General features: G+C 55.9%; 1 protein-coding gene and 1 pseudogene across 1 annotated transcript; one reads left to right on the forward strand and one right to left on the reverse strand.

Annotated features, from left to right (window-relative positions):
* Positions 1-5,971: 5,971 nt before the first annotated feature.
* On the forward strand, positions 5,972-119,074 carry Ccdc88c (coiled-coil and HOOK domain protein 88C). The gene is made up of 30 exons (XM_026394281.2): positions 5,972-6,133; positions 6,825-6,925; positions 14,959-15,067; positions 52,558-52,627; positions 64,127-64,185; positions 65,013-65,096; positions 67,112-67,252; positions 67,688-67,872; positions 68,528-68,609; positions 68,768-68,926; positions 77,486-77,632; positions 78,089-78,233; positions 81,945-82,129; positions 83,357-83,494; positions 84,165-85,235; positions 87,153-87,280; positions 88,137-88,278; positions 89,024-89,209; positions 90,219-90,380; positions 91,268-91,545; positions 94,174-94,317; positions 95,433-95,619; positions 98,407-98,552; positions 100,702-100,791; positions 102,327-102,571; positions 107,534-107,722; positions 109,462-109,530; positions 112,354-112,422; positions 113,335-113,624; positions 116,917-119,074. Exons 1-30 carry the CDS (start codon positions 6,074-6,076, stop codon positions 117,904-117,906), a joined length of 6,051 nt encoding a protein of 2,016 aa, XP_026250066.2. The 5' UTR covers positions 5,972-6,073; the 3' UTR covers positions 117,907-119,074.
* Positions 18,435-19,082, reverse strand: LOC113186751 (large ribosomal subunit protein uL1 pseudogene; annotated as a pseudogene).
* Positions 119,075-139,348: the final 20,274 nt, after the last annotated feature.

Consider the following 139,348-nt stretch of genomic DNA (forward strand, 5'->3'; position numbering starts at 1 on the left):
GACTTTCCCCCCTTTAATCCATTTCTCGAGGTTGTACAGAGAAGATTCTCTTGAAATGCAAACCCGCTTAAGTCCTCGCCCAGTCTCAGGACTTTCCTTGACTCCCCTTTTCCTTAGGATAAAGCTGAACTCTTGCCTGAGCCCAGCAGGCCCCTTGCAAGAGGGTCCAGGCTGCCCCACCAGCATCACCTTCCTTGGATCCTCATCCCGTGGGGTTCCCTCCATACACCTCTGCCCATGGGTGCCCTCTGTCGGGAGTATTGTGCTCAGCTCTCTGCAAGGCATATTCTTACTCATCCTTATACGCCCTGGGCACCTACCCCATCCTCAGCAAAGCCTCTTGGGAGTCCCTGAAAGAAGCAGAGTCAAACACACCCTCCTTTACCTTATTTCTGACCTTATACAAGCCTCCCAAGATGCTTCATAGCTGGGCATGGTGGCATGTACCCAAAGTCCCAGCTACTCCGGAGGCTGAGGTGCAAGGTTACTTGGGCCCAGAAATTTGAGGCCAACTTGGGCAACATAGTAAGACCCTGTGTCAAAAAATCCCAGCGACGTAATAATGATCATTTAGAAGCACGACGTCTGTGTTGTACCTCCCAGGGCTCTCACAGTCAGGGACACCTAGCCTTCACTAGGTTCCAGAAAACACAGTTCTGAGCCAACACACCACTTCACAGCAGGGCCTCTGTCTCAGAATGTGTAGTCAGCAAGAGAGAGCCTGGACCTGCTTGGAATTCCCAGCTCAACCTAGTCCCAAATTGGCTGAGAAAATTTAGATAGATCACATGAATCAACCTGTCTTCTCTGTTGAAATGCTGTGATAAACAAGGATCTCATTTACATGAGGATGCTTTGAAAAAATATCAAGTGCTTCAGTAATTTTAATGATTTAGTAATTTTAGCAATCATTTAGGTTATGCCAGGCACTTTACCTAGAGGGTTCCTAGTCCTCACCACAGCCCTGGGAGATTGACAGTAATAGCCAAATTGTGCAGACAGGAAACCAGGGCTGCAAAGCCAAGAAATTTATTTTGAGTTACATTGCCAACAGGGCAGAGCCAGGACTCAGACCCAAAGTCTGCTGGCCCCAAACAGATACTGTTTTCTATTCAGATTTTGTGTAAGCCTTTCTCATGCAAAATTATATTATATTGTCTCATCTAATAATGCAGCTTTATAATAAATTATTGCATTTTTTTTCACTACCGGGGATTGTATCCAGGGCCTTATACATATAAGATGAGCTCTCCACCACTGAGTGGTACCCCCAGCCCCCCATTTTAATCATTTTTATTAATATGTAGGTAGCTATTAAAAATGCTGAAGATTTAACTTTGTTTGTATTTCTTACTCTTTTTTGAGAGTTTGTGTCAGTTAACTTTTCATTGGGGTGACCAATGAAATGACCAATACCTGAAAGAACAACTTATAGGAGGGTAAGTTTATTTCAGGCTCAAAGTTTCAGAGAGTCAGTCCATGGTCGACTGATTCCATTATTCTGGATCTGAGATGAGGGAGAATATCATTGTGGAAGACAGGGCAGAGGGAAGCTGCTCAGCCCATGGCAGCCAAGAAGGGGGGTAGGGAGAGAGAGAGAGAGAGAGAGAGAGAGAGAGAGAGAGAGAGAGAGAGAGAGAGGGGAAGGAGAGAGAGAGAGCGCCCAAACACATGAACTTTGCAGGGGACACCTCATACCCAAACCATAACAAGATTTGTGTTGTGTCTGTGTGCGCATGTGAAGCCAGATTTAAAATTAGGTAGTCAGTGTAGGTAAATCAGGTCTAATATCATAATATCGAGTGAAATCTAAAATGGAGGCCATGCTGATAATGATTCTGGGAAACGCAGGACAACTCATGGAAAGGTCCTAGGCCAAAGTCCACCCCAAAGGAATGTTAATGGAACCCAGGGAACAGCCCCAGCAGATTTGAAGATAGCCCATCCCAAAGAAGTGTTAATGAAGTCCTTCCTGCCCAGATAACCTGTGTCCCAACCCTTCCCCCTACATTCCATCACCAAAACTATAAAAAGGGGAGACAACCGCACTTCCACGGATTCCACCTCTTGGGTCCCCTTCTTCCTCCGGGAGAAGTCTTTTCTGCTGTCCTTTAATAAACTTCTAATTTCTACTCTGACCTTGCCTCGGCGTGCTCTCTGGTGTTATTCTTCAACATTGGGGAAGCAAGGACTCGTCACTGGCCAATAGCGGTAACACATGTACAGTGCCAGGGATAGAAGAGCCAGGGCCTCTTGTACAGTTTCATGTCTTGTTCAATGTGCTTACCACAATGTTTGGCACTTATCCAGTAATAAAGCATCCATTTGTAGTATAGGCCTAACTCTAAAATAGGAATAATGATGGTACCTATCACCTAGGGTTGTTGTGATTATTAAATGAGTAAAATATTTAGAATGCTGACTAAAAGAATAAGTACTCAGTAAGTATTCACTGTAAATTACTGTTAGTCTTTAGGTTGAACCATTTGAAATGGTAATTTTTATAGGCCAAAGTTTGACAAAACCAGCAATTTCATATGGCTCAACCTGTATCTTTCAGAGGAAGTGACAGGCAGAAGAAAATGGTTAGAAGTATGTTTACTTGAGCATATTGTTTTTCAATATTGCATTTAACTTCCATATTTCCATGTTTTAATGTATTATTTCCTATTCTTTGAAAAAAAAATCCTTTAAAGGGATTGACTGGAACATAGATATTCTTTTATGCATTTACATCTCCAAAGTCTTCAAATCTTTAATTTTGTTCCTGAATTTCACAAGAATAACTTTTTTTCAATATTTTAAGAATATTCTAAAATGTCAAACCTGTAACAGAATATAAAACCATCATAGAATATAATATTTGTTATAGGGTTGTTTCATTATTTTACACTGATTTATGCAGAAATGTCCTTCCTTCCTTCCTTCCTTCCTTCCTTCCTTCCTTCCTTCCTTCCTTCCTTCCTTCCGTGGTGCCGGAATTGAACCCAGGGCCTGTATATGCAAGGCAAGCACTCTACTATGCAGCTATATCCCCAGGAAAGTATTCTTAAAAAGTCTTATTTAAATCTCAAAGTGAAATGACAAAGTTAAATGAATCCAACTGAGAACTGGCCATTTAAAGAATAAGGACATTTGTGACTAACCTAAAATATCTACTCAACTGCAACAACTACAAGTATTACTACTTCTTTATTTTTTGGCATGGGGTGGGGGATTGAACCCAGGGGTGCTTTATCACTGATCCACATCCTCACCCCCCCCCCTTTTTTTTAAGAGAGGAGAGAGAGAGAGAGAGAGAGAGAGAGAGAGAGAGAGAGAGAGAGAGAGAATTTTTAATATTTATTTTTTAGTTCTCGGCGGACACAACATCTTTGTTGGTATGTGGTGCTGAGGATCGAACCCGGGCCGCACGCATGCCAGGTGAGTGCACTACCGCTTGAGCCACATCCCCAGCCCCCTCACCCCTTTTTATTTTGTATTTTGAGACAGGGTCTTGCTAAGTTGCTGAGGCTGGTCTCAAATGTGTGATCCTTCTGCCTCAGGCTCCTGAGCTGCTGGGATATCAGGCATGTGCCTCGGTGCCCAGCATCTACACCCCTTTTTATGCATCACCTTGAACTTCAAATTTACCCTATGAAGCCCTAGCAAAGGAATAATATTCTTATTCTGATTTCACAGATTAAAAGGCTTATAAGAAATAACGGGCCCAGGCCACCCTGTCCTTTGAAGCCTTTCAATATGTAATCTGGGCACGTACAGTTCACCTTCTAGCCACCTCACAGGGAACAAGGGAGTGGGTCACGAACCAACACAGCTAACTGACCCGGAAGAGAAATTCCTGAGGTGCCTGTGGCCCAGAGACTGCCAATGTCCCCAGGGAAAAATTCCCACACCATGATGGGAAATGTCTTCAACTTGTTGAGGGCCACCGCTGAGTCAGGATGACGCATGGCATGCAATGGTTGAGAGGTGGCACCAACAAGCCATTGAGATGATGGTGGTTTTGTTAAGCTGTGTATTCAATTGTATATTTGACCTTTACAATAGCGTCGGGGTGCTACTTTGGAGTTCCCCGTGGAGTTGAGAGTGTTCCTGGAGTGCTGGTGGAGTTCAGACAATAAAGCTTCCTGTTTGAAGATACAAGTGCTTTGTGGCGGCTGGTGATTTGTGCCCTGCCAGACTGCGGCAGGAACTGTCACAAACCATTTGTCCAATGCATTTCTTAGTGCAAAAGAGTATGCTTATTAGATAAATAACCTAAAAAAATTGTTGAGGTTAGGGTGAAAAAACACTGGCCAATTGGCACCGCTTACTGCTAAGGAGATGGATGTTGGATGCACATCACATGTATTTTTTTTTTTAAATATTTATTTCTTAGTTTTTGGCGGACACAACATCTTTGTTTGTATGTGGTGCTGAGGGTCGAACCCGGGCCGCACGCATGCCAGGCGAGCGCGCTACCGCTTGAGCCACATCCCCAGCCCTGTCACATGTATTTTCTAACCGAATTTCTTTATGGACAATCAAGGAACTCTTCTAATGAATTTCTGATGCACGCGCCATCACCCCCTGCCCCAACCACCTAGTCCTCAAACTTTGGTGCCTCCGCAGTCTCTGTGTGTTCTGGTACCGTGCCTTCCACACCTTAGACACTCCGAACTTGGCCACCATCTCACACACTCACAGCCAGAACTGGGCCGTAATGCCACAGGTCACCAGCAGATGTCGCAGCCTCAACACTTGACTGGGCCAATTTTCAAAAATGACTAATGAGCCAATCGGCAGCGATTGAGTGCCTTCTGTATACTTAGTGAGCATTATGATAGGCGCTTCAAGTCAACCTCTTGCCAGTTGACTCCGGTGAGAAATGGTTTACAGTCAGGATTCAATTCGTTAAATCGTATATTGTGCTTGAACAAGGACCGGGTAGTGGTGTGGAAATTATTACAGGTTGTGATCAAGTGGCAAAGACTAGCCTGGAACTAAGGCTCTGGAGCCTCCATCTTCGCTCCGCTTGTCTCGCACCGCTTTTGTCTCAGCATGGGGATCCCGCCCTGGGGCTTTCCTTCCATCCAACTAGGGAGCCTTGCCCCCTTTTCTGTACCCTGTCAACTGCTATGCACCTAGGGCTGGTATCTGGCTGCCCTCCACTGAGTGGCAAGGTGGTGTTAGTCTGGAGGGTGAAGGGTGGGTAGAGTCACAGCCGGGGTGTGGCCAGGTTTGTGCGACCACATCCCCGGGTTCCTGCAGGAACTTCCAGAAGGCAGGTGGCCCCGAAGGTGGCACAGGTGGGGCTCAAGAGGCAGCCCTTTTACAGTCTAAACTCAACATAAAGTTTCCTCCTTTGGCCTCTGGGCCTGAGCCCCGCCCCACCTGCCCTGGGCCAACCCCAGCACCCCGTGGTCGCGGGCACTTTTCTGGCACCTGGCACAGCCGTGAGGGGCGCGGATTGGGCTCCCCAGCCACGAGCCTGGGCGGGGCCTCTAGGCAGCATCTGGGGGTTGCACCTGCCGGGACCCTGCGCCGCGTGCGTGCGGCGGCCCGCGGCGGCTTCGCAGGGCAGGCGTCCAGCTCCCAGCGCGCACCGGTGCCCACGCGCCCCAAGCCAGCACGTGGCGTCCGGGGCCCGCCGCAGGCGCACGCGCGCAGGGAGGCGCCACGTGCTGCGGCCCCACGCGCGGGACGGCTGCGCTCTGCGGGGCCCACGTGCGGGGAGCCGGGCCCGGGGCTCCCAAATCCGCACGCGTGCGGGCCGCCGGCGCCCAGCGCAGCCTCCCCGCGCCGGGCTCGGGAGCAGGCACCGCGAGGCGGCGCGCCGGCCGCCCAGGGCCGCCGAGGGGCGGGGCCGCCCGCATTGTTCCTCCCCGAGCGGCGGGCCCTCCCCTTCCCCCAGCCCCGGGCGGGGCGCGGGGCCGCCGGAGCCGCGGAACGTGGGCTCGCGCGCCCCGCCTTTGTCTCCCGGGCGCGAGCCGCCGCAGCCCCGCGCCCGCCGCTCGCTGCCGGAGCCGCTTTGTGCCGCGGCGCGGGGGACGCGGACGCGGGGCGCGGAGCCGGGGGGCGCAGCCTCAGCATGGACGTGACCGTCTCGGAGCTCATGGAGCTCTTCCTACAGAGCCCGCTGGTGACCTGGGTGAGTGCGCCGCCTCCCCGCCTCTTTGTTGGTGCCCTGGCTCCTCTCCTGCCGGGCCGGGGTGCCCACCCGGACGCAGGGGACACAGCAGGTGGCCGCCGGCCGCGGTGGGGTTGGGCGTCCTGCAGTTCGGGGGCGCTGGGCTGCGCGCTCGCGGCTGGGCCAGGGGCGGAGCGGGTACACCTGTTCCCGCTGGGCGCTGGGCTGGCGGCCCCGGGGCCGACGGGGTCCGAGTGGTCCTTCCCGAAACGGACCCAGCTTGCTCTCCGCAAAATACCCTGGTGGGTTTCTGAACCCCTAGACCAGCCGGTGGGTGGCGGTGACGGGTGGGGAATGGGGGACGCCAAGTGGGAACGTGAACAGGCTGGGGTGGGCGCACTGCTTTCCAGTGGATCTGAGACGTGAGAAATTTATTGAAAAGTCCCCCCTTATCCTCCGCGCTCTCGGACGCTGGAGAAAAGTGCCCAGGAAGTTTTCCTCCTCCTGCCTCGCGCCGTTGCCCGGAGCGGCGAGGGGACAGAGGCCCTGGGAGAAGGGTAGGCTCGGTGCCTGCTGAAGTGTGCAGGGGCGTGGGTGATCCCCTTCTGTCCACACCAACCCAACCGCCTTTGCCCGAGGAGCGTTCGGTGTTTTGTGCCCTTGAGTGACTTCCTGCCTTTCTCTTTTTCTCTGCTCTTCCACCTCCCGGCAGGTGAAAACTTTTGGCTCGTTTGGAAGCGGCAACCAGGACAACTTGAGTCTGTATATGGATTTAGTGGACGGCATCCTTTTGAACCAAATCATGTTGCAAATGTAAGTTGCCTTCTTCAGAGAAGAGGGAAAGGATGATGCTGTAGAAATTTAAGATTGTAAATGTGGAATGCAAGGTGGCTAGGGAGGGGCTGCCTGTTGGAGGGACACCCATATCTCAGTGTTACAGGGCGCTTTTACAGCTTTCTTGGTTGTGTAAAGACCTCCATCCAGGACTGTGCTCTGGTTGCTTGTTGGATGAAGGAAATTTGGAGTGGACTGTCATTCACGAGGTGTAGATAGTGCGATTGACTTCAAACTCAAGGACTTAACTGTGGTTTGAGCAATGAAATGAAAAAGCCCCTTTTCTTTTGGGGGGCACTGAACTGTAACGGAGAGTGTCTTGTTACAGGAAGTGTCAGGGGTGGGCTGAGAGCATCCTAGTGTGACTATTAAGTTTCACTTTAGGTTAGGACTCTGCCTGAGTTCCCTTGGGTTTTCTTTTTCAGTTGATTCCAGAGCAAGTGCAGTTGATTAAGTCCCTTTGCATGAAATGGATTTAGAGTCAGTCCGTTAGGAGATGCACAGGGAGTTGGATCCAGGGAACTGTTTGTTTGGAAGCATGCGACTTAAGCAAGGTCTTGGTAGAAGTTGACTTGCTAGTGTATATGTCTGACCACATCCTTTCCTGTTGCTGAGTTCTTCAGAGCCTGTCTGCGTTTGATTGACAGCCTGTCACAATGTAGGTGTTGGCTCCTACAGCTGCATTCTGTTTTTAACTCAGAAGCTGCAACGAACATATTGGAACTGAGAGTCAGTGTGATTCACAGTCACTTGAAGCAGAATGAAACACCCTGATGTTCTCTGTGGGTCAGCTCCTTACTCTTACCTCCTTACCTATGAACGAGCGCATTGTCATATTTGAGCATAAATCCAGTAGCTACTGGGAATCAGCTTCGTTTGTGGCCAGCGAAGGAGAATGAACAGTTTGCTTTGGCATATCCAGAAAGATATAAATAAAAGATAGGTAATAGATTCTACCTAAAAAGGTCTGTTCAAAACATTTTCCTGTTACATTGTTTCTTTTGTTTTCTTGTCATTTGGTGTCATGCTGTGGGAGAGACCCTGCCATCTTAAAATATAAGGTGCTTCTAATCTCACTGGTCTTCAGTATTTGATTAGCTTCGAAAAAGACACATCTATTGTCATCGTTGGCTGTGCTTCTCAGAGAACCTTGATGAAATGAGTTTTCCTGGGGCAGCAGAGCTCTGGCAGTCCTCCCCACATTCTGCTGGACTCCCCAGATTGCTGGGTTTCATTGGTGTCATGACCAAACTTCAACCTGTCCTTACCCAAGTGAGCCTGAGACTGTTTAATTAAAAAAACCAGCAGTGTCGCCTCCTTTTCATTCAGCTTTACGCCCTGGCAGCCCGGGAGAACAAAAGCCCTGGGACTGTTTCTCTTTTCTTCCCTGACCTTTGGAATTCCTGAAGCGTTTACCACTTGCTTGTAAATCAGGAAAGCCTGTTGGACCATTCCTTTGAGAAATGCCAGCTCATCACTTGTTCGCATTTGGCCTGCAGCTAAATGGGGCTGAAGGGCTGCTCCCCTCCCCTGGCAATTTTCAATGATATTTTTTTCCTCTGCGATAAGCCAAGGTGATCATTCTGGAAGTGGGAACCTGGTGTGCTTGTGGCTCTCCTGGGTCCCTCCAGCTGGATCAGGCGTGAGGAAGGTGATGAGAGGCTTTCCAGGAGGAGGACAGCGGAGAGAGTGGGTGGGCACAGGACCCCAACAGCACAAGGTGTCCTACTTGGGGGTCAGGGGTCAGAGTCTGTCTGGAAGTGGTTGCCAATTGGGACCTTTGGAGTGGAGGGTGTTTGAAGTGATCTTTAGAATACATTTCACTTTCCTAAATGCCTCAAACTGGGACTTAAAACAGCTGTAGGGCCTGGTGGCGCTGGCCTGTAATCCCAGCTCTGGAGGCTGAAGCAGGAGAATTGCAAGTTTGAGGCCAGCCCCAGCAACTTAACAAGGCCCTAGTATAAAAAATAAGGGCTGGGGATGTGGCTCAGTGGTTAAGTGTCTCTGGGTTTGATCCGGTTACCAAGGGGGGGAAAAACACCATTTCACTCTGTAAAAGTTACTGTGGTTTATTAAGAAATAGGGGTTGGGGCTCAGGCTCAGGCTCAGTGGTAGAGCGTCTGCCTAGCTTGGGCAAGGCCCTGGGTTCAATCCCCAGGACCATAGAAGTTAGATAAGTAGAACTCATGCCCCACTATTGGACAGCCTAGGTGGCCAGCCTGGGTTTGAACCCTAGGTCTCTTTCCTGCTAGCAGTGTGACATGGGACATGCCACTTGTTGCCTCCGTTTCCCATCTGTGACTTGGGAAGAAGTACAGTTCTTCCGTGGAGCGCTGGTTGTCGGCTCTTGTGAGACGCTGTGCCAGCTCTGGGCCCAGGGCTCCTGCTCCGTTACAGTCCAGAAAAGGTCAGAGGCTCCCCATTCGAGTTTGTGTTTCAGTCTGCCTTTCCCCCACATTCTCAGTCCCTAAAGGGCCGTAGGATTCTCAGCCTCCGCTCTCTCCCGATGAGGTCTGAAGTGAAGCTGGACCTGGGCAGAAGGCCTGGCCCCACATCCAATTCTGTACTTCAGCCGGGCCTCAGTTTTCCCTCTGCCAAGTGGAGAAATGTCAGGCTAAGGCGCAGGTAAGCCTTATCTCCTGTGCTGGGAGCCCAAGACCGTGAGCTGGCCACCCTGATAAATGCTTCCCAAGTTGGTGGGCCCCAGGAAATGGCAGAGCAGTTTTGCTGGCTGGGTTGCACAGGGGGTGGCAGATAAGAGGCTGTTACCTAACACTCTGGAGCCATCTGGAGGCTGGTTAGAGGTGGGGTCATGTGACCGCACCTGGCCATTGTCTCTGGCAACCCTAGAAGGCTGTGGTAGTAGTCTCTTGGCCCTGTCCTCCTGGTGACATCAGTGTCACCTAGAAGCAGGAAAGCCCTATGGGCTCAGCTTTCAGGGGAGGCCCAGGTACAGGAAAGTTCCTGAATGAGAGTGTGACATTCAGTGGCCTGGCAGGGGATGCCCTGGAGAGCCTGTGACTAGGTCCTAAGTAAGCACCTTCTGTGGGCAAGGATGGATTCACTTTGGATATGGTTTGGATTCTTTTGTAGGAAATTGCTTTAGAGCCTTGACCTTAGCGTCCGGCAGATGAATTCGTATCGTTATCCTGCCATTATTGGTTTTGTTAGGTTGGACAAATTACTCTAACCTTCCGAGTCTCCGTTTCCTGATCAGTGATAAAGGGGTGGTAGATCATAGGTTAGGGAGGAGTAAATAAGATGATGCATACATAAATGTCCCACGGCAGCTGTCAGTCACTGTGGTCCTCAGGAGGCCAGGGGCTTGGTTTGTGCGCATGTGCTCATCTGTGCCCCTGTGCAGCTGTGCCATGAGGGGAGGTGCCGATGGTTTGGATGTCTAGTGCAGCGGGAAACTGGGGGCTCAGGCCGGGAGCTTGTGCCCCCACGTAGCTGGCAGTAAATTCAATTCTTTGTTCAGGTTCCTTTCTGACTCTTTGTGCTAGTTGCAAAATTCAGGGTAATACATTAATCATTTGGAGGTTGGAAGCATCCTTAGGCCAATGAGGAGTTTCTTCAGCTTCTAAAAAGCATTTAAAGGCTAATTTCCGCCCCCAGTGCCTCCCAGAGGAGTTCATATTCCCATTTTGCAGATGCAGAAGCCGAGGATAAAAGGGCAAATACCTGTTGAGTGAATGAGTTTGTGTTGTGCAAAAATGGTGGAGCAAAAAGGTTTTTCCTTGGGAATGAATGTAAGCAATCCTCCCACCCCTTTAATTTTCCATGGTGCTGGGGATAGAGCCCAGGGCCTCCTCAGGTGCTCTACCACTGAGCTACATCCCGGCCCAGTAATTTCCTTTTTTGGTTGTAGCACATAAATAACAATCTTCAAGAGGGCTTTGAGTCCTTAAAAATTACATAAAAAGTTTATGTCCACTGTAGGAGAATAGGAGCATACAGAGGAGCAGAGTAAAAATCATCTATAATTTTGTGATGTAGCAGTAGCAGTGTTAATATTCTGGTTCCTCCCAGATGTTGTGTAAAGTGTGTATTGATTTTTATATGCATATGGACACATGCTACATCTTCTTATCTTTTTTTTTTTTAACCTGTGATATACTGCAGACATCTCTCTATTGGAAATCCATAGTTTCTTCTTTTTTAAAAAAAAAAAAACAATTTTTTTAAAAAATTGGTTCTACTTAGTTATACATGACAGCAGAATGCATTTCAATTCGTTGTACACAGAGCACAACATTTCAATTCAGTGGTTATACACAATGTAGAGTCACACCATTTGTGCAGTCATACTTGTCCCTAGGGTAATGATGTCGTCTCATTCCACATCTTTCCTGCCCCATGACCCCTCCCCTTCCCACCCTCCCCTTTGCCCAATCCAAACTTTAACAATTCAATTTTTTATACCTTTATTTTGTTTATATGTGGTGTTGAGAATTGAACCCAGGGCCTCACACTAGGCAGGCACTCTACCACTGAGCCACAACCCCAGCCCCCACAATTTTTATTTATTTAATTTGTTACACATGGCAGCAGAATGTATTTCAATTCATAATACACATATAGAGCACAAGATTTCATGTCTTTGGTTGTTCACAAAGTAGAGTCACATCATTTGAGTCTTAATTTATGTACTTAGGGTAATGATGTCCATGTCATTCCACTTGTCTTTCCTACCCCCATGTCTCCTCCATTCCCCTCCCTCCCCTTTGCCCTATCTGAAGTTCCTCCATTCCTCCCATGTTCCTCAACCCCATCCCCATTATGGATCAGCATCCACATATCAGAGAAAATATTCGGCCTTTGTTTTTTGGGATTGGCTTACTTCACTTTGCAGAATATTCTCCAGCTCCATCCATTTACCTACAAATGCCATCATTTTATTCTCTTTTAATGCTGAGTAATATTCCATTGTGTATATATACCACAATTTCTTTATCCATTCATCTATTGAAGGGCATCTGGATTGGTTCCACAATTTAGCTATTGTGACTTTTGCTGCTGTAAACATTGATGTGGCTGCGTCACTATACTATGCTGTTTTTAAGTATTTTGAGTATAAATTGAGGAGTGGGATAGTTGGGTCAAAGGGTGGTTCCATTCCAAGTTTTCCAAGGAATCTCCATACTGCTTTCCATATTGGTTGTACCCATTTGCAGTCCCACCAGCAGTTTTGAGTGTGCCTTTTTCCCCACATCCACGCCAACACTTAATGTTGGTTTTTTTTTTTTTTGGCACTCAACCACTGAGCCCCATCCCCAGCCCTATTTTGTATTTTATTTAGAGACGGGGTCTCACTGAGTTGCTTAGTGCCTTGCCATTGCTGAGGCCGGCTTTGAACTCCCTGAGCCGCTGGGATTACAGGCCTGCACCACTGCACCTGACTCCCCACAGTTTTTTGACTCAGCTTAAATTTGGGAAGTCTCTTGAATGTTTCCAAAACTTAGATACTTGCTTTCCCTAAGGAGGGGACAAGGTTGCTGTAATCCTAAATTCTAACCCTCTTTTAGAGTCTAGCAAGAGTTGACTTCCTTTTTTCTAGTTAGAAGTTTTTATGCAATTGAGGGCCTGGGGGCCCCACACCTTGAACTTGGAACTCCCTAACATGGGGCCAGCTGCCCCACGGATGTGTCTCTTTCCTGTCCTCTGAGGTCCTGTTGCAGCACTAGGGTTTTTATGTCCTGGGGCCGTGGTGTAAAAGATCTCTGCTTAGTTAGTGGCAGCTTTTGGGGGTGTGGTGCGGTAGCTATGACCTGATTTTCCTGGCATAGAAGCCCAGTCCAGACTGGCCACCAGCTGTGGCTTCATGGAATGATGTCCTTCAGGGCTGGAAGGATCCTGTGGCCATTTTGCAGATGAGCACACTGAGGCCCAGAGAATTGTGGCCGGCCTTGGAGCCTGGACTGCAATCTGTCTGTGCCTCTGGCTCCCACTTTGTGCAGCCCAGAGAGGTGGGAGTTGTGGGGGTGCTGGGCGGGTGGAACCCGGCTTCCTTCACCAGGGTGGAGCCTTTGGTCTTCATTTGTTTCCTAATAACCTCTCTTCACCCGAGAGCTTTAGTTAAATGAGGGAGTACTAATGATCACAGTCATTAGTCTAATTAGTCATACAGCAAATGTCAAGGTTTCCTTGGAATGTTGTTTCAATTAGTTCTTTCTTCCCAGAATTGGGGAGAACGAAAGCAGGGATGATCTGAAGCAGCCGTGGTGTGATGTGAGGGACAGCTGGGTCCCTGGCCCTGGATGCTCACAGTGCCTTTGCCCGCGTGGAGGATTTGTGCAGTGAATGCCGAGCTTTGGGCCCTGGCACTCTGGGGTGGCCTTGTCTGCCTCACACGGGTCTGGTACTGCAGTAGTGGTATGGCAATAAAAGCCCTGCTTGCTCTCTGAGCGCTGCTCTGTTAAGCAGTGTGTTGTCACTATGGAATCGCTTCTCATCTCTTAAGGTAGCTACAGTCAAGGGAGGAGAATTGCACCTGGAAGAAAAATTATTTTGAAATGCTAGAACACTCTGTAGCTGAAATGCCTTTGTGGTTAAATTCTGAATGCCACCTCTTTTCCTAAATTAATTTCAATGGAACTGTAAACCTTTATTTTCTCTGTAATGAATGGCTCTAGGAGAAACGTGGAACATGTAAATGACTTGGCCAGACTCCATCACTGTGCAGGGACAGTGACAATTAGAAAGAGGTCTTCTGGTCGCCCCAGTGTGGCTGTTTTAGCAGATATGGGATGACTGAATAAGTCCATGGCTGGTTATGGCACGTGAAGGGTTTGCACGCTCTGGACACTGCTGAAATGCACCGTGTATGTGTCAAATATTTACTTAAAGGTTGAACTTTAAACAGCTTGTTTTACAAAAAAGCATTATACTTCCAATGACATTTGACATGATTTTGATGTGTAGGGTTTTTCCTTCTATTCCTCAATTTTCCATTAATTGCTGGCTTTAAAGGAGCCAGTCGGCCTGAGACTCTCTTCCTCCACTCCCCACACCAGCCCCCGGGAGGCCCTGCGCTTTTATCATTGTGTGTGGATGACAGATGAAACCCCACAGGCGGGCTTCGCGTTCCATGTCAGTCCTTGGAGGTGTCTTGGGACAGGGACTGGAGGGGAAGCCTTCGTCAGGAAAAGCAGGGCAGCTGAGGAAGGTGGGCGCTGAATCTGGCCCCTGGACCTAGCCATTGGCCGACACAGAGGCCCTGCACGTAGGTGGGAGAGATTCCAGATCACGGGGTGTAGCCTTCCAGCTCCGTCCTGGCCAGACCTCCCCTCTGCCTGAGGTTGGAAAACAAACGAGTCTTGGGGGGTCCCCTCAGGGGTGACTTGCCCCCTAGCGTTTCTCATGGGGGCATTGTACACTGGGCAGTGCCTTAGACTGGGTATATCCATTTCTAGACATAATCATGTTTCTTATTTTTCTTGATATTTCACTTACTTGGCTTAGTTTTTATTTTATTTATTTTTGGCACTGGAGATTAAACCCCAGGGCACTCTACCACTGAGCTGCTTGCCCAGCCCTCTTTATATTTTACTTTGAGGGGCAGGGTCTTGCTGTGTTGCTGAGGGTCTCCCTAAGTTGGTGAGGCTGGCCTTGAACTTAGGATCTTCCTGCTGCGGCCTCTCATGTTGACGGGATTCCAGGCGTGTGCCACTGGGCCCAGTGTTGGTTATTGATCTCTATACAGTGTGACAGTGGGTCTTCATTGACGTGTGACTGTCCTTATGGTGCCAATAACAGTAGGGGTGGAAGCAGCCTGATGAGGGCTGCGGCGGCCCAGTGCCTGGGTGGGCAGGGGAAGGGGAGGCGCTCCCAGAGTCCTGGCTTGGCCCCGGCAGTTAGGATCTGGCTTGAACTGCCCTGTCACAACCTCATAGTCAACAGGGCCTCACGAGGCTCAGGGGACTGGAGGACTGAAGGGTGGTGGAGACTGGGGAAGGAAGTGTGACACGGGCCAGGAGGTGCGATTTCCACTGTCCTGTTTCTTCCCACAGAGACCCCCGGCCCACCAATCAGCGCATCCACAGGCACGTCAACAACGACGTGAACCTTCGCATCCAGAACCTGACCATCCTGGTGAGAAGCATCAAGACCTACTACCAGGTAGGGCGGGCCTCCTTCTGGAGCTCCTCCTCGTGGGAAGCCCAGGGCCGTGGTGGCCTGGGGAAGCTGCTTGCTGAGCCCTCCTGTGGGCGTTGTGGGAGGCTGAGCTGCTGCCTGGCCTCAGCGCAGTGGGTGGGTTCGCGCCCCTGACTGCGAGGGCCCAGGGAGCCTCGGTCTTCAGCTTGGGAACTTGCCGGAAGGGGATTATTGTCCATGCGCCTGGCTCTGTGACTCTTAGAGGAGCCATACGAGGGTGGACGGGGAGAAGGGACCACGTTTGGGCTATGCAGGGGCCAGGGAGGGGGCCAGTGTATCTCCAGGTGGCCAGCTGGGGCGCCAGGCTTCGGAGGAGAAGGCGTTTCCCGAGGCCCCTGGGTCTGATCAGCGTGCTTGAGGGGTGAGACGGGCTGACGGAGGGTCTGCCCCAGCCTTCGGAGGGCCAGCCAAGAACCTGTGACCAAGTACATGATCTCTGCATGGCTGGTAGCGATAGGAAGTGGACTGCAGCCGTGGACCTCGGGAGGCTGGTCTTCGAGCCTTTTCTTAGCAGTGAAACACTCTTCCCTGTGTGATTTTTCTTGAGGCCCCAGGTGAAGGGGTGGTCACTCTGGTTGTCTTGGGGGTTGGGGGACCAAGTGCTTTCTGCTCAGTCACAGTGGCCTCTTCTCCTCCTAGGACCCCAGGGAAATGGTATGAGAACCTCAGCTCAAGAACAGGCCTCTGACAGATTCATGCCAGGTTTCAGCATGTCCAGGGCCAGCCCTGCTCTGAGACCTGTTCCTAGCACTCAGCTCCTTCAGCATCACCTTGGGAGCTTCAAACCAGTCTGTCCTTTAGTTACAGAGGACTGAGGAGGAGACTGGCGCTCAGGAGGGAGGCCCCAGAGTTCATTCTGGGAACCAGAGTGGGTTTGTTTCCTTATCCGTGGGAGCCGTGTTCTGGCTAGACATGCGGTAGGCAGGGGCATTGCAGCTAAGGCCTCCCTGTGTCCACTGGGCAAAGGCGATTGTGTTGCCTGTGACTTGGCATCTGGGGCAAGGGCTCTGGGGGCTGCACTGGCGTCCAGCAGGTGCTCGGGGCATGGCCCTGTGTGCAGGTGCTGTGTGTGGGGAGCAGGCCCTCCTGGTGCTGTGCCAGGTGCCTGAGAGCAGATGGTGCTGAGGTTCAGGAGAGGAGACCCCAGTCCAGCCTGGGGGTGGAGGGAGGTCGGGAATGCTTCTTGGAGGAGGTGACACCTGAGATAGACTTTGTGGGCAACTGAGTTTCTGGGTTCAGAGGGTCATGGGAAGGAGAGAGCAGGGCAAGGGGTGTGGGTAGGAGCCAGGAGGTGCAGGAGCATCCTGTTCTGATGCTGTCAGCATTTTCTGGCTACTTGGATGAAGGCTGCTTATCAAATTTCAGATGAGCTGGCCTCGGTGGCGCATGCCTATAATCCCAGCAACTTGGGAGGCAGGAGGATTGAGAATTCAAACCCAGCCTCAGCAACTTAGCAAGGCTGTGAGCAACTCAGCAAGACCCTGCCCCTCAAAAATATGAGAAAGGGCTGGGGATTTTGCTTGGTGGTTAAGCGCCCCTGGGTTTAATCCCTGGTACCAAAAATCCCATTTTTTTTTTCAGATGACTCAAAGCTGGGCAGGATGTGGACATGAGAGAGACGTGAATTCAGGGTTCAGAAGGGGCTGCAGGGCTGGCCAGAGCCAGCGGCACACTCTAGTAGGCGCTCTCTGGCCCAGGTGTGCCTGATAGGGGAAGCGTCTCCTCCAGCAGCTGTGCAGTGCTCAGGCAGAGGTGGGGTATCCGCAGCCCTCCAAGAACCGTGTGGAGCGCCCAGCTCTTGCGCAGCTCAGGCCATACCGGTGCTGTGCAGGCCTCATGCTGTTGGTGGCCAGCTGCTCTGAGGTCCAGGTCTGGGCTGGACCCAGGGCAGATAGTGTCTGTTTGAGAGGCAGTTTGCTGCTCTGGGTGCTGTGTAGAGCCGCAGAAGACGTGAAATGATCACATGAAGGAAGCAAAGGCCAGTCCAGACTTGGACCCAGAAGGACTGGGAAGTGAGAGAGAGGACCCTGCACCCCAGTTCTCCACCCTCTGCCCTGTGGCTATTTGAGGGTAGGGCTGGTGTGTGTGTTGGCAAAGGGCAGCCCAAGTGGTCACTGCCTCCCAGCCTGCTCGCTTGGAGAAACCCAACCCAGCAAGACGCGAGTGTTCAGGGCCCTGTGCGTTCAGAGTGGACAGTGTTCTGCTGTGTATCTTTTCTTTCTGATTTATGGCAAAATAAAGTTCAGTTCTCATGGTGAAAGTTGCATGTCCTCTTTGTGAACAGCTTAGAAAATAAGTAGCCAGAAATCCAAACCACCCCCGAGCCCACCCCTGTTCCTGGGAGACAATCGCTGTGACCATTTTTTAGTGCTTCCTCTCAGTTCTCGAGTGAATGGTTTTTGTTTTATGTCATTGTGGCCCTGCCATATATACAATTGCATATCCTGCCATTCCCCCGTCCCCCTGACCTGGCGTGACTGCGCAGGGGAATACCGCAGACACTTCCCAGAGGACCGCTCAGCCTCCCCAGTGGAAGGTGGAATGCCTGGGATGGGTGGGGTGGGGGAGAGGTTGCCCCTGTGGGTAGGACTCCCCTTTGGGAGCTTTTTGGCAGACACATTCTGCCACCTGCCCTGGGTCTTGTCCTGCAGGAGACTGTTCTACTCCCTGCTCTTACTTCCTTTTCTGCAGCCCAGTAGAGGAGGGGCCATTGGAAAGATGGGGTCTCTCCTGAAGAACATGGGCTTCTTTTGCAAGAAAGCTGAACTTGACCTCTGACAGTCTGCTGAAACAAAGGGCTCTTGCCGTTTTTCTGGGGTGTAGGGCAGTGTGGCTGGGACCCTGAGGACCACCAATAATCCCAGTCTCACTCCTCCTCCTGACCTGCTGCCCTGGGCTCTGCTGGGGTCAGGGCTCTGGATTTGCATTTTTGAATGCTCCCTAGCTGCTAGGCAGGACAGCTGCTCAGTGGGCTAGACCCGTGGTTCCAGCCAGCGGGGGGCCTTGTTAGAAGTGCAGGTCTTTAGGCCTCACGCCTGCCGTGGAGGTCAGGAGTCTGTTTTTATCAAGCCCCAGGTGATAAGCACCCCCACACCTGGTCAGAGCATTTCTAATGAGTCTCAGTCACTTCTAGCCCAACCTCCTGTGGCAGAGGGAGCTCAGTTCTCCAGGGGACTCTTCTTCGTCACCTACACATCTCCTGGTTCCTGGATGGGAAGGCCTGGTCCCACCAGCCATCTGAGGAGGGAAGGGAAAGGAAGGGGACGAGAGGGAGCTTGCTTTCTTTGTCTTTTTTAAGGGATGGTAGCACTAGGATTTATTACGATGTGCCTTAATACAGGCGCTGGGGCTTGCCCATGGTGCTCTTGATGTATGAAGCCCGGCCGGGACATTCTGCCAATTCTTCTTGAGCAATGACACCAGGAAGTTGACAGTCAGGTGGATGTTGTACACAAGCTCATCATGTGTCATCTTCACATGACCAACAAAACAGCCAGACATAGCACCTTCTTCATCTGAAACTCGATTGTGGATTTCACCCCATCAACTTTGGCCGCCATGTTTTCATTGTGTGTCAGCAGGGAAGGGAATTTACCAGCCTTATTTAGGCCTGGACCCAGGATTCGTGGAATCTGCTCTATCAAAGACTCTGAGGCCAAAAAGGCATCATACTTCTTGGCCAGCTTCTTGACCAACTTCTTATTCTTGTTGAGCTTCTTCAATGCCTCCATGTCCATGTGGGGGATATCCACAGCCTTGGCCTCGTCACAGTGCTGCTGGTCCCCCAGGACGCACACAGAGAACTTAGGGCAGGGAGTGGACTTAAGCCTGGCGGTGCCCGAGAAGCGCTGTCCTTCTGGGGATCATAGTTCTTCAAGCTGATCTGCAGCTCCACCATTTCCAGAAACTTGCGATGGTTCCCATGCAGGACTTCCCACACCGCCTTGTACAGGGTGTCGCCAGAGACTTTGCTGCTCATGGTTGCTCGCGCCGCAGTAACAGAAAGAGCGAGAGGGAGCTTTCTGAAGCTGGCCAGGCTGTGTGTGTGTGGGGGGGCAGCAGCTCCAGGACAAGCATCAGGCAGGACCGGGGATGAGAGTCCTTGAGGGAGGGCAGGCTGGCCGGACGTCTGGCTGCCCCGCCCGGCTTGCTCTCTCCATGCATAGCCGCACATTTTCATCTGACCTTTTTCTAAGTTTAGGTTGTTCCCCTCAGAACCTCGAATAATTACCTTAACATGGCTTCACTTGAGAGCAGAGCCAGTCAGGAACCCACCCCTCGCCCCGTGTCCCCCCACCATGCCCGGTTCTGGGCACCACCCTCTGGCTCCTCCTCCTTTTGTTAATCTGGTGGCGTCCAGTTCACGTGTTATGCTGTTGCTGTATATACCTGTGTTTGCACACGTTTACACGTGCACATGGATCGTGCTTTGCTTTGTGTGATTTTGTTTTCCTGTAGGGCTGGGAGGGAACCCAGGGCCACACCTCGAGCCACACTTTAGACAAACTTCCATAAATGGCAGTGGGCTGCCTTGATGCTCCCCACCAGCCGTGGTTTTGACGTTGGCCGGCCTTCCTGGCCAGTCCACTCGGTACGCACGGGGACTGCCACAGATGAGGCTTGTCTTGGGAAATGTGTGCGCTCAGTTTGAAAATTGAAGACCTTTGTCAAGAGGAAGAATAGAAGGAAGTGTGCCTTGACATTGTTGGTGGGGAGGGTTTTAGGCGTGTGATCCCTGGCTGCTGTGAGCCAGGGACTGGCAGGAGGACCTAGTCCAGGAGCCCTGCTGCCCGGGCAGAACCAGCTTCAGGAATAATGCAGAGTGATGAGTTGGCAGAGGGGAAGTGGCCTTCTCCTCTCCGGTGGCAAAGGTTACTGAGGAGGACCTCGCCTTGATTTTGTGGCTTGTGTCACCGTTCTGAGGAAATTAAAGATGGTGTTTCTGATTATACAAATGTTTTCTTACTGAAGCTTAGGACATGTGAAGGAAATTAAGTCCACTCTCTGGCTGAAAGGGGAACCCTGGTTAGCTTTCATCCTCCCGCCTTTTCCTGCTGGGGGGCACGTGTTCCTGAGGGTGGTCTCAGCCCTCAGCGTCTCCAGCCCCCTTTTACCTCCCTGCTGTTACGTGTCCTTCTGTCATGTGGATTTCAGTGTCTGCGTGGTACTTTTCATGTGGCTGTTCCATTCTCATCTGTACGAGTTGGTTCTGTTTCTGAGTTATAGTCAGTGACACCGCGAACCTGCCGGGCACACCAGGGCACACCGTGTCCTCGCCAGTGCTTTTGTTTCCGGGGTGAACCGGGTCAGAGGGCGTGAGGGTTTAGAGGCTCTCTGCCCCTCCTTGGCCCCCGCGCCTTTCTGTTGGCCTTTTCTCTTCCTGGGCGGGTTGCCGCCGGCCCCTGCAGGGTTGAGGGGCATTTGTTAAGAGGAGTGTTCTCTGTTGCTCTTGTCCTGCCCCAGCCCCAGGACCTGAGGTATTTCTTGATTTGTTTCTTTTTGTCTTGTTTTTGTGAATCTGGGGCAGCCTGCATGCTAGGCAAGTGCTCTGCCCTTGAGCTACACCCCAGTTGGATTTTTGCCAACTTGGGTGAACCTCTTCTGAGGGAGGGAGCCCTGGACACTGTTCTGGGATCTCTGTAGCAGGGCTGCTGGAGGGTGGAGACACAGGTGGTCAGGACCTGGCTGTGCTGGGCGGTCCAGCCCCAGGCCTGGGTTCTGTCCCGTGTGGGCAGTGGCCCCTTGTCTGCCCATGGACACAACAGATAGGCTCTTCTGCGGCTTCCGTGCAGTGTGTTTAAAGTTTTTAGAGAGCCATGGGGAAGTGACCTGGGAGGCCAGGTCTGCAGGCCCATTCCCTCACTGGTGTGTGCAGAGTGATAAAATGCAGGGTGCGGAAGCTCTGGCGGGTGTGACTGGCTGCACCTCCTGGTTCTTTTCTTGCTGTCTCTCCTGGTTCCGAAGGCTGCCCTCCAGGCCTGGGGTGCTCCGTCCTGTGAGGTTGGAGACGGGCCAGGCAAACTGACAGCTGTGACTCGTGGGTGGCATCCCATCTCGGGAAGGACCCTGGAGAGCTTTCTCTTGGGGGTGATGCTGACCTGCACCTTGAGGGGGCCAGACTGGAGGGGATGTCCCTTGGAGTGGAGTGGCATTGGAAAGCTTTAGGGATATGAAGCAGCCTGGAGGTTGGGGGTCTGTGGGGGGCTGGAGGATGAGACCACCAGAGGCAAGGCGCTGGGTGCCAGCTAGTGCATCTCGACGGCTGGATCCCAGAGTCCTTGAGAATTTTATTAACTCATTAATTCATTCATTTGGTTCTGGGGGCTGAACCTAGGACCTCTGACATGCTGCCAAGTACTCCCCCATAGAGCTACACCCCCAGCCCAGAAGAAGTTTAAAAAGGCAATGATGAAGACAAAACTTCGGCATTTGTTTCTGCAAGATGTGACACTGCCAGTTGCATCCTTGCCTGCCCTCACTTCTTCCTGCGTCCTTAGGAGGAAGCTGCTGGCCCCATTTTACAGCTTAGGAAACAGACTTGCAGTGTAAGGTGGCCCCAGAAAGCTGCACGTCAGCTGGGTTGTTGGCTGCTTGGAGAGACTTCTTTCTACACGCCAAGCCTCTAGAGTGGGTGCAGGGAGATGGTTTACCCTGGGTGGGACCCGCTGTCCTGGGAGAGTTGGGGACCCTCACCACAGTGGGGAGGGCCGGATCTTAAGCCAGAAGCCACATGTGTGGGGCTGGGTGTGGGTGGGCCCTCTGCTCAGGTTCCCCCTCTGCTGAAGTTCTTAGCAGCCTGTAGCCCCAGAGGAAGGGCCTGGGTTGCTACAGGCACCGCTGAAACCAGCACTTCCGGGGTTGGAGTTGGGAGGAGGGAGAGGAGGGAGCTACAGCCTCAGCCTTCACCCCCAGCAGCAGGAAGCTGAGAATCAGGGCTAATTGCAGCAGGTGGGGAGGGGTGAAAGGTGGGTCTGATGCAATTAGCAGAGTTGGCGCTCTGCCAGAGCCACAGAGGCTTAAAGGCGAGGATCTGGAGAGAGTGTGTGTGAGTGTGCGTATGAGGGTGCGGGCATGCCTGTGTGTGCACACGTGCGAGATCAGACCTCTGCCTGGCTCCTCTTCTGCCCTGTGAGCTGCCCTTGCCCTCACGGGGGGTGGGGTGGGGTGGGGTGGGAAGAGCCCTTGGCAAGAGCATCCTGCCTTTGGCTTCCAGGTGTTGGAGTCCAGTGGGCCCCTGTGGCAGCTGCTCCCTCCAGGGCTCTGCACAGACCTAGCTCTTGGCCAAGGACGCAGCCTCCAGCGTGGCCCAAAGCCCTGCCTGTCCCCTTACGTCACAGCTCTGGGCTTCTCCCCAGGCTTCTCTGCTTCCTCGGAAGGGCACTTCCTTCCAGAACCGCTTCTGGTACACGTTCTCTTCCCCAGGAAGTGCTGGCTTCCCACTGTACGCTCAGGCTGTCTCTGAATTCGCAACCGTTCTTGGACCCCATCGTGGGAGGTGCCCATGAGGGAGCCCAGAGCCGATGGGGAGGTGGGACGGTGGTCACCCCATCATAGGGCGTGAGGTCTGAGCGTGCGCTGCCCGCAGAATCATGGCTAAACCCATGAGCGTCTGCCCTCCAAAGCCAAGAGTGGACCGAGCTGCTGATCTGTGGTGCTCTCTGTCCAGCTCATGGTGAGGACGGTGGCCAAGTGTTCAGGGGCGTGAGGGTCAAGACACGCTGGGCTGAGTGACGGTTAGAAATAACTTACTCGAGAGTGGATGATGGGGCCCTAAAAACCAGAGGAAGCGGTCAGAAGTATCAGTTCCTTTTGTGACAAAAAGGAGGGAAATGGGATTTCTCAAGGTTTTAAAACGAAAAAGAAAGATTCTCTCCTGTGCCTTGAGTCCGGGTGTTCGGTGCCAAGAGCGTCATGTTTGATGTTCTAACTGGCTTGTCGGCGGGCGTCTCGGGAGGACTTGCCCAGGCAAGCTGGGCAGCTCGTGAAGCCGGCTGCGTGGCGCGTGTCCAGGGCTAATAACAGTTCTTGTTATTCAACTGTTCTTTTTGGAAAGGTGGAGATTTTTTGCCCCTTTGCCATGGCATTCAGGGGTTGGTCCTTCCCAAGATTATTTCAGATTTATTTTTCTAGGAGTGAGGATGGGAAGTTGTCTTAAATTGGCGGGTTTAGCCAGGATGTGGAGAGATTGAGCTGGCCACACCCTGAACCCCCGTCTGAGTTTATTGGGGAGTCTTGGAGGGCCTAGAGGTTTCAGATAGGTGAAGAGAGAGGCTTCCAGGTGTACACTGCAGAGTCTCTTTTTTTTTTGGGGGGGGGGGAGTACCAGGGATTGAACTCAGGGGCACTCAACCACTGAGCCACGTCCCTAGCCGTATTTTGTATTTAGAGGCAGGGTCTCACTGAGTTGCTTAGCACTTTGCTTTTTGCTAAGGCTGGCTTTGAACTCGTGATCCTCCTGCCTTAGGTTCCTGAGCCACTGGGATCACAGGTGTGCACGTGGCTGCTGGGGGTCTTTTGGTGTGCCCTTGGGTTTCAGCAGGTTAAGGGGTGAGGCTGGTGGTGTAAGTGTTGGGTGCTTTCTGGAGGGAGGTGGGGTGCCTGCAGCTTTGGAGGGAATGTCTCCTGTGTTCCCTGAGCTGCGTGGCCTGGGCTGCAGGGGGAAGCAGGTTTGCTTCTCAGGGGAGGGTTTGAAGTCAGCCACCACCTGGAGACATGCATGGGCTGGCCCTGTGGGGTGGCCTCTTTGGCTACTGGAAGGACAGGCGGGTGAAGTCAGAGGATGAAGGAAGATGGGAGGTGGGCGGGCAGCAGTGAGGGAGAGCTCTGCTGGGCACCACTGTGGGTCATTTAACTCACTCCTGCCTTTAGAAACGCGTGTGTCGCCGTTGCTGGCAGCGTGACTTAGGTACATCGTTGGCTTCGCCCGTATGTGAGTAATAATTACCTGTGGCTTGTGAGGCTCAAGTGAAGTCACAGGAGTTTCTGGAGGCAGTGAACCACAACAGCCATGACTTATCCTCGGCGACCCAGTCCTGGGCTCTGGTTGGCCTGAACCCTGCAGGTGGAGGACAGGAAGTGGGAGGCAGGAGATGCACATCCCAATAAATAGGCCCAGTGAGAAGAGCCGCTGTAAGCCGCACTGTCTGCAGAGACCGAGGTTGAGCCATGGGTTCCTCTGAGCTCATCCTGGAGTTCATGGCCTTGGCCAGTCCCTTGTCACAGAGTCCAGCACCCCCAGGGAGGATGCTCGAGGTTAAATAAGGCCGCGTGTCGTAGTGTGCTACAGGGAGCTGCCTGCGAGGCTGCTGCGGTGCCTGCAGCTCTGGCAGGGGGTGGTTGGTGATCAGGCGGCTTCCAATGGCCGGTGATCAAAGGGTCCTTCCAGGGATAACGCACTGGGATTCACTCGGATTAGCTGACTGGTACGCATGTGCCTGTTGCCTGCGTGGTCTGCTGTCTTAAGCTTGCTGTGTGCTGAGCAGCTTACACATATTATCTTGTGGGAGAAAGCGTGCAGTTTTGTCTCCCACCAGCAACAAAACTTCCAAAAAAAACAGGCACCGCATCTATTTTTGTTTGTGTCTCCCTCCAGCGGCATGGAAACGTGCCTGCCTTCAGTGTGCGTTAAAGGCTTGATAATTAGCAATGTAAGCTGCCGTTCAGTGGAGTAAATAATTCAGAGTTACGTCGCTCCATTCAGGGAACTCGGAGCTGCCCTGGTCTGCGCAGAAATGCTGGCTCTGGGCTGCAGTGACCCTGCACGGGCCCTGACTGGAATATTGGAAGACGGGCCTGTCTTCTTCACACGGTCCCTGGCCCAGGGTGGATGCAGGCTCTGTAGGGGTGACAAACTAGGCAGAGGTGCAGGGGGGGCCCTGGAGCCTTTGAATCCCACCCCTGGGGCCTGCTGCTTTCACACCGACCTGCCTGCCGGCTTTTCATGTGCTGTTTGCTTTGTTGATGGGAATGCCATCTGTCAGGTACGGGAGGGGAGGCTCAGTTCCTGGGGGGAGGAAATTAAATTGATTGTTTTCAACTTTGTCTAGCCAGCTTGGCTCCCCTGAGCTTTCTAAGGTCTAGGCTTAATGACCTTAGAATTAAAAAAAAAAAGTGCCTCCTTTCCACCTCATCTGTTCCTGCAGCTGGTCAGGTGAGTGGGCGCCCTGTGAGTGAGGGCCCTGGCCGAGTCATCTTGGGCACTCTGGAGCAATTTGGGTGCTTCTGGTGCTCAGTTTTTTTTTTTTTTTTTTCCCCTGGGTGAGAGTCTGGCATTCGAATTTTATAGGTGAGTTTACAGGATTGAATTTTTCTGGTGGAAGTGCCCCACATTGCCGATGTGGTGTCCCAAGCTTGAGATCCCTGAGGAGACAGACAGGCCATCCTCACCTTCCCAGGGGGTCACAGGGAAGCCTGAGCCACCTGGATGGCCCCCTGCTTTCTTGTTAAGTCTCCTCTCTTCCTTGGGGGAGTGAAATTCGCCCAGGCCACCTCTACCTCTTCTGCCCTCTGGGCCTGCACCCCAGGGGGCCTCAAGAGGTGCCTTCCCACCCAGGAGGTGGCCAGCACTGGGCCAGCCAGCCCCTGCCTGCACAGCCCTGCAGGCTCCTCATTTCCTCTGCAGCAGCGAGCAGGAATCCCGCGGGACACTGGTGGGCTCCCGCCTGTTGGCTCCTTTGTCCTGCGGGGTAGTAGCTGGACTCAGTTCCCTTGATTTTGACAGATCAGGGAGAGAGGTGCTCAGCAGGACCTGGCCGTGGGTGTGGGTGGAGCTGGGGTTTTGGCTGGACTCTGCCCAGGCTCCTGCCTGTGCCGGCCTCCTGCCTGGCCCCTTCCTTGGCCCACTCCAGAGCCCACACAGGCACTCTGCACCCAAGCTGTGGCTTCTGTAATCACCTCTGTCACTCTTCCCCGCCCACTTGCTTTCTCTGTGTCCCAAGGGCAGGAACTCTGAAGGACCTCCCCCTCCTTGCTGGCCCAGAAGTCCCCAGCCAGGGCGATGTGCAGAGGCTGAGGGGCTGGACTCTCTAGTGGTCCTGCCTTGTACAGGGTCTTTATCAACCCTGAGGCTTGAAAGGGGGGTGATATCTAAAGGCACAGCCGTGGTGACAGGCCTTTTGATCGTTTTTTTTTTTTTTTTTTAGTTGTTGATGGACCTTTATTATTACTTTTTCCTGTATTTGTCTGTGGTGCTGAGGAGGAACCTGGGGCCTCAGACGTGCTGGGCTACAACCCAGCCCCCTTTTGATCTTGTCAGAACCCAGACGGCATTCTTAATCAGAAAGTACCTGGAAATGTGACCAGTGAAGCCCCTCCCCTCTCTCTCTCTGTTCCTGCCCTGCACACCTGTCCCCAGAGGTGAAAGGTAGGACCTCGGAGCTTCATGCCCACCACCGACCCACGCCTCTGGGTTTACTGGGTGGGAATTAGATAGGTACCTGGTAGAAAGGGGTGGTGGGTGCACAGACCTGTCAGTGCCAGGTCTGTTTGAATTCTCCCAGGTGCATCAGGAAGGGCAAGCTCAAGCCACCAGACACGGCCAGGTGGCCAGAAAAGGGTCAACGTTTGGGAGCAGCTTTCTTGGTGGCCCTGGTAGGTGGCTGCTACCCTGAGGGGTCCCAGAAGGTGAGAAGCAGCCAGAAGTCAGGAGGCCAAGTCACGATTTGGTGTTGAAACCCAAGTATGTGTTCAGATTTGGTTGGAAGAGTTTAGAGCGTGCCAAGGATGGCCGGTCTTTAAACCCCAGAGCACAGCCAAAATTTAAAAATAAGAAAAAAGAATTTAGTATGCTCAGAAAAATTTAACTTTTGTACTTTAGGAGGCTGCCTGATTTAGAAATCATTTCATTTTAAGAAGCAAGGAATCCAGAGAGTTATTGTTTGAAGGGTGCAGAGTTTCAGTTATATGACACGAAAAGATTTCTGGAGACAGGGTGGGGATGGCTGCCCCCGTTAGTGTGCTGGTGCAGAATGCCACTGCGCTGGCGCTCAGCAGAGGTTCAGGAGGGGAGTTTTGTGTAGTGTCTGAAGACCGTAGGCTTCAGTGGGCTGCTGCTGGGGGTCTTTCTGTACCTTCCTCATTTGATCTCACCTTCAGAAGATGGCGTTTTTTCCCCATCTCAAAGCTGAGTGGGAAGCTCAGAGAACTGTGGTCTCCAGAACCTGGTCACAAAGCCCAGGATCTAAAACAGTGAGTGGCTGAGCCTGAGGACTGCCCTCGCCTGTTCCTTCTGGGGGCCCTGTTCTCTCTCTCTGCTTCTCATTGTGCAAGGGACCAGGCAGAGGAAGTAGGGTGTTTCCCCTGGTTCTCTGGACTTTGGAAATTGGGCTTTTTCTTTGCAGTGCTGGGGATTGAACCCAGGGGTGCTTTACCACTGGCCTGCACCCCAGCCCCATTTTATTTGTATTTTGAGACAGGGTCTCGCTAAGTTGCTTAGGGCCTCCCTAAGTTGCTGAGGCTGGCTTTGAAGTGGCGATCCCCTTGCCTCAGCCTCCCAAGTTTGCTGGGGTCACAAGAGTGCATCACCATGCTCGGCCAAGACTTGTGACAGAGTGCACAGTACCTGGCATGTGACTTTGGTGCCACCATCAGGAGGACGTGAGCTTCATGTGGGCTTTGCCTTCTGGGGTCCAGCAGCGCTGATGTGAAACGGCTGGGTAGGAAGCCCAGGGACTACCTAGCCTTCTCAGGGTCTTAGTCTGTCCTGTGGTGCTACCACGGAGTACCACAGACTGGGTTATTTATTAGCCATACAAGTGTTTGGCTCATGGTTCTGGAGGCTAGCAAGTCCACGATCAGGGCACATCTGGTGAGCGCCTTCTTTTGGCATAACCTGGCAGAAGGCATCACTGGCGAGGGCAGGGGGGAAGGGGCCTGAATGCCTCCATTTGTCAGGCACCCACCTCCAGATGGTTGGGCCACTCCCGTGATGACTGCATTCATCCAGACAGGACGGGGGGTGGCCTCCTCGGCTCCTGCAGCGCCACCTCTCAACATGGTCACCTCGGCATTGGGCCTCCAGCACGTGAGCTCTGGGGGGCCCGGTCAAGCCTGCACACTCTCCGTTCCAGCCGGAGGCGTCTGCAGGGAGGCTCTAATGAGTGTGGAGGCCTGAGCCGGAGCTTCTGTTTTCTCCATTTACCAGGGAGCATGTGGCACGCTGTAGGTGTCACACCAAGGGAGACGGTCCCCGCCCTCTCAGGTTGATAACGAGATGGAGATGCCAGAAGCATACATTAACAGGATACGAGGTTTTTGTGGAGCATTTGGCTGTATGCCAGAGGCTGTGTTCAAATATTTTTTGAAGTGAAACGGGCATCTAATAGGAACGTCCATGGTGCTGCCCACACAGGACCGGAAGCCCTGCCCAGCCTGGCCCCGCTTAGGGGGCTGGGTACTCGTGCTGGTAGAGCAGAGTCAGCCAGCATTTCTTTCCTTTTCCTTTTTTATTTTTTAAAAGAAAAGCCTTTTCATGTGGAGGCGGTCTGGGGATTTTTCCACATCGTAAGCCCCAGAAGCCAGCGTGTTCCTGTTGATGACGGATGGGCCTAGGATGCAGGGGCTTTTTTAGAAGTTCATGTTTAAATCAAACCAGAATTAACCTGTCGGATGCAGAAGCTTCCCTTTCTTCTTGAAGCCTCTTGGGTCTGGGTCAATGACCTCCGCCTTGAACTTGGAATCATATCCAGAGGAGCCCTTGAGGGCTAGGAGGAGAGCAGAGGTGGTGACCCTTCATTTTCCTTTTAGAGACTGGAGTGGGCGAGAAGACGGAGGGGCCAGGCTTTCCTTCTCACCTCCCCTGCCTGGCTTGTGGAGGCCTCAGTTCACATGGCTGTGAGCTGCTGAGGCCCTAGGGACCCAGTCAGGGGTGGAGGTGGAGGACAGGCGTGCACCCTGTGCAGTTCGGCTATGCTTGGGCTGAGTGCTGGTCTGACAGCCAGACCGTGTCCTGTCTTGCTTGGGCTGAGCTGAGCCAGGAACCTGCTTGATTTTCTGCCCTCTGTGTTTATCACCTCAGTGTTCAGCGTGTGACTAAACTGTGCATGAAAAGAGAGGACAGATGTCCACTGACCGTCCTGCCACTTCAGCACATTCAAGTGTTTCATAGTTCACTGTCCTTCTGAGCCAGTGGCCCTTGCCTGGGAAGGGAATCTGTGGCTTTCATGGGACAGCTGAGGGCTATTAATACCCGGGGAAGTCCTTTTGCCTGGTCCCACGGGGAGGAGCTGACAGCCGTCTCCCGGGTGTGCTTCTGAGTCACGGCCCGCTGTTAGAACAGATCGCGTTTTTGGTGGAACGTCGCGTGTTCAGGCACTGAGGCCCTTTTTAAGTCATTTTCCGTATTCCACATGGGACTCTCTGCTTGCCATGTGCATTTCTTGTTTACACATTAGTTTGGGGGTTTGCTGGCTGCAGCCAAGTTAAGCCCTGAGCAGCAGAAATAGTCATCCCTGATCTTCCAGTTGCTGAATCTCACGTTGCCTAGGATCAGTGGGGTGCCAGCCGGGATCAAGAGCCTCTGTGGCAGACACCTTAGCCTGGTACCTGGCTGGCCTCAGGGTGCTTGAGGCCCAGAGGTCAGAGTCAGCTGTAAGTGCTTGGGAGAGCTGGGCTAGTGCAGCCCAGAACTTCAAGGCCTGTCCCCTCACTTTACACAGGTGGTGATGGGGTCAGCTGCAGCTACCCAGTAGTTAATGGCAGTGCTGTGGTTGGGGTGCAGCCCAGTGGGACAGTGCCTGCGTGGCATCGATGCCCAGCACCATGGAGCAAAAAGACAAAACGAAAAATGTGCATCGCGGAGCTGGACCCAGCTCCCACGTGACAGAGATGGCGGAAGTCTGGCCCTACGTTGGTTAGGGATCGCTTGACACCTGATTCTCTTCCTCTCGCGACACCCCTGGGATTGGTGAATATCCCAGTGTGTTTTCAAGACTCCAGTGTTAGTCCTGGGGCACTTAGGAGGTGAGTCCTGATGGTATGTGGCTCTGCGGTTTTGATGGCTCAAGTGTTAAAAGCTCCAGGACTTGAGTTGCCCAGCGACCCCCAGCACATCTGCTGGGACCCTCCAGACCCCCAAAGCGAGGACTGCTTGGCTGGTCCGGGTGGTGCAGGGTGTCAGTGTTGTTCCCGAGCTTCTCTTTAGGTGACCGTGAATGCAGCCAGGGCTGAGAACCCTGGTCCTGTCCAGCCTACCCCTCACACAGCACCCGGAGAGCAGAACCAGGGGCCCGAGTGGCCTTCCTCTACCCATCATTGATTCCAAGGCAGCTGGTGACAGTGTCAGACCTGAGGTCACGACTCCTGTCCCTCAGGTGGCTTTCTTCCCTGCTTGCCTCATCTTCTGAGGTCACGGAGCCCTACGGACAGACACTGGGGTGGTCACTGCATGCTACTTGCCAGGTCCTATGCCAGCGGGCAAGAAGTTCAGGCTTTTCAATTTGCACCTGGCCCGAGATTGGGGGGGATGGAGCACTCAGGGGCTGCAGCCGTCAGCATCTTCCTGGGTACAGCTTTGAGGGCACAGGGTTCCTAGCGGATGCTGCGTGGCCCAGGCTGGTCTTCGGAAGAAGACGCTGTGGGTGTGGTCATCGCCTGAGCAGTTGGCCAGACTTGTGAGGCCTGGGCCCTGCTTCCTCTGCCTGCTCATCTCGGCACTGCATCCAGGGGAGTATGGAGGTCTGGGAGCTGAGGTGCGCAGGCCTGGCCTTGGTCACCTTGGCAACCAGCTACTGGCTTGTACGGGCCCCGTGTGATGTGGTCCTTGTGCTTCTCTCAGGTGAGTTCTCCTCTGAGGTTGATCGCCATGTGGCATAAACACCTTCTGTTCAAAGCTTCAAGCACCAGACAAAGGGTGGGTGCCGGGCTCTGTGATGAGGCCTCTGCAGAGCCCCATGTGCCGCCCGTCACTCCTCTCTGGCTCCTCAGAAGGTCCTCCCTGCCTCAAGCACCTGCTCTGTGCCTGGCCACCCTGCAGCAGCTCTGAGAGGTCCTGGGCATGGGAACAACTTGCCCAAGGGAGCTCCGCCCCAGCTCCAGAGCCGAAGCAATTCCACCGCACAATCCTCCAAGGAGAGCTGTGGCGTGGCCGGCTTTGTGCGAACGTGGTTCAGACCCATGACTCATCTTTCTCCAGCTGTGGTCCTTGCATTAGAGGCTTTGCCTTGCTTGTGTCCTGTGGGCTGGTTACTCCACATCTTTGGGTCACAGTCCCCATTTTTAAAATGGTAATCACAACAAACTGGGCTCAGGATAAATAAGTGGTGTATTTAAAATTCTTACCAGGTGCCTGGCCCTCGGGGGTGCCAGCAGTCTCCTGTGCAGCACTGGATCCAGAGGGTGGCCAGCCTGGCCTGTTATCATGGCCTCTGGCCACCGCCTCGGACAGAGCTGCCGTAGTTGGCTCCAGGCCCCTGAGTTGGGTCCAGACTGGCTCACACCCATGACAGCAGGGCCCTGGGGTCGTCGGGGACTGGGCGAGTCTCCCTCCCATTTGACCAGTCACCTCCCGATCTTGTGGGCCTCATGGAGGACCTGCCATGGCGGCTGCAGGGCTGGAGCACATACGGATGGAGCCCTAGGTGACAGTGTCAGTCAGCCACCAGAGCAGGGTCACAAATCAAGGCGACGGAGCAGCCGTGAGCCCCTGAGGTGCATGCCATGAGTGCCTGCTGCGTGCGTGTAGGTTGGCAGGCCCTTCAGCCTCTGGGTTCTGCGGGGGCCTGCTGCCTCTTTTTTTTTTTTTTTTTGGCAGTGGGTACTGGGGATGGACCGGGGCCTCTCACGTGCTAGGCGAGTGCTCTACCACAGAGCCCTACCCCCAGCAATTTTATTTTGAGACAGCGACTTGCTAAGTTTCCCAGACTGGCCTCAGACTTGTGATCCTCCTGCCTCAGCCTCCTGCGTAGCTCTGCATTTGCTTATTTTCTTCTCTCTCGCTCGCTCTCTCTCTCTCTCAGAGCATTTTAGTTAAACATTGTTGCTAGGTTCATTTTGACAAAATCATGCACATGTGGAATTTGATTTCGACCCTGGTTCCCTGTCCCCCTTTCCTCCTCTTTCCTTTTCTTGACAGATCTTCTTATTTATTTATTTATTTTTGATTGGTACTTTTTACATATACATAAAAATGTCATTCTCTGTGCAGTATTTATATATGCATGTAATGTGATTTTGTTAAATTCATTTTGTATTTCCTCCCCCTTTCTCCCTCTTGAGCATTTACTTTTTTAATTGTAGGCTGGTCATAGGGGAGAGAGGGTGTGCACAGTCATCAGACCGTCTATAAAAAGTGTGAGGCGGATGGCTCAGGAATTAGTATCCCCATTTTATAGATGAGCAGGTGAGGCCCTGGGATATTCATTGCTTCTGGCTACACGCTAATGGGTGTCAGACTTGGAATCAAGCTCAGGCCTTTGTGGTCCCTGTCCAGTGTTCCCTCTGCACTGTGTGGCCTCTGAATCAAAAACTTCACATGGACACTTCTAGAATGTGAAGATGTGCCCCACTCAGAGCAAACAGAGCCTTCTTTGGACTACTCAGGAGGGGCCCCAGCTTCTGGCTTCACAGCTTGGTCCTGCCATGTCCACCTATGACCTCATCTCCAGGCCAGGTCTTGGAGACCTGGGGGCTGGCAAGTCCCACACACTGGCCCTGTGCTAGTTCCTGCCCGTTGGCTCCCTTTCTATCTGAGGCTGCTGGAGGTTCCCACCTTTGTGAAGCTCTGAAGGTGGCATAGACCGCGGCCGACACTGTGGGGTGGTGTGGAGCACAGCCGCCGGGCGTACTGTGGGACAGGAGGACTGCGGACGTGGGACCCGGAAAGGCATGGGGGGTGCCTCTGGTGAATGGATTACTTTTCCACCTGGGCTTTTGATGCTCTGGGGCCCTGCAGGCCTGCGAAACTGAACCTCACATCAAAACTAGCCCCGGGAGCCGGGCTCCTGGGAGACCTCCCCGCCTTGGGAGGGGAGGGCTGGTGGTCTGAGGGCTCACGCTGCCTCTGTGGGGAGCAGCTGCTGCGAAAGAAAGCAAGAAAGGGAGGAGCTTGTCCTCTGGAGCGGATGGGAATTGTGCTCTGATGCTGGGTGACTGGAGACTTGAGAGCCACCCCGGCCTGTGCTAGGATTTGAGGAGCAGGGCTTAGGACACCATAAGATGCAGCTGCACGTCCGTCCCTGGGCTTCTTGGGTGACCAGGGGTGCGCCAGGGGTTCTGGGCCCGCCCTGCGGCCTGGGTGTGACCAGACAGGGAAGTGAGACTCCAGACCCAGAGTCTAGCATGTGGCTTGTTAGCACCACTCTGCCCAGTGCAGTTCCCCAGGGAGTAGCTGCCAGGGCAGGAGGCCTTGGCGGGGGTAGGCGGGCCACCCCTTACTCCCTGTGCCCATGCAAAGCCACAGCATGGTCGTGTCTCAGTCTTAGCTCTTGGGGCATCTGGTTGGCCCTTGAGCCTTGGGTTTTGGTAGATGGCTCCCCAACTTCAGTCTTGCTGGATGCACTAGTCCTCTTGGAACCCAGGTGTGGTACCCTCAGTGCCTTCCCAGGGTGCACCTCTGTGCTGTTGTGTCCAGGTGGTGCGCTCACACTGTCTGCAGGGTGTGGTGTGCCTTCATGCCCAGGCGTGGTGCTCCGCAGGCTCTCCCCTCCCGGGGCTGCAGGTCTGGACCCTGCATCACCCGTTCCTAGAGAAGTTTGCTCATAGATAAACTCGTTTCTGTCCCACTGTGGGAAAAAGGGCCCTCCTGTCTTTCAGCTGTTGCAATGTCCTCTCCATGGGAGGGCCGGCTCCAGGTCCCCATCTCTGTCCCCAGCAGAGCTGACAATAAAATGGTTTATAATCTGCAGGAGCACTGCGTCTTTTCCCAGCTTCATTTCCCCAAGAACAGAGCCGTTCCCAGGGGTGTCTGATTTCCCACCGGCCATTCAGCAAGCCCCACGCCATTCTTAAGAGGGGAGGAACTGGTTCTGCAAGGTAAACCGATAGCTGGGTAGCTGCATGGAGTCCTCAGTCGGGCAGCTTAATAAGTTACCTTCCAGGAGGCAGGACGCCCTGGTGCCCCCGCCCACCCCCAGCGCCCAAGCAGAGTGAGGGAGGAGCCTCCCCTCCCCTGGCCTTGCAGGGAGGCTTGATCAAAGTGGGGCAGTTGGGCAGGAACAAAGCCAGCCTGCCTGGCAGTTTTCAGCCCCCTGAGTTCTGGCAGGACCCCCTCCCGCTCCTGGAGTGTGGCCAGCCTTGGAGACAGCTGCTCCCTGTGCTGGGGCTGGGCAGAGCCACAGGGGAGCAGCTTCACCCGCGAGGGGCAGCTTCCCTGGCTCTGTCTGCAGATGGGGAGGTGGCCCTGGGCTGGAAGGTGCTGAGAAGTGGGTGCTGGACCCCAGGCCTCGGAGCCCCGGGTCCTTCAGGAGCAATCTTATCTGGCTCCCAGAGGAGGCTGCCAGACAGGGCAGAGCAGCTCTGGCCTTGAGGGCAGCTGCCGGAGGGCAGAGCCCTGACTTCAGGGCTGAGGTCCCGAAAGGGAAGGCTAGTGACCGACAAGCTCCAGGGCAGTGGTGGCCTTGGTGGCTGGGACGGAGGTTGCTGCCCAGGGCTTGACAGGTGTCTGGGGCCTTGCTGCTGGTAGGTAGGGAGGCCCTCTGAGATCATGCTGTGTGCCTGAGAGGAGGTCAGGAACGGGGTTTAAAACTGGCACACGAGGGCTGGGGCGTGGCTCGGTGGCAGAGCCCTTGCCTGGCACTCGCAAGGCCTGTGGTCCCATCCCCAGCACTACGTAGAACACATACCGCTTGACATGGCCCCACATGCCTGTCATCTCAGTGGCTCAGGAGGCTGAGGCAGGAGGATCACAATTTCAAAGCCAACCTCAGCAACTTAGTGAGGTCCTAAGCAACTTAGCAAGACCCTGTCTCAAAATAAAAAGGGCTGGGGATGTGGCTCAGTGGTTAAGTTCCTGGGTTCAATATCTGGTACTAAAAGTAAATAAGTAAGAAGACAATAAATCAACTTAAAAGAAAACATACTAAACACACAAAAAACTGATGCGTGGACTATGTATGGAGAGTGTGATTCCTGTCCCCGCCCCCAAATACTGGGGATTGAACCCAGGAGTGTTCTACCATCAAGCTATACCCCAGCCCTTTTTATGTTTTATTTTGAGACAGGGTCTCACTAAGTCCTTAGGGCCTCCCTAAGTCGCTGAGTTTGGTCTCATACTTGCAGTCCTCCTGCCTCAGCCTCCCTGGTTGCTGGGGTTACAGGCGTGTGCCCTCGTGCCCAGCTATGCTCCTACTTTCTGCATACTCTTCTGCTGCATGCTGTGCTGTGGGGTGCGCCATATTTACAGGGTCCTTAGAGCCCACTATCCAGGGAGTGGCAGGTAGGTTTAATTCTGGGTGTGGCTGGGTTCTGAGGCTTTGAGCTTGATCCGCGGGGAAGAGGGCTTGATCCCTTAGTGAGGGATCAAGGAGGCGGATGCCCTGGTGCCCCCGCCCAACCCCGGCGCCCAAGCAGAGTGAGGGAGGAGACATTAGAGTTCCGTGCACAGCATGTTACTTCCCGTTTTACAGATGAAAAACTGAGGTCTGGAGAAATCGTGCCTCATCTCTGTTTAATGGTAGGTCTGGAACTAGAACCGGAGGCTGCTGAATCTCAACCCAGTGCTCTCTCTGCTGCCCTGGCATTGAGAAACCCATTCTAGCAAGAGAGCAGACCAGTGCCCAAAAGTTAGGGCAAAATTTCAGACTGACCCTGGAGAAACAGGCTGCTGGGAAACTGCACCACAGGGGGAGTCAGGGAGGAGGCCAGAGGGGCTCAGACTGCAGAGAGGCCGGGTCTTGCAGGAGAGTCCTGTTTGGATAGAGGACAGCTCTGACGTCCCCTCCAGGTACTCCTGCAGCCAGTCTGGCCACCTGGGACAGAAGGTGTAAAAAGCCGCAGGCTCACCTCCCTGAGGTGCAAGGCTTTGAAGCGTTTTCCTTCACGAGTACAAGAACGTCCAGCCTCGTGGGCCCTGTCCACTCCTCCCACTTCTGGGCTGGCCTCCAGACACACACAGAGGCCTTCATTTTATGAAGCATGCGGGTGGGGGGATCTGAAAGCATGTAATTTCGGTCACATAAGAAAATGCCAATGTTCTCGGGAGATTGATTCTGGTGGAGGAGTGCATGACACCGTGTTCCAGTTTGCTTTGAAATTCTTTATTTTACAGCAAAGGGAAAAATCCTGAACTCAAAAGATCTTTCCAGTGTGCTGGCTGCTTGGTCAGACCTGCTGTGGCTCTGCTCTGGTTGTTGGCGGCTTGGAGTTTGTGCTCCTCTGGTTTTTTTTTGTGTGTTTGTTTGTTTGTTTGTTTTTTGTACCAGAGATTGAACCTCAGGGTGCTCAACTACTGAGCCACATTCCCAGCCCTTTGTATTTTTTATTTTGAGATGGGGTTTCTCTAGGTTACTTAGGACCTCACTAAGTTGCTGAAGCTGGCCTCAAAGTTGCAATCTTCCTACTTCAGCCTCCTGAGTTGCTGGAATTAGGGGCGTGCACCACTGCACCTGACTTTGTGCCTGCCTTTGGAACATGTGAGATGGGTCTGGTGGGCCATAGTCCCCCTTCACATCAGGCCAGGGGTCAAGGGGCTGTACCTTTAACTCTGCCCACTCAGGTGCTTCTTTGGAGCTACAGGGCAGGTACTGGTGGGACGTGGCCCAGGCCTGAGAGGCAGCTCTCCAGGTTGAGAGTGTGGATCCCGGGACTCACTGCTTCCCACCCCGGCTCATAGTTCTGCTCTCGGGCAAGGGAGTCCTTTTGGTGCTTGCACAAGTTGCTTAACTTTTCCACTAGCAATATTCCTGCACCCTCCCGTGGGATTGGTGGCCACATGGTCAGCCCTCCAGCCTCGGTCCTCCTGGCTTGGTGGTTGGTGGGTGTGATCACGGAAGGGAGAAGACAGATCTGTGTCTGGAGACCCTGGAGCAGGCAGTCACAGCCTTCCGGAGACGCACTTTCACCTCCAGAATTCTCTGGAGCCCTCCTGGGCTCCGAGGCTGGCCTCCACACACGCAGGCCTTCATTCTAGGAAGCACATAGGGCAGACAGCTCTGAAGCTCGTAATTGGGGTTGTGAAAGAAAACTCCAGTATTCTTTGGAGGTGGAATGACACAGCAGTATAACGTGCTGTAATATTGTCATAGCCCAGGGGCAGCTCTTGCTCGTTGTTGAATTGGAGAGGTGGATGCGGGGGCTAATCGTGTGGTTTTCTCTCCCTGGATTTGCATTGGCTATTTTTCACAGGGAGAGTGTGAAACGTATGGTGTTCTCTGAAACCTCTTGGGCACGTGTGTAAATTTTCCAGCCACTTCCCCCGGGGCGAGCGCCACGGCTGGGTCTGCCGCCCTTGGTCTCGCCCGCCGCCCTTGGTCTCGCCCGCCTCCCTTGGGCAAAGACCGAGGGGTTCCAGGTAACTGAAGTTTCCTGAAACGTCGCTGCCCATCTCGCCACCCAAGACGGCTGGAATCCCACCGTTAAAAGCTCGCAGAGGTTATTTTTACCCTTGTAGAAATAGTCATGTGTTTTGTTTTTATTGGATGAACATTTACTGAGCACCTCTGTATGAAGACCAAACAAACAGGAGAAAAGGAGTGCGGTGAGTGTGGCCCTGACTGTCCCAGCCTCCCTCACTGGGAGGCTGGATGCCAGGACCCCAGGGAAGGGTCCCCGTAGGCTCCCCTGATAGAGCATAGGGTGCTTCCTCACAGGGAAGTCCCACCAGGAGTCACACATCCACAGCTGAAGCATTCTGATCCTGTTCTCAGGGGAGACCCCTCTCCCAGTGACTGGGCTTTAGAGGGCAGGAAGGCCGGGTTTTCCCTTGGCCTCCGCAGATCCACTGGGTGGGGACTGAGTGGGTGCTCTGTGGGAGGCCCACTGGTGAGGCTGGCGAAGGCTTGCTTCAGGAGGCCATGCTGTCAGCTGCTGGGGAGCTTCTGGGGCCAGCAGAACAGGTGCTCCCCTGGAGTCTGATCCCCTGGATTCTGATCCCTGGGAGCCTCTTTTCTGTGTGCTTGGGCAGCCTCCTGCCCGCGAGGCTTGCTTTGAGGAGGCGGTGACTGAGGCACCGAGCAGTGGGGTGGGAAACACTGGCCATGTGAGACTGGTCTGGTCTTGCACATCCGGGCCCAATCCCCAGCTGCCCTGGGGTCACTGCTGGCCCTACGGGCTGGTCTGTGGGCACTTGCATTCCGCCCCTTGACCCTGAACTCAACCCGTGGAGGTGTCCACCTTGACGTAACCCTCTGACTGGCTGTGACCTCCTCCCGGCAGAGTTGCTGCCTCTGGCAGGAGCTGCTGGGACTCTGTGGGAGGCCTGGGTGGCAGGAGCACTGGGTCGTGACGGGCTCCTGCACACACCATGAGGCCGTGAGGCAGGTCATGGGGGGCCTGTTTGCCCCCTCAGAAGGGGACGTTAACACGGGGTGGGAAGGACCAGATCCCTGGGGTCTCCAGTGTGTGCAGGTGATCCCAGCTGTTTCTGGTGGGAGTGCCAGTCGGTGTGGTCACTGCGGAAAAGTAGTTCAAGGCCTGAAGTTCAGCCTCCCCTACCCTGCACCCAGCACGGTGCACTCCTGGTGTGTGCCCAAGAGAGACTTGCTGGGCGTTGGGAGACACGCACAAGTGTCCACTGTCCTCCTGTGCACAATAACAAAAGCCTGGACAGGGCCCGATGCCCGTCGGCGGGGGACAGATGAACACGCTGAGACGTGATCGCACAATGGGACATTATCCAGCTGTCCAAACAGATTAACTGCAGCCGCACGCAGTGTATGCAGGGGTGGGCTCGAGGTGGAGCAGCGGGCCGGACTGCACGGGCAGCCCCAGGTGGACAGCGGCTGAGTGAGGGTGCACGCCGCACGGGAGTAGGGACTGCGTCCTTGCAGTTGGGGTCAGCGTGTCTTGGGTGGGAGGAGGCGTGAGGTGGTTTTACATTCCAAAAAGTGGCTGAAAGAAGGTGGGCCCTGTGTGCACCAGACGAGTGTCACGAGCCCAGTTCCGTTGTGCCCAGTAGTTACCCGTTCTGTAAGTGAAGCCCAGCAGGCCAGGGCCCACGTTAGTCTGGCTGCTGGGGTGGGGCGGGGTCTGTTTCCACAGCTGCCCTCCCCTGTCTGCACCGCCACCGCCTGTGCCTCTGCTCCAGTCTCCCTGCTCCACCTGCCTGCTAGTGTTGTGACCTGTGGCCATCGAGGTCCAAGTGTGGTGTGCTTCCCCTGGGAAGCCTCCCTAGAGGAGGTGGCACCTGCCTCTGCTCCTCCTCCGCCCCTCCTCCTCCTCCCCTTCCTCCTAACCCTAACCCCCCCTCCTTCCCCCCCTCCTTCCTATCTTCCTCCTCCTCCCCCTCCTCCTCTTCCTCCTCCCCCTCCTTCCCCCCTCCTCCTTCCCCCCATCCTCCTCCTCCTCCCCCCTCCTTCTCTTCCTCCTCCTCCCCCCTCCTTCTCTTCCTCCTCCCCCCCCTCCTTCTCTTCCTCCTCCTCCTCCTCCCCCCCCTCACAGTGCTGTGCAGGGGTCAAGGCTCCAGCCTCCACAGAAGGCCACCCAGTACCCAGGTCTGGGGGACTCTGGCAGCATCTTTGGTTTGACTTCTCATAAACTCAGATCTGGTGGAAGTTGCTGGTGTTCAGCTCCTTGTTGCTCACAGCTGGACACGATGCTCTGTGGAGGTGCTTGAAGCCCCCACAGTGGTTCTTAGTGCTGCTGGGTCTGTGAGGACCTTACCGAGAACCCTGGGGACTTTAAAAAGTCAACAGAGGCCGGGCCTGGTGGTGCACACCTGTAACCCCAGGGACTTGGAAGGCTGAGGCAAGAGAATTGCAAGTTCCAGGCCAGGCTCAGCGATTTAGCAAGACATGATCTCAAAATAAAAAAGGGCAGGGATGTGGCTCAGTGGCCAAGTGCCCCTGGGTTCAGTCCTCAGAACCAAAAAACAAAGTCGTCAACTCGAGTTGTGGTTTCCAGACTCTTTGGGACCTTCTGTGTTTAGCAAGAGACCTGGACTCCCAGGTTGTTCCGCTCACCCTTGGTGACCCCGCATGTCACTCGCCCTCTGGCTCCATTTGCCACCCTGTTCAGTCACTCAGCAGCTGTGCCTGCTGCCTCTAGAGTTGGGCATCCTGTGTTGTCACCGTTTGTGTGCCCTCGCACTCAGTCATGTGGACTGTCACCTTCAGAGCTGTCTGCAGAGGGGTACCCATGTCCTGGGGCCACCTAGGTCTGGCATTGCCACCCAGGAGTGGCCTGCAGGCTCCCACTCTCCCCATCCTGTTAACCTGCCCGTGCCAGCCCACTGGCCATTGTCCCCTCCCCAGAGAAGGCCACAGTTGGAGGCGGGTGAGCTGTGGCACCTGCCCCTTCCCCGTGGCTTCAGTCTCTCTTCATTCTCCCTCCTCTCAGAGACCAGTGCACGCCGGGTGAGGGGTGGCCCTGGCCAGGTGGGTGTGGAGCTGATGCCCAGGGCAGTCCTGTACGAGGCCTGGGGTCTGGCCTCACCTCTGGGGCCTGGCCTCGCCTCGCCTCTGGGGCCTGGCCTCGCCTCTGGGGCCTGGGTGACTGGGCAGCTGTGGTCACTTTGGAATGCTAACCCCAGGGGATTGGCAGCAGGCGCCTCTGCAGTGTGGCTGTTGGACAGAAAGTCCTTTCCCACCTTGGCAGGCCTTGGGGCGTCTGGGTGGCCAGCTAGGGACCGAGCCAGCGCTGCGCCTCACCCTGCTGTGGCCAGCTGTGACTCCCCCTCTGCCTCGAGCCGGGGTGGGTTCGGGAAGACAGCTGTGGCCTCCACACTCCATCTCTGTTATGCAGAGCGGCTCCCCGAAGTCCCCCAGGGCTGCCTTCCTGGCTCTGTGCTGCTGGTGAGGTTGGTGACTCCATCGGAGTCCCAGGAAGTGGGGTCCCGTCTGCCCCCTTCACCATCAGTCACATCCCGCCCCCCCGCCCCCCCAGCACAGGGCGAGTAGACCAGGGCTTGGTGAGCGTCATGGAGTGAGCGCAGGCGCCGTGGCTGGGAGAGTGAGGCGGTGCCCAGAGGACAGGGGCTGAGGTCGGATGCCAGCCGGGAGCCCACCCCACGCCCGAGTGCACCTGCCCTGGGAGAAGGACTTGGGCTCTGGGAGCTAGGACACGGTCTCTGCGGGAGAGAAGCCTGGCGCGTTCCTTCTCCACACCAACCCCAGGACTTGTGGCCCCTGATTAGCTCATTTCACAAATGGTGATTGACCCTCCTACATGCCTGGCTCTGGGAAACTGCGGGAATTGCTGCTCCCGGGCTGGCAGGGAGACTGGAGGGTGAGGCTTTTTTGGAAGCTCAGTCCACAGCCCTGCACCAGTGGAGAGACTTACCGGTCCCTTGCCCATGGACCCTGCGTGTCTGATAGCACACATAGGTTATGACACCTGTCACGTTTGATTCCGGGTGAGTACCACCGCACCTTAATTCCTGGCGTGATGGACATCCCTGTCAGCCTTGGCCCCCGCTGCCTCTGCGCTCAGATCAGGCCTCCGAGTCCTTCTCAGCCCAGCACACCAGGGAGCCATGACTGACCTCCTTGCCTGGAACCAGAGTTAACCCCACTTTGTGACCCCTGCTCGTGTGAGAGCTCCCTGTTCCTCCCCAGGCTTCGGAAAGGCACATCTGACCTTCGGCAGGCACTTTTGGACTTCTGGAAAGCGCCTCAGAGGTGGCCTGGGCCACCACCAGCATGGTGCTCACAGGTCACTGCACGCACTGGCCACTGGCCCTTCTGCCGGCTCCTCCTGCCCGTAACCCTCCGATTCCATGTCCCGCTGGCTCATGCCCTGGCTACACTTGTGTCGTGCTTGGCTCCGGTCCCTCCCAGGCCCGGGGCCCGCATCTGCAGGAGCCTTGTTCCCGTCACTCTCAGATGTCCTGCCCGGCTTTATTTCCCTCTCAGCACGAGGTGTCTCCTCGCACACCCACAACAGGTCTTTTCTTACCTTTTACCTCCCTCATTTACTCTAGTATCCTGAGCCATCAGAAGTAACTGGATCCATAGATCTTGCGTTAGCAGCTTGACCCAGCTCTGGCTGTGCCTGCCACGCTCAGGACTAGATGCTCCAATCCAGCCAAGCGTGGTGGTGCACGCCTGCAATCCCAGCAGCTCAGGAGGCTGAGGTAGGAGGATCGCCAAGTTCCAGACCAGCCCTCGGCAACCTTGTGAGGCCCTACGTGACTTAGTGAGACCCCATCTCAAAATAAATAAAAAGGGCTGGGAATGTGGCTGAGTGGTTAAGTGCCCCTGTGTTTAATCCTTAGTACCAGGAAAAAGCAAAACAAAAACCTCTAATATGCACAAAGCATGTGGCCCAGCTTCTGGTTTATTAGGCCCTCCGATTTTCACCGTTCTAAGTAGTGTCCCCTGTGCTGTAGGTGGGCAGGTGTGTTTGCTGTGGGGTCCTGAGGCCTCTGTCATCACCAGACCTTCCTGCCTGTAACCACTTCCATTCAGCGGGTGGCTGGTGGGCATCTGCGTGGGCCAGCAGCTGACCCTGAAGTTCCCGACAACCTGGAGTGCTGGGTGTGCTGTGCTGGCACCCAGGCAGGGTGAGGAAGGGGCTTGAAGGCTCCGCAACCGGGAGGCAGCTGGTGTACCCGGGGAGTGGAGGCTTGGGTAGGGCCAGACATTGGCAGGGACCCCTGTAGGGCAGAGAGAATTGCATCAGATGCGGGTGGCCAGAAGACAGGCTGGGCCACAGCTGGCCCCTCTGCTCACCCCCAGCCTGCAGCAGCCCTGATGTTGATAACATCTGTTGAGATTTTCACTTCCTGCTGAAATATTACTCGTGAAACTTGTCATTTCTTAACCTTCCTCTTCCCCAGTGTCCTGAGCTGCCCTCCTTCGATTTCCTGCTAGAGAATAGATTCCTGGTGAGGGAGCAGTTCCCTGCTCTCTGGAGGCAGCCTGCTGGTTGGCAGGGTGTGCCTGCTTGGTGGCCCCTCTTTTGGAGGGGCGAGCAGGGCTGGCCCGGGTCAGACAGTCCTGCTTGCTGGCCTGCTGTGGAGAACCAGCAGCCCCCTCTGTTCCCACAGAGCTTCTCCTGCTCCCCCACTTTCTCCACTCACCACCCGGGGCTACACCTGTGCTGCGCCAAGCAGGCATCGCCAGGCAACCGCAGCACAGTCTCCCACTGAGCCCAGAGCGGCCCCCACGGCCCCACAGTTCCCAACACAGGTCTCCACCAGCCGCGAAGGTGGGAGCCACCCTGGGCAGTTGTGTGTTTCCTGTTTCCCTTGAGGCTGGAGGTAAAGGAGGCCGTGGAGAGAGCTCTGTTCTTGGCCCTCAGGAGTGGAGCTCCTCATGCACACGTGCCTGTGGCCTGTGCTGGGCCTCATTTCTGGGGCAGTGGCCCTGCCTTTGCCCCCAGCAGAGCTGCTCTGGGCTGACGCAGGTACGGTGTGGCCCCCAACAGGACGAGATCAGCGCTCAGCCAAACGACAAGTCCAGGACAGGCGTCGGGTTTTGCCGGCACCTGCTGGGGCCCGATTAGGTCCAGGCACAGTGCTGGGCTGCCTGTGGAGTAGGTGTGGTGTCTGGCAGGGGCAGAAGCTGAGGCCCAGCAGCGCCAGATTGGTGGTGGAGCTGGCACGGTGGACCGCAGGGCTGCCTCTGTTTGGATAAGCACAGATGGGCACCCCCAGTGCAGAGGCTCTGTGCCTATCTGGTTCTCATTGTCTCATTGGACTGCAGTGGGGAGTGTCAAACCAGCCCTGTGCTGGGAGATACAATGTGGGGGTGACTTTTGCTTCTTGCAGAATTTCCAGCCCCCACTCCCAGTCTAGTTCAGATACTTGCACATCTACCTCAGGGCACCTTCTCCATGTTCTTTCCCACCTCAGCTTGAGGGGGCCCTCCTTTTTGGAGTCTGTATTAGCCCATTTTCTTTTATTGTAACATAATACCTGATGTGGGTACTTTATAAAGAAAAGAGGTTTGTTGAGCTCACAGTTCTGGAGACTGAGAGTCCAAGATCAGGTGACCTCTTCAGGCTTCTTGGTGGATGGTGTCACAGTGACAGGAGTACATCCTCCTAAACAAGATGGCATGAGGAATTCAGAGGCCAGCTCACTATACCAACCCACTCTCTTTTCTGAGGTGATGTCCCCCAGTGTCCTAGTCACCTCTCCCCCCCCCCCCCCCATGCAGGTTCTATCACGCTTCCAGCCATGACCCTGGAGGGACACACCCATACCCCAGCTTCAGGGCCCCAGCTTAGACACCTCCCATCCGCTCCTGCAGGACCATCCCCTAGGCGGGAGGCTCTGCCTCAGGCCAGTGCAGGCGCACACTCTGGCTGTCCTCCCAGCTGCCTGCATTCACAGTCCCCAAACAAGCACACCCAAGGCACCCGCCAGAGCCCAGGGGCCGCGGTGGCCTGGATGAAGTCATGGCCGCAGCCTGCTGGGGGAGCTCTGCCCGCCTTCCAGAGCAGTGCTAGGGGGCTCCGCTGACTGGGGGCGGTGCCCACTGTCCAGTGGTGCTCACAGGGAGGCCTGTTCGGGCTGGGGCCTGGGGTGGTGGACTGGCGGCCTCTCCTGTCCCCACAGGCCAGGGCAGGCTGGTGGCTACCAGTCGCTCTCTGCCACTTCTGCTCTGCCGTGCGCCCTGGGAGTAAGGACCTGATGGCAGCAGCTCGGGCAGTGGGTGGGGTGGCAGCGTGTGGGGCTCCAGCCCTGCCCAGGCGGTGCCCAGGGACATGGTGGGGAGGCACCGCACTGCCCTGCAGAATCGTCCCCTCTGGAGCTTGCTGCTGCTGCTGCGCCCAGGGAAGCCCGCGCCTCCTGGCTGGTGGCTCGCCCGCTCCACCCACCCAGCAAGCTGCAGCGCCCCTGGCCACGCCCCCTCTGCCCTCCCCTGCCTCCCACCAGCAAACCCTGGGCTTTTCCAAGAAGCTCAGAGGAAGGCGCCCACCAGCCAGAGCGCTCGCTGGCCACGGGCGGCCTCTGTGCCCAGCACTCGTGCTGTCCTCCTGGCTGGGAGGGGAGCTCGGGTGGGTGCAGACCCTTGAAGCACAGACCCTCCCCCTTCCCGTGGCCAGGCCTCCAGGTCCTCCTTCCCCTCCCCCAAGGCCACTCCTGGTCGGGCTCTGGGTGTGGAACAGGGAGCCCTGGGGCAGAGTCCAAGGACACCTGGCTTCAGACCTCGTTCTGCTCCAGGCCTGGCCTCCTGGCCCTGCAGGTGTCCACAGGCATCCTCCCCGGGCCTGATGTTGGCCTGGCTCTGCGCGCAGTGTCCACGCTTGGAAGGCCTCTGTTGCTTGGAACTCACTGTGGTTGCCAGTGACTCCACTGCAGGTCGGTCAGCTGTTGGTGACCAGGTGGGCATCGCTTGTCGGTGGCTCCGGAAGCTCTGTTCTCAGGCAGAAGTTACTTTCCGAGGACAGAGCTCTGGGCTGCGCCAGCCCCTCCACCATCTTTGGTCTTGGGGCTCAGAACCCGGCCTGCTGGCATCAGAGCAGCCCCGGGCATCACGCAGCCCTAAAGGGAAGGGGACGGGTGCTCCTGGGGTACCTGAAGTGTCCCCAAGCTCGTCCCTGTTGGGATTCCCTGGGTTCTTCCTGGACGCGGAGCCTGCCTGCATGTCAGAGCCGGCAGCCGTGGGGTTCGTGACACGGAACACGTGCTCTGTCCTCTTGCCTGGCGCCTCTCCCCTTCCCAGCCCTTCCCTCCATCCTCTGAATGAGCCCAAGGCCCCTGGAGACTGGAGTCCTAATCCTGTTAACAGACAAGGGATGGCTCAGAGAGGGACGGACTTGCCCCTGGTCACACAGCAAGTTAAAGGCGGAGGCAGGAGTCAGTGTCTTCACCCTCATCAATGGTGGTAGGCTTCCAGGGCCCCTGCCCCCAGCCCCCACAGTCCTCTTCCTCCTCCATCAGTCCAGAGGACATACTTCTCTTACTTTCTGTGAACAGCGAATGGGCTTGTGTTTGTTTCTGTGCACAGCTGCGAGGACAGGCTTGGGCCGAGTTCCGGGGAGGGTTGCTGGTGGTGTTGTCACCTCAGGCAGGCCTGAAAATGGCTGGGTACTGTACGCAGCGTGGCCTAATTAAGGGAGCCAGTGCTTTGCAGATGGAGCTGGTTTCAGGCCCTGGGGACCTCGGGTTAATTGAAAGGAGGTGGGACAGATGGATTGAGTCCATCGGTGGCTTCACGGGGAGCTGTCAATACGGAAGCCCGCTCTTTGCGCTCTCCTCTACTTGCTGGCTTTGCCAGGGTGGCCTGCCCCAGCCAGAGGGGCCTCTGCGGAGCCGGAGTAAGCTCGCCTTGGGGACCCGGCTCTGAGCAGAGTGGGAGAAATCATTGCTTAAATCCTCACTTACTTTCCTCCCTGCAGCTAAGTTGGAAAATGGTGCTCCTGGCCGTGAGGTTTCCAAAGAGCGGCTGTGGCCCTTGGTTTGAGTCCCCCTTTCCCTCTGAAGGGGTGGCTGGGCTGAGGTGGGCCGTTGAGTGACATGGGTCAGTACTGAAGATGCGTGGCAGGTGTCACCCCCACAGGGTGCCCAGGTTTGGGCCATGGGGAGACGGCATGCAGACCCTGTTCCCCTCAGTCTGCATCCTGCTATGAGACCTGGGGACCCACGTGTGCTTTGGGTCCTTCGGGTGGGAAGTGTTGGTGATACTTGCCCTGGCCACCACGTGGGAATGTTGGGGGAGGAAAGGAGACAGGACCACCTCTCTCTGGTGGCTGTTCGTGGTTGGGGAGGTGAGGTTGGTTGGCCCCAGTGCCATTTGCAGGTGGTTTTGGCTGAAGCCCATTCAGGGCGCTCTCTCGGCCAAATCAAGGTGAGAGGTTTTGTGAGGTGGGTCACAGGGTGCGCAGAGCGTGTGTGGAACTGTCTTGGCTCAGGGGTGTCTGTGGGCCCTGTTGGTCTCACCTGCCTGCACCTAGCTGGCCCCGTGCGGCTTCCAGGGTAGGTGTCCTGCGGGGCTGTGAGCACTGTCCCTTTCCTGGAGCCCCTGGACACATTTGCATACAGGTGGGGCCTTCCTGGGGGGAGTCCTTCTGTAGTCTGGGCTTAGAAATTCACCTTGTTTCACTGACTTTGCTCAGATGATTGCGTTTGTTCTTTTGGGAGCTGGGGGAGCTGGGGGTGCTGGGACGCAGTGCTCTACCTCTGAGCTGCCTCTCCAGCCTCATGTCTGGGGCTTTACAATCAGAAAGCACGGTGTATTCAGACCAGCCTTAAAATTCCCTTTGAAATATTTCTTTTAATTTGTGTTCAATATTCCACTTACACGAGTGATGGAAAATTATAAACGGATTCTAAACTAACTCCTTCCCCCTCCCACTTTGAAGGGTTTTTAACTTTCGCTTGAAGCTCCAAACTGTGCATCTTGAGGGATAGGGTGTCAGACTTTGCCAGGTTTCGGGGCAGAGGAACCAAGTGAGCAGAGAACCACCGTCTCCGCTGCAGGGCAAAGCAGCTGCTTTTCAGGACGCGGTCCTCTGTCACTGTGGCTGAGAGGAGACACCTCCCACACAGGCGTCTTTTAAAACCGTGCTCAGTACAAAACTTGAGGAGTATTTTCCAATCTATTTTTCCAGCTGTCACTATTAGCAGCTTTTTGCTGGCTGAGTGGGGGTCTGACTGACAGGCCAAATGTGGGTGCTCCATGCAGATGAAGCCGTGGCAGCCTGGCGGGAGGGTCCCATGTGATTATGAGCACTGGGTGCTGCATGGAAGAGGTGACATTTCAGCCACAGGTGGAGGACAAGTGGGGTCTGACTGGGGGACCAGGTGGCGGGACGGGTGAGGCAGAGCACCCTGGTGGGTGGCACACAGGCAGGCTTGACCTGCTCTTGCGCTCGGCAGACAGGACACTTGCTGGTGCTGTCCTTCGCCTCAGGAAGTCTATGGCTGCTGTCCCTGTGCTGTGGCTCGCCCCCGCCCTGCCCCTGCCCTACCCAGTGCCCTCGGCTCTCAGGAGGCGCCAAGTGTGTGTCCTTTGAGTACTGGCACCCACACGAGGCCCGGGGGCACACTGGCCCTCACACAGACTGGCTTCACCCCCTTCTGCTTTTCAGTCTCCACCCAGAGCGCGGGCAGGTCAGCAGCGGCCTTCCTTGGGTCTGGTTTGTTTTTTTGTCCTGGAGGTTGAACCCAGGGGTGCTTAGCCACACCCCAGCCCTTTTCATTATTTTGAGACTGGGTCTTGCTAAGTTGCTGAGGCTGGCCTTGAACTTGGGATCCTCCTGCCTCAGCCTGGGATTACAGGCTTGTGCCACCCCGCTTGGCCTCCTTAGGGCTTTTTGTTGTTGTTGGCTGGTTGTTTTGGTACAGGGAATTGGAACTTGGGGGCCCCCGACCACTGAGCCACGTCCCCAGCCCTATTTTGTATCTCATTTAGAGACAGGGTCTCCCTGAGGTGCTTAGCGCCTTGCTTTTGCTGAGGCTGGCTTTGAACTTGCGATTTTCTTGCCTCAGCCTCCCCAGCCGCTGGATTACAGTGCCCACCGCACCCACTGTGCCGGCCTCCTCAGGCTTTTATTTCCGCCGGTGGAAGCTCATTCCACTGCTCGGACCATCCCCGTCTCCGTGGCAACCTTCACGTCACTGCTCCTCCTGGAGCCGCTGCCGGGGGTGTGTCGTGACTTTCCTGGGGTTCCCCTCTCTGTGGCCTCTGCATTGACAGCTCCCACTCCCTCCCCCACCCTCAGAGGCTCCTTCCAAGGACCTCCACATTTGTCCTCGGGCAGCATTGATCCTGCCCTCCTGACACATGATGGAGCAGTGACGTCGTGCATTTTCATTTGGGGGAGAAAAAGATTTTTTCTCGTTTTTCATGGAGTCATTGTTCTTGATCCAGCTGTCCCCAGGTTTTCAGTGGAGACCAAAGCTGACCTCCCCTTGCCCGCATGTGGCTCGGACAGGGCCGTGTGTCAGTCCCGGCTGTGGGAAGGATGGCCCTCTGTCTGAGTGGGTTGGGGGCAGGCGGCCTGGCTGGGGATAGGGCTTCCCTCGAAGCCCCTACTAGCTCAGGTAGTGGGGTGGACCTCCTGGGACACTCCTGGCCAGCATCTGTCCCTCCCCTTGTGTTTCCTGGTGAGGCTGCTGTTTGCTTTATTGCGGGATTTTAAAGTGGCAGTGCATTTCGTCTGTCACGGTGGGTGCTTGTGAGTTGTCCTAGAGGAAGGGACGATAACCGTCTCGTCTTCTATTGGGTCTGTTCCTAGCTCAGAGCTGGTAAGTAGCTGCCTCCAGCTGCAGTTCTCTGAGGGCAGCTGTGCCACCAGGTTAGGTTGTTTTAATTCAAGGGGATGTGACCCTATTGCACAGTCTTTAGGAGGTGCTAGGGAAGCTTGGTGGGGACCTGATTGCTCTAGTAAAGAACACCCTGTCATTTTGGTCTGTGTCTTTTGGGGTTTCTGCTCCACCGAACACGCAGTCAGCAGCGTTCCTACACCGTGTGTCCTCTGCTTGCTCTGGGCTTCTGCTCTCAGACTCTGTTCTGCAGTGACCCTGAGAGCCACCGCTGCAGGCCTTGAGGTCACACAGCACTGCCTCCCCTCCCCCACTGAAGGTCGGGGGTCAGGGACCGATTCTGAGGGGGAGGGCAGCTTCCTGGGCTCTTCGACCCTGAGTGCAGACACAGATGCTGCCCCTGGGTCCTGCCACCAGCTGGGGTGACAGAAGCTTCCTGGGAGGGTCCTGGCCTCTCCTTGGCCGTGGCTGGTTGAGAAGATCAATGTTTGGGGTTTGTGGCTGAGTGGTGTCTTCTATGAGGAAGTACTTTCCAGCCCTGTGTGGCCTGGGCCTTGAGCTGCCCCTGCAGGATCCAGACAGACAGACGACACACACCCACACCCACACACACGGTTTTCTTTCTTAGTTGGTCTCTGGGAGGGATATTTGCAGCAGTTAACTGCCAGTGGGTCACCCCAGGATGCAGCTGGTCCCCACTGATTTATGAAAAGGAAACTCCGGAGTTTCCCCGGCATCTTGTGTGGGGATCTGAAGGCCCACCCACTTGAGGGGGACGTGGGAGGGGGCATAAGATCCACCCTTGATTGTGATCTTTGCACCCCACCCCAACTGCTGGCTCTGTGGGGGGGATCTCTGGGAGGACCAGACCGAGGCCTGAGCTGCACGGTGGCCTGTCCCTGGTCTGTCTGTGGTGTTTCAAGGTGGCACGAGCAGGGCCAGTTGGCAGATCTTGAGGGGCTGTCCAGAGCGTACCACCGGGCCACTCTCCAGCATCGCAGGGCCTGCCCCTCGCACCCGGCTGGGGTGGGACCAGGTGCCCCAGCAGACCCATGTGGCCTGCGTCTCCACAGTGGCCCTCTGTTCCCAGTGCCAGCAGGGAGGGTCCCCTCGTCAGCACCCTGCTCACGTCCCTGCTAGACTGAGGGCCTGGTCTGTCCCCCCGGAGGCCCTTCCACTGCAGGTTTTCTAGGGAAAACAAAGGTGTGAGGGGACTCGTGGGCCACCAGTCCCCATCACTGGTGCTGGGTGGTCTCAGCTACCTGTGGCTGTGTCAGGGCCTCAAGATGTGGCTGGTGTGTCTGAGGAAGTGGCTGTATCATGTTAGTTAACTTCAAGTTAAAGCAGATTCTCGATTCAGTTAGAGGAAAATAATGTCGGGTTTGGACCAGCTCGGCTCAGGAATAGCAGTCTTTTCTCCACTGTAAGTTTCATGAAATTTGCATGCAACTCAGGGTTTCCAGTGGAGATTCAGCATTCAAATTGAGGTGTGCTGCAAAACACACCCGAATTATAAAAGTTAAAAAAAAAAACAAAACCCACACTGAATTTCAAATACAGCATGAAAAAAACATGGGATATTTCAACAGTGCATTTTATATTATGTATTGAGATGATTGTGTTTTAGATAATGGGCTTAATTTGAGTATATTCTTAGAATAATTCTGCCTGTTCTGTTTACTTTTTAAAGGTGGCTACTAGAAAATTTGAAATTAATGTCTCAAGTTACGCACCTGGCCTCAGTCTGCTTTTCTGGAATGTGATGGATTGTCTTTTAGGGAAACTAGTTCAGGGTTTGGAGGCATTTTTTGGCCATAGGGTCAGGTCTTGGGAGGCCCATGTTTTTTTAATTTTTAATTTAATTTTATTTTTAAGAGTGAAAGGAGTAGGATTTATCAAGTGTGAAGAATAGAATCAGAGGTCTCGCAGGGACAGGGGGACCTCTGATAGGGGTTGCCCCTCCCCAGGGTGTTTTGAAAGACACAAAATTTTAAAAATATTTTTTTCCCTTTTTCAATTTATTTATTTTTGCGGTACTAGGGATCAAAAAACCTTTCCTTAATTACAAAATGTGTTTCTTATGGGGAAAATTAGAAAGTATGGATTAAATGAAATTAAATGGAAGGTGAATACCGAGGTTTCCTACGATACTTTCTGTCAGTATTTTGCTTAGATTATCATTAGCATAAAAGTACCACTTTCTTAAGATCTGTAAGATTAGTTCAGAAACAAAACAAAAGCAGACCTGGGTCTGCTGGTGCACCTGGTCCCATCCCAGCCAGGTGCGAGGGGCAGGCCCTGCGATGCTGGAGAGTGGCCCACGTAGTCTCATTTATCAACTTGTGTACGGGGTGGAGGATCGAGGGATCCCAAGACTTGGATGGTGGCGGCAGGACAGCAGCCAGGAATTGGAAAGGGAGGGCAGATGGTGGGCGAAGGTGACCTTGGTTCTCTCCCAAGGTGGCCCGAGCCCTGGAAATAGCCCTTTATCTTGTGTAAAACTGGGTTCTTCCCTCTGATTTGTGAAAAGCTGGACGTACTGGCAGGGAAGGAGCCCGCCTGGCCTGAGACATGCCGTGGGAGGTGCGGGCGGGCTGGTCTAGAGCGGAGCTCATGAAAGACCCCGGGAGACGGCATGGCGGAGGGACTGTCCTGGCCTTTCTTCCCAGGCCCTTGGTGTGAGGGCCAGGAGCAGCTTCTGTCCCCCCTGCCCTGATGGCTTCCTGTCCCAAGATGTAGCCTCTGTCAGCGGGTCTCCTCCCCTAGGACTTGGGCCATAAACAGTGCAATGCCTGGATCCTTAATCCTGAGGTTGAGGAGCCTGGGCACTTCATGATTCCCGATCTCTCTGGGGAGCATCTCTGACTCCTATTCTCTATTCTGTTTTAATTGCATAAGATACAATAAAAATAATTAGGGATATCTTTAAAAACAAGCCCAGCCCTAGCTGGTCTTCCCTCTTTCCCACAGTCTCTCTACATGCAGACGTCATTTTTTACTTGATAATGATCACAGCAGAAGTACGATCACACTTTGATCTTTTTACGTACGTTTTTGTCTTAACTAGCCCTTCCTGCTGTGTGGTGTCTTCGCAGTCACCCTTGGTGGCTGCGCACTCACCCGGTGACTCCATCAAATGAGATTTACGTGATTGCTCTTTATTTTTGCTTCTGTTCTTAACGGTGCCTTTCTCCCTTTGTCTCTGTAGGAAGTTCTCCAGCAGCTGATCGTCATGAATTTGCCCAATGTTTTGATGATTGGCAAAGACCCGCTGTCTGGTGAGTGAAAGTGCCCCTCACTCCCTGGTGTGCCCGGGCAGTGCCATTGGCTTTGGACAGCTGTTGGCCACTGAGCCCTGGCTGCCGGCTTGGAGCCAGCACAGTGGAATCACATGACCATTTTGGTGAGATTTTAAAGAGTGGGTTTACTGCCCCGAGGCCTGAAGCCAAGAGCGTATTTCTTCCTGCAGAGTGAATCCTTCCTGGCTCCTTGGCTGTGCGTGCTGAGGCTCAGGAGGCCACTGCTGTGTGCCACCTGAGAGGATGGGTCTGGTTCTTGGGATCTGAGTCATGAGCAGGGTCCCAGGGTCTCTTGGCCTTGAGCAGAATCAGATTCCCCGTGCTGAGTGCAGGACGTGGCCGATGGATAAGGATCAAGGACCCAGGTGTTACTCTGGACTGTGGCACCAGATCTGGGAGAGGCTGCACCTTGGGGTGCTGGGGGCAGCACCTTAGGCGAGCATCTTTCTCAGTGTGGATGTCTGTCCTGCACTGGGTCCTGTGAGGCTCTGCTCTTGCTGCTCCAAGGCAGTGCTCCCCAGGGTGTGTGGTCATTCATCTGTGTCCCCATCTGGACTTGGAGCACCTAGTGGGCAAAAGTTGTAAGTCCTCCTGCCTCTGATGCTCGATGTCAGTTTGAAAGACCAGGTGAGCTGTCCTCCTGCCATCTTCAGAACGTGAGAGCTTACTTCACACCTGTCAGGTAGCTCCTGGGTGACTTGAAGAGGTGACAGATCCCCTGCCTTCACATTGTTTGCTGTCCTCTGGCTCACAGGCCCCAGGGGTGCCTTACTCCTGGGTGGTGTTCTAGTGGAGACCTTGTGAGTGTTTGGAACCCTGGCTGGGGCCTCCTGGGTGAGTGAGGTACAGGAAGGCAGGAAAGCCCCCACCTGTAGAATAGCAGGAGGCCAGGGATCCCAGACGGTAGAGGACGGAGCCCCCATTGCTGGTCTCTCCTTCCCCAGCCTCACTGGAGTCTGAGTGTCCTTTCTCCCGTCTGTGACAGAAATTAAGTTGCCTTGTACACCAAGTGCCCAGCCAAGACCATGAATCAGAGGTGCAGCTGTCCCTGGGAGCCACGTCCCTGAGGGTGCAGCTGCAGCCACCTCCTTGTGCATGGGGGTGGGGCACTCTCTGGGCCCCAGCCAGCCATGTGTCACCTTTACTGTGTGAGCCAAAGGAAGAGGTGTCCTTAGCCGCCTGCTGGCCTCACATTGTCTGTCACAGTGGCCCGGGAGTCTGCCCAGGCTACCTGGGGCTCCTGGCAGGGCGCACCCTCCCCTTCCGTGAGTTACAACAGGGGGCTTCGGTTCTCCTCGCCCCTCCTCGGCCCTGGCTCTGCTTTCTGCCTTTATTTTACCCCTCCTTATTCCCCAGGAAGACGTCAAATCAGCACCCCAGCCACATCCTGGGGCTCTAGGGACAGTGGGACCCTGGTGACTTCAGGGAAGGGGGGTCTGCTTTGCCAGGAAGGCCTGTGCTGCCTACCGGGTTCATTTGTGGGCTTGGTGGCGCCTGGCGAGGCTGGTGGTGGTTGGAGCTCAGGTCTGCTCCGGAGGCTGTGGAGGAGCAGTAGAGAAGGACGCTGGCTTCTGAGCCAACGTGAGCTGCACGTGGGAACCGCATGTGTCACCTGGATGAGGCTGAGCCACCCGCTGATGAATGGGGGATTTATTTAGGGACAGAAGCTCTTAGGGCTTCTGACCCCACCTTGGTCACTGAGTCCATAAGTAGAGAGCTCATGGGCAGCTGGTCCGGTGCCGGGAGCTGAGCTCCTCGATTGGCCTCGCCCGTGGCCGTCTCAGTGTTGGCTGCTCTGGGGCCCGTGGCAACACGCACCTGTTAGGCCTATAAAAATGCAGAGGTAGGTCGGGCTTGCAATTCCAGCAGCTCAGGAGGCTGAGGCAGGAGCATCGTGAGTTCAAAGCCACCCTCAGCAAGGGTGAAGCTAAGCAACTCGGTGAGCCCCTGTCTCTAAATAAAATACGAGATAGGGCTGGGGATGTGGCTCAGTGGTCGAGGGCTCCTGAGTTCAATCCCCAGTACCCGCTCCCACAAAAGAATGGCAGAGGGGGATGGTCCAGCTTGGTGTGAAATGCATCCTCCTTGCCCCAGCTTGTCGCTTGTGTAGCTTGCTGGTCTTCCTGCTGATCACCGCCCTCTCTCTCCCCGCCTCCACCAGGCACACCCCACACCAGAGGTGGAGAGACTGAGTGCAGCGAGCTTGGGTCCCCGCCTCAGGAGTGGCCCTGAATGATATCTCCAGAAGAGTGGATGCTGCTTTTTTTTTTATTTCACAGATTTATTGAGATATAATTTGCTGACCATAAAATTCATCCATTTTAAATATGCAGTTTAGTGATATTATTTCCCAAGAGTACAGAGTTGTGCAACCCTCAACCCAGGCGAGTTTCAGGACTTTACAAGAAAGCTGATTTTAACCAACGTCCGTGAGTCAGATGGCCCTGGGACCTAGCAGGGTGTATGATCAATTCACGTGGCTCTAAGAGGTCCAGCCCAGCTGGGAGGGAGGTGAGGCAGGAGCCCTGGGAAGTTAAGGAGCGAAGCAGCACCCCCGCCCCCACCCCAGCTCAGGCGTGGGCAGGACTGACAGGCAGACAGTGGCCCCAGCAGGCGGCCTTGGAGGGCAGAGGCGGCCTCACCACGCACAGTGCATGGATGGGTGGGTTTGACAAGCGTCCCAGTGGCTCTGAGAGCAGAGGAGGGTGGCAGGGACATCCACCAGCAGAAGATGCAAACAGATGCCAGAGGCAGAGGTCTATTTATAGAACAGTGTTTTCAGTTTTACATTTTAAAAATAGAGGTGTGAAGTATTTTGTGTTTCTTTGGTTTCTTTTCTTTCTTCTTTGTGTGGGTGCCTGGAGCGAGGGGGTGCCGCTCCTCCCCTGGGTCTCCGCCAGCCCTGGCTTGTGCCATTGGGAAGAGGCTGAGGCTGCGCTACCCTGAGGCTGCACTGCTGGCCTTGCTCTGTCTTCTGTTTGGGGAAAACGAATCACAATAGAATCAGGTCCTAGATTTCAGCAGAGGGTCTCATCACCCGGCACCCCTCCACTGTGAGGCCAAGCACTCGTCCCTCTTCCTCTGACCTCAGCTCATGGGGGTTTTCTGTGACGCTGGCTTTGCTCCCACACCTGTCAGAGGGAAACCTCTTTCTCCACGACTCCACTGGGTGGAAACCGGGCAGCGGGGGCAACGCGAGGACATCACTGCAGGACCTCAGCTTGCTTTTGGATCCCTCAGCCTCTCCCTCATCTGCAGTTTTCTGTGCCTCGTCTCTGTCCTCTTGGATTATGTTTGGTTTGCAGCTGTCTCCCCACGAGTCCTGGTCCCTGGGGATCCGCCTGTCAGGTGTCTTATGACTGTGGACCCTGCTTCTTGGAGCGTGGCCTGGAGTCTGGCAGAACCCTTTGGGGACCACCCTTAGCTTTGATATGATGACACTTTGCAGACAAGTCTTCTCTGGGGGCCGGGTGGTGTACCTGCTTCCCAGGACTCTCATTGGCCACATCTTCCGAGTCTCTTGTCCAGGGCCTTGCCTTCAGCCACATGCCTTGGCACTGCCCTTAGGACATGCCCGGAGGCTGGGCCCTGCCCTGCCCCTCTGCTGCTCATCCTTCTGGCCACCACCCCGCCACCCGTGGCTGCTCACCAGGGCAGCCTCTGCCGCGCCTGTGGTCTGCTCTGGCATGGCCACCCAGCACCAGGGCCCTGCTCCCTCCGCCTGCTACACTTGTCCTGAGGCGCCACAGGAGCAGCTTCCCCTGCCATGCTCACAGCCTGCCTCACCTGCCCACAGGTGTCATGAGTGCCATGTTGGGCATTGCCCCTGGGGGTGGGGACTCTGGGCTTCGTGCTGCCCTTGCCAATGGGTCCCGAGTGCCTGGGCTGTGGAGAGAGTGCTGAGCCCCGCCCGGTGCGGGGTCTGCAGCTCCCCGCCCGCTCCCCCGCAGGCTGGCGCCCCTGCAGCTCTTCACCACACGCTCACGGAGAAAGTCCACGTGTCAGTGGTCAGAGGGAGACTCTGTAGGCCACAGCTGGCCCACGGAGGGCTGTCCCACCTCGCCAGCTGCACGTCCACTGATCGTGTTTCCGCGGCTCATGGTGAGCGAGGTCGCTGGGAAGTCAGGAAGGTCAAGAACTGCCTCATCTGTGCAGCAGGGCAGGGGTCGGAACCCCCCAGCTCCGCCTCTCCGCACCTTTCCCAGCAGCCAGGTCTGTCCCTGTGCCACACACGCAAAGGGCCTAGGTTTGTCTGTCGGGAAGCCGGGTGTCAGCAGGTCAGTGTCTGTGGTGGACCCCGGAAGAGCCGTGCAGGAGGAGAGCATTGTCTTCCCTCCGAGGCCCGCGTCCAGCCGGGTGCAGCAGTGGTCCAGGTTCGTCAGCTGCTCCTCTCACCTCATGTCTGGAGCCGAAGGGAAAGAGAACCAGAAACCAGCCCAGAGGGGGGAGGAGCTTGTCCAGGGCACACAGCACAGGGGCCCTGTAGGTCAGCGCAAGCTTGTCACCATAAGTTGCAGAGATGGTCGTATTTGTGGACCATCAGCCAGTGGTCCCAAGCAGGACTGGCCGCCGCCGTTGTTGTGCTCTGGCATTTCTTGTGTTCTAAATGCCGAGCAGGATTCCCAGGAGCCCTGGGAGGGGCTGTGACCCCACACACGCTGCCGGGCTGCTGTGAATGCAGCTGGAGCCCTTGGGGACAGCCGTGGGGGCTTCATTCATTGCTTTCACTGTCTGGTGCTTGGTCCTAAGTTTTCTTCCCAAGGTGGTACCAGAAGGGGCTTCCAGCAGCAGGGAAAGCACTTTGAGGGGTCGCAGTGTCCTGTGCACGCCCTTCCTGCTCAGCTGAGCACCACATGTGCTGCTCTGGCTGAGGAAGCAGTTTCTGACTCTGGCCCCCTGTCTGACCCTCCCAGAGAGAAGACCAAAGTCCCCTGCATCCTCCTGCATCTTGGCTGGCTGCCCCGGGCCAGAGGCTCACAGAACGAGCTCAGGCCAAGCCTGTCCCTCAGTGTTCCTTGCAGCCAGGGGCCTTGGAAAAACTTGGGAACCCTGCTTGGGGACCCCTGTCTGCGTTGGGGCAGGGAGCGGGGAGACATGATCCATAATGGCCGATGTTCTGGGGTGTGAGGTGGCATGGGTGTGTGCCTCAGGAGTGGGAGGGGATACTGAGTGCTGGGAAGGCTTCCTGGAGGAGGCAGTGCTTTGAGAAGGTGGGTGTGTCATTCAGCTGTCCATCACTGTGACAAGTACCAGAGATAACCGACTTGTAAAGAGAAAGTTTACTCCAGATCACAGGGTTAGAGGGTCCAGTCCTGATCGGTTACTCCTGAAGCTTTAGGCCTCGGAGTGCGTGGTAGAGCACAACTTCTCACCTGGGGTGGGGAAGGGACCCCATCTCGCAGTCCCTTTGTGCCCTGCCCCAAGACCTCCACTAGGCCTCTCTCAACAGCACCCCTCTGGGGACTAAGCCTTGGACACGGGCTTTTGGGGACATGCCAGCAGTGAGGAGAGGTGGCTGAGGTGGCAGGAAAGATGTGCCAGCATCTCATGGGGACAACAGGCCCAGGGTAGGGAGGAGGGCTGCCCGAGGCCAGCCGAGCTCCGAGGCCCAGGGAGTTTCCCACTTGGCCATGCCAGTGTGCACCCGCTCTCTGTCCCTGAAGTGCCTCCCGGATCCCGTGGAAACGCCCCTCCCAGCTGCAGTGGAGGGTGCTGACGGCCGTGTGAGGGCCGCTGGCCTCCCGGGCAACCGAGGGCAGGGCTCAGGCTCTGGCCACCCGGGGGACACCCTCTTGCTGCTCACATTGCCCTTTTGAAAACCAGAGGGTCTCCTGGATCCCCTGCCCCCTCCTGGGCATCGCCTCCCAGGGCCCTGGTGGCCCCAGGTCTCAGGCCCAGGTCTGCCCTGGGGCTGGAGGAGCAGTTCTCTCTTCCCAGCCTGCTGGTTGTTTTTACTTCCTGTCTCCAGGCCTCTACTCTCTCATCTTGCTTATTTATTTTTCAGGTATTTTTGTATTTGCAAAAAACTTAGTTCCTTTGAGGAGGGAAGAAATAAGTTTTTTTTTGTTTTATCAAAAGTAATCTTGCAGGCATTTTGATCCTTCTAATATTTCCTGTTTGGTCCTTCCGAGAGCAGGTTCACAAAAACCCCTGGACTAGACTTGGGACCGTCAGCTCCGGTCCTGCTCCTGGCTTCCATGCTTCGCCCGGGGTCAGGAGTGAGGTTCTGGGTCCACCTGCTGGGCTAGGCTGGCCAGGCCCTGGAGCCGGAGGCCAGCGCTGTGCTTCCATGGTGCGTGCGGGGCCGGCTCTTGTGAGCAGAGGCGAGCACACAGCACGCTGGAGGCCAGCCCTCTGACCAGCCCTGGCTCTGCCTGGATACCAGACTTTGTTTAGTAAACTTCCCAGCCGTGGCCTGTGCCCAGAGGAGCTCTCCCTGGCTGCAGTGACCGCACCATGGCTTCCAGCAGGCCGGCCGTCTGCGGCCATGGCCGTTCGAGGAGGAGGAGGAGGAGGGAAGAGACGGTGTTTGCCAAAGGTCTTTGTGTTCACCCCCAGGGTTTGGGCTTGGAGGTCTTTGCCAGGTGCTGGGAGGGACCCTTGCTCTGAGGTCTCCTGCCGCCCGACACCTCACCTCCACAGGGCGAACTTGGCCTCACTGATGCTTCTGTTCCCTCCTCTTCAGTTCGGTGCCAGCAGACGCGTCTGCTCTCCACTCCTGCAGCCCGCAGGGCGGTGGGCAGGGGAGTCGGTTTCGTAGTGATGTAGCTTAGATTCTCTACCCAAGCGGGGGGCAGCTGTCCTCTGTCATGGTGGAGGTACTGGGGGAACTGTAGGGGTGGGACAGACTTGACATGGGTGACAGACACTGGGATGGGGTCACAGGTCAGGGTGGGGAGACCCCAGCACCGTGTCACACGGACCGGTGGCTCCACACCTGTAAAAGTCCACGGTAGATGCACATTTGTTGAATGACTAAAGGGACAAGTGGGGGCGCCTGGTTACATTGCTGCCTGGCTAAAGCCACCTGCGCAACATTCTGGGCCGAGAACGATGGCTGAGGGTTTCTCAGGTTTCTCCTGCCCCCAGATGGGCACAGAGGATGGAGGGTCCCTGTGCTCCATGTGAGAAACTTTGTCCCTGGCAGTTGCCGCGGGAGGCGACCCTGTTGAGATGGTAAACCGCCCTGTGGGGTTGTGCCCAGGAGGACCTGCAGAGCTGCACCTGGGTGAGTCCCGGACACGCTGCACTCTGGGAGGAAATGGAGTCATATTCAGACGGCTGCTCTCAAATCACCGGGACAGCCCCAGCGCCGTGCTGAGGGAATGACTGATTTCTAAATAGAAAACCAGGGGAACCGGAGTTGGGGTCCACCTGAGGGTGCAGTCTGGGGAGAGCGGGATGCACGGTTATAAGAAGCATGTCCGCATCTGAATCTGCCTCCCAACGAGAGGAGACCGAGCCTCCTCTTTTTTGACCTCCCGGTGCTCGAGGTCAGGCGGCAGATGTTGGTGAAATAACCTGCACATTTTGGGTGAGGGGATGGCAGGGAAGTGGGGTTGGTGGCAGAGCTAAGTCTCAGTTCTGTGCTCAGTCTTGGAGTCTGACTCTTCTTGTGGGTGAGATGGAGATGATAACGCTCTCCTTTCGGGGTGGCTCTGGGAACAACATCTGCAGGAGCAGGGTCCACAGGAGGGCAGCTTGCCTTGGCGGGGCCGAGGCGCTGTGGTTGTGGAGGGCCCTGTTAGCAATCTCGGATGCCGCTTCACGGCAGTTCTCTGACCCCTCAGCCAGGCAGAGCTTGCCTGCCTTCACCTAAGTCCCTGGCTGCATCCCTCAGGCATCATTTATAGGTGACAGGATTTATTTTCTGTTTCCAGAAACCAGGAAGTGTGTCCCCAACATTTAAATGGCTCCGTCTAGGAGAACCAAAGAGCAGAGCCAGAAGGGACCCTAGAGACCATACACCTGTCACGGAGGGAAGGTTTTGTGTCGTGTGCTGATGTCTGCTGCTTGGCAGCGGAGGCGAGTTCCGCGCTGAGTGGTGGGCTGACCACCCACAGCTGCCCTGGCCCAGCATCAGGAGGTCCAGCTGCTCAGTTCCTCCCTGATGGAATCCAGGCTCCCAGTTCAGAGGACAGTGGACGACATTTCTGTCCCCACGTCCACCATACTCTGTGTGTGGTGTCTCCCTTCTGGTGGCTTTGCACACGGCTTAGGTCAGCTGTTCTGGGTTCTGAGCCTGGAGAAGGGCTGGGCTTCATTTCTCTGTCTGGCTCCCAGGGGCAGGTAGTAGGTAAGTAAGGTCTTTCTTAGACTCGGCCATTGACTCAGGCTGTCTGAGATCCCCCTGGGGTTCCCCTACTCTCAACAGAGTGCATTCCTGGGCTGATGGGGGTGTCTGATGTTTCTGGGTGCCCTCCTGCCCGCAGGGGTTGCTTGTGACTCACCAGCACGGAAATCCACAGAGCTTCATGCCCCCCCCCTTCTCGCCCTGAAAACCTCTCCAGCAAGCCGCCCCCAAGGCGTGATCACCCGAGAACCACGGAGCTCACTCACCGCTGGGCCTTTGCCCAGCCCTTTCCTGTGCCTCACCTCTCCTCCACGTCCATCTGTCCTCCTCCTCCTGGGGCCCGGCTTAGTTGTTTCCTCCAGGAAGCCTTGTCTGAACCCACCCCACACTGGAAGCCCTTCTCCTGGGCTCTGTGACATCCCTCAGCGTTTTGAAGCTGCTGGTTTGCTTGTCTGTCCCCACATCCGACTGTGCTCGGGACTGTTGATGGCTGAGTGGTCAGAGCCAGTCCTTAGCAGGTGCTTGGCAGGGAGCTGTTGGTTCTTGGTCTGCTCGACTGGGACCCGGGAGAGTCTTCTGGTGTGTTTTGAAAGTATTCAAAACCCACAGTTGGGTTAATTTTTGAAGCAGCCCGTCTGACTCCTAGAACCCTGAGAGCACTCAGTAGGAGCTGCGCATGAGCAAGGAGGGGACTTCTAGTTCCCTTCCCCACTCTTCCCTCAAGGGCTGTTCCTCTTGCTCAGCCTGGAGGGAGTCAGGGAGGCCCTGCCTCACCCAGCGAGGCCCAGTGGATTTCTTGGTGCCCGTTTATTACCAACAGGTCAAATTTTTTTTGCATGAAGATTTTTTCTAAACTTGGTTCTCTGCCTTTGAAACCTTTCCTCCCCTGTTTGAAAGCTTAGCAGACAGGAATCTGTACTTTGTGGCTAGTGCTCTGGGTCAGATTTCCTTTTCTTGAGGCTTGGTGGCTGGATGAAGGGTGGCTTAGGGCGTGGCTGCAGCTCCTCTCCGAGCAGCCTCAGTGTAGTCTCCAGGCTCCCCTGGTGTGGGGCGGGTTCTGGCCTTGCCCGCACTGTTCCCTCATCCATTATTTTATCCGTTCATTTCTAATGGCCAGAGGGCAGCGGCAGTCTGTGGGGTGCAGGCTACATGTTGGTGGTTCCTCCACTGAGTGTCAGTCTCCTCTGGGGCTTAGGTACCCTCACCTGCCACCCTCACTGTTTCTCTGTGATAAGAACATGGGGAAATGGAGAACCCTCTCCTGGAGCCCTTCTGAGTGTGTGACATGCTGCTGTCCCTGCAGCTCCCCGTGTGAGCGGATGCCAGCACACACACCTCCTCTGGCCTCCCACCTGCTGACCAGGTCCCCTTGCCTCCGTTTGCTGTTCACCCGCTTTGGCCCTGGGTGGGGATCTCTGGAGCTGACTTATTCTGAGGGTGGCACCTTTGGGTCCTTGGGGCTTTTGCTGTGAATAGAGAAGGTAGATTTCTGCACCGACTCTGGCTTGTGCCTGGGCAGCTCCGCAGCCTGATGGTGCTTTCCCCTGCGCTCCACACTGTGGTCATGGCCTAGGAGCGGCCTGCAGGAGGCTGAGCCATGAGGTCTGCGAAGGATCTGTGCTTTGTCCACCCAGGGCGCTGGGGTGGGGGGGACACCTGCCAGTGACTGTGGCCCGATGGGCAGCCTGAGTTGCGCCATACGCTGGGTGGGCGAGGCCCCTTTTTTGTTACCAAAGCTGAGAGGAAGCAGCCAGCCAGTCCCCGGTGTTGACCAAGAAGGGAGCCACTGTGACGAACGTGGTCTGTGGAGCAGAGCCTCTTGGGCCAAGTAGAACCTGCATGGAGAGAGACAGACAGACAGACACACCCTGCGGCCCTGGGTGGCTGCGAACTCCCGGCTCCCAGTTCTGAGATGAGCCGGACACCAGTGTTGGAGGAGAAGCCGTTTATAGCTGGGTCTCCGTGGAGGGGGTCTAGGCGGGGGTCGCAGGAGACTCCACTCCTTGGAGCCACCGGGAGAGAACCCACAGCATTAGCCCCCGGGACAGGGCCTTGGCTTTCTCCCCAGCAGTCTCTGGTTGGTGCTGTGGGCCATCCTGGCACAGTGCGAGTGGGTGTCGTGGGTCTTTGAGAGAACGCTATTTTTGGCAGGTCCCTCTTACCCACATGCAACAGGATATGATGAAAGACAGAAGATCCCCAGTTTGATTTTTTTTTTTTTTAAAACCTGAAAGGGAACCCTGCTCGTCACCAGGCCAGCTGCCTCCTTGATAGAGATGTGGCAGCAGAGGCTCAGAGTCAGGACGCAGACTGTCCAGGTCACATCACTCCTGAGGGACCGAGGTGTCGTAGAGCCTGTGTTCCCACTGCTTGGGGATGGAGTAGACGAGGACCCGGTTGGCTTCTGAGCACAAAGCGACACAGTTTGAAATAGTGACATACTTGTGGCTGTGGACTGGAAAGTCGAGGCAGAGTGTGAAGCGTTGGTCAAGGCTAGGAAAGTGGGAGGACACTCGGTGCGTGAAGAGTCAGCCACTCAGACGTTCTTGGTAGTGTCAAGGAACGGGACCTCTGGCAGGAGCTGGCTGGCACGTCTGGGGCCTTTGTGCGTGCAGTCGGCAGCCTCCTGTTAACAAGGGCGTGTGCTGTCGGGTGTGCTTTAGCCCACTCCACCAGACGGTGGCACTCGGAAGAGGGCGGGGGACCCAAGTGGAGTTAGGTGTGGATCATGGGGACAGCACACCCAGGCTCAGCTGTCCTCCCTGCCTGTTAACGAAGGGTGAGCTGTGCACCCTGGCCTCCTTCCCGTGGGGACTGTCCTCTCCTGCCGTGCTTCCTCAGCAAGTCGATGCTGATGCCGACGTTCAGTAGTTACCGCGCGGGGAGGTCCGTGGTGTGTGAGTGGGAAGGGGCCTCAAGTGTCACACGCAGAATTCTCACCTGGTAAAGTCTAAATTCATCTGTAGAAAAGAGGCGGAGCTCGGGGCTGGGCTGGGGTCAGTGGCCGAGCACTCACCTGGCATGTGTGAGGCACCGGGTTCGATTCTCAGCACCTCAGATAAATAAGTGAATAAAGTAAAGATCTATGAATTTCTAAAAAAGAGAGAGACGGAGAGTGGGCAGTCCCTGGGTCCCACTGGGAGGTTCGTGGGGCTGATCTGATCGACTCTCGTTCTTCTGTGCAGGGAAGAGCATGGAGGAGATGAAGAAGGCGCTGCTGCTGCTGCTGGGCTGCGCCGTCCAGGTAGGGCGTGGCCGGCACGGGCAGGGGCCTCAGCCATCGGGGTTTGGATTTGTGGGGACAAGGTGCGCCCTTCGGTCAGGTGGGGTGACACTGCCTTCAGTCCAGTGTGACAGAGGCCTCCGGGTTCCCGGGAGAGAATGGCCACGTCTTAGGTGGCAGCTGTTTCTAGTACCAGGTACCTTGGGGAGGAGGCCTGGTGAGGACCCCTGCAGCCAAGGTGCCACTAGAAACTTGTCCCCAGTAAAGGAACATCTGGGGCAGGGAGCTGTGGACTGCCCAGCTCTGGGCCAGATTGGACCTACCGCCTGTTTTCGTAAAAAGTTTACTGGAACACAGCCGTGGCCTGTCCGGCCGTGGCCTGTCCAGGGCTGTCACCTCTGACTGCCTTTGTAGTTGTCACCTCTGGCTGCCTTTGTACAGCAGTGGCCCAGCTCAGCAGCCATGGCGCAGACCCAGTGACAAGTCTAAAACTCTGACTGTGCGGGCTCTTCACAGAGAGGGTGTGCCTCTGGCCCCGAGCCTGCTGTTCCCATCCTCCTGAAGAATCTCTAGGTGTCGAGGTCTTGTTTGAAGCATGGATTTCTGAGTCCCACCCAGTGTTTTCCATCAGGGAGGGGCTTTTGGGGATGGGCTTTTGAAAACAAGCTCTTGAGCCATTTTCAGAGAAACCTCAGCCCAGGGTGGGCAAGAGGACAAGGTGGCCTTCTGTAGGAGACAGCCAGGCTGGGGTGGGCGGTTCACTTGAAACTGACTGTGGCTGTAAATGCGGCCCTGGGTGTGCCCTCGCTCAAAAACATGCTTCTGTTAATGTCCACCACCCTTCACAGTGTGAGAGGAAGGAGGAGTTCATTGAGAGAATCAAGCAGCTGGACATCGAGACCCAGGCGGGCATTGTGGCCCACATCCAGGAGGTAGGCGGCCACTCCCCGGGCAGCGTCACTTCTCTGCATGGTGGCAATGTTTAAAGGCTACCTCACCCATGGATGTTTTCTGCTAATTTTAGGTTTCAGGCGCCATAGTCAAATTGATTCTATTTGGAAAGGTAGCCATCAGCAAGCCCAAATAAAATAGGAGTAAAAATAAAAATTAAAAAAAGCCACCTCCATCAAGTCTTTCTGCCGTCTTCTTGCCTTATATGGACTCAGACTATTTTTAAAAGCTGTCAAGTGGTTTAGGCTCAGAATTTGATTTACAGGCCCTGAAAATGTATTCTGGCAAATGTCACCCTGCTCTGAACGGTTGATCTTTATAGAGATTCTCCGCTGCCGTCAATGACACGCAGAGAAATAGACGGCTGCCACGCGGTGGTGGGGTTGGGGTCCCCCCTAGCACCGCGGGTTACAGCCCCTCACCCTCTGCCCTCCTGTCAGGGTCTTCTTGGTGAGACAGGTGTCCACACTTAGGGTCAGGTGTCTCGATGGGGCTTAGCACTCAGGCTCCAGGGAGCTGGGGTGAGATGGCAGAGGCGGCTGAGCCACAGCTCCCGGGGTGGACAGAAGCAGTGGGGCCAGGGTGTTGCTGGGAAGTGGCTTCTGAATCAGGGTTTGAAGCAGGAGACAGATGTGGCTCATGGTGGACCGGCGTCCAGCGCCACCAGAGGAAAGTCAGTACTTCAGTGAACAGTGGCGGCCCTTGCTGGCCACCTGTCAGCCTGTGGACTGTTCTCCCTCTCCTTCCCCTTGTGTGCTTTGAAACTGTACCTGCCCAGGAACGAGCTCCCTGAGGCTCGTCAGTCTTTACCACTCGATGCCTTCTGTGCCTGGACCATAGGACACGAACGCACACATCCAGGAGAGGCTGTGTGATGACCAGTTAATGGCTGGCCCTGGCCACTGGCTTCAGAATTTATTGGTACTTAAAAAAAATTCAGGTGCCCAGGACCCATGAGGGATCTGCTTGTCAGAATTGGGAGAGATGAGCCTTTAATTGAAAGCTCTGCTGGTGACGCTGTGTTGCTGGCATCGAGTCCTGGAGCCCAGCCCCAGAGCCCCTGAGCCCGAGGGTTTTCCCAGCCCTGGGAATGGAGCAGCTCAGCACCTGGCCTCTGAATCCCAGCCCCCGTCCGGGTGATGGGGCGAGATTTCTGATTCAGAGATCAGCTCTGTCCAGGCTTGTCCTTCATGAGCTGGGGAGAGAGGAAAGCCGGTGTTGTCCTTGGAGGAACTAAAGGGCCCTAGACAGGGCCTTGTTTTTGCTGTGTGTGTGTGTGTGTGTGTGTGTGTGTGTGTGTGTAAAGCTGTTCTCTGGCATTTTTACTGCTCTGAATAACTTCAGAACCTTCCTGGAGCGATTCACTGAGAGGATGCCCTTTTGTTTCCCTTTTCTGAGGTCTGAGAAATGTAATGATGTTCTTCCAAAAACGAGAGGATGAGTCCAACCAGATCCTGCTCTCTGCTGATGGAGAGGCCTAGAGCCCGCTGGCCTTCTGTGGCTGTGGGCTGAGATACAGCCCTCCTCAGAATCGCTTTAGATTTTGAATAGAGTAACCCACGGTGGCCTGGGCCCCCCATGCTGGCGGGGGAGACTTGACATTGTCTCGGTTTGCACTAGACTTGACTTTGGGAAAGAACTAAAGTCCCCTTCCTCATCCTCCCCCCCGGAAGCCTGCCTGCATTGTACCTAGATATTCGCCTCAGTGCAAGCATCCTGTTATCCCAGGACCTTCTGGGGGGACAGTTGTAAGGGGTTCTTTCTGGTATTTGAAAAGGCTGAAAGCAGAGTGGTGTGCGTGGCGGGCTCCTCTGATGACTTGGCCCAGCCTTGCTGAAGGGGCCCTGCTCTCCATGCCACAGGGACTGATAACGCGGGAGTGAAGCAGCCTCCTGTCTCCTGTGCCGTCCACTCTGTGGCCGTGGGCAGGCAGGAGCTCAGGAACCCCAGGGCTACCTGAGCTGGCCTCTGCAGTGCTGGACATGTGTGCCCGCAGGTGACCCACAACCAGGAGAACGTGTTCGACCTGCAGTGGCTGGAGCTGCCCGATGTGGCCCCTGAGGAGCTGGAGGCGCTGTCCAGGAGCATGGTGTTCCACCTGCGCAGGCTCATCGACGAGCGCGACGAGAGCACCGAGGTGCGTCCACCTGTCGGGACAGCTCGGCCGGCAATGGGCTCGGGGCTGGCCTTCCTCCTCCATCTAGGGCTGGACACCTCCCTGTCCTGCTGGCTGGATCTGCTGGGGGTGGGACATGGGTGATGCCCACTTTTTCCTGGTGATGCCCCTGCAGTGAATGATGAGAGGGACAGAGTGGGCAGAAGCCGACCAGGAGGCCCAGCTTGGGGTCCCTGCTCCACTCAGACCCTCCTTCCCTCCTCTCTGTCCCACTAAATACTTAAGCTCTGTTGGAAGACTTGCACTGTCCTCTCAGCGCCCGCCTCTTGGTTTTGCAGTCTCAGCTGAAGGCTTCTCTTCTCAGGGTGGTTTTTCTACCCACTCTGAGCCTGGGCAGTGTGCTGGGCCCCGGGTGCGCTGCCACTCGTCCCTTCCGTCTGCCCTCTCCCCTTGCAGCTGATCGTGGACCTGACGCAGGAGCGGGACTACCTCCAGGCGCAGCACCCGCTCAGCCCCGCCAAGTCTTCCAGCGCCGACTCCACGCCCAGCCCCACCAGCAGCCTCTCCAGTGAGGACAAGCAGCACCTGGCTGTGGAGCTGGCCGACACCAAGGCCCGACTGCGTCGTGTCAGGCAGGAGCTGTGAGTCAGAGAGCTCTGTGTGACCCCGGGGCTGGTGGGGGCCACCCTGGTTTGCTCTCTGACTCCAGGACCCAGCATCTGCCCTCTGTGAGCCCCATAGGGAGGGGGACTTCTTCCTGGTCTGGTGGCTCCTGTCCACCCAAGGGTTACTGATGGTCAGAAGTAGACTGCTGTCCCCAGGCCTAGTTGGGATCAGGATGATCATGTAGGTGTGTTTCCTTGGAGGGAGTGACAATGGGGAGCCTCGCATGGTGGCCCCAACTGCATCTGGAAAGCCTGTTCTCCCCGTTTCCTGCACCTGATGAATGTCATTTACCCATCGTCTAGGGAGCTACCTTCCCATCCTGTCCCCACACAGCCCACTCGTGGACTCCTACAGCTGTGGCTGGGGTCTCCTTTCCTGTCCTGCATGCTCACAGGGAACCCTGTGGGCTGGATATAATTCGAGGGCAAGCGTTACAGACTTTGGAAGAGAAGATCCGTTTTACCCAGGGACGTTTTTGCAGACCCCATAGGCAGATGGATCCCCTTCCCACACCCAGAAGTCCGGGTCACCTCGTTTTCTTGCCGTGGTCTTGGGAAGTGGTAGCCTGTCCCCAGGGCCTGCCATGGAAGACCCTTCCCCACACTCCTCCTCCCTCTCCTGCCCCTTCAGTGAGGAGAAGACAGAGCAGCTTGTGGACACCAGGCATGAGGTGGATCAGCTGGTGCTGGAGCTGCAGAAGGTCAAGCAGGAGGTGAGCGGAAGGCCTGGGCCGTGTGTCCTGGGTGGACGGGGCTGGGGTACCCTGCCATGGGACCTGGAGGGTTCCTGACATGCCACGTTTTAGGGACTTGGCCCTTCCCTGTCCGGGGGTGACCCTGAGCTGGCTCCCTGCCCTCGTGCTCCTTGCAGAATGTCCAGCTGGCGGCCGACGCCCGGTCTGCCCGTGCCTACCGGGACGAGCTGGACTCGCTGAGGGAGAAGGCGAACCGCGTGGAGAGGCTGGAGATGGAGCTGGTCCGCTGCAAGGAGAAGCTGCATGACGTGGACTTCTACAAGGCTCGCATGGAGGTGGGCGCTGCCCCTGGACAGGCCCGCGGAAGCACCTTCAGACTGGCCGTCCTGCGAGGAGTGGGGGGTGGGAGCCAGAGACTGCCATGGTGGACGCTGTCCCGTACCTCAGCCTGTCCTCCTGAGGGCCTCCCTGTGCCTCTCCTGACTGTCAAGGGTGTAGGAAGGGACATAGTTGACAAGGACACTGGTCCCTTTAGGGGTGCCCTTCTCCCATTTCAGACCACAACAATGACCTTCTGCTTGTGTGTTCCCCACTGCCAAGACTTGGCTGTCTCTGGGCGACTTTCTGAGACTTGGTTTCCTCACCTATGAACAGGGGTAGTGGTGCCACTGAGGTCAAGGAAGTGGGGGGTCCCTGAGCCCTCACTCATGGTGCACCCCCAGTGGGGCAGCTGTGCCAGGGCTTCTTAACCTGACTTGATGTGAGTTTACGTTTTTGATTTTGTCCGTGGTATTGGCAGGCTAGCCGGGACTGCTGGGCCAGAGGCCCTCCCCTCTCAACTCCCAAGTTCTGGGGCTATAGGTGTTTGCCATGTGCCTGGCTCAAGGCCTTGTTTTAAATCCTGTCGAGGTTGTGGGTAGAAACAGGTGAAGAGGTTAAGGCTGAACTGGGACCCAGACCCAGGAGGGTCCCTGATGCTTCGACCTCTCCCCCTGAGGCCCCATGTTGGCAGTGGCTTCGGCGACCTTTTCTGAGACACGGGAGTTTTGTCTTCTGCTTGTCCCAGGGCCTCAAAGGTGGTGCTGGTTACCTGTGTGAGCTTGTGCCACTGAGGAAACGTGAGCCAGGAGAGGCCAGGGTGTGGGCACATTGTTGAGGGACTTGTTGGCCGGGGCTTTCTGCGGTGGCTGGGCACAGGCCTGGGAGCGTCCCTCCCCTGCTGTGGGACTCCCGCTGTGCTGAAGGCTTGGTTGGTGCTGCAGCTGACCCTGGGCCCTGGGCTGATGGAGGTGGACTGGAGAAGGCTGAGTGTAGTTTGTTCCTCAGTGTGTCCCCTGAGGAATGAGGGTGACAGGGTGACGCTCAGTGGCCCTGCTGACAGGTCCTCCTGGATGCTGTATAAAGGCAAACCAGGCCTGAGCAAGGGGTGAAGGACAGGCCACGGCCTGGCTTTGTCTGGAAACACTGGCTCTGCTGATTCTGAGGCATGAATCCTGGCACAGACGGTCCTAAGGCCTAGGCATGTGCCTGGGGGGGACGGCGTGGCATGCCCCGGCTTCCAAACCCTGCCTCGGCAGCTCCTGTGTGTCAGGGACTGTGTGCAGCCCCCAGACAGGGTCAGGAGTGCAGTGTGACACCCGGGGATCATGACCATACTCTGTCCCTTGGGTGTGGTGGGTCCTAGGGGCCGGTCTCCACATTCATTCCTGGCTTGGCCAAGCCTCCTGGCTCCCCTCAGCCTGCCCTGCCTGCCCTGGGCACAGAGCGTCTGGAGGTGAGCTGTGCCCCTTCAGCTGGAGCCTCTAGGCTTCCGGGGGGATTTACGTGGGGACCCCTTTTCCCATTTTCTCAAATTTCCTGCTTCGGTGTAGTAATAGTAGTTTTTTCATATTGATTAGTAATTCTCATAATGAAAATTTCCTATGAGTTCAGCTAAGTTTTATATCCATTTTATCATTCACCAGAGAAGATAGCGTCCATGAGATCTTTGCTCCCAGGGAGGGGGCGACATGCATGGGTTTACGGACACCCAGACATTCCCAGCTGACGAGCTGGGCCTGGCTGACGGAGTCCAGGGCCCTGGAGAGAGTTCTCTTCTCGGGTGCCTATGGCCTCCTGACTCCGGTGGCAGTGAGGACAGACAGCAGCACTGGTGGCTCCTCCTTGAGTACTTTAGGCAGATTTGCAGACTGTCTTCAGCCTCTGCTCAGGCGGCTTAGAACACACACTCCGTGGTCCCTCCCAGGCTTGAAACCTCCCTGTTGGGGGGACTTGGCCTCCTCCCTGCAGGGACGTTGGCCCGGTGGACTGGAGACAGTTCTGGAGAAGATGGGCTCCCTGCCTCCGCGAGGAAGCCTGCAGCTAGGACGGTGTCAGTGCCAGGCGAGGAGGCCACCTCCCGCCCCTGGGGGCTCCGAAGGCTTTCCTGGGGAGGCGATGGCGGAAGTGGTCCTGAACTGGGGCAATCAACTGGGGACAGCCATGAGGGAGAAACGGAGCAGTGTGCAGGGAGAAGGCAGCCGTGAGGTCAGTCACCCAGTCCTGGGGTGCTGGGGTGCTGGGAACGTGGGGGGAGACGAGGCTGGAGCTGGTTGTAGCTACCCAGATTATGTGGTGTGCCATCTTTACCGAGTGTCTTGGCACGAGGCCGGGGAGCACGGGAGCTGCCTCAGGAGCTGCCTCAGACCATGTGCACCCGCGGCCATGCTTGTGGAAGGGTTCCGTTGGGCTTCACTTTGCAGAGCTGGTGGCTGCTGTCCTGCTGTGGAGCCCTGGCTTCTCAGACACCTGCAGAGGCCTAGCACAGGAGCACAGGCTCCCTGGAGCCCTGAGCACTCAGGTGTGTGCTGGACTGGAACTCAGAGACCCCGAGACAAGTTGCTTTGCCATGAGATCTAGGTGCTGTCTGGGCCCATGGAGATGGAGAGGACTGTCTCTGCCTAGCAGCAGTGGCCTGGGCCAGCCCACCCCTCTAGTGCTCAGAAGGCTGTAAGTCAAGGGGCCAGCGCTGTATAAATGCACAGTGACTCTGATGGGTCTGTTTGTGTTTCAAATGTATCCAACTTAATTGAAAAATCCAGATCTTCTTCAGAGTACAATGGTGCACGTTCTAATTCACCCTGAGACTCCTTAAGAATAATGTCTAAGTGAGTAGAACAGCACTGTGTAGAAATGTGTCTGAACTGAGGCTGACCTGCAGGTGTTATAACTGTAGATTAGAGGCCCAGGTACAAGGTGTGCTCACTCAGAAAATAAGAGAAAGTGGGTGGAGGATGAGACCAAGCACATACAGCAGGCTAGTTGTAGAGTCTAGGTGGTGTGTGCAGAGGTGTGCATGATACTGTTATTTAGACCCTTTAGTAGATTTTATGTTTTTTTATGATAAAACATTGGTGGCTGGGGTATAATCCAAGTTAAAAGGACACAAGGGACATTTATCTATTTTATTTAAAATATTTTTTCAGTTGTCAAGAGACCTTTTATTTTACTTATTTCCATGTGGTGCTGAGGATTGAGCCCAGTGCCTCACACGTGCCAGGCGAGAGCGCCACCACTGAGCCCCCGCCTCAGCCCCCCCTCTTTTCTTTTATATTCTTTTAGTTGTCAGTGGGTATCTGCCATTTTGAATAAGCTGTTACCTTACCTCACTTGAAATGGGAAAGTTAAAAACATCCATCAGTTTAAACCTTCTCTAAGATTTGGCTCTAGATTTCTGAAGATGTGTGTAAAGATCAGCCTTTTCAAAATGCATGCCTAGCAAGACTTTGTTTCAGAATAAAAAAAGGACTGGGGTTATGGCTCGGTAGTAGACTGGTTTCCTAGCATGCATGAGGTCCTGGGTTCAATCTCCAGTAGTGTGTGTGCGTGCACACACACACACACACACACACACAGAGTTTTTCAGTCTGGGGAGAAGTGAGAGGTCTTGTCTCCTTGGGAGTAGAGCCGGGCCAGGCCCAGGAGCCTGATCGTGCGTCTCGTGTGGCTTTCCACATGTGTGACATTTCTGGGTTCATCGGGGTGACAGGTGGCCCATATGTATCCTGACCCTGAGAAACTCAGCACTGCAGATCCCCAAAGGGAGAACACATTTGTGCTGCAGGGAGGGGACACAGGTCTCAGCTCTGGGCAAGGTTGATTTTGGTTAGAGCAACGTGGAACACAGAGCTGCATGGCTTGTTTTTAGATTCTGGCAACTTTCTTGTGGGTGCAGGTGTAGTTTACATAAGGGTTGAAACTGCAACAGAGAGGAGCAGCGGAGGGCTCCCTGCTGACGGAGGAAGTGTGGGACGTGTACTGGAGGGCCCTTGGCCTCCCTTAGTAAACGGTAGTCTGCTCAGGGCCTCTGGCAGGGGGTCGCCTCATAGGGCCACGTGGGAAGAGGGCAGAAGAGAGAGACTTTGCCTGGAAAGTTCTCTTTCCCGTATTTTGTGATTGGCTGAAAATTTCCACTGAAAGCCATGGACAGGCTGAGGTGCTGCAGTGTGTCCAGGCAGAGTGGACGTGGTCGTGCCCAGCTCCTGTGTGGATGGACAGCTTTCCAGGAAGTGCTCGTTTCAAAATAAACAGCCTAAGAGGCAGGGACCCACACCTGGGCACAGTCCTGGCTGCAAACAGCCACTTGCTGGGTGTCGGGCAGGTCTTACCCTATGTATAAAAGGAGCTAATGTGGTCTGTCTGGGCCAGTGGGGCGGTCCTGCCCGGGCACCCGGACATAGGGGCAGGTTGGCTTTTCCCAGCCCACCCTCTCTTCAGGGAGCCCCCAAGAGAAGGTAAGGCCCCTGGATAGGTGCTGGCAGTGAGGAGGCAGCTGGAGGAGTGGGCGGTCATTGACAAGGCCCAGCAGTCAGGAGCTGGGTTTGTGATCCCCCAGCCAAAGCCACACCCCTAAGGCATCGTGGTCCTGCTTAGGATGGGGATGGGCTGGCAAGATCTGCTGTGGGTGTGGTCCGCCCTGCCCATCTGGGCCTGGGAGATGGGGCCAGCCCTGCCCACTTCCTCCGGGCCTGCCCTGTTGCAGGCAACCCGCTCACCCTCACCATGAGGTTCCCACAGCCCTCATGGACGTCTCTGTCCCCTTCAGAGGGAGAAATTGCCTAGGAAATCTTGGCTGATTTTGAGTCCCCTGCCTCCAGTCTGTAGGCTGCCCCCCGCCCCCCTGCACTCCAGGATCCACGGCATGCCCGGTTCCTACCTTTAGCTGCCACCCTCCCATCTTCTGTCTGGCACGCAGCTACTGTCCAGCATGGGGCAGCTCCCTTGTTGCCCCTTCCCACCCTGGCCCAGGCCCTAGCATTCCCCATCCTCTGAGCCCATGTTCCCACCTCCCAGCAAATCCAGAATGGCCAGGTGCATCCCTCAGTCCTGCTGCCAGAGTGGCTTTAACAGCGGCTCATCAGGCGACTCTTAGGGAAGAGGCAGCCCTGAGACCGTCCACACGCCCTCACCCAGCACTCGCCTGCAGCTCTGGCCAGACGGGCCCTGCGGGAGCGGGGGCTTTGCACAGAGCTGCTAGGCCTGCCCACCCTCTCTGCTCACTCATCCAGCCCCATAGGGCTTGGGAGTCACAGAGGGGGCTGATCAGGTGGGCGAGCTCTGCAGGCCGTGACCACCACCTCCTTCACTTTTCCTTGGGAGAGCCCTTTCTTAGCCTGGGTGGTGCTTGTCACTTGGTGTTGTCCTGATATATTTTCTTGTCTGACTCCCAGCCAGACTGTGAACTCAGAGAAGATGGGGTCTGTGCCTTACTGACAGTGATTTCTCTGGGCCCAGCATGTTGTCTATTCAGGGGTCACTAAACTACAGTCCATAGGTCAAGTCCATTCTACCATCTGATTTTACAAGTAATTTTTTTTTCTTTGTACCAGGGATTGAACTCAGGGGTACTTGACCACTGAGCCACATCCCCAGCCCTATTTTGTATTTTATTTAGAGACAGGGTCTCATTGAGTTGCTTAGCGCCTCGCTTTTGCTGAGGCTGGCTTTGAACTCACGATCCTCCTGCCTCAGCCTCCGGAGCCCCTGGGATTACAGCTGTTTGCCACAGTGCCTGGCACAAATAAAGTTTTATTGGAACAGCCACACCTGTTTGTTGTGTCTGGCTGCTCTCAGGTGCCCCTGCAGGGCGGAGTAGTTGTGATAGACTGACTTCTTGCAGTGCTGGAAGTATCTACTCTGGTCCTTTGAAGACCCAACATCTGGCCCCAGCAAGTGCACAGTAAGGCTTCCCGATGAGCAGTAGTGACCTTGCTGGTGGAGCCAGGAGCCATGGGAAGCCCTGCTACAGTGTTGCACTTGGGCCCTGCGAGGTGTAGCAGCCATGACTGGTTCCTCTCCTTTTTTAGATGAGAAAAAAGAAGCTTAATTAATAACTTGCCCAGCATCGCAGTTGCTAAGCAGGTGGACCGGGGATCGGAATGTGACTGGCTGCCTTCAGGGCCTTGACCGCCTGCCAGGGAATGAGCATGAGCCTGTGCCTTCACAAGAAAAGGGGGACAGGGAGCAAGGAAAGTGGGTGTAGAGAGCCGTGTGCCAGAGGCACCCTCGAGGGGACACTGGGCTGCTGCTGTACTCCAGCAAGGGCCAGCCTCACACTGTTCATGTGGGACCGAGGCCTGTTGTAGCAGGGAATGTCACAATCCAGGGAACTCGCTAAGACACTGCGATGGCAAGGAGACGCTGTGCTCCAGCTTGGGACCCCCCTGGAAAACTCCTTTTTCTCTGTGGTGCTGGGGTGGAACCCAGGGCTTCGTGCACACCAGGCAGGTCTGTCCCACTGAGCTGCACCCCAGCCCTTGGAAGCCCTGGTGGCTGCTCCGTGGGCAGTGCTGGGTTAGACAGTGACCTACAGGGTTGTGGAGTGACTGACATGGCAGCTGGGGAGAGGTGCCCCACAGAGTCCTGAGTCTGAGTGCTGCTGCAAGTCACCATGGCAGATTAGAAGGCACTTGGGTATAGACCCTCTGGCCTGTGATTTCATAAATGTGGCCCCTCAGCTGCTGGCTGGGCAGGGTCAGGCCTCTAAGTAGCCTCCTGGTTTAGTTGTGGTCAGAACCATAGCGGGGTGTGCTGGCCTTCTTGCCCCTGCACAGCAGCCCCTGGGGCGCCCCTGGCTTAGGGAGCTTGGTGCAGTGTCTTCCAGATCTGCTCTTCTGAGGCGGGTGGGCCTCTCCATTGCCAGGTACAGGAGGAAGTCGAGGCATGTGGGGGGGATTTGTTCTCTTGGCTACCTTTCCACAAGTCACCTTTGTCCATCCCTGGCTGTTAGAGGTGTCTGGGTCCTTCAGAGTCCCCCTCATCACCGGATCCTTCAAAGTTCCCCTCTCTGGTGGCTTGGCCGACAGGTGTTTTGCACACTTGCAAGAGGCTCCGCAGAGTAGAGTTTCAGTCTTGCTCCAAGAGTTCCCAGTCTGGGGAGGAGGATAGGCAGGCCACAGTGGTTGAGAGAAAGTCCTGGAAATGAGTGCCAGGCACTCCTGGCTCAGCAGGCCTGCCGGAGTGCATTCCCAAGTGCACTCCAAGGGGCAGCTCTGGCCACATCCTGAAAGCTGGCTGTCATGACGGGGCAGGCTGTTCTGTGGCCACTGGGGGCCTGAGAGCTGGTGCTGGGGCGTGCTGGCAGGAGACGGTGCTGGAACACAGGTGAGAGCCCCGTGGGCAGCAGCCCCCTGGAACCCCTCATGTGCTCTGGCTCGTGTCCTTATGACATCCGGCCTCTCTCACCTCCTGAGCCCCTTGAGGTGGAGGAACCCCAGGGTCTGCAGCCCTCTGGGCCAAGGGCAAACCTCAGCTTAGGTCAGTGACTGTGGGCTTGTTCCTTGATGAGCTAACCAGAGTTCTTTTGTGTATAGGGAGGGACTGTCCCTCCCTCCCTCCCTCCCAGGGCTGCTGTGAGGAGTGTGGGGCAGGACAGTGGCCTCTGGGGGGCGGGCAGGGACAGGTCACTCAGGTGAGTCCAGAGTCTTAACCAACAAGCTCTCCCCAGCTGCCAGGCTTTGATCAGAACCGTGTCGCTGGCCGAGAAGCGGGTGGCTCCCCTCACCAGGAATCTTGGATTCTGGCCCACAAAGGAAAGTGAGCGTGTGTTGGAGGAGCAGCAGCTAGTCCCCTGTTATAACGTGTGGGCAGGACGAGCCTGGGGAGGCCATGCCCAGCGGGGAGACCCGACGAGTCCCTGTGTGGGACCCCCACAGAAATGCAGCAACCCCCACCCCCTTCCGTTATTGAGTGTTGCTGGGAAGGGCCCAGGGGACAGAGGAACCAAGGAGGCTGTGACAGGGCCCGGCAGAGACGATGGCCAGTTCGGCTTTCCCGTGGCGGTGGCAGTGGAGACCCTGGGCTGTGCGTGTCCGCAGGGCTCACACTTGCTTGGTTTACTGTGCTGCCGCTGAACTCTCTTTAAGACCCCCCTGGCTCCAGGAAACCGCCAGCCACTTCTGTTTTGCCAGGGGAACGTGTGCAAAATACTCAAATAGCAACTGCGTGTTGAATGGAAGCTCCTCTGAGAGGCCATTCTTCAGGACCCTGATCCCAGGAAGAATGTTGAATTGAGAGGAACCCAGACCCGGGACCCCTCTCCCTGTAGACTCTGAGCACCAGCCTCCGGAGAGGTCCCAGGTGTGTCAGCAGAGTTAGGTTGTCACTGTCAAGGCCCTTGGGCCACGCCCAGGACCTTAAGGAAGCGTTACCTTTCCACATTTAAGTATTTTCTTTCTTAACGCCTTGATTTTTTTCTTTTCTTTTTAAAGTAGATAAGGTCCATTTGTCCTCGCCTCATGGGAAAGGTGAGGGTGATGCACAGAGGAGCCCAGGGGCCCAGGGAGCTCTGCTGGGAGTCCTGTGGCCACAGCCTGTGCCTGTCTCTGAGGGTGCGCCTGTGTGCTTTTGGTCACCAGGAGCTGCGGGAAGACAACATCATTCTAATTGAAACCAAGGCCATGCTGGAGGAGCAGCTGACCGCTGCCCGGGCCCGTAGCGATAAAGTCCACGAACTGGAGAAGGAGAACTTGCAGCTGAAGTCCAAACTTCACGACCTGGAACTGGTATTGCGAGCTGTGTGGTTGCTATGCGCAGACTAGTGGGGGTGGTGGGGGCGAGCGCTGTGCCCTTTGTTGATGTTTTCACCACTGGGTTCCTTGCTACCACTGCCCCAGGAACTCAGGACCATAGAAGATAGCTTGCTATGCTCAGTGGGCTTGAGTGCACGCTTAACAGCTCTCAAGGCCTCTGACCTGCTCCAGAGCCACCGACCTGTCCCTAACAGCCCTGTGTAGTACTCCCTCTGTTCAGAGAGCATTCAGTTAGAAACCTTCAGGCTCTCTTCAAAACCTGGGTAGCAGGTCGAGATACTGGTTGGTGGCTGTCATCAGTACAGTGGAGCATTTGTAGGCAGCTCAGTCTGTTGTGGAGAGCAGGTGCATGCCAACCCCCACCCCTCATGTCCAGAGACAGCGTGCTCCGGCAAGCCTGTCCTCATTCCTTCCCTCTTCCTGCCCTAGGACCGGGACACAGATAAGAAGCGGATTGAGGAGCTGCTAGAAGAGAACATGGTCCTTGAGATTGCGCAGAAGCAGAGCATGAATGAGTCGGCCCACTTGGGCTGGGAGCTGGAGCAGCTGTCTAAGAACGCAGAACTGTCGGATGGTAGGTAACGCTGTGGCCTGGGAGCCGGCCCTTGGCTCTCAGTCAGTTGAGGCAGCCCATCCATTCACCCCAAGTAAATATGATTTCCTTCAAGTGCCATTTGGAACTGTTTCATTACGGTTCTCCCCGGGGAAAACATGAGGGGTCTGGCCGTCTTGATGTCAGGATGTGAAAGACAAATTAAGTGTTGCCAGGTTTCTCGGTTTCCCATATGGACACTCAGGAGCTTCCAGATTACAGCACGCTGATACCCTGAGGACATCTTAGGCCTGTCTGCGGATGGCTGAAAGCCCTGGATGACAGAAGTGTCCCGGTGGTTGCTAATCCCCACTATAAATGTACCCTGGGCATTATTTCCTCTGTTGATTTGCATAATTGGGCAAGATGGATGCAGTCTGTTCCCTGTCTCCCGGGTGGGGATGCTAAGTGGCTGCTGCTCCTGAGCCCCGGGTTCTCTGCTGGTCTGCCTGGCCTCTTCCTCTCTCCTGGCTTGAAATGCTGCCCTCTGCTGGCCCCCTGGAGACCATGGCCGTGGTGGTGTGGGAAGGGTGGGGGCCTCAGTCAGCACTAGAGCAGGAAGCTTCAGCACCCGGCAAACAATAAGTCAGTTCCTGAGTTCAAAAATAGCACACGTTCACCATTCCTGTGCACCTGACATTATAAGTTAATATTTACTTAGCCCTTCACGGTAGGGCTTTTGGCTTCTTTGGGTGGTAGCTTTTAAAAATTCTGATAAACATTCCTAAGAATACTGTCAAGGGTATTGAACGCAGCTGAATATTTCTTCGCTTCTTTGAGAGCCCCTGTCAGTTCCAAACTTGAAATCAGCTGGTTAAACTGTTGCCATGAGCATTGAGCTCTGGGAGATGCCCTGCCTCTGAAGTCCAAATGCACCTGGAGGAATTTCTGCCCCCTGATGGAGCCGAGAGGTGGTGCAAGCTGCCTAGGATGATCTCTGGGTTTATTTCCCTCCCGCCTCCTCCCTCCTCTTCTCTTTCTTCTTTTTAGAGTATTATAGTTATCCATATAGTCCTTGGGTTCATTTTGACAAAATCATACATTCATGGTATTTGATTCATTTCTCTTAACACTCTGAAACTAGGGTGGCTGGTGGGGTGGAGGGCCTTTACCAATAAATAGATTAGTCAGGAGTTTGTGAATCCTTTAAGATTAATGACCATGATTTATTCTCAGTGACAATGTTGGCCTGAATTACTGCATAATGTAAGCAAAACCTGAAGATACCTTTTATTGTTATTTTTGAAACATTTATTTTTTTTAAAAGACTTGTTGGTCTTGTTGGTTACGTACATTAGTAGATTCCTCTAATCCCAGCAGCTTGAGAGGCTGAGACAGGAGGATCACAAGTTCAAGGCCGGACTTAGCAACTTATTGAGATCTCAGGAACTTAGCAAGACCCTGTCTCAAAAAATTAAAAAGGGGCTGGGATATAGCTCAGTGGTAAAGTGCCCCTGGGTTCAATCCCTAGTACAGAGAGGGATGAGGGGACCAGATCTTGCTATGTTGCCTAGGTGGCCCTGAGCTCCTGGGGCTCAAGTGATCCTCCCACCAGTGGGACTGTAGGCATGTGTCACTGTGCCTGGCTTCAAATATTTAAGCTTTTTTGTTTTTTTTTCTTCCTTTTCCTGCTACCCAGGATTGAACTCGGGGCACTCAGCCAGTGACCCACTTTCCCAGCCCTATTTTGTATTTTGTTTAGAGACAGGGTGTCACTGAATTGCTTAGTGCTTCACTTTTGCTGAGGCTGGCTTTGAACTCACCATCCTCCCGCCTCAACCTCCCATGCTGCTGGGATTACAGGCCTGCACCACCTCTGAACATACTTTTGGGTATATGGAATAGTGGCTTCCGAGTGAGAAGGACCTGGCTTAACGTCCTGGCTCCTCCATTTGTTAGCTGATGATCTGGGGCAAGTACCTGACTTCTGTGGGCCATGGGACAATGAACCTGCCCACAGGGCCCTGTAATTATAAATGAGATGAGAAGGTGAGGCTCCATCCCTGGTCTGGCCGGGGCACTCAGTAGGGGGCCGCTGTCTTAGTGCCCAACTGCCCTGGTTTCTAGGCGTGCTGAAGAGCGGGGGCTTGGTAGAGAGCCATTGCTTGTCTTAGTGATGCACTGCTTGTTGTTTGTAGAACCCTAAACACTATCCTCTATGCTTTGAGTTTTGGTTTGGAAAGATGAGAACCAAGTGGCAGCAACATGTGAATTGTCCCAGTGCCACGCCACTGTTCACTTAAGGAGGCCTAAATCGGAGCCAGGTGCTGTGGAATATACCTGTGATTCCAGTGGCTTGGGAGGCAGAGGCAGGAGGATCATGAGTTCAAAGCCAGTCTCAGAAACTCAGCGAGGCCCCAAGCAACTCGGTGAGACCCTGTCTCTAAATAAAATATTAAAAAGGGCTGGGGATGTGGCTCAGTGGTTTAGTGCCCCTGAGTTCAATCCCTGGTACATTAAAAAAAATTTTTTTTAAATAAATAAAAAGGCTAAAATGGTAAAGTGATGTATTTCATCACATTTTCCCCCCCACAATGCTACGGAGGTACCGTTGGAATCATAAGTTTGGAATTAGTGGAGTTTTAACTTAGGTATTTTAGATTAGGCTAGTTTCTTTTGTAGCCCTCCAGGCACCGTGCCTGTGGGGGGCACCAGGAGTGGGATGTGCCCCACCACCTCCCCCACCTCTGCCACCTCCTCCACTGCAGCCTGTTGCTGGTTCAGGTCTTAAGGACGGTCTGGCCTGTAGGATCTGTCCTTTAGCCTTGGAGAGGATGGAAGTACACGGAGGGAAACAGACACCTGTCAGTCCTTACAGTTGCCCAGAGGACCTGAACACGCACATCATTTTGTAGACTGGGGTTCAGCTGTGAAAGCCCCCCCTCTGCAGCCCACATCCTCTGGGGTGATGGGTGGGGAGCAAGGGCTTGGGTGGAGATGGCCTTGTGAGCCAGAGCATGCTGGGGCTCTAGGCGATGGGGGGCAGACAGGCGTGGAGCAGCCTCACCCCCTCCCTCTGGGGCCCTCATGCCCGTAAAGCCTCTGACTTACCTGAAGTCCTGCACTGCTCACAGCAGGAGTGGGCTGAGGACCCCCATTCCTGACTCTTGGAACTGGGCCCCCTCCTACAGCTTGCATCTGAGATGCTCTGAGGAAGGGTCAACAGATAATCTCAGAATTTTTAAAGCAATTTGCATAAATCATTTCACTTTTCTTCAATATGATGAGCATGAAATCACAAAAAGAGATCTCTGAGATAAGGCTCTCACTGGGCTGGTTGGTGCTGTCCAGGATAGTGAAAAGCTGTAGGGCACAGCTTTTCACTATCCTGGACAGACCGACCCGCTCACCTGGTGCCCTCCCTGCTGAGGTACCTGCACACCCTGTCCTTAGGCTGGTTAAACAAGCGATTTCTGTAAGTTGGAGTCCCGTTTTCTGTGGTTCTGGGGGTTCAACCCAGGGCATTTGTGTCCTGGGCGGGTGCTCTGCCCCCGGCTGCACCCTGAGCCCAAGTTTTACAGCCTTGAGCTTGTGCGTTGGCCCCTCTGCTGCCAGCTGCTTTCTCCCAGGGCCCTGGTAGCTCCAGGCAGACTCAGCTGCGCCAGCAGAGGGACACCTAGGTGCCTCGTGGGTGGGGTGGAGGAGCAGGAGGTGGGTGCTTGGCGCAGGGCTCTGACCAACCTTGTGCCTCAGCCTCCAGGAAGTCATTGGTGTCCGAGCTGAACGAGTGTGCCTCCAGCCGCATCCTGAAACTGGAGAAGGAGACCCAGAGCCTGCAGAGCACCATCCAGGGGCTGCGTGACGCGTCCCTGGTGCTGGAGGAGAGCAGCCTCAAGTGCGGGGAGCTGGAGAAGGAGAACCACCAACTCAGCAAGAAGGTGAGCTCGCTGGGGCAGCGGATGGAAACTGGCCTTGTCGTCGGGGAACATGTAACTTGCACTGTGGGAGGCCTAGATGAGCCATGGGTGCCCAGAGCCAGGTTTTAGCCAAGAGTGCTCTTCTTGCTGGTGGTCCCCTCTCGGGGCCAGCATCTCTAAGGTCTGGCCATGTCCTGGCCTGTGCCGAAGTCCTGCAGTGTCATTTGTCTAGGTTGCAGGGGCACTGGGAGGAACAGGGGCTGCAGACAGTGAGCCAGGTCCGGGAGTCCTGCCCGTGCTGGTTCTTCACCTCTCGGGACTTGGCACACACCCATCCTGCCATGAAAGGGACCCTCCTGGGACCCCTGGCTGCAGGTTCCCTCCTGTTCTTCAAGGCACCTGCGTTGCGTAGCATTTTAGCTGCGAGTGCCTCGCTCTGCCCTTGTGGGAGAGAGAAGCCATCCCCATATCATGCCAAGTCTTGGTGCGGAGTAGCCTGGGAAAGGTGGCTAGACGTGTGGCTTCTTAGATTCAGGTGGGCCTGCCGCAGGAAACAGGTCTGTGAGTGGCCATGCAGGTTGGCCAGGGGGAAAAGAACTGACGCACAGGAAGGTGGCCTCCTGCCCTGCGGTCCTATTAGCCCTGTGACGGTGAAGGTCACCACCCTGCAGGTCCCAAGGTAGCACTCACCTCTCCTGTCTGCTGTGGCCCCTCCTTTGTACAAACCGGAAGGAGTGGTGGGTGCTTCACCCAGCATGATCCCTTCCACCCACCTCTTGGTTCCTGGCCTCCTGCCCTGGGTCAGTTCCCTGGCCTGACGCAGCCCTGTCTGCTTGGCTCCTGGCAGCTACATCTTGGCAGAGTCCCTGGGGGGACTACCGACTGGCCTGGGGCATGATATCTGTGAAAACATAGATAGATAGATAGATAGATAGATAGATAGATAGATAGATAGATAGGTTTTTTTTTTTCTCCTGAGAAAGAAGCTTGTTTAAGCACTCAGGGCCATGAGGTTTTTGTTGTGTTTTAAAACAACTTAGCAGGGTGTCGTGGTGCACGCCTGTAATCCCAGTGACTCAGGAGGTTGAGGCAGGAGGGTCGCAACTTAGTGAGGCCTTAAGTAACTTGGTGAGATCCACTAAAATAAAAAGGGCTGGGGATGTGGCTCATGGATAGAGCACCCCTGGCTTCACTTCCCGTGGGGGTGGGGGGGAGAACTGAGTAAAAGCTGGTCTTTTGGCCCTGCAGATTGAAAAGTTACAGACCCAGCTGGAGAGAGAGAAGCAGAGCAACCAAGACTTGGAGACCCTCAGCGAGGAGCTGATCCGAGAGAAGGAGCAGCTGCAGAGCGACATGGAGGCCCTGAAGGCTGACAAGGCCCGGCAGGTAGGCACTGCGCTGTCCCTCTCTCCTGGTGTCCTGACTGCAGGAGGGCACCGAGGACTGCGGCGTGTACAGTGTTCCCAGATCCAAGAGCTGTTAGTAACACGGCTCAGCAGCAGCGTGAACCAGGAGTCTTATCTGGGCAGTGGGGGTGGGGTGGGTTCGGCCTCCAAGGGGAGGGTCTGCAGAGAAGCTGGGGAGGAGAGGCTGGTGCTCCCAGCGTGTCCTGGGAGGAGGCTGGGCAGCTCCCCAGGAGAAAGGATGGCCCGGCTTCAGTGTCATGGCGGAAGACCTTGGCATACACTGGAAGTCCAGGATATGCCGTCCAGGGTGACTGCAGTGGTTCCATGATGCCATCAGCACTGAGTCTCTTTTTTGTGGCAGCAGAGTGTCCCCAGGGTCCTTGCAGTAGGAAGGGGGAGGGCAGAGAGGCAAAGGAAGCCTCCCCAGGGCCCTGTGTGGACAGCGCAGTGGCCACTTGGCTCCTGGGCTACAGGGGAGGCTGGGCTGTCGGGTGTTTCAGTTTCAGCATCTCATGGAGGTCAGAAGTGGAGGGAAGGTGGCCTTCACCAGTGGGATGGCCCAAGGCTTTGGCTTCGCGGGCCCCTGGTTGAGCCTACTTCCTGGGGTAGTTCACGCAGCAGCCTGGCTCATGCCGTCGTTTCTCCCGCAGATCAAGGATCTGGAGCAAGAGAAGGACCACCTCCACCGAACGGTATGGTCACTGCGGGAGAGGTCGCAGGTCAGCAGCGAGGCCCGTGGGAAGGAGGTCGAGAAGGAGAACAGAGCCCTGCACCAGGCCGTGGCGGAGGCCAACAGCCAGCTCAGCCAGCTGGAGGTGGAGAAGCAGCAGATGCACAGGGACCTGGAGCAGGCCAAGGAGAAAGGGCAGCGGGCAGAGGCCCTGGAGAAGGAGCTGCGCCGGCTGGAGGAGGAGAACGAGCAGCTGGCCAGGAAGGCGGCCTCCCTGAAGATGGCCACCGAGAAGGCGGAGGCCCTGGAGCACCAGAGCCGGGGCCTGGAGCTGGAGAACCAGACGCTGAGGAAGTCCCTGGACACCCTGCAGAATGTGTCCGTGCGGCTCGAGGGCCTGGAGCGGGACAATAAGCAGCTGGACGAGGAGAACCTGGAGCTGCGCAAGATGGTGGAGACCATGCGCTTCACCAGCGCCAAGATGGCGCAGATGGAGGAGGAGAACCAGCAGTTGGAGCGGGAGAAGGAGGAGCTGCGCAGGAACGTGGAGCAGCTGAAGGCCTTGGGCAAGAAGTCGGAGCGCCTGGAGCTTAGCTACCAGGGCATGAGCGCCGAGAACCTGCGGCTGCAGCAGAGCCTGGAGAGCAGCGGCCACAAGGCGCAGGCCCTGGAGCGGGAGCTGGCCGAGCTGGAGGCCGAGCACCAGGCCCTGCGGCGAGACCTGGAAGCCCTGCGGCTCACCAACAGGCAGCTGGAGAGATCCGAGGGGGACAGGAAGGCCCTGGAGCAGGAGGTGGCCCAGCTGGAGAAGGACAAGAAGCTGCTGGAGAAGGAGGCCAAGCGCCTCTGGCAGCAGGTGGAGCTCAAGGACGCCGTCCTGGACGACAGCACCGCCAAGCTGTCGGCAGCTGAGAAGGAGAGCCGCGCGCTGGACAGGGAGCTGGCCCGCTGCAGGGACGCCGCCAGCAAGCTGAAGGAGCTGGAGAAGGACAACAGGGACCTCACCAAGCAGGTCACCATGCACACGAGGACGCTGACCACCCTGAGAGAGGTGAGCAGGCGCCAGGGGTCGTGGGCTGTGTGGCTCCAGGCGGGAGGGGAGCTGGGTCCTCCTCGAGGCTTTTCTCTGATTCCAGACAGATCACACCTAAGGGTCTGAGGAGCCCAGGGAAATCACGTGCCATGATCTCACTACACAGGGGCGACCCCCCTGGGTGTGGCCCGTCTGCTCCCCTTGTGTTCTGCCGAGGCTCCTGGCGTACCGTGGGCCACGTCCCGACAGCCGCTCACAGGGGGCAGACATCCTGAGTGGAAATGACTTCACAGACCCAACCGCCAGACACCTGGCTCGCAGCACAGCACGCGGCAGTGTCTCTCGTGTCCCCTCCCGACTGCATGACGGGGAGCTGCAGCTGGTTGTCCCCAGCCCCTGTCAAGAGAGGACCCGAGCACACAGTGCTAGCTGGGAAGAGACCACAATCCATAGTTTGATTGTGAAGGCCAAAGTCTTGAGTCCTCATGTCGGGGACCCTCTGTGCTCACTCTCCAGGCTGCGCACATAGTTGAGCTCCGTTTCCATCGTTATCAGTTACGCCACGTCTGTCCTCTCAAATGCTCCTCAGAGGCATGCTTTCTCAACAGGGGAAGCCATTTAGTCCCGTAGGTTTACTGTGATCGTTTGGGGGCACTTAGGTTATTCCCAGTGATCCCCACAGCTGTGGTTTCTTGGTGCTGGGATTGAGCCCCTTGTGCCTGCTGAACGGCACCCTGACCCCACCCCTGAGGGACTCACGGCCTTCCTGAGCGTGCTGGGCTGTGTTCCTAGAGGTGCATATGTGTGTCTTGATGTATGTGAAATTCTTCAGAAATACGTGTCCTGCAGCTCCCTGGTGTTGTTCAGCTGGGCCACCTGAGCGTCTGATCGTTCCGCTCATTACGGTGAACGGCTGCTCTGGTGACACCTTCAGCTTCTGAGGGACCCAACACCCAGGTTTTGTCTCCCTCACCTTGGGGTCAGTGTGCATGTTCCCAAGTGTCTTCAGCTCAATGGCTCAGGCACCTGGCTTCTGTCAGCTTGGCCACACAGCCACGGGCAGCTGCAGGGTGCTGGGTTACCCAGGAAGAGAAGGACGTGGGGTTCAGTGGACAGAGCAGTGTCCACATTCAAAACGGAGGACTGTCAGGCTAGTCAGAATGCCACGGGAGAGCTGTAGGCTGTGCACACCACCCACGGTCCCCATCTCCAACAGCACGGGGCAGGCCGTGCCCCAGCCACCAGCCACCATGTACCCACTGCTTATCACAGCAGAGGAGTGACCCTTGTCACTCCCACCCACAGCCACTGCCTAGAATCGGTCACCTGGCTTTAGCTAGTCTGGCGGGGCGGCAGGGATGTTCAGGGCAGCAGATGCTTGGGATTTGGTGGGAGGGATAAATTGCATTCAGGTCTCTGTGGCACTCGGCAGAACATGGCAGCTGCCCCCAGGGAGCTGCAGAGAGGGGATGAAGCGGGCAGTGGGAACCACCTGGGCAGCACCCTCGTCCTGGAACGTTGACCAGAGCTGGGGCTTACAGTAAAACCCGCCCTTCTTGATGCCTTTTCCTGTTTCAAAATGCCTGCATTTTAATTATGTGATACTCTTGTAAAGACGTCCGTCCCATCATCAGAATGAAACTGCTACTCCAGGGCCAGCGTGGGTGGCGTTTGCAATGCTTCTGAGGAGGACAACATTAGGCTCGTCCTTGGTGCGGCCACCTGGTCTGGTTGTTTCAGTGCCCAAGAGCTGGAGAGGTGTGCTTGTCCCCTCTCTGGGAGAGCTCCCCTGGGTTGACCGTCTGTCCCCAGCCTGCCCGTCCAGCTGGCTTAGCACCTGAGCCGCGGGGACTTGGGAGGAAGGACCTGGCCTCCCTACCCCCGCTGTGTTCCTGCTGGGCCCACGTCCCACCCTCGTGTCTCCTGCCTTCGCAGGACCTGGTGCTGGAGAAGCTGAAGAGCCAGCAGCTGACCAGTGAGCTGGACAAACTGAGCCAGGAGCTGGAGAAGGTCGGCCTCAGCAAGGAGCTGCTGCTGCAGGACGATGACGGCCACGGTGACACGTGAGGACACTGTCCCCGCACAGTCCACTTCCCTTCACTGTGGAGGCCCGGGCTCCCTGCCCCTGGCCCGAGGCCTTCGTTTATTGTTCATGATCGTCACCGCATGACTGAGCCCATGTCCTCACCGTCCAGGTCTTTCTCGTCTCTGGAGGTTTTCGGGGGAAGGGGATTGCTGTGCTCACTTACCGTTTTGGGGGTCAAACCCAGGCCTGCTGCGTGCTGGGCGAGTGCCCTGCCAGCGCGCCACCCCCAGCCCAAGGCGCCCTGTTCCTAGCCTGACGGTCGCAGCTCTCCCGCCGTGCTTTCTTAAGTGACGGCAGTTCTCAAGGAAATCCAGCACCTTGGGCTTTTCCTGGACTTGTAGCCTGCAAGACCCCTGAGCTGCTGTGGGTGCCAGTGTGGTGGGAGGGCTGCACGCTCCCCACGGAGCCTCGGCAAATTGCTTGACCTTTCTATTTTTTAATACCTTTATTTTTATTATTTGTTTTTCAACATGGTGCTGAGGATAGAACTCAGTGCCTCACGTGTGCGAGGCAAGCGCTCTGCAGCTGAGCCCCGGCCCCGGCCCCTGGCTTGGCCTTTTGGAGACTCAGTTTCTCTGTAAAATATTCATGCTGACGCCTCCCCAAGACAGTGACCAGTCCGTGAAGTGTGGCGGTGCCACATGTGAGGGCTCACAGGTGTCTGCCTGGGGTAGATGTCCGTAGGGCTCTGGATGGCGGGTTTGGCTCCCAGGCGCTCCTGGGCCACCTGGTCTGGTGGCGCAGGACAGCTGAGCAGGAACAGCTTGCACGGGAGTGAGGAGAATGGCGGGGGGTGAAGAGGCAGGTCATTGTATTGTGTCTGTATTTTTCAGAAAATACAAGATTTTGGAGGGCAGAAGCGAATCGGCACTGAAGACAGCCCTGGCTGTGAAGGAAGAGAAGATCGCGTTCTTGGAAGCCCAAGTGGAAGAGAGAGCGGGCCTGAACCTCCAGCTGCAGAGCGAGCTGCAGAGGGTGAGGGCCGCCGCCTGGGGGCTCTGCCTTGGCTCCCCGGCCCCTCGCTTGGATAGCCAAGGGCCTCCCGGATGCCCGTGTCCTGGGGCAGGTGCGGGTGAACTGTCAGACTCACACGGTGGGGGGGAGGGTCAGCCAGAGGCGTGAGCAGCCCCCTGTTCGTCTGGGACATGGGCCGTGCCATGAGACCCCATGTGACACTGAGCCCTGGGCATGGAGCAGAGGCCTGTAGAGTCTCCCAGGCACCCTGAGGTGGGATGGGCTTGTGAGGGCATGACTTGCCTGCTCCATGCACGCGCGCGCACACACGTGTGCTCTCCACTCACGTTGCACACACCTTCCACACGCGTGGGCAGAGGAACTCTCTGCATACGCACGTGCTCCACACATGTGCACACGTCCCCCTGTTGTGACACAGGGCACATTTCTTGGCCGTGGGGTTGAACCTGGAGCACAGCAGTTCTAGTGCTGGGCTGGGGGTTTGCACCATGTGAGACCCCTGGTGCCCGACCCGCAGCCTGTGGTAATGGTGGTCACAGGCTGAGGTGGGGACTGAGGCCAGCACGGGCTCCAGGCCCCTGCCATCCTGTCCTGTCTGGACAGGAGGGGGAGACACGTGGGACCCACAGAAGCAGAAGGAGGGCAAGTCAGTTCTGTCCTGTGCTGGGGGTGAGTGGGCGCCTCTGAGACTTCGGGGTGAGGCTGCTTCCTGCCTCGATCTGCTTTCCTGCCACCACTCCCACAGGTTAAGGAGGAGTGTGAGCAGCTCAGGCAGACCCAGGAGCACGGCCCGCAGGCACAGAACTCGCTCAGGCACCCTGTGGGCAAGGCCGTTGCCGGTCACCAGGAGGAGGCCTGGGGACCCAGCCAGCAGGAGGCCACGATGGAGCTGCTCCGCGTGAAGGACCGAGCCATTGAGCTGGAGCGGAATGTGAGTGAGCTGCCCTGGCCACAGCTACACAGAGAGAGGGATGTCCTCTTAACAGTGACGCTGATGACGTCAGTCTGTTAGGTTCCCTGGGTCCAGCGGGGTGTTTCTCACGGTGTCTGCAGGTCTGATGGGCAGCCACTCATTGTGGGTTTCTAGCCGTAAGGACCCACGCAGTCTCTCATTGCCACCTGCCCCTGTCACGGGACCTCCTGTAGCCTGCTCACCAGCAGCGTGGTGGTGTCCTACAGGGCCGGTTCCCAGCACTGCGTGCCAAGACCCCCACTGTGTCTGTCAATAAAGTTTTACTGGAACACAGCCACACCTTTGGCACAGGGTGTCTGAGCTGTCTCCACTGCGATGGCAGCGTTCAGGGGGTGAGATGGCAATGGTGTGGTCGACAGGCTCTGGGCATTCGCCGCTGGCCCTCTGCAGAACAGGTTGGCCAGTGCGTGTCTGTCCCTCTGTTTTTTTTTTTTTTTTTTGATTCCCACCAGTGACCTTGTGAAGGGACATTTTCATTATTTGACAGATGTGAAAGCCAAGACTGAAGATGAGAGACTCTTCCCAAGTCCCACCCTAACAAGGGGCAACAGGAGCCTGCGGCCCCCATGGCCTGGCCTGAGCCCCCTCGTGGCAGCTGGTGTGGTCTGCCTTAGACTCCATCGCGCCCCTGCAGCCGAGCGCTGCCACTCCCCGTCCTGTGAGGGACTGGGGGTAATGGGACGCGAGCAGCTCACGGGAAAGCACTTCCAGGGTGTTCCGTGGAATACAGGGGAAAGCATGACAGAGCAAAAGGCCACAGTGGCTTTAACCCCAGGTGCCCTGGCCTCCGCTCAGCTTAGGCCCCACACAGTGACCCATGGTGTGTGGTCTGTTTTTAAAAAATCCTGTTGCTTGTCCCTTTCAAAGAGGAAACATACTCTTGAGGGGTCCTTGCAACCTGGGCCCCCATAGCTGGTTGGCGTTCACCCCACCAGGGTTTGATTGGTGTCCTGTGTCCTGTCCCCAGAACGCAGCTCTGCAGGCAGAGAAGCAGTTGCTCAGGGAACAGCTGCAGCACTTGGAGACGCAGAACGTGGCCTTCAGCAACCAGATCCTGACGCTGCAGAAGCAGAGCGCCTTCCTGCAGGAGCGCACCACCACGCTGCAGACGCAGACTGCCACGCTGCAGGTACTGCGACCCGGGCACCGGGACCCCGAGCAGGAGCAGTGGGGCGCGGGAGGTGGTTTCAGGGCACGGGAGCAGGGAACTTTGGTGATGGGAGCCACTCACAGCCGTTAAGTGCCTGGGCCGACGTCTGCGTGGGTGGAAAAGACATTTTCTGCTTCTACTGCGATTCCCATCTGTGTTTCCCCAAGTCTGTTCCTTGAGGTTTTATTAGGAATGACTTAGGAAAGAGATTTTGAGATGGAGTAAGTTTGGTTAAACGGTGGATCGGGTTTCTGGGCAGTAGAACCTGGCAGAGCCTTTGATAAGCCTGTGAAGGAAAATGAACAATCGTTAATGTTGTTTCTGAGAAAAGTTTTGAAACAGGTTCCTTATGGGACAAGGGCAGGAAACCTTGGCAGAGAGGTTGGGAAACAAGAAAATAGGGTATTGGTTTGTTGTTTTGTCCTATAAACCTCCTCTGTCTGGCTTTAGTATCAGGGTAGTTCTGGCCCCTGTCCAGTTTCCTAATGACTTTGGACCATGTTGGATGGAATGTTCTATGAATACCCGTGATGCTAGGCTGGGTGGTGTTGTCCAGGTGTTCTGTATACTTGTTTTAGAAACTAGACTCCTAAAAATCATGAGGGTCAGCCACGCACAGTGGTGCCTGTAATCCAGGAATCAGGAGCCTGAGGCAGGAAGATGGCCGGTTTGTGCAATCGTCTGAACTTACGGAAGGGCTGGCGATGCCACTCAGTGGGTAGCTCCCTGGGCTCCAGTCCAGCACCAGGGGAGAAGAGTAGTGAGATCCCCATCCCAGGCTGGCCCTTGGGTTCTGGTGTAGCCGCCTCCTGGGCCTGGCCTGCTCCCTGGCCCGCTCACCGCCGGCCCCTGGTGCTCTTGTGTAGGTGGAGAACTCCACGCTGAGCTCTCAGAGCGCCTCACTCACCGCGCAGTACGCGCTGCTCCAGAGCCAGCAGGCGGCCAAGGAGACGGAGCACGAGGCCCTGCAGAGGCAGCAGGAGCAGCTGGCGGCTGCCTACGAGGCCCTGCTGCAGGACCACGAGCACCTGGGCTCCCTGCACGAGCGCCAGTCCTCCGAGTACGAGGCCCTCATCCGCCAGCACAGCTGCCTGAAGACGCTGCACCGGAACCTGGAGCTGGAGCACAAGGAGCTGGGCGAGAGGTGGGCTGGGGGGCAGAGGGGGGCTCCAGGGGTCTGTGGGGCAGGGAGAGGCCTGCAGGGCCAGGTGGGGACCCTGCCCGATAGCCAGGAGGCTTGGAGGCAGGGGAGGAGCCTGTAGAGGGGGGACACACTGGTGTCCTGAGCGTCCAGCTGCCCCAGACGACTAGACCTTCCTGAGGCCAGTGCTCTGCCTTTGTCCCTTCCTGTGTTTCCTCTTCCCACCCTGCCCCACCTCCCCGTCCCCTGTGTGGGTTGCAGGGATGGATCCCAGGGCCTCGCATATGCTAAGCAAGCAGGCTGTACACAGAGCTACACCCATTTCCTCTTGGCCAGCTGTTGCCCATTGTTGGGGCGCCTGCGCTTTCCCAAAGGGAAGGAAATAAAATGTCACCTTCAGCAATTTGAAGTTTGTGCAGCTGGGGACCAAGTGGCGGGGGAGCCCTCAAGGGAGTAGTGGTGCCAGTGCCGGCGCCAGGCAGCCCAGCTTGGGTGTGTGAGGCCGTTTCTCCTGTGGGTTGTGTCCTGGGCTCCCTCTCCTCTCCCGCTGGCGATCAGGAGGGAATGCCCCACAGCAGCCAGCGCAGAGGGATGTGCCCTGGCTCCTCGGCCTTCTCCTGCATACTAAGGCCTGGCTTGCTTGCTTTTAAAAAACTAAACCTGTGAACCTCTGGGTGTGTGATTAGTGCCAGGAATGCCCCTGCCAAGTCTCCTGTGGTCACCACACGCCGCCCCCCCATTTCCTCTGCCCCCTGCCCTATGTCCCCACGTGTCATCTTAATGTTTCTTGGGGGTGGTAGAATGTGTACATGTGGAAACGTGCAGATCTTCACTCTGCACTCTCAGCAGCTGGGATCCTGGGTTCTGTGCCCAGTGAGTCAGCCACCCAGGGGTCAGGCCCCTGGGCGGGTGGGGAGGATCAGAGAGGGGGATGCCTCGGAGGCTGGGGATGTGCTCAGTGCCCCTCAGTCAGAGGCAGAGGGAGGCTCACCCAGAGGGGCCCCAGACGCCCCATGAACCCCAGGAGGAAGCCCCTCACGGGGCTGGTGTGGTGCCCCCGCAGTGTTGCCTTTGAGTCCAGCCGGCAGCACGGCCAGGCAGGCAGACACTGGTCCTCCAGGAGCGGGCAGCTGACCTGCAGAGTTTCCATCACAGGACCCAGAAAAACGGGTGCTAACAAAGCTGTGGGCGTGAGGGTGGCGAGGACGAGGTCTGCTTTACTCACTGTGTCCTTTCTTCCTCGACTGGAGCTCTCCGGCCCCTGTGTGTCCCATCTCTGTCCTTCAGGGCTACTGAAGTGACTGCCCTTGTCAGATTCACCCTCCCCCTCCCTCCCTCCCTCCCTCCCTCCCTCCCCCTCCCCCCTCCCTCCCCCTCCCTCCCCCTCCCTCCCCCTCCCTCCCTCCCCTCCCCCTCCCTCCACCCCTCCCCTCCCCCTCCCTCCCCCCTTCCTGCTGAAAGATGCATCTCCTGCCTCTCTGCACCTTCATCTCGCCCTCCTCCCACTGTACCCAAGTGACACCTGCCACGTATGTGGTGTGTCTCTGGACGTGGACAGGATGTGGGCCCGAGGGTCCTGCGAGGGTCTCACTCCTGGCCTCCTGTTAGGACAGCGGCTTCTGTTTGCGCCATGGGCAGCTCTTTGAGGTGGAGCGCGCTGGCCCTGCCGGTCGAGGCCACTCGTCTGCCTGCGGCGTGCTCAGCGCGGCGGCTGGTAGCTGCTCCATGTTTTGTCGGTTGGACAGGTGGCCGGAGCTGCCTCGGGCTGTCCCTGGCAGTGGCGCAGGTTTTTGAGTGGGTGTCAGCCACACAGGGACGGTGGCTCTGCAGTCTTGTTGGACAAGTCCTCGGTTGTTCCGGGGACTCCTGAAGTCTGCCTGGAGCTGGCGAGTCACCGCTGGCTTCATCAGCGGCCTTCCCCGAGTCACGGGAGCAGGCCCCGGGAGCCCTCCTGGTCAGCCGTGCCCCTTGTTTGTCCAGCTTGATTTCTCCTGGCATCGCTGGCCTGGGTGGGTGAGGGCCGTCTCAGCTCTGTCCTTGGCCACACTGGGGTCTCCCAAACGTGTGTCCGGAGCAGGCTGAGGCTGGCCGCGGACTCCATCCTTGTGATCTGCCATCCCCCAGAAATGACTGTGCAGCCCACGGGGATTGAGGGTGAAGGAATTGGAGCCCTAGGGGAGGGTCGAGGGCCAGGGCTGGAGGGGCCACAGCTGGTCGGCAGCTCGTGGCAGACCTTGCTCCTCCAGGAGGCCTGATGGGACACAAGCAGACGCAGGTGGGCAGGGCGTGGGCAGGTGAGGGGAGGCCGGGTGTGGTGGAGTTGTGGTGTTTGTTTTGTGGTTTCCTCTGGGTCTGTCCTGCTTTCTGAGCCACCTCTCAACTGATTCGTAATTCCCTAAAAGAGGAGGGCATGGAGTTCAGGGTGTCATCTCGTGCTGGCCTGAAGGAGGGGTGTTTTGGCAGAAAGCAGGACTATGAGGCATGCAAAGCTGGGCCCTGGCCCGCCCCCTGCCCCGTCCCCTGCCCCTGTACTGAGGCCTCTGGAGGAGTCCTGTTTTCTGGAGGCCGAGTCGTCCGGGTGAGCTGCCAGCTGGAAGGCTGGGGCCAGACTCCCGCGGTTTCCCTCCACAGGCACGGGGACTTGCTGAAGCAGAAGGCAGAGCTGGACGCGCTGCAGGGCGCCTTGACCTCGGAGCGCGAGGCACTGCAGCAGGAGCGGCGGACACACGCCATCACCACGGGCGAGAACCAGAAGCTGCAGGGAGAGCTGGACAGGTGGGGGCCATTGTGAAGCCACGTTCTGCCCTAGCTCCTCAGCAGCCAGGCCTCTGCTCACCAGGGCCGTGTGGATGCCAGAGTCCAGAAGCCACTGTGGCCCCACGGGTGGCGCTCTGCCTGCCTGTCGCTCCTCCCGCTGTAGACAGAAGTCCTTTCCCATGGCTTCACACGTCCCTAAGGACAGTGCTGAAGGGTGGTCTGGTGTCCCCGAGCACAAAAAGGCCACAAGGAGCCGCACAGAACATCCGGTAGACAGGCTCCCGGGCCGGAGTGGCAGGGCTGCTGTGAGCCTGTGCCCTGGGGTGTCCTCCAACAGAAGCCCACAGGCACCCTGGCCTCCAGCAGACCGGAGCGAGCCTGAGGCTCTCGGGTCCACCTGGGTCTGGCCCTGACCGGGTCTGTATTCTGTGGAGGAGCTGCACGTCTGGGTGCCGATGGGAAACGGCTGTACAGGCCAGACAAGCCCCAGGCGGGTCTGTGTTGACACCCCAACCCCACCCCGCCATCTGCACTTCCCCATGTCAGTCTTCTGAGAAGCCGAGTTGGCCAACGTAGATCAGGATCATAGTAATTTTAGTGGATTTGGATAACAAGTATTTATACTTATTTACAAATAATATACATTATCTGTATAATTCATGTCTTGACAACTCATATTATGTATCTTAGGAGTTGAAATCGGGCTTGGAATTGGGTAAGGGGTTTTGGGCACAGATATGAACTTTTAGCGCAAAGTGTTATGGTTCCTTGTTTAAATTAAAAAATTTTTAACAGCAGAATCCTTTTTCTCAAAGTGTGGTGAGTTAAAGTTGTCATGTAGAAGGGATAGTAGCAGGGGTGCTCGGTTGAGGCCGACGTCTGAGGCTGCCTGCTGAGTCCTTCTGGCCCAGTGTGGCAGCACTAGGGTGCCCTCGTTGAACAGCTTAAAAACCAGCAATTTTGTTCAGTGCTGTCATTTCACATGTGAAAAAAACCTGGGACCAGAGAGGCTGTGGCTTTGTCTGAGGTTGCACAGCCTGCCGGTCTCAGATCTGGGACAGAAACCCGGGCTCGGCCAGTCTGTCTTTGGAACATTCTTCACCCCCTTCGCCCTGTGGCTTTCCACTCTGCAGGGTCACTTTCCTGCACCACCAGCTGAAGGGGGAGTATGAGGAGCTGCATGCCCACACCAAGGAGCTGAAGACAGCGCTCAACAGCTCACAGCTGGAGCTGAGCCGCTGGCAGGCGCGCTTCGACGAGCTCAAGGAGCAGCACCAGAGCATGGACCTCTCGCTGACCAAGCTGGACAACCACTGTGAGGTGAGCCCTCCCGATAGGAACATGGCAGGAGAGCCCCTCGCCCGGCCTTTGCTCCCCGAGGTCTGGAGAGGGCCGCAGAGGAGGGCGAGGGTGACCTGTCGCTCTGCCCACGTCTGCGCAGCTCCCCACACCCTTCACCTCCGTGGTCCCCCTGTCACACAGAACGGCCCACAGTTACCCCACTGTGGGGCCCAGCTGACCAGCCCTGCGTCCAGGGGAGGCGAGGGCTCGCTCTGGAGTCCCCAGCTTGCTGAGAGCAGAGCTGCTGTCCCCTCTTCAGGTGGGATCTTAAATAGGCCCCAGGACAGGGAGGCAGGTGGGCCCTGCCCCCTCTGGGGCCTCCCTGGGACAGTGACCTCAGGTCGGGGTTTCCTCCTGCCTTTCATTTGCTGAGAAGCAACAGAGGCTTTTCTTTTGGCCCGAGGTTGCCCCAGGAGACTTCCAGTCGAGGTCACCGAGGCCTGCAGTCCCCCAGCCAGACTGTGAGCTGCCCCCGAGGATGAGGCCCCAGGCCTGGTGCCCTGTGGGGTCCCTGGGTGAGGAGTGAGGACAGCGTGCCCACAGAGACTTCCCTGTCATGGGTGCACGAGGGTCAGGAGGAGTGTCCAGGTCAGGAGCTACAGCGGAGGCCGCGCACAGTGGGTCACACTTGCGCCACGGTTGAAGGATTGGCTGGGCGCGGGAGCAGTGTTTTGTGAGGTCATGAGAAGGCCCAGATGAGGGCCACAGCAGGGAGCGAGGGGAGTACCCTGAGCCCAGGTGGAAGCCACGTCAGCCTGCTGGGCCGTCCTCACGGGACCCCAGGGCGGCCGGCAACACGCTGACTTCTCACCATCTGGAGCCTGGTGCCCGGTCGGGAGCTGACAGGCGGCTCCTGGCCTCTGCCTGACTCGTGGGCTGTGCGTGTGCATCTGTGGTATGTCTGTGTCCACGTCCCCCTCACAAGGCCACCAGTGCTGTCTGTGGTCAGGGCCACCCTCACGTCAGCCTTTTAACTTCATCCCCCCTTTTGAGAGCCCTGTCTTCTAGTGACAAGGACAAGCGTGTGCGTTTGGGGGACAGGAATCATTTCTGTGGAGGCTAAACAGAGTGCAGTGGGGCCTGGCAGCCGTGGCCCAGAGCCCTGGCTCCCCCTCCTCTCTCTGGGTTGGCTCCTGGGACGTGCCAGGGTCTGACGAGGTGGAAGAGCAGCTGTGCTGTCGACGTTGGCCGAGGTCCCTGGGCTCGGGCTGCAGGGAAGGCCCGCGACACTGGGCTCCTTGAGGCTCGTGGTCACGCCCAGGTCTTTCCAGGGGGCTGAGGCAGTGTCCAGGGATGGACTTCTGTCCCCAGCTGGTTGCATGTTGGCAGTGCACTCACTGCCAAACCCCCTGCTGGTCTCATCTGTGGAATCTCTGAGGCTCTATGACAGTCATTTTATGTGTTGCCCAAACGGCATCTCGGCAGCAGTCACACAGACGTTTTCAGGGAAGTTGCTGGTTGTAGTCTCACCTTCTTTTCCTTCCGGTTCTGCCTGTCGCACGCTCATCGGTCACATGTAATAAGAGTCAAGATAAGCCGGGCTCAGGGCCCTCCCCTGTAATCCCAGCCGATGGGGAGGCGAAGGCAAGAGAAGTTCAAGGTCATCTTGGCCAACAGCTTAGACCCTGTCTCAAACTAAGAACATTTTAAAGGGTTGAGCATGTAGCTCAGTGGTAGTGTCCCTGGGTTCAATCCCCAGCACCGCCAAGAAAAAAAATCCAAGATAAGAGGAATTTCCGTTTTGTGGTTAATAGTGAAGTCACAGTCACAGTTGCCGACGGGGAAGAGCAGGGAACCCGGGCTTCCCACCCAGGGTGTCCTAGGCATTTGCCCTCTGCCTGTGTGGGGCATCTTATTTAACCCTCACGGTGACCTTAGGAGCCGGGTCCCCACCCTCGTCCCTCATAGGTGGTGGGTTGCCCGGTCTCTCCTCCAGCACCTGTGGCTGTCCTGTTGTCCCACGTGGCATTCCAGCCCAGGAGCTGGTGAGCTGCGGCCCACGGCGGATCCCGCTCCCCACCTGTTTCTGTCCTGCCACAAACCAGGGGTCTTTGGCGTCTGTGTGGGTGGGGAAATGTCAAATGAACGTACTATTTTGTGGCAAGTGAAAACAATATGAACTTCTAAGTGTCGTGTCCGTCAGTGGCCTTGTTGGAATGTGGCCACACTGTGCGCTGATGGGTTGCCGATGGGGCTTCCACACTGCCCAGGGGGAGTCGAGTGGCGGTGACAGGCGCTGGAGGGCTGGGAAGAATGTGTGTGGCCCCTCTCTAGAGCGAAGCTGTCCCGCTAGAAATAGGACACAAGCTGCTTACGCAATTTAGGTTTCTAGTAGCCACATTTAAAATGTGTCTTGAATTTTTTAATGAAAGAAAAAAAATTTTTATGGGTCTTGCTGTGCTGCCCAGGCTGGCCTTGAGGGCCAGTCAGTCTTTCTGCCTCAGTCTCTGGAGCAGCTGGGACTACAGGCGTGTGCCACCATGCCCAGCTGGATTTAATTTTAATAATATGTTTTATTTAAACAGTGCATCCAAAACATCATTTCAACATATAATCAAAAAAGTGATCAAGTGAGGGATTTCTTTTTTCCTAGATTCAGCCTTCGACATCTGCTGCACCCTGCACGTAGACCAGCTGCGTGTCGGGTGCCCCGCCGCCATGTTGCTGGTCCTCGGGTTCTTCCCGAGCTCCTGACAGCCTTGTGCCCTTGGCCTGTCCCTTCTTTGGAAGCCACCTTCCCAGCAGCGGGTGTCTCTTGTGTTGCAGCTGCTTTCCCGGCTCAAGGGGAACTTGGAGGAGGAGAATCACCACCTCCTGAGCCAGATCCAGCTGTTGAGCCAGCAGAACCAGAAGCTGCTAGAGCAGAACATGGAGAGCCAGGAGCAGTACCACGAGGAGCAGAAGCAGTACATGTAAGGGGCCCGGCAGGGGCACGTGTCGGCGGGCAGTCCTGTCTCTGGAGGTCCTGATGTCTGTCCCCTGGCCTTCGGGGTCTCCAGGGCAGGGTTTGGGCCAGCTCACCCACCTGAGGGATGCTCTAGGTTTCCGGAAGTGGTGGTTGGCTTTGGCTTGCTCTTCAGACTCACTGCCCACTGCTGGAAGTTCCCTCCTCTGCTTTTAGAATTGAGTTCACTTCTCGAAGTCCCCCAGCACAAGGAGAGGTGTCTCAGGGAGAGAACGCGGATGGAAACTGAGCCTCTCTCCTGGCTGTGCGTCTCCCCCTGAGACTCTGGGCAGTGGGTCTGCTGGCGATCAGGAGGGGCCAGCCTTGGCGCAGGCTCTGGGGGCTGGCAGGGATAGGTGTGAACAGCACTGTCCCCTGCCAGCCGTTCAGCGGGGAGCCACGGGAGGCACAGACAGAAGGGGTCGGGGTTGCTGCTGCCTGAGAAGAGAGGGGCAGGCCAGGGGGAGGGGCGTGGCACCAGGGCTGCTCAGCGTGGGAGGCCTCTGTGTCCTGCTGGAAGCCTGGCTCCCAAGTCAGGTGGCCCAGGTGCCTCTCAGGAGTCCAAGGCAGTTTCACTGCTGCGTGCTGTGATGGCCAGCCTGCCCCTCCATGTGTGTGCCACCCAGGCGGGTCCTGCTGTGCCAGAGCCAGTGTGGTGAGGGCAGGAAGAGACGTGCCTGGGGAGGACGTGGTCACTGCCCCAGGTGCTGTCCCAGCACTCCCTGGTGTAACAGTGCTCTTCCTGTCCCCCCACTCCTCTGTCTGCCACCTACTGAAAGACGGTTCGCCTGTAAACCCACACTGTAATTTGGGGGCAGAAATGACAGTGGCGTGAAGTCGATCCTCTATAATCCATGTGTCGGAGTTGCCAGCAGAGGTTGGGTGGGTGCTAACAGAAGGCCTGGAGGCCTGGTCCCTGGGGGACTCTTGGGAGATGTTTTTGCAGTAGAGAGCGTCTGCGTCAGGCTCCTGTCCTGGGTTGGCCCGTTTCCTGCCCGTAGCCTGCTCCAGGCCTGGTACGGGGGTGTGACCCTGGGCCAGACACAGCCCAGGGGTTGCGCGGAGAGCTGGGACACAGCACAGCCGATGGCCAGGCCCCATGTCCCTTTCCCCTGGTGTGACCTCAGCGATTCCTTGGGAAATCCCAAGGCTCAGGTAGGACCCAGCAGCTTCGAGAACGAAGAAGCCTGAGTGGTCACCTCCCATTTCAGGCCTCTTTTCAAATAAGGAAACCAGGAGTCTGAACTGTCCACGCAGGAGGCTTCTAGGCTAAAAGAAGCACCCTGGGCTCCCTGGTGAGCAGAGGTGCTGTTAACAGCTGGGGTTCAGGTGTCGTCTCTGGCCCTGTTTTGATTTTGAAAATGTGAATTGGTTTCTCATGTGGAAATCAGGTGATTCTACTTCATCTCCTGGCTCTGGTCACCCTGACAGACCCGGGTTTGTGTCCCGTGGCAGTGATCTGCAGGAGCCGGCTACCTGGAGACCCCAGGCCTGCCGCGGGCCTCTCGATCCCTCTGCCTTTGCAGCTCTGTCCAGCTCTGTCTTCCTTGCCTGGCCCCCGAAAGCTCCCGAGTGTGCCCCCAGAGGGGTCAGCAGGCACTCCTGAGTGGCCTGGGGCTGAGGTCTGGTTCTGCTGACCTTTTTTCTTTTTTTTTCATCCATTCTTTTTAGTTGTCAAAGGACCTTTATTTTATTTATTTATATGCGGTGCTGAGGATTGAACCCAGTGCCCTACACATGCCAGGCAAGCGCTCTACCACAGAGCCACAACCCAGCCCTTTCTGACCTAGTGCCCAGTCTTGTAGATATGCTCCACCCCCAGGAGTGCCCATCATCCCACCTGAGCTGGCCTGCCTGCGAGTCCTTCTGAGCAGGACTCTTCAGATGGCTGGAGGTTTGTCCCCTCGAGCTCGCTCACAGCTGGACCCTGGGGTGGCCACAGGGTGGCCAAGCTCCCTGAGCCTGTGGCAGGTGCTTCTGTCCCGTGATCTGCACTCAGCAGTGGTGTTGAGACCTTCGTGTCTGAACCTCAGACACGCGGCCTCTGCCTGGTATGGGCTGAGAGTACGTTCACTCGTTCTGTGAATCGAGAGCTTTTCTTTCCTTTCTGTCCACAGAGACAAATTAAATGCCTTACGGAGACATAAGGAAAAACTGGAAGAAAAAATCATGGATCAGTACAAGTTCTATGACCCTGCTCCAAAGAAGTGAGTTGATGTGAGATTTGGCAGCACAGCAGACGTTTCCATGAGTCGAGGGAACCGGGAGCCCCCGAGAAAGTCCCATTTGAAGGCCCCACCTCACCCCCCGGCAGGCCTCCTGCATGCAGATCCCCTGTATCAGAGGAGTTAGGACGTCTTTCGTCCCCACCCTGGGTACTCCCGCTTGTCCTGTGGGGATGGCCAACACCAGCTGGTCCTCAGGAGACACGAGCTTGATTTAGCCATGGCCCTTCTAGGAGTCAGGGTCTGTGGGCCCGATATTTAACCTGCCCGGACAGCACCTGTGTTGGGAAAGACGCACGGCAGGGCCCTGGCTGCGCCCCACAGTGTGCAAACGTGGTGACAACCCCTCTGGATGCTCAGAACCTCTGTGAGCAGCAGCTCCCCGTGGGGCCTGCCCAGCCCAGGAGCCTGCCACCTCTGGCTAGCAGTCCTTCCACCTCTGTCTAGCAGTCCTTCCACCTCTGTCTAGCAGTCCTTCCACCTCTGGCTAGCAGTCCTTCCACCTCTGGCTAGCAGTCCTTCCACCTCTGTCTAGCAGTCCTTCCACCTCTGGCTAACAGTCCTTCCACCTCTGGCTAACAGTCCTTCCACCTCTGTCTAGCAGTCCTTCCACCTCTGGCTAGCAGTCCTTCCACCTCTGGCTAGCAGTCCTTCCACCTCTGTCTAGCAGTCCTTCCACCTCTGGCTAGCAGTCCTTCCACCTCTGGCTAGCAGTCCTTCCACCGTCCGTGGCCTGAGCTCAGGAGCACTTCCTTTGGATTAGCCGGGCCCAGCCCCACCTTCAAGTTGAAGTCACCACGAATCCCTCAAGGGTCTCTGTTGACAGAGTTTCAGAACCTGTCTCAGTCGTTTGTTAGGCAGACGTGGAACTGAGGTGGGAAAGGCGGAGGAGTCACTGTGGCGGGGGAACAGAGGGTGGTTCTCAGCGTTCCCCCGCGGGCCTTGGCCTTCTCGCCAGCTGCAGTGTCCCCCTTAACCCGTAAACGTGCTGGTTCTAGTTCAGACACCCTCTGCCCTAGTCCTGGTCCTGTTGCTCTGTGCAGGGGGTGGTCAGGGATGCAGCTTGTTTCCTTTACTAACTTGAGCAGAAAATATTCCTGAAAGTGGCTTTTTGACCGCTGGCTTGGCACAGTCCTGCCTCCTCCACGTGGCACAGTGAGGCAGGAGCCAGGGGCTTCACGTGACGTCTTTCTTCCTGGGAGACTAGCATGGATTTCTCCTGACGTCACCCAGCCTGCACCTGATGAGAACCGGGCTCCAAGTCCCAAAAGTGATCAAGTGATCATGATATTCTTTATTGTTTTTTTTTTTTTTTTTGGCTGTGATGGCCTCACACATGCCAGGCAAGCTTTCTACTGCTGAGCCCCAGCCATCCCCAGTGCCATCATCGTGAACCCCAAATTGACAGCCGAATCACTTAGGCTGATGATGGAAGTCCCAGCTCACGTTAGGGACCTGGTGACCAGCCAGGGGGGTGGAGAATTGGTCGTGCTTTCTAAAGGTCTTCTTCTCATCAGGAAGAACCACTGGATTGGAGCCAAAGCCTTAGTCAAACTCATCAAACCAAAGAAAGACGGTTCCAGAGAACGGTTGAAGTCAGCCACAGACAGCCCTCCCTTGCAGCTGGAGTCCTCAGGGTCAGACCCTGCCTCGCCACCCCCTTCTCAGCCTCTCAGGTCACGGCCAGAGAACCCCAACACCCCCCCAGTGCGCCTGAACTGTGCAGAAGAGCATGACACCCACAACGGGACTGTGGTCAAAGGTAGGGTGGCCCCACCGGCTGCAGTCGGGGTGTGGGGCGTGTCCTCGAGATTCGTCCCAACCCCCCAGGGTGAGTGGGAGGGGTGGGTGTGCACGGGTGCCTCCTGCATAGCCCTGTCACGAACTGAGTAGGAAGTAGAAACCCAGGGCTCCCTGTGGCTGTAGTGTCCAGTAGCACTTCAGAAAGAGACGTGTCTTCATCACGCAGGCCGTGGGGGGTGTTTGAGTCCAGAGTTGATCCTCAAGCAGGTGCCATAGAGCCAGAGTGGGCAGGAGGGAGGGCCCTCGCACAGGTCAGGGCATCTAACAACCACCTTCCGTAGGGACTTCCCAGGTGTGTGTAGCACGTTCCCCACGTGCCCAGGAGCCTCAGCAAGCCCTCAAAGGAGGCTCTGTTCTGCCGCCTGACCTTCCCCCATCCTTCCAGCCATGGGAACCAGTGTGTGTCTTCCCTCAGGGTTGTCATTTAGAGTTTGCCACAGGTTCTGAAATAAAAGCAGGACTCCTAGTTGTATGTGCTGTGTCTTACCAATGCCCAGGCCACTTGAGCTGCAGGGTTACTTTAGTCTGCTTGGGGCGATGACTGGCAATCAATAGTCCAGTGCTTTCCCACTCAGGAGTTTTATTGTGTTGTATGTCTGTGTGTGTGTGTGTGTGTGTGTGTGTGTGTGTGTGTGTAGTGTTCGAGATTGAGCCCAGGGCCTTGTGCATGCAAGGCTAGTACTCTACCAACTGAGCTATTTCCCAAGTCTAGTTTTATTATATTCTTGTGCAATTAAAAAAAAAAAAAGGAAAATGTGAGCAAGATAAATGGGTTCTGGCAATGACAGTGTTATCACAGTCACTGCCTGAAGACATTGTTGAAGTTGTATCCTGACTTTATAGGAAAAAATATGTCTTATACTCTTAGATGCAGAAGTCACCTGACACTTCGCGAAAATTTCAGATTTACTTTTAAGTATTTGTTGGATTATTTATGGCAGGCCTCCCTGAGGAACTTTTTCTTTCCTTTTTTCTTTTGCACTAGGGATTGAACATAGGTCTACCCTGAACCACGTTCCTCATCCCTTTTTATTTTGAGACAGCGTCTCACTAAGTAGCCCAGGCTGGCCCTAAACTTGTGATCCTCCTGCCTCAGCCTCCTGAGATTCTGGGATCATGGGTCTCTGCCTCTGTGCCTGGCTCACCCTGAGTAATTTGAATCATTACAAAGGCTACAGGGCTTTCTTAAGGTCATATTGGGAACCCACTGCTCTTAGGGGCTGACAGTAGAGCACTGAGGACCAGCGTGAAGTGCCCTGGGAGTGACTTGGGCACAAGCTCTTCAGAAGTCACCTTCCCTACTACAGGAACCAGTTGTGTCACTTTCAAATACAGAAAGTAAATGTGCACATGTGAGGACTGATTTGTTCCCATTGTTGGTTTTTGTTGTTGTTTTAGTATCAGGGATTGAACCCCAGGGGTGTTTTATTTTGAGATAGGGTCTCAGTAAGTTGCTTAGGGCCTCCACTGAACCCCAGCCCCAGCCCCAGTCGCGGCCATCCATTCTTTACAGGGAGCAGAGTAGAAAAAAGGCTCATCCAGCTTGTGAGTGATGCTGAACTCCGCATTTCTGCTACCTAGCGAGGGTCTGTTGTTTCAGATTTTCATATTGGCTGTTTAATTTTGGAGCAGTTGTCATCCCAACTTGCATTATTCTGTAAGTTGAACTAACTATAATCAGTCTAATCAAGTCAGAGAAACTTCCAGAGTAAAAACTGCTCAGCCCAGACAGTTGAACCCACCTGTGCACGAGCTGCCAGTGTCGGTCACCAGCAGGAGTCGTGTGACTTGAGTCTCTCTGGGGACTCTGTGTGCTTGTCTTTAAGCCTGACTACTCATGAGGTAGGCACCATCACTACCCCTCTCCAGAGCTGAGAAAGGGAGGCTCGCCCAGGTTCTTCTTGCTGGTGTTGCAGCAGAGATCCACACGGGCTTGTCAGCACCTGAGTTCATGCTACCTTCTTTGCTTTGGTCCCTGAAGATGCTAAGTAAAGAAACTGGGGAGCTCCTCTTGGAGCCCAGCCCTGAGCTGGGCAGCAGGGATACATATACCAAAGGGCCGCCAATGTAGAATCAGTTGGTCCCTTCTCCTGTGGTGTGGGCTGTGGCCACCAGGTGGTGCTGTGGGGAAAGAAAGCGTGGAGGTCCTGCTCTCCGCTTCAGTCCTAGATCAGCAGTGGATCAGGTTGGTTCATGTTAGCTTAAGATGTGTTCAAGTCAGAGCAGTTGTCTGCTCTGTCATCTAAAGGCCACGGAGTGGAGGATGTAGAGACGTGAAAAGAAAAGATTCTGCTTGGCATGAAAGGGCTTGGGTATGCAAAAGAGGTTTTCATTATTTCTAAACTCCTTCTGCCCCCAGAGGTGATTTTAGAGGGCAGATGCTGTCGAGAGTACCGCAGGTAGACGGTGTCATGACAGTGGGTGAGAAGCTTGTCATTATAGGTTTCCAAGCTCTTTGGGAACAGGAGCTGTAGGTGAGCTGAGCTGTCAGGGACCCTGTCATTAAACCATATGAGTAAGAGGAGTGGCCGCTCCTACATTAATGCATTCTCATTTAATAATTAAACACACTGGAATTGAAGCATCAGTCTAAATCGCCGGCCCCTCCGGCAGTGTGTAGTCCGCCTCACACGTTGAGTGAGTCCGTGGTTGGATCGGGAAGCCCCTGAATCACCTAAACCGAGTCAGAGCATAAACAGTTCCTGTGTGAGCCCCATCCTGGTCTGAGCATCAGCATTGGTTCCCCTTCTCTAGGTCCGACAGGATTCTGACATCTTGGGTACATTTTGCTAATTTAGATTCATTTGTAATTATTGTTCATTTCATTTGTTCTCTTTTTTTTTTCCCCTTCCTCCTCTGGGTTATCCGGGTGATGACATTTAGCTGCTCAGCGCAAAAAGAGTCCCTTTTTGAGAAGCAAAAGCAAAGACAAAGACAAGTCTCCAGCGGCCCATCCGGCTCTCTCTAAACGCCTGCGGTTTTGGTCCTCCTCCGACATCCCATCCTCTCCTAACGAGCCTCTCTCTTTCTCAGACATTGGAGATTTCTAATCCCTCCCTTTACCATGTGTCTGCATCCTGTATCCTCCTTCATTTCTGAAACTCAAACAACAAAAAGCCAGTACCTAAGGGCCCCGTGGCCTCTAAGTGGACCCTACTCCTGACCCCAGTTCCAAAGTAGCCAGCCCGGATTCTGATTTCAGAATAGAAGACAAGTTGCCATTCTCCCCGGACCGTTTCTTCAGAGCAGCACAGTTTTAGGGGACCCTCCGGACATGTGTGCTCGTGTCCTGGGGCCGGATGTCCATGCTGAGTAAGTTGGGTGGCCCTGTATGTCCACGCTCTGGCACCTGCAGGCCCGTGTCGCGCCTGTGTGTTAAGCAGAGGTGGCCGCTTGTCCCTGTGCTTCCTGAAATACGCACAGCCACAAGTCTCCTAAGGCTTTTTTTTTTAAGCTGCTAAATTTACAGCCGCTGCCCTTTTGTCCCTTTCTGTGTCAGAACGCGAGTTGTTGGCGTTGCCGACAGGCCCTGGTGGGCTGTGTTCTGTGCTTTGAAGGATCGATGGTCTGTTCAGGCAGTTCGAACCCTCGGATTGATTCTGCCCCGCCAGACGCCAGCCCAGAGTGAAGTCCGTGGCCCCCGTGCTGCGATCTCCGACATCTCGGAGGCTGAAATTAAAGCAGAAGTGGACAGAAAGAGTGTTGCCCATGAATCCCACAGGGCAGGGGAGACGCTGGCCGCCAGGCCGGGACTGCTGCCCTCCCCTCCTGGGCCACCTTGGCGCCGTCTTCATGATGTTCGCCATGGCCAGATCCCCACCGTGTGCTTGCCTACGTGTTCCCCCTAAGTTGACTCAGTTTCCAGAGTTAAATTTATCCTGAAAGGTTATTGTCCATACTGTCTGTAAAGGGAGAGCAGGTGTCACCATGAAAACAAGGTGACCCCAACATTCACCCAGCTGTGAAAACACTCAGGTTGGTTCCACTGGCTGCACCTCCTGGAGCTCGCTCTGGGGACCCGAGCTGCCTGTCCTCCCCGCGTGCCCTGGAACCGTGCTGTCTCTGTGTGCCGCTCATGCTGTCTGTCCATCTCCACCTCCGCTCTGGACTCTCATTTCACCTCTCCCACAGGATGACCTCTCCCGCTTCATCCCACCAGACTTGAATCTTGCTTCTCATCAAGGTCATCTTTCAAATCCCAAATTGTCCCCGATTTCAGATCAGACCTGGGCACTCAGAACTGCAGTGAGCCCAGACCGAGTGCCCGGGAGGCCGCCTCTCCACCGGACTCGTGGCCTGGGGCTCAGGGAGGGGGCGGCATGCCAAGCTGAGCTGGCATGAGTGTTCCCCTCTACCTGGACCGCCCACCCCCTCCCACTTCGTTTTTGTTTTGTTTTAAACATTCCAGTGCATGATTATATTTAATTTTGACAAGAGCATATGTTCATGGTAGAAAAGTTAATAGTGCTGAAAATACGAGACACGAGGTGAGCGTCTCCTCGTGTGTCTGCCTCACCACGGGGAGCTCAGGGCTGCTCTTTTCAGGAGACAGACGACTGAGGTTGGCGGTAGACTTCTTTGTGAAATTCTAAGGGTCCCTGTGCTTTGGCTGCAGGCCGGAGTGGTCCTCAGCAGAGGGGAGCTGGGGCTGGAGACGTGTGCCCTGAGCTACCACTCTGGACTCCGCCAGCATTTGCTCTTGAGTGTGCCCTGTTTCTCCAGCCTTCTGGCCTGGCCGACCTAGAGCCAGCGCTGGCCTGGTGGAGTCCCCAGCAGGCCCAGAGTAGCTGGGAGGGGTGGTGCCCAGCTTGTGTCTCTGTGGTCCTCGTGCCCTGCTGCGCCTGCTTCGGGCCTCAGTGTGCTTTCCCAGCCTTAGCACGGGCTTTGTGGTCTCATTTCTCAATGTCCTCTTCTGCTCAAGGCCCTGGGGATCTAAAACCAAAGCGAGGGTCCCCACACGGAGGCAGCCTTGACCACACAGAAGCCTCCACCGACCCGGCCATGAAGTCCTGGCCGTCCGAGCTGGGCTCCCGGACCTGCTCGGCCTCAGCCATCACGGCAGCCCCTTCCAGCTCCGCTCCCACCCCCTGGCACCCAGGCCGCACCAAAGGTGAGTGTGGGCCCTCCCGAGGGTGACATGGGGCCCAGGGCCTTCACACCCTGGCCTAGAGACAGGAGGGGCTCCGAAAGGTGTGAGCAGAGGAGACGGTGTCAGAGGCTCTGTCCTACTCACAGCCCAGTGACTGGACAAACAACCATCAGGAGGCCCAGGGGTCGAAAGCTTCCAGTGTTCAGGCCCTGGGCACCATGTGGCTCTGGAAGAGAGATGAAGTAGAGCTGAGCAGGGTTTGGACAGAAATCGGGCAGCTACTGCTCCTCCAGTGTGATGAGTCTGAAGGTGTTTTCTCGAGAGGTTGAATGAGAGGTGCTCTGCCCTGCAAGTCTCTTGACGCAGTCGAGAGCAAGTGCCCCACACTAAAAGCAGTGGTGCGGCCAGGGAAGGGTTACAGCTGTACTCCCTCCCAGGATGCTGTTGGCTGTGTGTGTGTTTACATTCAGATGTGAGAGTAAAATGAGCAGAGTAATCTCATCAGCTGGAACGATTCCCAGCCAAATGACTCAGTCGAGTCTTGCCAGGTGAAGCTCCTGGAAGCTCAAGGATGCCCTGAACACCTGAGGAGAGCCTGTAACTCCAAACAGAACAAAACCAGTGCCAAAGGCAACTGGAGTGCCATGAAGCACAGAGATGACAACTTTAAAATGCCTGGCATCGGTAGAGTCATAGATAAGAGAAGTTACCACGTCATGAAACAAGAACAGGAGGCTGTGAAAAAGAGCAGTCAGGGAGGGAAAAGGCATCAGAAAATTTAAAATATGCAAACAGGAAAGAAAAGATAATGTCTAAGACTGAAAAAGACATCCTTATAAGAGGTGAAAATATCGAAAGAGATAGCTAAAGGAGTTGAGTGTGATTGCTTCTGGGGGATTGGAAGTCTGAGAGCAAGAAGATAGTTTTTCTTTTCTTTTTTTTTTAAGGTCTTTATTTTTTTAGCTTTAGGTGAACACAGTATTTTTATTTTGTTTCTATGTGGTGCTGAGAATCAAACCCAGTGCCTCATGCCTGCTAGGCAAGCGCTCTACCACTTGAGCCACATCCCCAGCCTTAGGAGGGTAGTTTTTAATAATAATAACAGTCACACAGCTCTTTAAGCCTTGGGCATGCACAACCGTAGTTCAGTAAACAAAAAGCAACATAGACAGGGCCCTGCATCGAAGGGACCCTCACACTCTGGACATAGGATGCCAGTGGGCATGTAACTGTTTTCAAAATGGACACCCTCTCATTGTTTGGGAGGGGGCCCAGACTCTTCTCAGAAACGAGCAGGCTTGAAGCCTCCGAGCATCTCACTGTCCTCAGGGACCAGTTGTGGTTGCTGGCTGGTCGGTTCCTGGGTCTGGATCTGGTTAGGTGCTGTGTGTGCAAGGAGCCCTCACCCTCCAGGGAACCCGTCCCTCCCCTCAGATGTGGGCAGCTCCTGTTACCATGTTCTTAGGCCAGAGCCCCCCTTTTGTTTGGGGGTCCCAGGCGTTTCCCAGGCAGAAGTTTGATCTAAGTTAATATTGGACAGGAGCCAGGATGTCAGTGTCTCCTCTTCCTGGCTGGAGAAATAAGGGGAGGGCTAGAAGAGGCAGGACCCAAGGCACAGTCCACCCTCCCCGCCTCCTCCCTGGACATAGCCACGACCCAGGTGCCAGATAGAGGTCAGAGCTGGCCCTCCAGCAGAGGCCCGGGGCTTGCCTGTGGCTGGTGGGCATTCTGAACCCCAACTCACCAGCTGTGTTTTTCAGGCTGTAATTCAGATGACAACCTCTGCGACCCACCTCCGGAGCTCCAGTGCACCCAGCCCAGGCAGCATGGTGAGTGACCGCGGCCAGAGCCCGTCAGTGTGGGTTCTGAGGTTTCTGTCAGTCGGACTTTTCCTTCACACTAAGTCAGGTGGCATCAGCGTGTAGAGAGGTGACAGTGGAGTGGGATGGGGCTTACTCTCCAGGAACCAGCCTCCCCCTGACGCTGTGGTCAGCTCCTGGTACCATGTCTTCCGGGCTCCCGTCCTCTGCCCTGCCAGGGGCCTGAGCTGTGCTCACACTTGTCCAGCCATGGGGACGGCACCGCCTTCTTGACGTGCCAGCTCTCAGGGTGCTGATGCTCCCTGCAGGTGTGGCAGAAGGTTCTGGTGGTGGCGCCCAGAGTGTCCATTCGGGAAGGCCTCTCTGTCCTCGCTTGGGCTTTCCGTGCCCGGGGTGCTCCAAGTTGTAGTAAGTCCTAGAAGCCGTTGGCGGCACGTGTCCTGTGGTTGAGGATGGTTCGCGTTTCTCAGGAATCAGGATCACTCAGCAGGTGATCCCAGGCTTCTCCGATTGACGAGCTGCTTGGCTCGTTTCTGAGTGTTTTCTCCCGCCCCCAGTGCTGGGGATGGAAGCCAGGGCTCCCTCGGGCATGCTAAGCAAGTGCCACACACCAAGTCCTCAAGCCTTTTATTTAGCATGGACTCTTTATTTAGGGATTTTCTTCTTTCTTCTATTTGTTGGTTGGTGCATTATAATCTACATGATAGATTCATTGTGCTGAAGTTATACATGCAGGTGATTTGGTCAGTCTCCTTCCCCAGGACCCTTCCTCCCCCTCCCCTCTCCGCTCTCCTCCCCCATCACCTGGCTCTGGTCTCCCTTCTGTTACTGTTAGTTATAATTACTAAGTGGGATTCATGGTGTGTTCACACGTGGACATAGAATAACCTGGTAGCCTTCTTTCCTCAGTCCTCCCTCTTGATCCCCTTCCTCTAGTCTACTGGTCTCCCTTCTGTTTTCTAGAGATCCCTTCTTTTATTTTTATCTTTTCTCTCTCTGCCTTTCAGATATGAGAGAAAACATTTGACCCTTGACCTGAGTCAAGGCTTATTTTACTTAACACGATGATTTCCAGGTCCATCTCTTCACCAGCAAATGGCAATTTCATTTTTCACTGTGGCTCAGTAGAACGCCACTGTGTATACACGCCGTATTTTCTTTTTTTAATTTTATGTGGTGCTGAGAATTGAACCCAATGTCTTGCACATGCTAGGGCCACCCCAGCCCCACGCCGTATTTCTTCATCCAGCTGTCTGCTGACGGGCACCAGGCTGGTTCCATAACTTGGCTATTGTGAATCGCCTGCAGAAGCATTGGTACGCAGGCGACACTGTAGTTGGGTCAGACGGTAGCTCCATTTCTAGTCCTGGAGGAAGCTCCCCACGGCTCTCCAGAGCACCCATCCCACTGAGAGCGCGAGAGGGTGACTCCCCTCCCGTCAGGAGTGATTCCCCATGATCGCCATTCTAACTGCAGGCCTCAGTTTTTGAAAAGCAACTTTGCAAGAGTGGGGAAATGATCCTTAAAAAAAAAAAATACGCTCAGTAAGTTAGTTCACGGGCATTCACTTGCCTCTTGCACCCAGGGCGCACGGCACCCCACCCTACCCTAACACCTATGCTGCGGCTGCAGCACACACCAGGGAGACCTTGTGTCTCCTGTGAGCAGACCTGGTCCCTGGAGCCCTCTGCCTTCACACCAGGTGGGGACCGTACAGCAGGACATCTCCCCCAGTACCCAGACTTGTGACTGGTGGCTGAGCACCGGCTCCTGTCTTCAGGACAGGAGGGGTTGGCGGCGCACTTGAGTAAACCACAGTGCGTGCCCAGCTGGTTGGTTTCTGTTTCTCTAGCAAAACGCCCCGCCTTTTTAAAGACACGTGTATTTGTTTCAGATTTTCCCTCCCCAGAGGGGATTGATTGACTTTGCTGTTTGCTATTCCTGAACCGTCTTTCTGGCCCGGATGCCATGTGCTCTCGGGTCCCTCCCAGATGCCTGCTGGGCTCCTCAGTACTTGGGAACTGGGAGCCCTGTAGACCCAGGAAACCAGAGCAGACTCTGTGGGGACCACAAGCACGGGCCTCCTGCCCAGGTCAGCTTAGCATCTGCTGTGTGCTGAGGGGTTGCAGAGATGACAGAAACACTGTCCCTGTCCCCCCAGGGGTTGAGTCCGGTGGAAGAGGTGTCTTCTCATGCGATATTCTGATACAGGGCAGGCTGCTGGGAGAGCCTGGCGGGAGAAGTCAGCAGGCCCTGGGGGGTGGCTCGCCCTCCGCAGGGATGGAGCCGGCCTTCCTGCGGGTCTGCAGCAGGGCAGCGCCATAGCCACCAGGGGGCCGGCTGCCTCCACGCTTGTCACATCAGTCTCAATTTCCCCTCTGGGACATGTAAATCGGGGGCAGGGACACCAAGGAATAGCCCCCACCCAGGAGGACAGATTGCTCCTTTTCATCCTGCGGTCCCAGCACCCTCACCCCGTTTGTCACCTGCAGGGACACGCTGTCACACATGTGACCCAGCAGCCCCGCGCAGCCCTTGCTTGTTCTGTTTCTAGACTGGGGCTCTGTGAATTTCCTCAGTCATCACTGCCATTCCAAACTGCAGCCCTAGACGGGGTAAAGGCGGGGTGTCAAAGCTGTCTCTCTCCATGGCTGTGTGGCGCCTTGCGCTCTGTGGGTGAAGCTAAGCTTCTGCGGGTGCAGACGGAGTACCCAGAGTTCTTCCTGAGGGCCCGGGCTGAGCTTTGGTTGCACATTCTTCTCACGTGAGGTGGCTGGCCTTGGGTCCCTCTGGCCCTCGGCCCTTCATGCTGAGCACTGCTCTTTCCCTCAGCGTCACGACCAGGCAGCTTGGAGAGCAGCAGGAACACATCCAGCAACAGCTCACCTCCGAGCCTCAAAGGTAAGGCCCTGCCTGCCGAGCGCCTGCGGGCGTCGGTGTCGATGGGTGTCTCCGGCTCCTGACATTCTTACGGTCCGCAGCTAGCGGGGCTTTCGGGCACGTCGTTATGTGTTCATGGCCACAAAATGCAGTTTCTAGCACAGGCTAGAAAGTTTGAGTAGGTTTGGATTCAGGTCCTCCTCCCTCTGACCTGCTCCATGGACATGGGCAAGTCCCCTCAGGGAGACGGGATGGGTGCCCCTCTTTCCTTCAAGACCACACCTCTTACCAAGACATTTTTCTTCTTAGCTTCTACATGATCAGCCCTAGAAGAGCACCTGGGGTGGGGGGTAATGAACTTTTAACATGTGAGTGCATGACAGCCAGCGAGTATTGTGGGTATTAGGAATTCAGAGTTTGATGGCTGCTTCTGCCAGGAGGTTACGTGGCCCTCTACAAGGACAACATGCAAATTTGTGAAGTGTTTGATATTTTTGCACTGGGTTGATTGTAGTGTACAGTTGACACTCAGAAAGGAGACTGTCAGTAGTCCCAGGAGATGGAATTAAAAAATATACACATATGTACATATATGTATGTATATGATTTTTTTTAATTTAAACTTTGTTTTTTTCTTCTTGGTACTGGGTATTAAACCCAGCAGTACTCAACTCCTGAGCCACAGGGCTCTTTTTTATATTTTTTACATTTTATTTTGAGACAGGGTCTTGCTGAGTTGCTTAGGGCCTTACTAAGTTGCTGAGGCTGGCTTTGAACTCTGGATCCTCCTGCCTCAGCCTCCTGAGCCACTGGGATTACAGGTGTGCTGCCACCATACCTGGCTTGGGCAGGGTTTCCTCATGGGTTTTAAGTGAGCCAGAGGAAGCACGGTGCCAGCTGGGACTGACATGTGCTCCTCTGTCCCCTGCCCAGGTTCCTCCGACCAGCTCCATGGCCGGTCCGAGAGCTTCAGCAGTGAAGACCTGATCCCCAGTAGGGACCCGGCCACGCTGCCCCCAGAGGCTGGTGCTCCAGGACGCAGTGCCCTTGGTCGTCACGAGAACCCCCCGCCCCGGAACGGACCTCTCCCCCAGGAAGGTGCCCAGAAGAGGGGCACAGCCCCCACACACACCGGAATGCGGCCCTGCTCGGCCTCCCCGAGCAGCGAGATGGTCACCTTGGAGGAATTCTTGGAGGAGAGCAACCGCAGCTCCCCAAGCCACGTGAGTGCCAGGCAGGGCTGTAGGTGGCCGGGGCTGCCCCTCACTCGCTCAGGATGGGGGCATGGGGGGTGTAAGGCCTTATGCAGGACTGGCCTGGCGGTGGCAGGAGCCGGCGGGTCACTAGGAGCTGCCTACGGGCCCCAGACAGCAGGTGCTGCTTTCCTCCAGGCTTGAAGTGGGCTCACAGCCTGGGGCCAGCACCCCGTTGCTGGTCAGGACGTCCTGCCAGGGGTCATGGCATGGCTCCGAGCACCTGCTTACCTGCGTCCCCAGAAGCAGGTGGCAGAGGGTAAATACTTTAGACTTTCTGGGTCACCTAGTTCAGTTGCAGCCACTCAGCTCTGTCACCATAGAGAAGTAGACACTGGCCAGTGTCGGTGACTAGGCCTGCCATCAGACAGAACTTGTCTTAAGGACACTGCATTTGGAATTTCATATGATTTTCTCATTATAAAATGACTTTTCTTCCTTTCCTTTTTTTTTAAGAGCAGTACTGGGTGCTCTACCACTGAGCTTCATCCCCAGCCCTTTATAATTTTTTTATTTTTTGAGACAGGGCCTCACCAAATTGCTGGAGGTGGCTATGAACTTGCAGTCCTAGCTAACTTTCTCCTTAATATTTTTGTTCAATCATTTAGAAACGTAAAAACTGTTCTCGGCTCACGGGCTGCATGAAAATGATAGGCAAGCTGACTTGGGCATGTGGCTCCAGGTGCTGACCCCCGTACTGGTGCTCCTCCTCAACTCCACTTGCAGACAGACCCTTCTCTGTCACCTTTCCAGCGTCCCTGCATGTAGCTTTTGCGTGTTGGATGTGCTCTGTCTGAACTCAGTAACATGATCAGCCCTAGAAGAGCACCTGGGTTACTGAGTGAAAGAATACCCTGTCTTGTCATGGAGACCTGCTGAAGACTTAGTATTTCAGTCTTTCCACCTAATTGGGCTGTGTCTAGCTCTCTGATCTAGGTGAACATGGCCCAGTAGCACAGGGAACATAAACGTTTGCCTGGCGGGTGTTTATTGAGCACCTGCTGTGTGCGGGGCAGCATGCATGGTGCCTGCCCTTGAAGCAAAGCCAGCCAGCTCCCGGCAGCTGGCAGTGTCCACCTGCTCAGTGCCTCTCCTTGCAGGAGGCAGAGACTGGAGGCGAAAGACACGATCCCTGTTCTCCCTTTGCTCCTGTTTCTGTCTACCAAGGGCTCAGTCTGCAAGGAGCCAGAGACCAAGCTAAGACAGCATCCCTGCCTTTGGGGCCCACAGTCCGTGGGGTGATCCTCAGGCAGGAGTGTGCCTCGGAACTGCACGGTGGGCCTGCCAGACACAGGCCAGCCCCTGGGTTTCTGTCAGTCTGAGGTAGCACCGAAGATGTGTGTCCTTAGTAAATTGTTGATGATGCTCTGCTGCTGTCCGGGTCCCACCTTGTGAGCACGCCAGCCTGGCGGGTTGAATAAGAGCGGCCCAGAGAGCCCCGATCCTTTGTCCCGTCCTGCCATGCTTCCTTCCCTTTGCAGATCTTGGGGGGTTCTGAGCTCCCTCTGATCAGCTCAGACCAGTCCCCATGCTCTGTGGTAGCACCTGTCCCTTTTCAGCTTAAAGGAGACGGCACAGTCTCCCTGCAGCAGCTTCTGTTAGAGTCTGATGCTTGGCCCTCCACAAGCAGGGCCCTGTGCAGACATCGGCCTCCCCACCTGGAGAAGTCACGGAAAGGGACTCCACCCTGCCTCTGCTCCCCGAGTGTCACTGATGATGAGAGCAGGTGCCTCAGGATGAGGCTCCCTGGGGGGGCCGGTGAGCGTGGTCTCCTGAAGGTGGTGTCACACTCAGAAGCGTGACAACACAGACACGTGCTGCGTGTTCTTGCTTATTTGTGGAAGCTGTGAAGGCTGGATTGTGGAAGAGACTAGAAAAGTAAATGCTGGCGGGCACCAGAGGGCGGCCAGACAGCAGGTGACAAGAGCCAAAGAGATGAGAGGAGTCGGTCCTCATGCTCCCCAGCACCCAAGGGTGACTGCAGAGTGTGTGAAGACCTAGGAGAGGAGTTTGAGGGCTCCAAACACAATAGCGGATGAGGAGGTGAAAACGTGCACCTCCCTGGTTTGAGTCACACGTTGGATATGTCCTGAATTATCACACTGTCCCCGAGAACGCGCAGTTATCACGAGTCCACCTCTAAGGAGAGCAGCGCTCGCAGAGAGGAGTGGCAGGGGTGGGGAGAGGCCCTGCACCCCCGGCCAGCCGCGCTCTGGCTGTGCAGTGCTGACCTCCACCGCCACTGCCTGGCCAGCCGCAGGTGGCCCAGTACACACTGCGCGGCCCTGCCAGGCTGCAGAGAATGCAGTGAGCGTTTTGGCAGATACACACGCAGCTCCCAGAACAGCGCTGGCCACCGTGGGTGATACATGGCACCTTAGGATATTAATAAGCAGGTCTCACTGGACACGCACCCAGGACCTGTGGCATAACATGGAGGAGCACATCGCTGTCTGGCTGTGTGGCAGGTGTTTTCATGGGGCGGGGGTTGTTGGCAGGTGCAGGTGGCTCCTGAGCTGCTGACCTGCCTCCAGATTGGCACAGCAGGCCAGTGCTGACCCTCATGTCCCCTTCCTCCTCTTCCTGCGTCTACCAGCCTCCGGGCAAACCTTACTTGGCTGCTTGTGCCAGGCTGAGAGGAGTGGGCAGAAGGCTGCAGTGACCCAGAGTCACAGCCCTCTGCCTCCAGGGGCTCTGCCTGCTAAACGGTGGCAAAGGAGGCCAAGCCCGGGTGGCAGCTGCTCTGTCTGCCTGGGCAGCGGGTTAATGGGCAGCCTCAGGCTGGGCTGTCCTGTGTACCTTCCTGCCTGGGCAGCCTGGCTCTCCCCTCTGGCCTCCTCCTGCCCCCTCTGTCTCCCCGTCTCCCTTTCTCAGCCCGAGGAATGTCCTTGTGACATCTCTAGGCCTGCTGGAGTGACAGGGAATTCCGTCACACTCCCCCCACCCAGCACCTACTCTGCAGGGCAGAGAAAGGAGACAGATGGGAGCAGCGCTGGTGGGGCTCTGGCACCCACCACAGGGTGGGCTGGCTGTGCGCGAGGTCCTCCTCTCCTCTGGATCAGCATTCTTATCTGCAAGGCTGGGGCTGCCTGGAGCCTCTGGGGTTCTTTGCCCAGGGATGCCCCATTGCCTGACGGTCCTGACCCTTTCTGGGAGCGGGTCCTGAGGAAGCCCAGCCTGAGTGGGAGACCTCGTTCCTGCTGAGTGGCTCTGAGGACCCAGCGGCCCCCATCCCACCTCTCCACGCCTTTCTCCTCTGCAGGACGCTCCTCCCGGTTACCCGGATGACCTCCTGCTGAGAGACTACTTCCGAACAGCCAATAATTTTGTGGCCATCAGAAGCCTGCCGGGACCACCTGCCAGGAAGGAAGGGGCCAAGATGCCCGTCAGCCATGTGGCCCCAATCAAGATGGCCATTGGCACCCCCGAGGGGAAGCAGCCGAAGCCTGGACATTACATGAAGCCAAACTTCAGGCCAGCTGAGGCGGAAGCCCCGTCCAGTACACCCCCCAGACAGGCCCAGCCTCCCCAGAGCCTGTCCCTGGGCAGACCCCGGCAGGCCGCCGCGTCCTGCACCTCCCACACATCTGCCAGCCGGAGTGCGTCCCTGAGCCGTGCCTTCAGCTTGGCCTCAGCTGACCTTCTGCGGGCCAGCGGGCCAGAGGCCTGCAAGCCAGAGTCCCCTCAGAAGGCGGGAGGTCTCGAGGCCTCGGGGGGCAGAGAGACAGGCAGCCACAGCCTGCACAGCCCCGCACCCCCCAGCTCCCACAGCCTGGCGCGGGAGCGGACCCCACTGCAGGTCTCAGGCCCCCGTAGCCGGCCACTGGACATGAGGCGCTTCTCACTGGCTCCTCCAAAGGAGGAGAGGCTGGCGCCCCTGCAGCAGTCCGCCACAGCGCCAGCCATTGCCATGGGAGGTGGCAGTGGCAGTAGCTCCCAGCTGCAGCACTTCTCACCTGTTGCCACCCCAACCGCCAGGACCAAGCCCAAAATGTCCCCACATTCAGGGGAGGTGGCCACCATCGCCCCTGTCCGGGCAGGGCTCAGCGGCTCAGAGGGAGATGGGGTTCCAGGGCAGGGCTATAATGAGGGGCTCCCAGCCAAGAGCCCTGGGAGGTCCCCTGACTCGGCTCCTCACGGCAGCAGGGGCCCCGAAGACCTCAGTCGAGGGGGCAGCTCCAGGAGCGCACCGGCGTCCCCAGAGCCGGGTGGGGACCCACAGACGGTGTGGTATGAGTACGGCTGCGTGTGACTGGTCTGGGGGGCCAGCAGCTCCCGAACCTCAGACTGCTGAGACGCCTTCTGATCCCGAGGCCCTTCTCCTGGTGCCTGCGGTGCTGGGAGAGGGTGAGGAGGAAGGGGTCCCCACGCCATGGTCCCGTTTGTTTCCTGAACACTGTGCCAAGCCCCAAGGGGATGACCGCCAGGTGTGTAACGCGTCTTCTATACCTGGAGCTTCCTGCCGGCTGCTGGTGGCTTTGGAACAGATCCACTTAGCATGGGGGCCACTTAGAAAGCAGTGACAAATCCGACCTGGCCCAGAGCAGACACTAAACCGACCTGGCCCAGAGCAGACACTATTTGAGTGGACCCTGGTAGAACACTCGTGTGCAAACCATTGACTTCCGTTAAAAAATGCACGTGTGCGCGTGCACACACACAGCAGGCTCACAGGCTCAACCCTGGTGGGTCTGGAAACGACTCCCCAAGGCCATTGGATCCTGGGAACAGCCCAGACAGGTCAAGTACAAGGACCTGGATTTCCTTTGCCCCAGGGCCATGCCCTCAGGTCTGCGAGGCCTGGGCATTTGTTCTCTCCTCCAGTTGGTTCTGGGGTCCCCAGGCCACCCAGGGACCAGCCTTCCTAGCTCAATTTCTACAAACACTGGATCTGCTGGGCCTGGGCCATGGGTGCAGAGATGCCCCGGCCCTGTCCCAGGAGCGAGCGTAGGGCGGGGGAGGCCTGTGCACAGAGGTGCCTGCTTGGCTTGTGGTATGGCTGCAGCACCCGGCTTCCCCCATCTCAGGTGGGATGTTGATTTCCGGATAATTGAGGGGGGGGGATGAAAAACCAAATTTCTTTTAATATATATGTACACACTCGTGAAATATATATACTTTGGGGGATCTATTTATGTTCCTTTGGGAGTCATTCCTTCAGGAATCGTACCTGCTGCTTTGTGTATTTGGTCAGATTCCTGAGGCGTTTAGTTTTCCTATTGTAAAGGTGCTTTTCCTGGGATGGGCTAAACCTATTGACTTTTTAAAAAGATTTTCCCCCCTTTTGATTTAATGTGCTGAGAAAGAAATGGGGAGACTTTTGAATGTTAACAGGATCCACTGTGGGAATGTTTCGGGTGGCGTGTTAAAGAGCCATCATTCTGGAACACAGGACAGGGTTGTAATAAAGCAGAACAGAACAGAAGCGAGTCCTGGTCTCTTCGCCACGTGTTGTTGGTACCATCCGAGCGTCCAGCAGGCTGCACAGCTCGGACTCCCTGCTTGGGTCCCGGGGCTGCCCCCTGGACCAGGGGATTCATAGCTACTTTGGGGCTGCTGCTCCAGGGACCAGACGAATGTGAAGCGCACATCTGCTGTACAGTAACCACACCCCCACCCCGTGTCAGCGAAAACCGAGTCCCGTTTTGACAGGGAGCTCGGCTGGAAGTGGTGCCTTTGTGACCTTCCCGAGGCCACTCAGCTCTTAAGTGCTGGGTCTGGGATTTGGACCTGGAGGGCCTCAGGTGTGGTGGATAATGAAAAGGAGAAGGGAGAAGACACTGGAGATAGCCACACATGACCAGATCCTTTCATGGTTTTTCTGTCCCACTGTTGTCTCCTGGTCCTTCCTGCTTCACCAGCCTCGACTTGGGAAGGATCTCCTGCCTCCCCCCCACCCCCAGGGTTCTGCAATCTGTCCCCATATCTGGCCTCTTGGTGGGGACCGCCAGTCGTGCTCCTTCCAACCAGTCTAAGCCGTAGCCACTTCGGTCTTCATTCTGTGGCCTTTGCAGGTTTGACACCCCAGTCTGCTTGATGCAGTCCCAGCTTGATGGTCACAGCCCGTCTTCTGCACGGCTTTCACCCTCTCAGCTGCTTGCCGCCCTCATCTGCTACCTCTTTCCTGCTGCCACTGTCCACGGCTTGCGCAGGGCCCCGGGTCCTCCCTCGGCTTCTCTTCCACGTACCCCATGGGACACCAGCAGGTGTTGGCCTCCAGCCTGGGCCTCTCCTGAACTTGAGGCCTGAAGTCACTACCCGCCTGGCTACTGGCTTCCTCAGCTAACGCCCACCCCCATGGTCCCTCATTCTTTGACACAACCTGTCCCATCCTGGACCCAGGGATTTGTCTGGAACCTGCCAACTGTTTTTGTCCCAGGTCATGACCTCCGACCCTGGGACTGACCTTAACCCGTCAGCCTGGCTTTCTCTGGTGGCAGTTCGGGGAGGTCAGCAAGGAAAGGTCCGGACCCCAACCGTCCTACATCAAGCAGGAAGTGAGCCCCAGGACTCTGTGCGTCAGCTGCCGTCTTCCATTCTTGTGTGCTCAGGGAGAGGGCTCCTGCTAAGGTCACCCGTGTCACCAATCCCCAGGTGCTCCTCAGTCGGTGGCCTTTCTGGAGCAGTTCCCTCCCTTGGCAGCCACACCCAGGCCTCTGCAGACCCGGTCCTCAGAGCGGCTCACCTCAGGCACACCCTGCCTGCTCGTCACTCCCTGTCCCCGACAAGCTCCTGCACACACACGGTTCTAATTACCAGCTATTTCCAGAAGGCTGCAGATCCACGTGTCCAACCTGAATGTCCCAAACGCACCTCAGATGTCCCACACCCAACTCACACCCAGCCCACCTCTCGCCTGCCCCAGTAAACATCCAGAGGATGTTGGCCCCTGCTCACTCTTCCTGTGTCCTATCCATGTGACCATCAACCATGGGCAGTCCCATGGGCAGCACCCTGGGGTCCAGTGGCAGGGGGGAGTCCCAGCTCGGGGATTTTCTTTTCTTTTCTTTTGGCGAGCGTGTGTGTGTGTGTGTGGTGCTGGGGATTGAACCCAGGGCCTTGCTCATGCAGGGGAAGCCCTCTACCAACTGAGCTCCATCCCCAGCCCCCCAGATCTTGGATTTTGCCTTTGTATACTTGTAGACAACCTCCAGATGCTTCTGACGTGACTGGGGCTCCAACATGAAGGAATGCTGGTTGGTGTTTTCTGTGTTAGCCAGATGAGGGGGACAGCTCAGAGGCCTGTGTCAGACGTCATGGGCTGATGATCTGCGTGACCTTGCTGAATCAGCCTATGAATGTGGGATGAACCTCCTCAGCTTTTCATGCTATTCCCACCGTGATGGCCTCACATGGAGAATGCGTTAATCTAAGATTAAAACAGAACTCACCAAAGTGCCCGCCCGACACACTTTTAAATCTAACATTTTTTCCGTTTACTCTCAAGTCTAGAGATGCAAAAGCATTAACTGCGCCCTGGATTGACATTAATATTAATATAAATATTCTCGCTGTGGCTGATGTCAAGCTGCCATTACAAAGTCACTAGACATGGGCTGGGAAGGGGTGCGCGGCACACCCCACTGTATAACCTCACCACCACCCAGATACAGGCATGAGTAATCTCAAAGGCGAGGAGCTGGCAAAATAATTAGGAAGTAGTGAATTCTGAGTATTTATTACTTTTGCTTCTAATATTTAATTGTGGGTTAATCGAAGTCCGTTTTTAGTAACGGCTGTTTAACAACCGGCTTGCAGTCTGCTCTCACAAGCCAGAATAGGCCAGCTCTGGCCCACCGTGAGGGGCACCATCTCCAAGAGGTGGCCTAAGAGGGAGGGACAGGAAAGCAGGAGGAGCAAGCAGAGAAGCCGTGCTGGGCACCGAGGGTTGGCGGCTGTTCCCTGGTTTCCTCCCATTTCTCCAGTCCTAGAGGGCACCAGAGAGGGGTGGAACGAAGGGACCAGATTTGAAGTGCCTAGTGACGTGGGCCCTGCAGTGGGCACAAGGCAGAACAGTGGGCCTCCTCCAAGCTCAGCCGCCTTCTAGCTCGGCCCTGGAAGAGCCTGGGTTTGAGAGGCATGGTCTTCTACACAGGGCACACAGAACGGTCCCTTGGGCCCATCTGTGTCCTGAAAACTGTCCTCTACCCTCCCACCTTGCCCTTCCCCAGGGAGCAGTGTGGCTGGCGGGGAGGGGGAGCCGGTCACCTCTCTGTAGTGGGTGGTGGTCTCCACAGCCAGAAGCCGGCCAGAGTCACGTGGGGTGTGCCCTGGCAGGACCTGCTGGGTGCCTGGGGAGGCAGGGGACACGCAGGGCTCGTGGCCTGTGGGTCTAGCCCAGAGATTAAATCCAGGTGTCTCTGCTCAGTCTGGGAGCTGGCAGCGCGGCGCCTGGTCCTGATCTCTCCACCCCCAGAGACCACAAAAGCACAGGGAAAGGGCTTCCCAGCCTTGGAATCCTCTGGGCCTGTCCAAGCTTCCGACATGAGGACCATGACCCTCACGAACCCTTCTGGAAGCCACACAGTCCCCAGGCCATTGTGGGGTGGGGACTGCCCTGCCTGCTTTTGTGTCCACAGGACCTGCTTTCCTATGAGTCTGGGCGGCCTCCGCCAGAGGAGCCTGGGCCTCCTACAGGGCAGGCCTGACCACGGCCAGCCCAAAGCCAGGCACTCGGGTCACTGGAGCCAGCATCCAGGTGGCAGCCCGTACTGACTGGGCGAGGAGAGCCCCCCGGGCAGTTCCCAGAGCAGGGAGGGATGCAGGAGGCTGGCGCAAGGGGACACGTGACCTCGGGCATCACTGGCTCCTGGGCCTCTCCTGCAGCTAAGATCCAACTCGAGTCTCAGGAATAAAGAGAGGCCTCTGGGGGGAGTGGAGGAGAGGGGCTGAGAGGCAGGCCCTGTCTCTCCAGGATCCAGGTGATGGGACCAGCCACCCAGAGGTGTGTCAGGAGGTCTTGGATTGGGGGACTGTAGTCTTCCTCGGTGGGGACAGACCTCAGAAGCCCCACACTCTCCAGGGCCTGGGCACATGTCCTGACCCTCCTAGCTGCGGCTAAAGTGCAGGGTCCTGCCCTGGGGGAGCAGCCAGTAGCACCTGGGATAGCCAGGGAAGTGCCACCCGCCCTGGCCCAGGGATTGGGGAGGAAGGTGGCAGGAGCGTTTGCTGGCGCCTCTCTCTCGCAGTATCACATTTAACTCTCCATTTCTCCTCCATCAATTTCCTCTTTTTTGTCATTCGTTCATTTAAATGTGCCCTCTGCTGGGTTTGGTCCTGGGGGTGGGTCCCTGCCAGCTCATACTCCACAGGGGAAACAGGCTGCTGTAGTTCCTGCCCCAAATGATCAGAATCAAACACCGGGACCCCAGGAATACACCCTGAACCCAAGAGAAATCCCCACGCCCTCCACTCGCCCCCCAACAATGCAAGGGCCCCTTCTGTAGGCACAGCCCAGTGTACACTAGTCACTGCAGGGACTCCCAGGGCACCTTCTAGTCTCCTTGCAGGTTTCAGTTTAGAATTGCCTCTTCCGAGCAGGCTGCCCTGACTGCCCCTCCAGATTCCTGCCTTTGTACCCTGGCCTCCCGTGATAAGGCCCCTCCCTGCCTATGAGCCTCTAGTTATGGTGGTTATCAGAACGTTGTCACCGCTGTCTTGATCCTAGATTTTCCTTCTAAATCTCTCAAAAACCTCCGTCACTCAAGTTCCATTTCTATGATGTACATAATGTTTTCCTTTGAATATTTTACTTTGGAAACTGGATTATTGCAGAACATCTATTCTGGGAATAGAAACTTGCAATTCAGGACTGGCCCTCACTATTTTTAGATTCCCCGTTCTCTCCAGGACCTCCAGGGCAGAGTATATCACTCCCCAGGCCCCTTGGCACATCTCACATGGACCCCAGGGTCCCCACCTGAGGACACAGAGGAGCTGGGACCTCATATTCTAAAACCCACTCCCAGTCTGCGCCAGCCTGCAGGGGAATCTCGGCCCTCGGCCGCTCTCCCTCTGATCCCCCACCAGGACCAGCAGGTGTTGGGCTGAGATGCGGCGGTGGTGGGGTGGGTGGGTGGCCGCTAAAGGAGGGGTCAGTCTCCGCTGCTGAGGACTTGAGTCTCTTCATTTTCAACTGGACCTCAGGCCACATCCAGGACAAGGGGAGAAAAAAATATTTATTTTTAAAAGGAAATTGTATTCCACTTGAAACTGAGTACCCCTCCACAAAAGGAAGGTAGTTAGACAAAAGCAAGGAAAGCCAAGCTCTTGAACCTCACCACCTGCTGCCTGTGGAACACGCCCAGGTCCTAGCACGCCCCCCCACCGGGCAGCCAAGCTATTCTCCCAAAAGACCGGAGCGGGGCTCCTGTGGTTCTCTATGAAGGCTCCTGGCCCTAAAGTCTAGAAAAGTTCCTCTTTGCCAAATACCCCTCCAGCCCATCCCTGTCCCCTCCAGCCTCCACACACCGAAGTCAGGAGCCCCAGCTCATCTTACATAGCAGATGGAAGAAAATCAATCACCATTTCCTTGCTGGGGCAGGCGTTGTTCTACGAGTTTTAGACTTAGGAACTCAACTAGTGCAACAGCCCTGTGAGGTACTGTTGTTACCCCCATTTTACACATAAGAAAACAGAGGCACAGAAAGGTCATGTAACATGCCCAAGGTCACACAGCCAATAAGTAAGTGGAGGAGCCAGGATTTCATCCATTCTCCATAAGATGCGAATCAAGGCAGAGGCTGGCCAGAGTGTCTGACTGGCCCAGCCTCCTTCAGCCAGCAAAGCCTCCTGTGAGCCTTCCCTGCCTAACCTGCCCTCTCTGCACCTGTTAGGCAGAGCTCCTGGTTTCCAAGTAACCAAATTTTATGAGAGTACCTTTACATTTGACTCTTACACTGATCTTCATATTAAACCCATTTTACAGAAGAAACTGAGACCCGGGGAAGCTACACAACTTTCACGGCCAGAAAGCAACAGATTGGGGCTCTGAGCCCAGGAGTTCAGATGCTAAACTCCCCTGCCTTTCCCCTTCCCAAGCCAACAGCTTGAGAAGACCCAGCCTGAAGGCTTCCTCGAGTCCCGAGTCCAGCCAGGACGTGACACTGGCTCCCCGGGCCTCCAGATGTGCCTGCTCATGCTTCCCCTGGGCTTGAGCCGTCTCCCCCACAGGCCATGAGTTTTCCTGCCTTTGGGTGTCCCCATTAGTCACAGTCTGTCTGAGAGCCCTCAGATTATCTGAGTGAGAACAGAAACAACTTGTGGTGTTGGCCAGGTCGCCCGATTAATCAGCTCAGGCCGGAGCCTGCCAGAGTGTGGTCAATGCCAGAAATGATTATTCTCAGAACCACAGCCTCCTGCTGCCTGCAGCCGTCCCGGGAGGACCTGACTCAGCAAGGGAGATTCCCAGAAGGGGAGCCGCCCACCTGTGTGAGCACTGGGGTGCTCTGTCCTAGGAAGCTCACAGTGACAAGGGGCAAGGGCAGGGGCAACCAGCAAGAGGAGGCTTGGGCTGAGCAGGGACACATGAGCTGGCGCTGGAGTCGGGGAGGAAGTAGGGACTCATTCTGTTGTTTGGAGGATAGAGAAGAGGTTTCCTCTGAGGCTGGCCAGCTGTGCTCACTGGAAGAAGGGACTGGAAAAACAGTGATTTTTTTAAGGTAGTTAAATCTGTGCACATCCCCAGGTCCTCACTGGTTCCTGCATTGGCGTGAGTTTGCAGCACAGGGGCATCTAGTGCATCTGCTTCTGCATGTGTCAGTCTTGGCAGGAAGCAGGGACTTGACACATGAACGGGGCCAATGTGGATGGCCAGCTCCTGGGACTGGCTGTGTGGGGAGCTATGGTTAGTCCTGGGCCTGCAGGAGGAAGGGAGAGAGGAGTCAGGGAGAGACACTCGGAAGGAGCTGACGTCTTTAGCAAAGGGCAGCAGTTAACCCAAAGCCACTCTGGTTGAGGGACTCACTCCTCCCGGGTCCCTGCTCTCCTCCCATCTCCTACTGACCCGCGTCAGCACAAGCCAGAGAGCAGGGAGCCGAGGGGATGTCAGGCAAATAAAAAGCAGACAGCACAGTCCTGGCTGGGGCAGGAGCCTCCTTCAACCTTCCTGTGGCTGCCAGTTCTGCAGGTTGTCACCAAACTGGACACCTGGAACATGCAGCGAAGGAGTTGTCCTCAGGTTCTGCCTTTAGGTAAAATGCCAAGACAAAAAGCCCACAGGAGACTGAGAATGAAGTGGAGGCCAACGTCACTGACACCAGGAGTGGAGGATTTCTGACCATGTCTCTGGAACCCAGCCCAGAGCCAGGGAGGATTTCTGTGGGCGAGAAAGATGGTCATTAGCGCAGCATTTCAAATCAGCATTCCAAGCGCATGGGCCATAATTTACCTTTCTCCAGGCCCAGGAATGTTCTGGAACGCATGCTTCCTTTTCACTTAGTGAGCTGTTTCTTGTTTATAAGGACAGCGAATGCCAGGTTCCATTTACAAAACAACAAATTCTGCTGTTCCTGCCAGGACGGGTGGACGTCTTGACACCAAGTACCAGAGCGAAGCCCAGCCAAAAGAAGGAGCAGACAGGGCCGTGTATTTCTTCGCCTTTCCAAATCTAGCATTTTCTTAGGGACAGAGTGGTCAGAAGTGCCAAGCTGGATTTCCAGCAGCCAGTTCCATATCTTTAAGGAACTGGAAATAAGAGTCATGCTGTTCTGTCTCTGAAAAGTGAAGCATGAATCAAAAGGGACCTTATTTTAAGTGTACTTAGGCAGCGAAAGGGGCTGGTTGCCTTTGGACATCTATAAACAGAGATCTTGGAGCAGAGAAAGAGAGGCAGGGAAACAGCCCACCGCGTCCGCCATGCTGTGCCATCTCTCGTGGCCGCTATTCTGTAGATGATGGGGCAGGAGATCTGCAGCGTGGTCTTCTAAGGGTTTACTTTGTCATAATGTTTCCACAGTCCTGTGCAGGGCCCCTGAGAGTCTGACTGAATCCTGAATCAGGCAGCTGACAAGAGGGGTTTTAAACACCCCTCTTCCTCCTGCAGGGACAGGACCAGGCAGAAGCTGAAAACTGCAAGAAGCAGCTTCAGGATCCGAATCTCCAGCCAAAAGAAGGAGCAGGCAGGGCCACGTATTTTTTCGCCTTTCCAAATCTAGCATTTTCTTAGGGACTGAGTGGTCAGAAGTGCCAGAAGTGTCATCTAGTGTCAGAAGCAGATGCACTAGATGCCCTGTGCTTCAAACTCATGCCAATGCAGGAACCAGTGAGGACCTGGGAATGTGCACAGATTTTGCTACCTTAAAAAAGGTAGGAGTGCCAAGCCTGATTTCCCTTGGGAACAGAGTGGCCTTAGGGGATTCACAGAATCTGTGTCCTGATCTGTGAAATGGAGAGAATAAAACTGCTTCTTGCTGGGATGGAAGGAGGTCCTGCATAACGCTAAGGCTGCAGTAGAGGTTCAAGACCTAAAAGGGTATTCGGAGAACATAATTCCAAAAATCACATCAGTGATAACAGCTAACACCTACTGAACCCTGGTGTGCGCTGGGCATTGAGCTAAGGGCTTTACTAGTTTAACTCATGTAATCACTTGAGCCCCCTTTTCAAGTAGTGTTCTTATTTCACAGACAAAGAAATGGGCACACAGAGGCAAAGAGACCTGCCCAAGGTCTTCCTGCCAGTCAGTAGTGGAGCTGGGATTCAATTTCAGACGCTGATTTTCCAAGCCAAGCTCTTAACTACATTCAGCGTGGCAATTTTTTTTTTAAAGCAGACGGATATTTTCAGGCATGAATAGTTAATCCCCAAAAACCCCACTTACGAAGATTTTGTAAGAAGGAGATTTCAAAATGGGGACCACAAGAGAAGGCCGATCCAACCTCTGAAGGTGCCTGTTGAGACCGCTGGCTGGTGCCCAGCAGGAAAAGCAGAACCTCCTTGCTCTCCGGGCTACTCTTCCTCCCCTTCCCCCTCCTGCTCCAGCTGCCTCCCCCTGCTAGGGGACCTCCTGCCCTCTAATGCATGGCTACCAGATCTACTGGGAGACTCACCTAGAGGCCAGGTCAACACCCTGAGCCAGAGAGGGGCCAGCAGAAGGTAAGACTCTGCCTGGTCCAGCTCCCTGGGCCCCTCCAGCCTGCACTCGCATTCACTGTCCGTCTCACCCAGCCATCTGTCCTCAGACCAACCCACAAGCTCCTGCAGACTCTGCAGTGACCAATTCCAGACTTTCATTTCACAAACCGAATGGGGTGCCCTGCTATGAGCAGGGCACTGGGCCCAGAGCAAGGGCCTTGCAGACAGAGAGCCGTGTGCCAACAATCCCAGCACAGAACCCTGGGAAGGCGCCATGGGAGTCCAGTGGGGCTCAGCTCACATGGCCTGCGACAACCAACAAGGCTCCTCGGTCAGGTGACTTCTGAGTCTTCAAACTGGGGCAGGATTTCAGGCAATGGCAAAGGAAGTCTTTTGAGGGAGGAGAGCCACAGGAGCCAAGACATGAGTTGGGAACGAGCAGCAGGTACTGAGGAAACAGGGAAGCATGGGATAGGAGGCAGGTGGAAATGAGGGCTCTGGATCCAGCTGCCTGGTTTGAATCCCAAAGCCTCCATTTCATACCTGTGTGACTGTGGGCAAATTATCTGACCTCTCTGCCTCAGTTCTCCACGTGTAAAATGGGAGTAATGGTAGCATCTCATTTTAGTGCTTACAACAGTGCTGGGCACTCAGTAGATGCTCAATAAATACTACCTGTAACTTTTGTTACTACTATTACTTGTGGAGAGGACCAGGGCAGGAGTCCAAGAGGCTTAATGCAGAGCCCCAGGTCCTGGTGGCCCCAGACTGAGCTCCAGCAGGGTGAGAAAGACCCAGAGAACAACCCTGAACTGCATTTATTGAGTGGCTACTGGTGTGCCTGCGCTGGCGACACCCAAGTGAACGCTGAAAGGCCACTCTTCTCCCAGCTTCTCTGTGGGTTCTCTCTGTGGGTTTCCCAGAAGAGGCCAATGGCAGCCACCAGCCCTGGGAGCGCATATGGCTGGAGAAGGGCCCTCCTGTTTGGTTTGATTTGTTGTTGTTGTTGTTTGTTTTTTACACCAGGCCCACTCTGAGGCCCACGCAGCGCTCCGGAGCTGTGGCCAGGTCAGGATGGAAGTGGTGCCGGTGGGGACGCTGGACCTTCAGGGCAGGCGTGCGCGAGCCTCAGCCACCTCGGCCGCCTTGGCAGGCGCCTAGCCTGTGGCCTGCGGTCTGTCGGTGTGACAGGCAGGGCGTGGACTGGCAGGTCTGGGTGTGCCCGCGGGTGGTGGGAGCGGGAGGAATCGGGGCACAACGTGGCCCGGGCTTCCTGAGGAGGAAGGGACCCGCCGGCGTCTCCGGCCACTCCTGCCGCCGCGTGCGCGCTGGCAGTCAGGGGGCGCGGGCTCCGCGCAGGGTAAGCAGCCGGCGTTCCAGACTGTCGCCGCGCAGGTACGTGTCTCCGGGAGCCAAGCTGGTCCCCAGCGCAACAGGCCCGGGAAACCGTTTGGGGGCCGCGGCCTGGCCCCGGGCTGTGGCGGCCAGCTGGGCGCCTTCTCTGGCGAGGTCCCGAAGCGCGGCCGCCGCGTGCGCGCGCGGGGCGCGGGGCAGGTGCGGAGCCGCGGGGGCGCGCGTGCGTGTGTGCGCCCCGGGGCGGAGACGCGGCCGCGACCACCCGGGGTCTGTTCCCCACGAGCGCCGGCGCGGCGGGTCCCTCTCCTGGTGGGGGGGTGTCTCCACCTGTGGTCGCCGCCGGGGTTAGCAGCCACCCCCACGGCTGGCTCCGTGGCCACCTGGTAATTACTTCCCCCCAGGAAAAGTGTCCGACCGCTAACCCTTCATTTCCCAGAGCTCCGCGCCACCGTGAGCCAAAAATTCCTTTAGGGCTCTTCCTTTCCTCCCCCCAAATCTGCGCGGCCCCTGCCCGCGAAGGGCACTGAGATCAGAACAGGCGGCCGCCGCTGAGGGAGGGGAAGAAAGCTCCCCGTGAGTGACTAGTTGGCAGGAGGAGGGACCTTGGTCGCTGGTTGGCGGGGGACCCCAACTCTGGCGATCAAATGGCCCACCTGAGAACACAGCGGCGCCGGTAGTCCTCCAGTGGCCCAACCCTGACTAGTGGCCAGATGCACCAGCCAGGGCGCAGGCTCTTGGGGATTTAGCAGTGGCAGAGGAAGAGCACTGACTAGGAAAGGACCCGGAGCTGTGTGGCTTTGGGCCGGTGGCTGGCAGTGGCTGTGAAAGGGGAGGTAAGAAATACTAACCATGGCCACCTGGCAGAGAGAGGAGAAAGAGGGCGGGGGGCCTTGAAAGGATACAAATTGGAGATGCAAGAGTTATGCTTCTCTTCTCCCCATCCCCACCTCCCCTCCCAAAGCCCAGGTCAGCTTCCAAGAGGGAGGAAGGGAGGGAATTCAGGAGCTTGACAGTAGAAGCCGTGGGTTGTGTGAACTGGACTGTTTGCAGTCCAGAGCCCAGTTCCAGAAGCAGATGGCCTGCATTCGGATCCCACTTAAGTGCATGCTGAGCACGTGCTCTACCACCCAGCTGCATCCCCAGCCCAAACTGCCTCTTTTGAAGCTTCGGTGTCTCCTGAGAAATGGGTAGAGCTCACTTCCTAGGGTGGTCATGAGATCATGCAGGTAGAGTTCTTACCTTGAAAACCTCGCCATGCCCCTAAATGTCAGCTCTGAGAATTCTTGTTTTAACTGTGATATTGCACCCTGCTGGGTAAACCTCACTGTGGGGAGAGAAGACTAACAGGAAACAGAGTGGAAAGTAACTAGCCTTCTGTGTTGGTGCAATGAGGAAGATGGCGGTGGTGGAGGAAGGACATGAGCCTTAGATTCAGAATTCCTTTTTCAGCCCTGCCAGCTGGCTGGCCTCTAATGACATACTTTACCTTTCTGAGGCTTTATAGCTCATGGAGGAGGTGGAGATAATAATATTTCACAGAATTGCATAAAAATTCAAATCCAATAACCTTACGCGAATGACTCTAGCACATGATAAGTCCTAAAGTGATTTGGGGTAAAAGTGATATTTATGTTCCAGCTATCCATCCCTACTTGAAAACCACTTTAGAAGATATTTACTTGAAAGAATGCCCATTTATTTGGCTCACAGGCCGGTGATTTGGGCAGGGCTTGGTGGGGATGGCTGATCTCTGCTCCTTTGCAGCATCAGCTGAGATGGCCTACCTGGGTCTGGAGGACCGTCTTCTGTGACCACACTATACCTGTATGGCAGGCAGGTTGATCCTGGCTGTCAGTTGGGAGTGTAGCCGAAGTCATCAGCCAGGATCTTGTTTCTTTTGGGTTTTCTCACGGTGTGGTACTTGGGTTTCAAGAGCTGTGGTCTCTGAGGCCTGGGCTTGAGCTGGGACAGAGTTGCTTCCACCTTATTCTGCTGGTCAAGCTGTCACAGAGCCTAGACTCCCACCTCTCCATGAAAGGAATTGCAAATAGTTTGCCACCATCCTGAGTCTACCCCAACTTGAAAGTATTCCCTGTTATTATTATCCCCCGCTCTGGGTGCCATGAATGTCTTCATCCTTTGCAAAGATGAAGGGCTTCTTCAAGAGAGGACCAGCTGAGATCCGGATGTCCATGACAAGGGCCTGATCACCCAATCAGTGTCTCTGGTCCCCATTCAAGACTGAGGAGGCAGGTGTCCTATATGGTGGCCTCCCTAGCATCTGTTTCTCAGGAACCTCTCAGACTTCAGTCCCTGCCTCTGCCAACACGGTGCCCTTAAAACAAGGAGAAACCCGAGACAGAGTAATTTGGATTCAGGGAAATAGATTTTAGCAGGTGGCCTGGGGTTGAGCGTCAGGTGAATCTTCGCAGTTCTCAGCTCCCTGGACGAGGCTGTTTATTTTCGAGAGGGCTGCTGCCTGGGTGTTTGCGGTAACTGTTGTCATACATTATTAGTTTATTAATTGATGGGGTGGAGCAGTCTGGGTTGGGAGACAGGAGATGGTGGGGGCGGCAGGCCGGGGTTGCCATGGCAACCCCAAGGCCTGTGGTCTGTGCTGCAGGCTGCAGGCGGGAGGGATGCCCTGGGCAGCGCCAGCCTCCCCAGACCACAGACTCTCTCGGCTGGAAGTCTCTCTGCGGGCAGCAGGCCACCGTGGTGATGCACTTCCACACAGGGCCGACCACCCACACCCTTCCTCTTCCTGTTGTCTCATCCGTCTCCTGTCTGTCTCCCCCAGTTCATTGGCTTCTAACTGGCCTTCCAGACAGGCTGCAGGAAGAAACGAAATTTAGACTCACATATTCATCAAACGCTGGACATGGTCAGCGTCCATTTTCCCTGCAGAGGACAAAACGGACCCAGCAACTCCTTCCCCAGAACCCTTACTCCCTGGGGGTGATGGGCACTCACCATCGTACAAGGTCCCCTGAATCCCAGTCCCCTTTACTGAAACACGTTGAACTCAGACCTCGACCTGGCCCTGTTCGCACACGACCCTAGTCTGTCTTCAGTGGTGACATTCGCCTGGCTGCGGTGAGGTAGCCTGTGGAAGGCCCTGTGCCTGGCTTCGGGTGGTATGTCAAGTCACAAAAGTACGTGTGCTGTGTCCCCTTGCTCACCTGTCCCCTTGGAACTGCTGCCGTCCTCCTCCTGTGTGAGGAGCGCTGGCCCAGTTCTCCCAGCCACAGTTAGAGAACACCCAACGCTGTTAGAAGACTCAAGTCAGCCAGGGGAGGTGAAAAGGACCCAGAGAAGGATGAGGTCCAGGCAGGGGCCATGCAGGGAAGAGAGGTTCTCCCTCTGGGTGTCGGGAGCACTGTGTGGAGGAGGTGGGGTTGGGCCCGGGTAGGAATGCAGCCTCCCGGACCTCAGCCTAAGAGATTCTCCTTCAGCGAGAGCAGGCAGGGCCCGGAAACCTGCACTTAACAGCCCCAGCTACGGCATCCTGATACAGGGGTCCTGAGGTTCAACTGGAAAACAATGTTTTTGAAGAATTTGGGGGGTGGGATTTGGCATTGAAGATTGGGAAGAATATGGAGGTGGTGAGAGACATTTTGAGTAAAGGAACCGAGACTGGAAAGCAGATGAGCTCCAAGTAGGACCACAGCCCAGGGTGTCAAGGACTGGGGGGCGCCTCCTCCCCTCCACTCTCAGCCTTCTGCTGCCCGCCCTCCCCTCTCAGGGCACAGCTCAAAGCCCATCCCCCCAGCGGCTCCATCACAGCTGCTCCCCACCCCCTGCACATCGCTGGTCAGTCCCTGCAGCTTTGGATTCTTTGCCCTAGACTTTGTCCTGGTTGGGGGGAGTGGAGGGCAACGTCCAGATCGCTCTCTCCTTCCTTCCCAGCCCCCCTTTCTTTCAGTTAGTAAATATTTATTAAATCCCAACCATTTGTGCAGCACAGTTTTAATCATTCTCTTTCTCAAGAGAGAAATTGGGCCTCAGCTCATGGTCCATGGACCCTGTTAGCAGTGCAGATCTCAGGCCCCCACCCAGACCTACCGAACCGGAAACTGCACTTCAACGAGATTCCTGGAGACTGGTGTCCACACCCACAGAGAAGCGCTGTTGTATGGGGTTTTAACATGGCATGTTGGGAGGCAGCATAAAGCCCCCAACCCAAGGTGTCCAGGTCCTACTCCCAGAACCTGTGACCAGGTTGCCTTATACTGCAAAGTGGCACCAAAGTAGCAGGTGGAAGTAAAGTTGCTAATCAGACAACCTAAGGAGCTGGCCCTATGTTCCTGGGTGGAACCCAAATTATCACAGGGTCCTTAAGAGTAAAAGCGGTGGCAAGAGGGTCAGAGGAGAAGATGTGCCGAGGGGGGCAGCAGACACGGTGCAGTGTGAGAGGACTCAGCCCACCGCCCAGGCTCTGCAGATGCAGGATGTCCTGGCCAAGCAACATGGAAGCCTCCCCAGGGCTCCTGAGAAGGAACACAGCCTGGTTGGTGCTTTGATCTTAGCCCAGTAAGACCCACGTCAGACTTTTGACTTCCAGAACTGTAATTTAAGATATTTATGTTCTTTAGGCCACTGAGTTTTCGGGGATTTGCTATCGTATCGATGAAACACAAATGCAGTCTAGAGCCCTGTCCTTGGAGTCAAACACCCCTGGGTTCAAATCTCAGCTGTTCTTACCAGCTATGTGACCTTGGGCAACTTGCTTGTAGCCTCTAGTTGCCTCCTTTATAAAACAGGGACAGTCCTGCCACATAGGGTTGACAAGAAGATTAAACTGGAGCGTATTCAGAGGGTGCTCACCACAGTGCCTGGCCACAGCACATGCTCAGGAAGTGGTAGCAGCCCCTGGCACACTGAGTTGCTCTAGGTCCTTCTCTAACACCAGGAGGGCCTTGGGTAGATTCTCTGGTCCTCCTCCTCTTGGTCCTTGGGACTTCCAGCAGAGCCATCCTTAGTTCAGACCTGTCCCCTTTCAAACCTGCAACAATGCGGCACCACCAGATGTCCAGGTGACCTTTGCAGCAGCTCCTGGGTGTGAGCATGTGCCACAGTGTCAGGCTGCTGCTGGGGATACAAGTCAGCAAAAGCCCCTACAGCCAAACTGCAGCTGGCTGGTCAAAGGCCCGACTGGTATTCATCCGCACCCCTGGAGAGCCTCTGAGGCCTCCACCCCAACTAACCCCAAGTCAGTAAGTGATCTGAGCAACTCACAGCTGATGGGGATGGCCTGGCGCTCCCTAACTGCGGTCTACCCAGGGGCCTGCCCATCCCATGCCCTATCCAGGGGAGCCAGATGGTGGGGCAGGAACTTCAGGCCTGAGGGATGCCCTCACCACCACCATCTCCAGCACCAGGACATCCCCACTAACTCTCTTTGAGGACCTACTAAGTGTAGGCCCCACGGGGACCTCATATCCCTTGACTCTCACAGAAGCCCACTGACATGTGACTCTCAGGGTCTCAGAGCCAGGAAGTCACAGCCTTGGCATTTTACCTCGAGGTCTGGGCCAGATCCCCTGCTCTTCACCTCTATCCCATGTGACCATGGAGTGGCTGTCACATGCTGGAGGCCTTGCATGGTGCCACCAGCTTGGAGCAGACCCCAAGGTCCTCTCTAAGCTGGCTCCCAGGCTGCCCAGAAGGGGAGCCAATAGGGGTCTGAAGGCCTTGTGGCCTCAGATCCTGTGGCCCTGAAAGCAGCCCAGCACAGCTGAGAAAAGCCCACAGCCTTCAGAGCCAGGCCCAGGAGCATCACAGGGACGTCCAGGGCTCAGGCCAACCCCGGGGGCTGCCACCCCAGTGGGAATCCATGGTGTCTCGTGACTGTCATCACTGGGGTGGGGGAGGGAGAATATGAAGGAGAAGGTAAAACAAGTGGCCCACTGAGTTGCTCTAGGCCCTTCTCTAACACCAGTCCAGGCCCTTCTGTCTTCCTGAGATGGCAGGAGCCGCAGGGGTAGGTAGGTGGGGCCCAGACTCAGGCTTCTCACCCTTCACTGAATCCCACCTCTGCTCAGGGGCCACTTCTTATAGATTCTGCCACTTTTGGCTGAAGGGCAGAAGCTTGGAAGTTGGACACATAGTTTCTCCTGAAACTGCAGTTTCAGGATAGGCCCACTATTTTTAAAACTCTATAAATTTTTTTGAGTGGTTGATGGACCTTTATTATATTTATTTATATGCAATGCTCAGAGTTGAACCCTGGGCCTCACACGTCGTGCTAGGCAGGGCTGAGCCACAACTCCAGTCCCCACTATTTGTCTTAGTTGTAGGGTTTTTGGAGAAGGTTGGGGCGGGGTGGAGGTAGGGGCTTCCGTGACCCCTGTGACCACTGCATCATATCACTAGTACTACTAGTCCTACCTTCCTGTTTTAGGTTAAAAACAAAAACCTAGAATATGGCGTGGGCACCGTGGGCATTTGCTGTTGCAAATAAAGCTAAGTCGGCTGCACCCCTCCAGCTGCATCCTGGAGGCCCAGTGGGGAGGGAAGGTGGGGGTCCTTGGCCTGGAGATGGGGAGGTCTCCTGCTTCAGGGGAGGCTCCGTGCTTCTGCTGGGAGGGGTCCTGGGCAGCCTGGGGTACTTGCTGGTCCCTGGGGGTGTTGAGGGGAAGAGGGGCTCAGTGCCACACTGTTCCTACAGGTGTAGACGGTGATGGTGTAGATGACCCGGGTCTGTGTGTCCTGTTAGGCTGGGCCACCCTGTGAAAAGAGTCAGAGATGTCCTCTTTGGTGGGCGTGACCTGGACTAGCCAGGCAGTCACCATCAGTCTGGCCTCCTATCCCCCAGTCTTCTCATGTGACATCAGGGAAAGACAACCCCACCCCATAACTCAGGAATAGCGTCTGTGTCCAAGTGCAGACTACTCACAAGCCTTGCTGTCACTTGAGGCCATCGATATAAGGGACAGTTGAAAAAGGCTGCTGTGTGGCAGCATTTACTGGGAGGGACCCCTACGGATGTCAGGGAAGTCCCCTGACTTTAGAGAAGACAGGTCAGCAGATCACCTGGTGCAGCAGGGAGAACTCATGTCCCTGGGGCCCCGTGCACATGGGTTTCCTGGCTCCCCAGGACCCTTCCCAAGCAAGAGCCTACCTTGGAGGGAGGGAGTCGAGGCGAAAGGGCAAGGTGCCAGAAGCCAGCGTCTTCCACCATGGCTCTGCCAAGTCCTGGCCCAGCGCCTGTGCCCCTCTGTGAATCCAAGGCTGGGTAACCTGCAGGGGGCTTAGCACCAGGATTGGTGAGTGCTCCTGAGGGGCGGAGCCCTGGCGCGGTCCCTGCTTCCCTCCATGGTTTGGAAAACTGAGCTTCCCTTATTTCTGCACAAAGCCTTCACCCCATTGCCCTATTGGCCTGCAGACACATCTTGGCCTCCCCCACAGCAGCGGCTCCCCACCCGGGTGGCACTAGAGCCATCCAGGGAGCTTTGTACAACATTGGTGCCTGCACACTTCAATTAGCCCGGGGTGGGGCCAAGGCCAGCTTGCTCTTATAGGCTCTGGGGTATTTTCTAAGGCATGTGGTCAGAGCTGAGACCCACTGACCCAGATGTTGGTAGTTGCGGGCAGGGGGTGGTAACAGCTTAAGGGCCCCTGTGAAAACAGCTTCCTCCCTCCTTTCCTGTTGCCCCTTTGTCCTTACTGGTGTCCACAATGCAGCGGTGATGGTGATGTGTGCTAGGTCCCCGGGTGTGGGTCTGAATGGTTCCTGTGAGGACTCCATGTCCCTTCTCTCCTGGTATCCGGCCGGTGCCCAGAGTGGTTAGAATTAGTGCACCCCAGTCCTCCTGTGCCCACCCACTCCCCAGAGGCGCCTGCCCCACTTGGGTCTTAGCATTCCAGCTGCGCGGCTCACGGAAAGTGCGGGAGGATGGAGATGCGTGGAGAGATCCGCTCTGCCGCCCTCATCCTTCTGCCGGCTGCGGTTCCCCGGCAACCGCCCAGCCTGACTCCAGATTGGAGTTCACATGATCCTGCTCAGCTCCGAAACCGGCAGCCTCCAGCCGGGGGTTTTCTAGACAGAGCTGGGAGGTTGGGTCTGTGCGTAATCGCAGGAGAAAGAGCCTGTCCCGGTGGAGGGGTCACCCTGGCTCTGCGGAGCCGTGGCAGGAGCCCAGCAGGGCGTGCAGAATCCGAGCAGCCTCGTCCCAACTCCCCACCCCCTAGAGGACGCCCTCCCTTCGGATTCCAGGAGTAGCCGAGGCTGGACTTTGCTGCCTGCACCTCTCCTGACTGCAGAGACCACACTGCCTTCCCCGGGGGGAGCCAGAGCCTCCAGCAGAGGCTGGGCAGTGCAGGACCGGCCCATTGGTGGATCAGGAAGTCAGTCTAGTAGCTCACGACCTGCATTTTAAATATTGAAACAGAACAGAAAATATCAGAATGCAAGGGCAGTAATGGGGTAAGTGTTGCTTGGGGAAGTTCACTTCTCCGGGTGTATGTGTGTGTGTGTCCATGTCCCAGCGTGCTGGGTCAAGTGCACAGCATGTTTCCTGCTATAGTTTGTGGTGCAAAAAGCTTAAAGGCAGCCCATCCAGTGCATGGGCGCCTGGGTTCTAGGTTCTGGGTTCAGATTCCCTCTGACTTGCTGTGTGAGCTTGGGGCCCTTCTGTGTCTAGCCTCTGTGGGTCTCTGATTCTGGGAAATGGGTTCATGTGACTCGTGGGGACTTTGTGAGCCCTGAGAAGACTGAAATTTCAGGCCATTCCAAGGACTTCAGAAATGAGACCCTGTTGTCCTGTGGGAGTGAGGCTCTGCCGGGTAAAGATGGGACTGAGGAAAAAGGCAACCTGACTCCTGCACCTTCCTTAGAGGGACATAGTTTCTGATTTTGAGCCCTTTTAGGAAAGGGAATGGCCAGCCCCAGCTCCGAGGGCTGGGGACCCCCTCGAGCCATCCCTAACGTGAGTAGCTGTCTGCGGGTCTGAGTGTACCCTGGGAACGGGGTGGGGAGGTAGGTGCTGCTCAAACCCAGCACCTAGGCTTCTCCGCCCCTGACTTGGACCCTGCAAGAGACTCCGGCCCCTGTCAAGGAGGCGTTTCCTCCTTCTGGGGGCTTAGTTTCTCTTGGTCTTTGAAGTCCCCCGAGACCTCCATGCTGATTAGCATTTGTCTAAGGATGTGCCTCCAGGCGTGAGTCACTTGCTGCAGTTTTTCTCAGTTTCTTAGCTGGATGGTAAACTGTCCTTTTGATTCTTTTCCACCACCCCCTCCCTGGTGAGAGACCAGGGATGAGGCTGTTTTCTTTCCTCCGAGGTTGGGTGGAGCGTCCTCCAGGTTCAGGGGGCTAGCCCAGGACCTCACCTGCTGGTTCTGGTGGTGACTTCCTGGGGCCTGGAGTTGGAGCCTTGGGGTGGAGGGTGGTGGCTGCGGTCATCCTGTTAAGTGGTCAGAGAGCAAGGTTTAAAGGAGAGTGTGGGCCGGTCCAAGTTCAAGACCCAGCCTGCTGCCACGTCCCAGCTGTGGGATCTTAAGCAGGTTGGTTCATCTCTCCGAGCCTCGGTTTTTCCATCTGTGAAGTGGGGGCTGATGAGTGTGGCCTGGTTGAACGTATAGAAACACACCTGGCAAGCGCAGGGCTCTGGACAGGCGTGGCCTGGCTTCCCACCCCTTTGTTTTCCACTTGGAGAACTCTCTGCGTCCAGTGTGGATCAGAGTTCTTCAGAAGACCAGGAAGGGAAGGGACACTCCCCGCAAGGCATAGTTTCCATCTGGGGTGCCTGTCCTTGGGGAGAGCTGGATGTGAGAAGGCTGAGTGAAAAAGCAGGACCCTCTGTCCAGCTTAGGGAGCCCAAGCAGAGAGCCACGGAGATTCTGCCTTCTCACTTTCCTGTTTAATTAAGGCCATCTCTGCTCCAGCCTCAAAATCTCTACCACTCACCCATTCCCCACCCATCTACTTACCCACTCATCCATCCCCCACTCATCAACCTGGCCACTTACCCATCCCCCACCCATCAACCTGTTCACTACCCATCTACCAACCCATTCACCCATCCCCTACCATCTACCTACCCACTCATCCATCCCCCACCTGTCCACCTACCTACTCACCCATTCCCCACTCACCAACCTGCCCATTCACCCATCCCCACCCACCAACCTGTCCATTCACCCATCCCCACCCATCTACCTACCCACTCACCCATCTTCTGCCCATCTACTTACCCATTCACCCATCCCCTTCTCATCCACCTGCCCATCTGTCCGTCTGTCTGCCTATTAACTTGTCCATCCAG

The sequence above is a fragment of the Urocitellus parryii genome, chromosome 6, assembly GCF_045843805.1.
Source record: "Urocitellus parryii isolate mUroPar1 chromosome 6, mUroPar1.hap1, whole genome shotgun sequence".
Lineage (NCBI taxonomy): Eukaryota > Metazoa > Chordata > Mammalia > Rodentia > Sciuridae > Urocitellus > Urocitellus parryii.

Coding starts and splice junctions, on each gene's coding strand:
- Ccdc88c (XM_026394281.2), top strand. CDS start 6,074: ATGGACGTGACCGTCTCGGAGCTCATGGAGCTCTTCCTACAGAGCCCG. Junction 68,610..68,767: donor TGCAGAAGGTCAAGCAGGAG/GTGAGCGGAAGG, acceptor TGCTCCTTGCAG/AATGTCCAGCTGGCGGCCGA. Junction 87,281..88,136: donor GATGACGGCCACGGTGACAC/GTGAGGACACTG, acceptor TGTATTTTTCAG/AAAATACAAGATTTTGGAGG.